This window comes from Platichthys flesus, chromosome 3 (genome assembly GCF_949316205.1).
Source record: "Platichthys flesus chromosome 3, fPlaFle2.1, whole genome shotgun sequence".
NCBI classification, from domain to species: Eukaryota; Metazoa; Chordata; class Actinopteri; order Pleuronectiformes; family Pleuronectidae; genus Platichthys; species Platichthys flesus.
This window is the reverse complement of record NC_084947.1, coordinates 1,547,031-1,691,209: the sequence shown is the minus strand read 5'-3', so window position 1 is coordinate 1,691,209 and position 144,179 is coordinate 1,547,031. Positions and strand designations below refer to the sequence as shown.

The window sequence follows — 144,179 nt, the reverse complement described above, 5'->3', positions numbered from 1 at the left end:
ACACAGACCTGAAGTCCTCATGTGGGACCAAGCAAGAAAAAGACATGTAGAGCAAAAACACTGAGAGAGAAAGAAAGAAGGTTCATGTCAAAGTTAAAGAGAAATAAAAGCCGTCAGTTAAAGTGTTTATTCAAGAGACGTCTTCAGTCTGGACACATTTGTATTTGGGTTATGCTGAAATGTGTAAGTTGAAATATGAGATTGTGTTGAGCACTAAGGGACGAGGTAGCGTTTGGTCTATGAAGTGTATCATGGGTCAGTTTCAAGTTCGAGACCATGGTTTGGAAACGTAGTCTTAAAGTTTGAGTTTTAAACGTGTTATGAGGATTATTTTTGTTATTTGGGATTATAGTGTTACAGTGGTGACCGTTCCCAGTTGGTGATGTGCGGTGTTAGAGTTGTGTTGTGTGTTTCACGTGAGGTTCTGGTTGTTTGCTGCAGGACGAGCTGACTTTGTGTTTTTTATTTGGAGGTGTGATTGTTGTGAAAACACTGTTATCCTCCTGAGCTGCTTGAGCCAGGACGACGGACTGTATCAACCTGCATGACACATTTATCACCCCCCCCCCCACCACCCCGCCTCTGCTGGGTCACTGACGACTCTGTAAACACAGCTACTGACAGAGGCTCATTAGAACATCATAGACAAAGACAAATACACACATATCACAGGATCTGACACTAGAGCCCACAGAGCGGCTGCTTCTTATTTATGAGACTACATTTTAAAAATACTGCGTTTAAACACAATCTGTTGTGTTGTAATCTGCAATCTGTGTCCTTCTAATCAGTTTTTAATTGAATTAAGGGTGAAATTAAAACGATATTAAAAAGACAATTTAACTAAATGACAATATACACGTATACATTTTTGACTCTAAGGTTAAAACAACTAATAAAGAAATGTATTTGACCACAATGGACTTCAGGGAACAATGATTTGACTTTCCCTGCTTTGTTTTATAGGTAAAGAAAATCCCTGTCGGGGAGATTGATATAGAGAAAACTTTCTGTGATGCAATAATACAACATTTTATAACGTGACACACACAAAACAGAAGCAATTTAATAAAGTCATTTCCAGATAAGACAAAAGAACATGAATTAAATCCGTCAGTAGAGTCGTTCTCCTCAAGATGGAGGATAAGAACCTTCACAGATGACATCTCAGATTAGAGTTTCTCACAATACACACACTTGTTGTTTTTAACTGCAATAAAGACCATTCACCATTTTTATAAAATACAATATTATACAATAGACCTTATTAATCCCAAAGGAAATTCAAGTGCCATCTTGTTCCATCATTACATGACCAGTGAAAACTCAAAACCATCCCCAGCACCGTCCTCTGTGTGTCTCTGGAGAAGAGACAAAGAGACGATTGATTCTGCTGCTGTCAGTTCAACTGTGAAACTGAACTGTTCATAGATAACTAGATCACTGCTGTGAAGAGCTCTACGCAAGTTAACACAAGTTAACACAAGTTAAGAAAAGTTAACACAAGTTAAGAAAAGTTAAGTTTAACCTTCATTGATCCTCCTTATAAATAACTTAACAATCTACACATCAATGTAGATTGTTGTGTATCTACATTGATGTAGATACACAACAATCTAGCAGAAAAGACACAGGCAGAAAAGTGCCTGTGTCTCCACCCAACATTTTGTCATTGCAAGGGTATGAAATTGAACTTGTGAACTGTTACAAGTATCTCGGCATTTTAATTGATGATCGACTTTCTTTTAAACCACATGTAGAAAATCTGGTAAAAATATTAAGAGTGAAACTGGGATTCTTCTTCCGTCACAAATCTTGTTTTTCTTTTTTTTACCAGAAAAAAGTTGATTGCTACCACTTTCCTCCCTGTACTTGATTACAGTGATCTCTTATATATGAATGCCCCAGCAAACTGTCTGCGTTCTCTAGACACTGTATATCATGGTGCCTTAAGGTTTGTCACTGGTTGTAAAGCCCTCACTCACCGCTGCATCTTATATGCTCGAGTTGAGTGGCCATCTCTGGCAGCACGCCGCCTTATACATTGGCATATTTTTATTTATAAAGCTATCTTGGGTCTGCTCCCCCACTACTTATGTAAGTACATCTTTAAATCCCAGAGCAATTACTGCTTACGTTCAAATGAGCTTTATTTATTAATTATGCCCAAAGTACACACTGAATTTGGTAAGCACTGTTTTAAGTTCGCTGCACCTGCTGCTTGGAATGTACTGCAAAAAACCCTAAAGTTAAAGGAGCTCATAAACCTTGACACTTTGAAGACTCGTGTGAGAGAAATTGGAGCGGCTTCATACCACACTTGTTCTTGTTTTGGTGGGAATCCGGAGCTTTAGTCCTGTTGCCTTATCTTAAGGGAACAGGGAACTTATCTTGTTTGATCTGTGTTATGTGATTTGTGTGTGTCTTGTGACTGTTTGACATTTTGTATGCTGCTGTCTTGGCCAGGCTTCCCTTGCAAAAGAGGTCATTGTATCTCAACGGGACCGACCTGGTTAAATAAAGGCAAATAAAATAAATAAATAAAAAAAATGCAATGAGAACATCCAGTTTTAAAAACATGAATAAAGATACTACATACCATACAAGTACAAATAATAATTATGTTTATATATTCAACTCTGTTTTTAAAACGTGCAATGAAACATATAGGTTGTGTAGTTGTGCAATTGTCGAGTTGTTGTCTGTATGAAATGTGCAGCAGACAACAAAATCTAAAAACAGCTGTTAACATATACAAATTATTTATTAAGATGGGGATTCGATATTCAGGAGAAGTAATCACACTACTCTTCGTCGTTACTAGCTGAACCCCCCCCCCCCCCCCGTCCCTTCCCTCCTCCTCCTCCCCACCGGGTAACTGCTCGCTGTCCTATTGGTGGGTGAGTGTTGAGCTGCAGCCAATCAGAGAAGAGAGCTCAGACTGCAGCGGTTCATAGAAGCGAGGTGAAGAAGGAGAGAAGTTCAGAGAGAGAGAGACGCAGAGAGAGAGTGAGTGAGAGTGAGAAAGAGAGAGAAAGAGAGAGGGGCTCAATTAACTGCTTCAATTAACCAGCCTGGACCCACAGTGTGTGTCTCTGTGTGTGTCTGTGTGTGTGTCCGTCTGCACATTGTTCAACAACCCTGGACCAGATCCGTGATCAGCCTCTGGAGGTAAACACAACTTTCTGTTTCCTTTATTCCACAGATCAGAGAACACAAAGTTAGACACTTCTAAAACTTCTTAAACTTCTAAACTTCTAAAACTTCTAAAACTTCTAAACTTCTAAAACTTCTAAAACTTCTAAAACTTCGAAACTCTGCGTGAAGTTACCACTTTAATTAAATGTGCACGATCGCATGAGTTGTGACAGACACATTATTGGACTGGAGCATTTTTCTATCATGACCTATTTTATATTTATTTCTAGTTCAGCCACTTTCAGAAGTTATAAATCTTTAACTCTATTTTTTACTCTGCACTTTAAACACGTTTTGCACATTAATATAATTTATGCTCAATAAGACTCTTTGCTTCTTGGAATGTTTTGATTTTGTGCAAGAAAATGTAAATGAATCTGCAGGAGCAAAAAAATGAATTGAACTTTTAGTTTGGTTTCTTGGAGTTAATTGGAAAACTTACTTTAATAATAATTTATAAGTGTTTATTCTTATTTGATCCATGTGGAATAATCAACAAGCAGGAAGATGCTGTTAATTATCTTCACTGTCATGTTTCAAGATTCAAAGATCGTTGTTAATAGGATAATAATAAGCTTCTATCTCAGCAATTATGAGAAATAATAGAAAAATAGTTGAAGCAAATATATAGAAGATAGAAAAACAGTTTTTACAAATGTCTTTTAGTTTCAATCCTTGAAGCTGGATTGTGTTAGTTTGGAGACTAACACAATCCATTATTATAAGTTTATTAAAAGTTTGAGATAACTTTATCTTGAGTTTAATAGAAGTGTATAAGTTGATCAGAAGTTTGGCTGGTTTATAAGTATATAATAAGTTTATAATAAGTTTATTCAAAGTGAATCATGAGCGTGTCAGATTCCAGCAGCAGACTCTAACTCCAGTTTGTCTCCAGACTGGATCCCGGAGCTCGGACCGGCCGCAGGACTCGGGCAGACATGTCGGACAGCACCGGGTGCGAGTTTGAGATCGACGTGGAGAGTCTGGAGACGGAGAGCGACGACCCGGCGGACTCCTACAGCCCCGGACCCGGTCCCAGTCCCGGACCCGGACCCTGCCCCGGCGCCTCGGAGGACGACGCGGACGAAGTGAAGAGCGACGACAAGCCGGGTCCCGTTGGCCCGGGCCCGGGGGAGCAGAGGAAGCTGAGCCGGACCCCGAAGTGCGCCCGCTGCCGGAACCACGGGGTGGTGTCCTGCCTCAAGGGCCACAAGCGCTTCTGCCGCTGGAGAGACTGTCAGTGCGCCAACTGTCTGCTGGTGGTGGAGCGGCAGCGCGTCATGGCGGCGCAGGTGGCGCTCCGCAGGCAGCAGGCCACCGAGGTAAAACTCACTCTGTATACAAATACTGTGTTTAAATAATACTCTTCATGGTATAATACACATCATGTTATAATTCACATAATGTTATTAAACACTCATCTCATAATATATATAATGTGTGTTTTATATAATACTCTATATCTTATAAAACTCTTCATGTACACTTAATGTGTACTTAAAAATATATAATGTGTGTTATAATATACACAATGTGTATTATAAGACTGAAGAGATGTACAGCTAAAATATGTGAAATATAGAAAAATATCAAACAAACAAAAACAACGATGAGATACAATTTAAAACAACAACATTATATATAAAATGACTAAAGGAATATGAGACATTTATAAAACCAACAAATAAGGCAACATTAAGATTATATTAAATTAAATTAAAACTGAGAAGTCGTTTGTGCAGCTTGAATATTATGAACATTTAAATTAAACGACAGCTCGTGAAGTGATTCAGCTTCTTTTATTCATTTTATTTAAAAACAATTCAAAGAAACGTAACTTTATCAAATAGAATAAAATTCTAATTTCATTCAAATCAAACCAGTACAGAGGACGTGGCTCCTTGTGAAGTGTGAGGCTGAGTGTGATTTGTGAAAATGTACAAAACTAAATTTAATTGATTTAAAGTATTACGTGTTCTTCAGAAGCCGGACTTCTCTTCTCATAAGTTCTATTAATCAGTTCTTTCTTGTGTCCAGTTGCTTTATTTAAAACATAAAGTAAATTCCGATGTTAAACTCATCTTTCATTGCATCGTCTGCATCATAGATTACAAGCTGTGTTTGTGTGTTGTTGGCTCAAAGTGTCACACTCTCTCTCCAGTGTGTGTCTGTAGCTGTGTAAATATCTCCATCCATGTTCCACTCGTCTGTAACTTCACTGCAGCTTCGCCTGCACGATGTCAAATCTCACACGTAGAATAATCTGCTCTGTCATATGAGCAGAGATATGAATTCTGCAGATTAACAGTGAGACAGGCTGAAGGATTCTAATGATCAGAGTGAAACCTGTGAGACGATCTGTCACTTTGAGCCACAACCAGAGAAAATACTGATTTGTTTTTCTACCAAACTTCAGCTTCCACAATTCAATTTACCTTTGGTCAGATTGAGTTTAAGGTTCATTAAAAGTTTGTTTATTTTGCTGAACGCTCAGTAATCATTCATCAGTGTATTTATAAAAAATCAATAAAAATGCTAAATAAAAATATAAATACAAATTTAAGTTCTGAACCCTGTCTCTCTCCCCTCACCTCACATAAAAAGATAAAAGTCTTTAATCATAAACAACAAATGAAATGTTTTTTTATTGTAAAAGGTATTTTAAAGACAGTGCATCTGGAAGTTTGTCTGTTGTGTGTCTGTTGTGTCAGTGTGATTTAATTTACACCTTTTATTACAACCTATTGTTTTGTTCTAATTGTGTAACTGCTGATTTTCATGGTCATTTCCATTATTTTCCAGACATTTTATTGTGAAAAACCTGATATTATTTTAATCACTTATTTGATTTTCTTCTCAGGATAAGAAAGGCATCTCTGGGAAACACCTTCCAGCCGAGAGGAGGTCGATCTACCAGCGGCACATCCGACCGTCCACCATGCTCGCCAAGAGCATCCTGGAAGGTAACAGCCAATCAGACGAAGAGACACTCGTCTTATCTCCGTCCTCTTCTGCGTCTCTCGGTTCTGTCTCCGTCTCGGTTTAACTCCGTCTAACTCTGTCCCTCTTTCCTCTCCCGCCTTGTGTCGGGTTTCTTTTCTCCCTCTGACAGCGATCAGCACTTTCTAACAGACTTGTTCCACTTTGTGTCTCTGCTGCACGTTTTGATCTGTTCACGTTTCTGCTTGACTCCACCTCTGATGTGAACCGTGCAGTAACCGTGGAGTCTTGTGACCACAGGGTATCGTCCGGTGCAGACGGATCCGTTCCTGGCGGCCAACGCGTCTCTGCCCCCCCCGCTGAGCGACCGCATGAGGAAGAGGAGGGCCTTCGCCGACAAGGAGCTGGAGACCATCATGCTGGAGCGGGAGTACAAAGAGCGAGAGCTGATGGAGACCAGCCAGGCGGCCTCGCTCATCTTCCCCAACAGCATGGTCCACCACGCCGCCGAGTACAACTCCTACAAGACGGCCTACTCGCCGGCCGCTCAGGTGGAGCCGCAGCCCAAAGAGCTGTGCAGCTTCATGGGGCCCAACTGCCTGGACCTGTCCATGCAGTACCCCGGGGGCCCGGCCAACGTGGAGCTCATCTCCTCCAACGTCAGCGTGGCCACCACCTACCGCCACTACCCGCTGCAGCCGTCCCGAGGCAGCTTCATGATGTGGCCCCGCAGTGCGTCCAACCTGGGGGACGCCCTGCTCTACCAGCAGTGTCTCTTCAACGCCACGGCGGTGCAGAACATGAAGCCGGGCGCCGTGTGGGAGCCCAAGGCCATGGCGGCTGAGAGCCAGCTGCCCGAGCAGGAAGCCGCGGCCGCTTTCGCCGCCAAACTGGAAGGATCCCGAGCGGCGGCGCTGCAGGACTCGTCCAATCCCCCGCAGCCGGATCCCAAAGCCCCCGGCGTGGCCCACAGGGGGCAGAGGGAGTGCTCGGCCTTCGCCCCCCCTAAGAGGGGCTTTGGACAATCCTTCCCCAACAACTCGCACCCCCAAAACCCCCAGAACTCCATGCACGCCTTGAACAAGCTGAGCAAGGACAGTGCTAAGCTGTCCATGAAACTCAACTCCTTCCACTCCCTCATCCAGCACTCGCTGAATGAGAAAGGCGGTGGTGGAGGAGGAGGAGGAGGTGGAGGAGGAGGTGGAGGCGTGGGGCCGGAGCTCAGGCCTCCGTACTGCAAAGAGCTCTTAGAGGAGGCCGCCCGCAAGTTCAGGGAGGGATCGGCCAAGGACGCTCAGGCTGTTAAGATCACAGACCGCTACGCCAAAGACTTTCTGTCCAAGCCTGTGGGAACCAAGATGGCGTCCGGCGAGTCGCTGTCCTTCTCGGTGGAAGCCATCCTGAAACGACCCACACCCGCCATGAGCCGAGCGTTCCACTGACTCCACGCCGGTGTCTCGTCTTGCACTAGAACCAGCAGGTTCCTCTCAGACCAGAGACCTGCAGACACTGCGTCAGGAAACACACGAGCTGGAGATATTTATGTACAGTATATTATATTTTACGTGTGCATGTTTAATAACTTTATTGTGTAGAGTATTTAAACATTATACCGATGTTTTCCTCATGTTAATAAACTTTATAAGACCCAACGCTTTCCATAAAAAGTCTTGTATTTCATTTTCAGGTTTAACTGGCAGCAGCTTTGTGTTTGGGTCAGAAGTGAGTCGGATACAAACTCTCAAACAGTTTCCTTATTTACAACTTTTAAAGTTTGACGTATTTAAAAAAATAATTTAAGTTACTTTTGAATGTTGTAGCCCTCTTATAGAAGAATTAGTGATATACCTTTAATTTAATTATTTTTGAAGTTTGATTAATCTTGTGCATGGTAAAATAAACGTATTAAAAGTGCTAGTTATCATTTGCGTTATAACTGACAACAGCAAATACACAACTTGTGCACAAGAGTCTCAAATCGTGCTCTATTAAACAGAACAACTCAAATATCTGTTCTTTGCTTAAAGTTGACGTCAAAACTCATTTTAAATCTAAATTATTTCATGTTAATTTGAGACTCAGCTTATTATTAACAAAAAATTACAGTGAAAGTTTTCTTCACCGTTTTTATGATATAACACAAAATTTAAATCACACAAACAAAACACATGAACCGAGTGTGAACGTGAACCAGCAGCGTTTTACAAGGTTTGAAACACGAGACCGACACATTAATCTGTGATCATCTCTCTCCACTCGTTCCTTCAGACGCACATCTGTGTGTGTGTGTGTGTGTGTGTGTGTGTGTGTGTACTCGCTGAAAGACATGCTCCAAACACGGGTTTCACATGAGCTGCAGAACACTGATCCGTGGAGTAATGAGCAGCACTCCGGGTGAAAGGAAAGTCACAGATCTGTTGTTGTCGTCTCGTGGACGTGAACCTGTCTCCTTCTGCTTCTGAGGGACACGTCCCGTGAAGCCCGAGGACGTGAGGCCGTCTCCATGAGTCCTGAGATGATGACATGTTGAGTCACCACAGAGCGAGGACTTCACTTCAGGAGTGTGTGGACGTGGCTTACTATCTGTGTGAGGACCAGACACACATTATGGCTCTGAGGGTTTTCTCATCTCAACTTTTTCTATTTCTGTTTAATGTGAAATATTCGGTCGGTAAATAAAATGAACTTGAGATATGAACTGGAGACACAGAGAAAGAGGAAGACGTGTGTGTGAGGTCACAGGATTCAGGCCAAACATTAAAGTGGCTGAACATTTAAATCCAGAAGTTTCCAGGCTGAATTCTGTGGTGGAATAAATATAAAAACACGTGGATATCGTGAAGAGAGGCAGCTGTAGGAGTCCTGAGTTTGAACGTAACTCCGTGTAGACATCATATCTTTATGATGGAAACATTAGAAACTATGACACAGTGTTCAATTAGATGAATTTTAATCATAATAAATGTCGGACACACGTCCATATGTTAGTTTTGGCAAATTTCCCCTCAGACGTGAACATTTATTGCCCAAAGTATCAAATCCTGAGCACAATGAAGACATTGTTTTGTCTATGACTTAACAATGTTTGTGTGTCTCTTTGTGTGGGATAATGTGTGTGTGTGTGTGTGTGCTCTAGCAGCAGTTGGCTGCTGAGCAGAAGGTGACAGTGTTTGTCTGCACTAACTGCCACTGATAAGTATCTGCTGAAATCCTGACAGTCTCATGTGTGAGATTTAACATGTCAGCAGAGCGACACACACACACACACCCACACACACACACAAACAGTAACACGCGTACACATACACACACCTTTTATCAACACTATTAGTTCTCACAGTAGCATTTTGTTTGGGGTCCACAGGTGTCGTTTGACATTTGGAGACTTTGAGTGACTTTCCTTCATGCTGCGATGATCGGAAAAAAGCAACACACACACACGCACACACACACACAAACATACGTACGCACACACACACACCCACACATACGTACGCACACACACACACCCACACACTCGGCCTGGGAATTTGTCTTTCAGCAGCTCTGGTTTCAAGACAACACAACAGAGGTCACTCACAGTTTGTCATGTGCTGATGTCAAAAGTCATTTTAGTAACACTTATAAGTTTATTCAACAATTCATAAACCATCACATTCTATTGTTTTTACATTTTTTATCACATTTACAACAAATTAAAGTTTCACAGCGTCGTTGTCGTCCGTGCACAGAAGAGGAAGGTTCACTTTCACGTCTTCTTCTGGACACGATGCAGTTTGAAGATTCACACGCGTCCGATTTGAGATTCAAATCAATAGTTTTAAATAAGTATTGAAATGAAATCAAGCCTGTAGGATCAGACCCCCCCCCCCCACACACACACACACCTGCTGTGATACAACAGCTCCATTCTTCTCCTGCCCATATCACATTTAGCTGCCCTGCCAGTGACTGTGCTCGGTTTATTGCTTTATCACTGCTTGAGTCATCTCCACACGCACACACACACACACACACACACACACAGACACACACCCTCCTCCAGGTGTTGGACCAAGCCATCCATCCCCCTGTTGCCGTTGTCACGCCACCGACTCTGATACGCTACAATCCTCTGCACATTAAGAATCCATAAAGCGCCACAAACCCCCGACCGCCTCGTTCACAGGAGGGAAACAACACGCCGGCTTATTTTGACTCAAGGAATAAATGGCACATGTTGTATTTTGCATTGACGAGCAGCGGGCGTGAAGGGCCGGGTGGGGGGGTGTGTGTGTGGGGGGGGGGGGGTTGCTCTGTGTTCACTCTCACCCGACTTGTTTCTGTCTCTACCAGCAGCAGCACTGGTCGGTCGGTGGCTGCATTCCTTCCCAGCACCTTGTAATCCAGTAAGAAATGTGTTGCAGTGCAGCTTTGTGACAAGGTGCTCCCACTTAATTACCATGTAGACTGGGCTGACAGGCCCGGGGCCGATGGGGGCCGATGGGGGCCGATGGGGGCCGATGGGGGCTGAATGGGGCCGATGGGCTGGTGGTTGGTGGCTGAAGGAGTCTGGGAACATCCTGAAAACACACACACACTGACACACACTGACACACATTCACACACATTTAGATGTTAAACTCCCAGTGACCCACGTGTTTCTATGAGAACATATTGAAAGTTGACAGTTTGCCTATAAAACGTTTTGTAAGTTGGAAACTGACGGCAACACTTTCAAAGGCCGCCTCATGCAAATGAAGACAATTGATGTAAATTTGCATGAATGTCTCGACAACTGGTTCCCACATTTTTTTTTTGCAGGCTTAAAAAAATGTGGGATCAGGAAAACTGTTTTTTTTTTTGTTTTTTTTGCACCGAGCAGAGGTCTGAATCTTTTCCTGAAAGTTTTCCAGAGGGTTTGAACATGAGAAGTGTTTGAGTCGGTCCCCTGGTAAACGTCTGAGTGAAGCCATGTGAGAGAGGAACACGTGTGAAGGATCCAGAGCGAGCGAGCGAGCTCAAACCTGGACAGACCAGGAGGTTCCAGAGCTTTCAGTGATGAGTGTGGATGAGCTGTGAAGAAAACACTGATCTTCCCACAGCAGAACTTTAGTGTCATAAGTTATTTTTTGTATTTATGTTCAAAAACCTTTACTGGTGAGGGACTCGTGTTGGGAGACGAATGGTCCTCCAGCTCTTATTTCCTTGAAAGCCTGATGATAAATACCCTGTGAAATATATATAAATATAATATATAGGATCAGCTGGTTTCTTCCCAGGCTCAGACCAAATAAACCAGTACACATCAAAAGGAACCAACACTGAGAGTTCACCTCCACCAAGGCCCAATAATTCCTTTAAATTCAAAGATATCATTCTCATGAATTTGTCAAACATTCCCTGGATCTGCACCTTTTGTCCGAATCCGTCCCAAATTATAATGTTTCATTACTTTTCCGATAATTTGAATCTCTATCGATTAGAATCCAGCGTTTTTGTCACTGCTCCTCCGACCTGCTGTGTTTACACATTGGCTCGGCACAGTCTGTCCATTGTGCTGCATTGTTCAGTTGCCTCCTGAGGGTTGAGAACAAACATGTGTGTGACACCTGCTGCTCCTGTTTGTGTTGTTTCAGTCGCCTGCAGCTCGGGTGAGGGAACACTGGAGCTTCTTCTGTGACACAAACTGACGCCTGGAGCATTGAGCACCAGTGAAGCTTCTCCACTGGGATCTGACACCAGACAAAGAGATCTGTTTCATTTCTTCCAGTTTCTTTAGAGACAAATCGTTCTGACGTCCGTTTGCAAATTGCAGCTGCTTTGAGCATTCGTCCCCCCGGAGACATTTTGCAACATTCACGAGAGGATGAAGCACAAAGTCAAATTCAGCCACTTCCAGATCAGACGATGGAGACATTTGCAAGTTAATGCAAATAGTTGTAAATCCTTGAGCAGCCGGAGTTTGAAGACGTGAACCTTCAGAGAAACACAAAGTGACCATCGACCATCGTTGGTGTTTCTAATCCGATCTTTAAATCTGATAACTCACACAATTACTCTCTCATTAGCTTTTCACTCCCTTGAGATCATCTGTATTTCAACACCTCTGAACGAAGACGCTCTCATGTGGTCACTCTGTCGTCTTCTCCACCTGCTCAGCTGCTGCCGGGGATTTGCCAGTCTAAACATTCATGTAAATGCTATGGAAAAACTCTTTGTGTTGCATTGTCACCCAAAGAAGACGCCGCTCTGCAGAGGGCTGTCACTCCGGCTGCACACAGATGTTGTTTCTGTCCGGGGTTGTTGACTCTGCCCCCCCCCTCCCCCCTCACGTCCTCACGGCGTGGACGGGCCGTGAGGACGAGCTGCGGCCGCGGCGGCGTGGACTCGGGGGCGTGGCCTCGGAGGCGTGCAGGGGTCAGTGCAGGTGGAGCAGCTGTAACTCTGCTAACACACCTGGCTCACGCTAACCACAGCAAACAGCACCATTACCAAGGTTTACACTTAAAAGCTCTGATTTGCATATAGGCCTATATGAGTTTATTCAAATGTGCTGATGTACGGCCCCCCCCCCACCTCCCCACCTCCCCCTCCCCCTTTGGTTGAGGTCGAGCTCCAGAGACACTTCTCCTGAATATGGTCATTAATATTAAGTGAGTTTTTATTGTTGTCATTTTAAATTATTAAGAAAAGTTGTGTGTGAGTGTTGTGTGCTGTTGGGACCCAGTGACCCTGGGACCCAGTGACACTGGGACCCAGGGACACTGGGAATCCTCCGAGCTCTGCTTCCTGTGCAGAGATTCCATCAGCTCTGTGTCCAGCACCTTGAGCACAGACACGGCTCATCCTGCGGCAGCTGTCTTCCACTCGGAAAGATGGATTTAATAGTCTGTCCTCAGACCAGCAGTCGAAGCCCAGACTGGGACTTCCTGTGTCTGCGTGGGCGGAGCGGGACACTTTCACTGGTCCATCCAAGTCGACTCATCTGGAGCAGCTGATTGTGTGTGAGCTGATATTAACACTGCAGCTCTCTTTTAATGTTTTTTAAAACCCAAAATAACAACACAAACAACAGAGACACAAACACGAGCATCAGAATGTAGGTTTGAATCCTCAAAGACGACTGCAGCTCCTCTCAGCTTCTTCTGGGTCTTGCTCCTCCAGGTTTTAACTTGATAAATATCACGGGGGAAAAGGAGGAAGTCCGGTAAAGACGTGTATTACAGGACGAAGAAGGAGGTCAAGGTGGACGATGGAGACAAAACACTCTCAGCCTTATCCCTGGGTTTCATGTTGCTACCATGATGTCAAAGGTCAGGTACACCTGCACATCCAGGCGTCCAGTTGTTCGCTGGATGCTTCGTGCACTCGTGAAGTCATTCTGACCCAGATCCAGGTCACACACAGTCTCAGCTGTCAATCACAACGTCTCATCTAATAACAAATTAAAAGCAAACTTAGCAGAAAAATGAAAAGTTAGTGGTTCCTATCAATGTGAGAGGAACCACTGGGAACCTGCTGAGCCTGCAGAAGTGGCAGGGCGAGGCTTTGACCTTGGAGTTGCTCTTTCAGGACCGGCTGCTGCCACTGTGACACTTTGTCCCTGTTGAGTCAACACGGCCGCTGCTATTCTCCCTGTTGTCACATCAACACATTTTGTTTCCTCGACAATACACTGTGAAGAAACTGGTTTCCATTTCTTATCTGTGGGAAGAGGCTGTTGACGCTGCCTCTCGTGGGGATGCTGGAATCCTCTCCCCTAATTGGTCCATTCGTCTCTCTTTCTGTTGAGCTGTGGCTTTATCTGACACCTGAATAAGAAATAAGAATATGCTTACACCCAAAACTTTCTACCAACACCAGCACAGAGATAAGGACGTTGTTTCTTCTCATGATCTGTATCTCGCACATAAACATGAACCTTGTGGGTATGAAACTGTTGTAAAGGTCATAAATAATCTGTATTGACACAGGAGTGGGTGTGGCCTCGTGGCCTCAGGCTGCTATGAATTAAGGCCCAGGTTCTGTCATGTCACCTGTTAACTAATATTAAATATTCTTGTGCCGAATATTAAAATACAGAACTAGAATTACAGCTTTGTGATGGTGTGTCTTCACCAACCAGTGGAATTTGCATACATATATTTCCCAGTCTCTTCAGAGGTCACGGTTACTGGAAGATATTCAGTTGATCTTTGAGTCCAATTGAAATCTGGTCAAAATTTGAAGGAATTCTATAAAGACAATTTAAAGAACCCAGATTCTGATGAGTTCATCTTTGGGTCCAAGTGAACGTTTGTACCAAATGTGTTAAATCTGTTCTTGAGATTTTGTGTTCACGAGGCAAACTGTGTCTTTGGTGAAGTCACAACGACCTTGACTTTTGACTTTGACCTAAAGTAACTTTTTAAACATATGTAAAACATTTCCCTCCAGGCGTTGTTGACATATCGTGTTCACAGGAGCGCATACAACCAGAAAACGTCATCTTTGGCCACTGGCTGTTGCCGGGGGGGGGGGGGGGGCATAAGAACTTCCTCTTTTGCCGCAAACTTCAAACTGTTGAAACGTGTTTTACACAACGAGAAACAACAGGAGAATGAGATGTCCTCCAGCCGCGGAGCAGACATCCTGGATGATTACTCCAAACTTTACATTTGCAGTTCTTGTCCTCAAGTTTGTCCCAGAAGGAGAAACAAAGCAAAGTCTGACTCAAGGTTTAAAAAGTGAAATCCGAAGCCTGCGGATGAAAAATAAAACGTTTGACTCCAGCTTTACATTTTTACAGGACTCTCTTTTTTTTTTCCCCAGTGAGCGAGCTACATGAAAGTGTTTTATGGAACCTGCGAGACTCGGGGGGGTAAGAACACTGAAGTCAGAGCTGAGACACTGGACTCATCCTATACATCACCTGAAAGTCAATCTGAGGGGACGACAGCCCAGCGGCCTTTGAACGCAGCCGTCACACAGCTCTCCTTCTGTTTCAGGGGGGGGGGGGGGGGTACACTGTCCAATACAAATCACACATGTCACATATGTGGGTCCAGGTAAGTTCTTACTGTACATGAGGAGGAGAGAGAAACCTTCTGAGTGGGTTGATGTGTCGTTCATAATCTGGGGAATCGTCTTTGACTTCTTTACTCAGAGAAAAGTTCACAAACATCATCAGGACCATTAGTGGACGATTCATAGAAGAGACATGAATGTTTATTTCAGCCTGGTCCACATGTTTTTTCACCTTTTGTTCCGCCTCCTCCATGTTAGTGAATTGGACGTGGATGAAGCAAAAAAGCCAGATCACATGTCAGATACACCGAAGATGGTTTCTGTTATTTAAAGTCGTTCTCATCACTCGTTCAAGTTTTGATGTTTCTGATGGATTTGGTTTTAATTGGTCAATTTATGTAAAAAGAGGCTTCAAGAGACGTCATGATTGACAGCTGACACTGACTCACGATTGGTTAGACTTGACGCCGTGGCTCCACCCCCCTGCTCGCCGCAAACGTGTTTATTTACATTCTGTGGTCGGGAGCTTTTAAACATGTGAGTAGCATTTTAACATTAATTTATAATCTTCCCGAACTCATTAACTTATTTATATTCTTTCCTTTTGCGGAGACATAAATGTAGTAAAGTTAAATATTTATCTCAAAGTAGAGCAAATACTCAAATAAAGAACAAGCAGCAGTGGATCTTAAATATCTAACTTCATATTCTGATGATAAATCACACAAAACAGCTGATAAAGAAAAGTGCTCTTGATTTCCACAGACGCACCATCTCACCACGGTGCCGAATATTAACACTGAAACAGGATCTTCAGTTTCCTGTCCGGCTCGACAGGCCGGTTTGAAGTGGAGTCAAACTGCAGAACTCGTTACTACGAGTCACTGAGCCTTGAAATCATCTCACCTGCAGGAACAGAGAGGTTGTGACAACTTCATCCTGGATCCTAGTGAACGAGAAGCTCTTTAGCTCTCGAGTCCAAACGAGAGAAGAACGAGGAGAAAGACTCTCAAGCTTTGTTTCCCCAAAGTACGGTTGAACAGGAACTGTGGTGAAGGTGAACAGCGTGTTGATGTGCGCTCGCTATAAACTGCTCCACCTGTAGGGAATCTATCACGCGGCTCCTTGGAGGGCGGCAGGAGGTCTTTCCACATGTGCTGCTCAGCTGCTCGGCTTCTGGAGCCCGACCGAACCTGCACACGTTACAACTCTGGAAGAAGAGATTTACGCCCCGGCTCTGACAGCACGGGGAAAAAAAAACCCCACACGCCAGCCAAGCCACATTTCCCAGCGGGTGATTATCGCTGGGATCCAGGGGAATGTATTACACTCGGTGATGTAACAGAATATATCTGTGATACTAATGACTCTTGTGGTTTGCATGTGGAACAACTTCCCAAAGTCCTAAACTTCTCGCTGAGCGTCCTCCTGGAACCCGGCTCTGCTCTGCTGGTCCTCCGTCACGACTGATGTGTGAATGTGTAAAGAACCGAGGAACCAACCCAGGCAGGGAAAACATCCACTTCCTCTGGGCCTGAGAGCGACGTGTCGACAGTTCGAGTCCCCCCCCCCCCCCGTTCGTCCTCATGCTGTGCTCAGAAGTGTGATTTGAGTTTCCAGGTGACCGTGTGTTGATTTGCTCAATAACTCATCGTCACGTAGATTGATTCAGAAAAGTGTTTGAGCCGAAACTTCACTTCTGCTGCTGAGGAAAAGTTCAGTTCAGAGTTGGACCTGAGAGTCGGGCTCCGTTCACACCTGCTGTTAAAACACACTTTGTGTTTCTTGTGATCGGATCTCATTTCCTCTCGATATGCAAATACACATGAATGTCATTTCAGATATTATTTTAGTCCATTGACGATACAGATGTGTTGATAGTGTGTTTGTGTGGGAGAGTTATCAAAGAGGATTTGACTGATTTGAAAACAGTGGCACACTCTGTGTTGATGTTGTGTTGTTGGCCAGGTCGCACACTTTTAATTATGTCTCACAGTCTCACTACAAAAAGGCCATTAGAGACTTTTTTCTGAACCCACCAAGAACTTAGGGTACATTTCATAAACAGATGAATAAAACCTTTGTATTTTAGAAATTAACACCAGAAACACTAACATCTGACTTGATTTGCAGCTTGAGATTTAATCAACATTTCAACAGGTTTGTTTTTAATAATGAGGGTGGACAGGGAGGGACAGAGACGACTTCCTGTCTGTGGGTAATTACACATCCAAGCAGAAGATACTAACTAGTGGAGTTCCCCAAGGATCCATCCTGGGGCCTCTTCATGTTCCCTCTGGCTCAGATAATTAAAATCAACAAAATAACATCACAGTTATGCAGATGACACAAGATCATATATCCAAACCTCCAGGGAACTAGAATCTCATACAAACTCTGAATAAGTGCGTTGAACGAATCAGGAACTGGATCTGAATTTACACTGGTGATAAAAAAGATAAAACTGAAGTCATTGTTTTTGGAGACAAAGAAGAAAAACTCAGCGCTGAGATCTGATAAGTTAAAAACCACGAACAGAGCCAGAGACTCAGACGTTAACTTTAACTGCCGCTTTACCACAATGACAAAGTCGGCTGTCCGAGTCCAAACTAAACATAAAGAAGCAGTGTTCGCTTTTTATTTTCCAAATATGGAACCGACTCCCGGAGAACGTGAGGTCTGCTGGAACTTCCTGTTTCCTGTAAGACAAAGATAAACTCTTTCCTGTTTGTCACATGTTTATATTAAATCAAATATTTAACAATTTCTCACACTAGTTTTTGTATTGTTTGTTTCTTCTACAATTTGTCACGATGCCTTTAAATCTAAAAAACTTTGAAATCAACTTTTCAAACAACTATCTGAATACGTCAGCATCAGAATTATGATGATGAAACATTTCGATGCAGAAGTTTAAAATCAAACATTTCTTTGACTCATGTTTTCAGCACAGGCTTATTTTTTATCTTCGTCCATCTGCACCTGTCGTGTTTATTTAATACTCTCCCTGTTTCCAAAGTTACATGAGACTGGAAATGTTTCACATGATTTTGGCCTCGTGGCTCGACAGGAGCAGTTTTAGTGTTTGAGAGGCTGAGCTCTGATTTCTCCTCGAGAAGCTCGTCACCTTCTTGCGGCTGGAGCTCAGGTGAGTCCCGCCTCCGCTGCTCAGCCTCAACAGCTGCAGGCTTCATACACGATGTGAAACAGAAAATGATCTGATCCCAAACCTCCACCGGAGAAATCCCCATCAGTGCACTAAAGACGAGGTGGACCCATGAAGATTTATCAGGATTAGCAATGAGCTGTGATGGTATTAATGTGGTTCTACAGTAGCTCATGTTGTACAGCACCGCTGGGTTTAAACCGTTTGAAAAAGTCCTAGAACTTAATCTTAATATTTATTTTCACTTTGTCCTGGATGAATTTCTGCAGATCGGAGCAACATCTGGGGGTCGGGGGGGCTGAGACATCTGGGAACACATGCACCAGTTTGAAACAATTGTCTCCTCAGATTTATTCCCAGTTGTGCAGTCGCTTTATTTGATTAATTAATGCAATGAAAACACACATTTCTTATTCTCCTGCAACAACCGACTCCAGGAGGTTGTGTTTTCTCCTCGGTCAGCAGGATACTGTAAAAACTACAGAGCAGAGTTCTATGATGTGAGAACCGGACAAGAAGAGAAATTAATTTAAGCAGCGGATTCAGGTATAGAGAAGGGTGTTCTATCCTCTGTGCATTTGTGTGTTTGTTGATATATATGTGTGTGTGTTTGTTTGTGAGCAGGTGGAATGATGTGGACCCAGAACCGGAGGCGGACCCAGGAATTTCCCACGGGATTAATAAAGTATCCATCTATCTATCTAATTTTATTTAAATTGTAGCTTGGAGCAGGAATTTCCTTCAGAATAAATAAAGTCGATTTTCATTTTTTTTTCTGTATTCTTTATACTTCTCCTACACTCAGTTTCACCCTGAAGTCCAAACCTAACATAATATCTGGGTATCGAAGTCATAACCTGCTATAAAGCACCAAACGTGACAATAAGGAACCCCTCAGAGGACTGGGAGGCACCTGAGCTGTGTGTCGGCCTGATTGATGAGAAACCCAGACACCAGTGTTTTACTGGGAGCTGCTCCTCTCTTCTCTCACTGGAAAGAATCCCTCACACCCATGAAACACAGGTTGGGAACAGGAAGGGGCTGGAGGGGCGATAGCATGACACGTGTAAGCAGATCTCGCTGCATTTGAAGTTTTAAAAGCTTCTGCCTGAAAGATTTAGTATTAAGAGGGGGAGCTGCGCATGACACCCTTGCTGGACCTCTTATAAATTGGAATCAATTTTTCAAAGGGAATCATAAAAAGGCTCCTTCCCGTGCTGATGGCTCCGTTTAAAGTGGATCAGTCCACGTTGCCTCACCGCGACCGCTGGGGATCCGCCGCCAGCCTCAGCCTCTGGGACAGAGGTTCTTTAACGGCCCAATTTGAGACGTTTTTACATTACATCAGCACACGCTGTGGTATTGTTTGGAAAAAAAGGCAAAGAATAATACTGGGCCGGGGAGAACGACAAAGCCAGTCACTTCCTACAGATCGACTCGGCTGATGAGAAAAGCAAAGCGTGTGTAACGGCTTGGACGACTCCTAAAAGAGTCCATGTGTTTGAAGAGGTCCTGGTCCCGTCACGCTTCACTTGCAGAGCTTGTAACTGAAAGAGTGGGTGGGGGGGGGGCTCTCCTGAGGTATCGCTGACGCAAGTGGACGGAGGCTCCTGTTCGCTCTTCATCCCGGTCATCATCGCTTTCATCCACATCCACAGAGCTCAGCCAATAAGGACGCAGAAACGTTTCTCGCTTCGGTTTCTTGATTCTCTTTTCCTTGTTGACAAAATGTCACCGGCTGCGTAACGACGTCTCCGATGAGATGAGATGAGGAAGAAGAAGGTTTTGAGATGAGAAGAAGGTTTTGAGATGAGAAGAAGGTTTTGAGATGAGAAGAATGTTTTGAGATGAGAAGAAGGTTTTGAGATGAGAAGTTTCCTGAGATCAGACGACAGCAGAATGTTCCACACGTGTTTGTGTCCGTCTCAAAAACTGTAAATTGTTTTAGAGATAAACACAGAAAACACAATTTCAGATTTACAGTTTTAGATGAAAGTTGCAGAAACATAAGAAAAACGTTATACACCATGAAGCCAGATTCTCTTGATCGCCCCCTGGTGGCCGGCTGCAGTATAGACCACAAACCCCAACACACTTTAAAAGTTCTCAAAGATGGTTTCTGTCATTTCAGGTCGTTGTTACCACACTGAAGTTTGTTCAAGTGTTTCTGAACAGTTTGGTTTTGTTATTTGATGACGTCAGAACAGGTTTAAACGTCTTGATTGACAGCTGAGACTGACGAGCAGGTGTATGAGTGGGATCTCTTTAGTAACCCCCCGATCACTGCAGCACCGACTCGTCTCTAAATGACTTCATCAGTGCTAATTGGTTTCATCCGTTTCTGGGAGATTTAGGTACAATTGGAGGAATTCTTTATTTACAGTTATTCTTCAGCACCATCCTACAGAATGACGTCATTAGGTCAAGTTGTTAAAGTAACATCTCAATCACAAACTTAGGAAAAGAGAGTTTCCTCCCTGTGCTGCGCCTCCTTCCCTTGTCCCCTCGTTCCCTCGCTCCCTCACTCCTTCGTTCCCTCGCTCCCACTGTGATGTTCCAGTTAAATGAGGCAGACGATGAGCTTCACCTCCTGTAAAGTGCGTTAAGCCTGAAACATGCTTCTGCGACTGCGTCTGCGTCTTTTCACGCCGCTGTGGCGCAAGACTCGTTTTCATTCATGCTTCCCCAACCGTTGCGCGTCTTACAAAGCAATTCCGCGCCAGAACACTAGGCGGAGTAATGCTTTTTGTCGAGACGACCTTAGAGACGCCTTCTTTCTTCTTCGTCGATTGTTTATTTACATAGCCACTGCGGCTCCTCGTAGCCTTTTTCTGGCGGACAAATCCGCCAGTCAGTGAGAGGTTATACAAGTGATCATACTGTCGGATATCTTCTAACAAGTGCTCTTCTATTTGGTCCATATTCGTTCTTCTAAATCTTCCGTGATTTCTGCCGGTATTATGGGGCATGAAACCGGAAATGCAGCTCCAGAAGGGATGTAGAGCAGACCAATCACAGCCTTGCGGGCTGAGTGAGCTTGCGGAGCTTTGCCGTAAATTTTAGAGAAGGGGGTCGACACCCGTCAGCACGTAAGGAGGGATACATAAGCACTTAAGGGACCCGGAAGGGCTCTTGCGCTTACGGGCCCGTGAAAACGCAGAAGCATGTTTCAGGCTTTAGTGCGATGACTTGATAGAGCGGCGGCCGGGTGGTCTCTGGAGGGCCGGGCCCTTGTAAAGACGAGGACCTCCCCATCTGCACGCTGCCCTCTCCGGGTCTGGAGGGGCCCCCGGCTCCTTCAGCCTGATGACCCACACATCTGGAGCCGTGACTCTCAAAACTCATTTCTGTTAAACATTTACTCGGAGGAGAGTGAATACTCCCTTTTTACAGCTTCGCCCCGTCTCACATGTCCTCATTCTGTAGCTCTGTCATTAGGTCTGAGAGGTTTGAGAGTTTGAGGAGGTTGTGTTCTCACCCTGTCCCTCTGTTTGATTGAAGGATGTGATCCATGGGTCAGGGAAGGATATGACATGTCTGGGTGGATCAGGACGTGGATCCAGGATTTAGTTTTTCACTTTCTTGATAGTTTTCCAACATTTCCAGGGTTTTCCCAGTGACTCATTTGTGGATGTTGCTGGAGAAACAGGTTCCTTTAGAAAAATGATTCATGAGTGTGTGTAGTTTGGTGCAGTTGTTGAGAACCTGTTCAATCTTATTGTGGATTCATTAAAGATCAACCAAATATCGAATCTGTCCAAACCAGCAGGTTTCTTCACATGCATACACACACACACACACACACACACACACACACACACACACACACACACACACACACACACACACACACACACACACACACATACTTGACCAATAATAACTGATGATAACCAGGCCTCCAGTCTCTTCCTCCTCTCTCTCTCTCTCTCTCTCTCTCTCTCTCTCTCTCTCTCTCTCTCTCTCTCCTGCTCATCCATCACTCTTATTATTTAATTCCACCTCTCATCATCTCTCTCTATGTTCCTCATCCCTCAATCATTCTCTTTTTTGTCTCTATGATCCATGTGTCTTCATTCTGTTGCTCAGACTTCACCTGTGTTATGAGAGGTTCACCCTCTGAGTGTATGTGTGTGTGTGTGTGTGTGTGTGTGTCTCTTCGGGGGGAGGGGGGGGGGGACGTGCTCCTCTCTCTCTCTCTCTCTCTCTCTCTCTTGGTCAGTAACCCTCCTGCTGATCTGTTTCTCCGCAGCCTCCCTCAAGCTGCGACACCACGAGCTGCTGAGTAAACACCGCGGACCAGACTCATGCACCCCCCCCCCCCCCCCCCACAAATCACTGCAGAGAGCCGGAGCTGCAGTTTCCTCTGAGGAGGTGAACAAGGTTACAACAACAACATGTTGACACGCAGCAGAGTGAACATTTCCTTACAGCTGCAGGAGGAGTGCACCAGATGTTTGGGTTCATACCAGTGACTGGACGACGCTGACTGAGGCCTGAACATCCAGGACACTGGTTCTACCTGATGGTGACATCCAGGTCCCAGTAACACAGGCACCTGACCAATCAGGAGTCAGGCTCAGCTGTCAATCATGCAACAGTTGAACAAACATCGGTGTGATCGGCCGTACAGAGTTTTTATTTAAGTTTGGTCCCTGTCCCATCTGCTAACATGGAGGAGGCAGGGTTCATGACCTGTACTGCAGCCTGACACCAGGGGGCGATCCAGAGGACTGGATGGGTTTATCTTGGGTTTCCCCCCTGTTTTGCTCTAGCTTGAGTTTGAAGTAACTGTGTTGATACTGGTCGGCGTTGGTTTAGCTCATTTGCTGATGAGGGTGGTTATTTAAAGACAGAGGTTGATGCTCGGTCAGATGTTTGTTCTACATGAGAATCATCATCATCGGATCTTTTCCAGCAAAGAGTCGTGAAAGTCAAATGTTTCGTGGCTTTTCTCTTTTATAGATTCACGACATCTGCTGAACGTGTTGGAGCTTTTTATGTTCTGATGTTTTTAGCTCCGATAAATCGAGCAGCCCTGGATTCACTGACCTCAGAAGCAATAAAGACTTTATTTTAGTTTATTTAAAACCTTTTTTAAAGATAAAATATAAGTTTCTAGTTTTTTTCCATCTGGAGAAGGAAGAATGATCATCTTGTCTTATCCCATTTCTACACTGAATCATCACATAACTGCAAATACCCTGCTGCTTTGACTCCGCCCACCTGTGCTTCATGTAAGGTCACCGTGACCTTCACCTTTTGACCTTTAACCACCAAATTCTATTCAGTTCATCTGAAGATCCAAGTGAATGTTTGAGCCAAATCATAAAGCATTTCTTTAAGTTCATGAAGTAGCTCTCACAGTGACCTTTGACCTTTGCTTCTCGGCCCAAAAGCTATATTTTTAGTATTTAGTATTTTTAGTATTTAACCAGGATCATTCATTGTTTTGTCAGTTATTTAGTTTTTAATTCCACCAGATCCACGAGCTTCACGTGACTTTAAAAATAGATAATTAGTTGTTTCTGATATTCAACATCATATATGATCATCGCGGTGGTTTTGTATGCGAGAGCAGAATAAAAGCTGAAAAACCACCGTTAGAATAATAAGAAATAAAACTAGGATTGTTAAAACAATCTTCATGAGCCGTCTCGAGAGCGACAGTGAAAACTTTCCAGACGTGAGCAAACAAGATACATTTCCATTTGACATGTGTCCCCCCCCCCCAGCCTTGCATAAAACGAAGGTGTAAGTCAATGTGCATGACCTTGCGTAAACACTCGTCATAAAAGTTAACGCAGAGGATTTGAGGAGCTCCAGCTCCTTGATGTGGGCTCCGCTGATGACCTGCCCAGATCTGCTCCTTTTGGCAGAGGCCAGCTGCTCCTGTGGCTCCTTCTTCAAATCATCGGCCCCGGCCGGGATGACGCAGCCGTTTCCGTGCGAGCAGGTTACAATAGGAGCAGGAATGCCTGCGAAGCCGTAAAGAGCAGAGCGGGATCTGGAATCTAGATCGGAGCGTATAAAGCAGCACATGAATCTCTGCTGGAGGTTTTCCTCTTCTCTTTACCCGACGACCTCTGCATCTGTCCGACTCCATGTTTAGCAAACGGCCTCGACCCCTCGGCCCCTTTACTGGCTGCTCGGGTCAATGAGGGGAAACATCAGAGCACTTCGATCTAAATACAAATATTAAAATGTATAAATACTGTAAGTCGGAGTCAAAGATAGAAAATTCAGCCAAAGTAGAATTATGAATTGATCAAAATGTGGTTGACACTTAGTTTGACTAGCAGAGTATAATAAGCTGTAGAGTCAAAAAGGGATTTTTGATTTCAATTACAATTATGGTTTAATTACAATTATGGTTTATGAAGAAATGAATGGAGATTCATCAAGGTGTAATTTGCATGTGAACCTAAAGTGGCCCTTGTGGTAGATACTTGACTTTGTTACTCTGGCTCACTTCTGTTCAGATCTGGATCCAAACTGTTTCTCTATTTGGGACTTTGTCTCCTAATGAGCACGATGGCAGCGTTGATGTCCAGGATGTTTATTTATTTTGTATTTCTGGATAAAAGGAAGAGGAGACTTGTCGTCCATCTTTATTTAAAGTTTGTGTTTTTATAATGTGTATTTTCAGATTTGAGCATTGAAGAATCTGAGTGGATGATTTGAAGAAATCTGGAGAAAAAATTGACAAAATAAAACCTGAACTGTGTTGGAATAACTGGTCTATTCCCAAATTGACCTGACTAAAACACAATAAAACAAACAGAAGAAACAGGTTTGACTCTTTTAAACACATCATCCCTTTTTGCTATTTTCTTCCTCAACAGACAAACGACTGGAGAATTAACTGTTTTCAAAAAAGGTTCTAAATTTAAATATGAATCCTGTTGAAGACATTATGAAAGGAGCCAAAAATGGACCCTGGTTTTTAAAAGAGGGCCAAGAAAGTTGGGAACCACATGATTAATCTTTAATAATACATTGTATTTTATTAGCGTATATATATATATATATATATATATATATATACCTTTGTATATATATATATATATATATATATATATATGTACAGCTATATATAACATACATTGAGGTAAATGATTTCCATGTGAAATGTCCAGGAGTATAAAAACACGAACCATACTCTCAGTACTCGATTCAGAGTACTGGTTTCCACTCCACCACTGCTCAGGGGTGTTGGGGTTTGAAATCTATAAAGGATGTGAGGTGATGTGATCTACTGAACTAATCTTGTTCTCGGATACACAAGCCCTGAAGCTCAGGATAAATCAGAGGAGCCTCTCTCTCTCTCTCTCTCTCTCCAGCCTCTCTCTTTGCTCCAGGATCACACATGTGCTCAGTATATCACGCAGACTGTATCACCTTCTCCCTTTGTTTATCACCTCTTTGGATAAGCATGTGGAATCCCCATCTCATCCCCTGGTCTCCAAACCCCTCTGCCTTTTACAAGCCACCGGTTACTGGGCCTAATGATTTGCAGCAGCAGAGCTGGTAGCGCACATGATATCTTGAATGTAACAATCAAAGAGGCATGCAAGATTTCGGTATTTCCGCTGGCTTGCAGATGTGCAGTGGCCTCCAGCTGCAGAGCGAGAGAGAGAGAGAGAGAGAGAGAGAGAGAGAGAGGAACACTTCAAACAAGTGGACATCTTACAGCCATGTGTCGTGATCACAGATAAACACATTGAGAGTTTCTCCTCACCAGCTGCTCTGGGACAACGGGACCCGACTTGCTCAGCATCTCACAGCACAGACCGTTAGCATGCAGCTGCCGAGAACCCAGACCCGTGGTGGAGACCAAAAACGGAGCTAAAACAGGCTGAAAGCTGAACGATAACTTTGCTCTGAAACTGCTTCGATGGGAGATTTGTCCCATTAACTTTAAAAATAAATGTTGCGTTAGCGAATGGCCCCCGAGTGGCCGTAAAAAAACATGTGATTTACCGTGTCTGACATCTAACGAACACAAACCTCCGTGTTCCAGAGTAAATCCTGTAACGTTCAGTTCCTTTCTGCTTCTTTTACATGTTGCTGCTGCCAACTGTGGATCAGTGGAGTAGCATGAAATATAGGAAGAGGAATGTGTATCGTGTTGCTCGGGTCCAAGGACAAACAAACCATACAAACCGTATCCCACAATGCAACAGGCAACTCCACAGGGAACCTTCAAGACAATGGAAATCAGTCAAATCATAAAAACGAAACATAAAACGGTTCAATTCGTTTTTCCTCGTCCTTGGAAACAGTAGTTTGATCCAAAAGTGTTTCCTCAAAGCTTATCGGCTTCTTCTGGAGCTTTGAGCTGAAGCTCCTCCTCAGGGCACTTCCCTCCGCCGTCAGGGAAATACCCCAAATATGAAATAAAGTTTTTTTTTCAGTAATCTTGTATTAGAGCCACTAATTGTCCCTTAAAATGATTTATTCAAATCCCCAAAGGGCCACTGAAGCTTACGTGAATTTATCTGTAAATGCTTTTAAAAGCTGCCAGTTATCGATGCGTTCAGGAGCGAGCGGCCCCGGGGCCGTTAGCGTGCTCAGGCCCGCGGCTCACTCCAATGCAACATGTGTCTTTAATATAAAACATACTGTTCTTATCCTCCATTTTGATTTCTTTCATATGGTTCTGATTCAAGGCCGAGGAGTGAAGAGTGAAGGTTTTCATCATTTTCTTTAAGCGAAACTGAAGCGTTAAATCCATCTTGAGCTTAATCTTACACTCGGACCCTACATGTGTTTGATGAATTCTGACTCTAAAGAATTACTCTGAATGTGCATTAAACGGAGCCGCCGGACATTTTCTCTCCCTCTGGAAATGGAAAATATTTTGTGGTGATTTCACAGCGAGCATAAAAATTTCATACGTTAAATCCATCATAGAATTTTTCATATTTTTTTGTCCCCTCCCATCAAATAAACAGTTTCTTTGCTGACAGACGTCAGGTTGTTGTACTTCAGGGACTGAACCGGTTTAAAGACCCCGCCCCAACTCCTGCCTCCAACAGGAAGTACAGAGAATAAGAGAATAAGACCAGATGCTTCAATGATGATGAAGACGAAGATGATGATGAAGACCATGTTGACATCTTTTAAAAATAGACGTTATATTAAATAAAAACGTTTTGTATTTTAAGTTGAGGACATTTGTCTTTCTTCTGTGTCTTTAGCTGATTTAATCTTGTTTTATTGCAATTTAATTAAGTATTTTCATAAATTAACTGCAGATTGTTTTATTTATTCGTTAAAAGCATTGTCATAAAATTGAATGATAATTTTCATCATTGATTCATCTGGAGATTAATTAAAATAAACGTTTATTATATCATCAATTAAAATATGTTACGTTCACAACGAAACATAGGAGATTTAAACAAATAATTCCTGAATAAAGATTTAAACTTTTACCATTTTATCTGATCAAAATCAATCTAATTAAAACAGATAGGAGCCCAAACAACCACAAAGTAGAAGCTCCAGGTTGTAAAGTTGAATAAAGCAGGACGACGTCTGACTTTCCAGATCAGAGATGGCAGAGGAGGTTCTCTCAGCTCGGCCGAGCAGCAGATCAAAGATGTGAAATCTGCTGAAGACTCATCGTCCTGCTCCGTAAATCACGAGGCTCGAAGGAGCTGGAGCCTGGAGCTCGCTGAGGAGGCTCGGCCCGACCCGGTGCCAGCCCTGACAGATAAATATGCTTTGTGCTTCCAACAACTCTTCTACATAAAGAGATCTCTCACTGCTCCATGAATCTCCACAGCTGCAAGTCCCCGTCGGGGGGGTGGGGGGGGGGGGGGGACTCTGCTTCTCTGCTGCGTCACTGAAATCTGAGATAAAGTGTTACAGCTCATCGAATGAAGCTCTAATGAGCAACTGGCTAATGACAGGGAGGCTTCAGAAACCACCTTCAATCAGATCTGACTGAGTGGATGAAGACGTATGGGGACTCTGAAGCTTTGAAGCTTTGAAGCTTTGAATCTTTTTGGCCCCTTGAATCAAAACATCTCAGCTGCATGCGTCTCAGTTTGTAGATTTATTTGTGCAGCATCTTTTCATGCAAGTGCAAATTGAACCAGAGATTATAAATGATAGTAAGGAGTTTAAAACACAACATATTTCCGCTTCATTTGTGGTCAACAGGAGGAAGAAGAGTTCAGTTTCAGGAGGCAGGAAGCAAACAGTAACTTTTAGTGTTTGTAATTAAATGAACGACTTCATGTTATGGTGAATAAATCAAACGGCCCTTTTGAAGCATCGTAGGATTTTCAATACTTAAACAACTTTGAGTCCTAATTGTAATTTCACTGTGTTTTAGTTCAGGTTGATGTTAGTCACTCATGAAATAACTAAAAACCAACATGTGTATATTGGCCCACGTGGGATTCGCTTGGACAGAATGAAGATACAGATTTCAATGAGGCCAAAGAAAAACCCTCTCTGAATCTGTAATGATGAAATTACACTTTTACAGTTTAGTATTGAACTGGAGCAGGAAACCATTTAGTTTGATCCGATCGTTTGAGTCCGAACTGAGAACAGGAGCAACTGTGAGATAACGTCACCGCAGGAGGTGAAGAGCGACTCAAAGGAGAAACAGAGGAGGTCACGCACCAACACCGACGGCCAATAGGAGCAGGATACACATTTTAATTTTAATACTTCACACGCAAATACTTCAGTTCTCTCCCAGCGGCTCGTGTTACTCAGCGCTCACACGACTGAAGCCGAGCGCCTCTCATGTGTCTGACCCGGCGGACCTTCTCCAGTGCGAGTCCAGCTTCTCTTTCGGTTGACTGGCGGCGAGGGAAGCTCAGCTGTGATTGGTTCATGCCTCGGCGTATTGCTCCCAGGGGGAAGCTTTATTGGTATGAAGCGATCTGGAGGATTCTTCTCGCGGGACTAGAGCCAGTGGGCTGATTGTTTAGGAGCCAACATCCTGGTGTTTGGGGGGGGGGCGGTGCACGCCATCCAGCCGGAGCAGCAGCAGCAGCAGCAGCGGTGAGGGCCTGTGGGGACTTTCCATGAATCTGGTTCCTTTCAGACCTGTTTCCACGAGACAAGTATTTCATGTCACAGTGGAAAAGTTGACAAAGTTGTGTTGGTATATCAAACAGCTTGTGTCACATTAGATGAGGCCGCTGCACCGGGCGTGTTGCTGGATGCACCGGAGCCGGCTGCTCGGCCCGGAGGTTTATTTACAAAGCACCTTTACCTGCGGGATGGGGGGGGGGGGGCTTTTCAAAACACCTGAGTCACTTTTTCCTTTAACTAGTTTTAAAAGTTAAACTAATAAAACACATTAAATTAAAGATGTAGAAAGTTTAACACTTGTTCACACACGCGACCGATCATGAGTCCGTCTCTTCTGTCAATCATGATGTTTCACTTCATTTCTATAGCATCACATGACCAATCAAAACCAGACTCACTGTATTTGAACATCAGTCGAATGAGAACACGCTAAAATGACATAAACCATCTTTGTAGAATTTATTTGATGTGCATTTGGAGCTTTTTTAGTTTGGTGCATGTCCCATCCACTGACATGGAGGTGGTCTATGTCCATGTTCATGTTTGTGAACTTGTCTCAATCTTCTGGGCGTCCAACTCTTTATTGGTCAGTAAAGTTCTGCTCAGTCCAGAAAACAACTTTATTATTCTGAGCTTCTCCACAGAGTTTACACCCAGAACGAATCAGAGGAGGCCGGAGAGCAGCTAGAGAGGAAGAGATGAAGAGAGGAAGAGAGGAGGAGAGAGGAGAGAGGAGAGAGGAAGAGAGGAGGAGTGAGGAGAGAGGAGAGAGGATGAGAGGAAGAGAGGAGAGAGGAGAGAGGAGAGAGGAGAGAGGAGAGAGGAAGAGAGGAGAGAGGAAGAGAGGAAGAGAGGAAGAGAGAGGAGAGAGGAGAGAGGAGGAGAGAAAGAGAGGAGAGAGGAAAAGAGGAAGAGAGGAAGAGAGGAGGAGTGAGGAGAGAGGAGAGAGGATGAGAGGAAGAGAGGAAGAGAGGAGAGAGGAGAGAGGAGAGAGGAGAGAGGAAGAGAGGAGAGAGGAAGAGAGGAAGAGAGGAAGAGAGGAGAGAGGAGGAGTGAGGAGAGAGGAGAGAGGATGAGAGGAAGAGAGGAGAGAGGAGAGAGGAGAGAGGAGAGAGGAGAGAGGAGGAGTGAGGAGAGAGGAGAGAGGATGAGAGGAGAGAGGAGAGAGGAGAGAGGAGAGAGGAAGAGAGGAGAGAGGAAGACGAGCGCTCTGTGAACTCTATATACATCCATTGAACTTGAACACACCAGTGTGACAATAAATTACTTAAATGATAGAAACCATCTTTAGGGAAAATGTTTTTAACGTCTGTTTTGACTTTTTCACTTTGCTCCATGTCCCATACACTAACATGGAGGAGCTCGGCTCTGTGACCTATTTTGCAGTCATCCAGCAGGGGGGCGATCAAGATGATGTGGCTTCAGTTTGGGGATCATCTTGTCCGTCCATCTTTATATACATTCTATGAATTCATTTCTCAAAAGCTTCAGTAATTTCCTGAGACTGGAGCTATAGTTAGTATCAAAATCCACATCATTACACTTCATATATAATATATATATGTCATATATATTATTATTACATATTATTGGATTTTCATGGTAATGAAGTCCCATTGAGGCTCAGTGAGTTTCTATCAGCTTGAAGATAACTCTGCTCTTCAGCTCCTGGAGCCACAGTCACAGGAAGTCTCTGCTCAGGAACCCTGAAAGAAGCTGTGACCCGGAGCTTCAGTCCAGAGGAGCTGCTCTGTGGGTTCAGAGCTTCGGTCCAGAGGAGCTGCTGCTCTGTGGGTTCAGAGCTTCAGTCCAGAGGAGCTGATGCTCTTTGGGTTCAGAGCTTCGGTCCAGAGGAGCTGCTGCTCTGTGGGTTCAGAGCTTCGGTCCAGAGGAGCTGCTGCTCTGTGAGTTCAGAGCTTCATTCCAGAGGAGCTGCTGCTCTGTGGGTTCAGAGCTTCATTCCAGAGGAGCTGCTGCTCTTTGGGTTCAGAGCTTCGGTCCAGAGGAGCTGCTGCTCTGTGGGTTCAGAGCTTCGGTCCAGAGGAGCTGCTGCTCTGTGGGTTCAGAGCTTCATTCCAGAGGAGCTGCTGCTCTGTGGGTTCAGAGCTTCATTCCAGAGGAACTGCTGCTCTGTGGGTTCAGAGCTTCATTCCGGAGGAGCCGCTGCTCTGTGGGTTCAGAGCTTCGGTCCAGAGGAGCCGCTGCTCTGTGGGTTCAGAGCTTCGGTCCAGAGGAGCTGCTGCTCTGTGGGTTCAGAGCTTCATTCCAGAGGAGCTGCTGCTCTGTGAGTTCAGAGCTTCAGTCCAGAGGAGCTGATGCTCTTTGGGTTCAGAGCTTCGGTCCAGAGGAGCTGCTGCTCTGTGAGTTGAGAGCTTCATTCCAGAGGAACTGCTGCTCTGTGGGTTCAGAGCTTCATTCCAGAGGAGCTGCTGCTCTTTGGGTTCAGAGCTTCGGTCCAGAGGAGCTGCTGCTCTGTGGGTTCAGAGCTTCGGTCCAGAGGAGCTGCTGCTCTGTGGGTTCAGAGCTTCATTCCAGAGGAGCTGCTGCTCTGTGGGTTCAGAGCTTCATTCCAGAGGAACTGCTGCTCTGTGGGTTCAGAGCTTCATTCCAGAGGAGCCGCTGCTCTGTGGGTTCAGAGCTTCGGTCCAGAGGAGCCGCTGCTCTGTGGGTTCAGAGCTTCGGTCCAGAGGAGCCGCTGCTCTGTGGGTTCAGAGCTTCATTCCAGAGGAGCCGCTGCTCTGTGGGTTCAGAGCTTCATTCCAGAGGAGCTGCTGCTCTGTGGGTTCAGAGCTTCATTCCAGAGGAGCTGCTGCTCTGTGGGTTGGAATCAAACCTGATTCAGATCCAAACTTCACTAAGTAGCTGCAGTGAATGATCGAATACTTCAACACATGCTGGAGTCGTTCCTGTTGACTCGCTCTGCGTCTGAGCCGAATCAAAGAGATGCTGACAGTCCTCATATAACTTAATCCTGAGCGGGGGGGGGGGGGGGGGGGGGGGGGCAGCTCTGAGGTTCCAGAGGCGGCTCAGCAGAGACGAGTGACCCAACCTGGTCCAGTGTAACTGAGAAGGCCATGTCTGGTAACCCCAGGTGCAACAGAGGCGTTAAATGATGTGAGGAAATGAGCAGTAACTGTGGAGTGTGTGTGTGTGGAGTGTGTGTGTGGAGTGTGTGTGTTTGTTACTCTCTCAGAAGCCGTGTCAGGGTCGATAAGTGACCCGACGACGACCAGCTGGAAGCACAGAGCAGGTTGGATTCTGAGGGGGGGGGGGGGGGGGGGCAGCAGGTGAAAGATTCAACCTGCAAACCAGCAGCTTCATCTCAGCTTCATCTCAGACCTTCTGCTGCTGAAGGTCATCATATGAACGGCTTTGAAAAGGAAACATTTTCAAATTTAAAAGGCTCAATTAGTCATTTTTTGAACAGTGTAAATTAATTGAGATATATTACAGTATAATTAGTTTTATTTTGACACCATCCTGTCTTTTAAATCATGTTGTGTTTGTTTCTTTAATCGTCTTCACTTCCAGATAAACAATCCAAGACCAGATTTCTGGATTTAGTTTTATCTCTGAAAGGGGAAAACCTTTCTTCAAGTGGGAGCATCATGAAACGTAGTGTGTGAGCAGAGGAGAAAAGGGATCAGGCTTCAGGAAAAGGAAACTTGTTGCTGATCTGGCGTCAGCTGACACATCGGAACACGCTGACACTGTTGTTTCACTTGAGCCTTGATCTCATGAAACAGATTGAATCATTGTTGGAAACGTTCCTGTTGAGTCTCTGTGTTTTCACATGGTTTTCCCAGGAGGAGGAGGAGGAGGAGGAGGAGGAGGAGGAGGAGGAGGAGGAGGAGGAGGAGGAGGAGCTGAGAGTTAATGGAGCTGTTAAAACTGAAACAAGTGAACTGGATCTCTGGGTTAAAAAACAGTTTCTCTGTCTGAACGAGCACCAACAGGATCCTCTCGGCTCGGTGTGAAGTCACCGGACTTTGATCGGCTGAAGAAGAACAACTCACCTCCTCAACTTGTCTAGAACTGGAAACAGGAGCTGGATGGTGATGGAGTCGACCAGCTCCACCTGCAGAGACTCATTCATCCACCTGCGGATCAACAGTGAGGTGGAAGTGTGACCCTCACATCACTGACATGCTCCTGTGTGACCTCTGTTAACAGCTCCACCTCCTCCGTGGTCCAAGAGAAGAAATTGTCATATCAACGGAAAGGAACGTTATCACTAAAACAAAATACACACAACAGTCAGAGAAACAGTCGCACTTCTGAGTCGTAACTTGAGACGACACTTTATCCACTTCACAGAGAGGGAGTGAGGACATTTCCCATCAGGCCCTGGCACACGAGTCCTCACGTCGTGGTTTCTCTCTCTTGCTCTTTGTGTTTGAGTTCAGTTCTCACACCCCTGAGCTCACACAGCGAATGTGCTGAGTCATGATTTCAGAGACGGAGGCGGAGGTTCCACTTTGATCTCTGGATCGAGTCTAAAGATGACATGGTGAAAAGCTCCGGCTCTCTCTCATCAGACGCAGATCTACAACATGACGGGATGAGGAATCAGAACACGACACAGAATTTCTGCACAAATACATTATTACACTTTTTACGAGCCAATAGCTTTTCACGACTTCCATAGCAGCAGATTAAATCAATATGAGCGTTGACGTCATTCTGCAGAAACCAGAACCGAGAACTGGCAAAAAGTTTTAACGTTTGTAATAAAACATGAGATTAGCACCGATTTTTACATCCAAAGAATCCACTGAGGTTTTATTATAGGAAGGTGGAGTCTTGATCTTGAGAGGGAACGATCAGATTAATACGACTCACAAAGAGTTGTGTTTTACTTCCTTGTGTTACCAACACACCACTGACGGTAAACACACTGGGATGGTGGAACGTGGATCATGAAGCTGGATCCTCATCGTTAATCGTTAATGTGAAAGAATCGTTAAAGTAAAGACTTCACACTTTGTCCTGAATGATGATTATTTTAAAAATTGGCACCAAAACTGCTTGAAAATGAATTAAAAAAGACGCAAACTGTGAATTATCATGTAAATTACTTTTTACAAATCCTCATTCAGAACCTGAAATGTCTTGATTCATTTTCTTCAGTTTGATCTAAAATATGAGAAAATTCAATCTGCAGAAGAAAAACTTAAATATTCATATTCTCACTATTATTGTTACTGCATTTGAGATTTAATGTCAAATAAAGTCCAACAAAAAGAAGAAGAAGAAGAAAGTTTCTGGAACTGTCTCCCTGTGACCACTGGAAGAACTTTAGTTCAAGTTTCTGGGCCTGAACACGAGAAGAGAAACACAACCACCTGCTCAAGTGGACACAATCCAGAGAACAACAACATCCACACACTGTTGCATCATGTGTGACTGACAGGCGACCTCTGAGCAATGAGCTGTGAGACAAAGTCAAAATGTCAATGATGTGTGTGCAAAGTCAAGTGTGATGACATCTCCACACGAGTGAACCTTTTGTGAGTCGCACACACGAGAGAGAGAAAGTGAACACAAGCTCTGCAGATGGAAGAAGAACCACAGGAAGCAATTAAGGAGCAGGAGGAGGAGCAGGAGGAGGTCTGCTGAACAGATAGAGCTGCTTCTTCCCCCAGCCCGCCCCCCCCAGCTCCCCCCCGCCCCCCCCAGCTCCACCCAGTAAACTCTATTTGCTTTCACAGCTTCTCCGCTCGGCCCGGAGAGGTCAACAACCACGCAGCACCTGTCTCAGTGCACGCTAATTACAACAAGGTCTGCTCCTTTGTGTTCAACGCAACAGCGACACAATCATTTGACCCACTGCACTGACTTGTCCTGCACACACACACACACACACACACACACACACACACACACACACACACACACACAGGGCCTGTCTGCTTCCCTGCAGTATTTATGGTGGGATGAGGTTTGTGGACACGTGGGAACCCGACACCACATTTACTGCCAATCTCTGTGGAATGATGAAGTGGCCCATTTGGCTCCGACACACTCTGTTGTTCAGGGGCGGCTTTGTTCTGTCGGGGGTGCAGATCCATCATGAGCCGCGGCCAGCGGGACGTCCTGAGCTCCGTCTCACAGAGGACGCTGTGGACCGGGGGGGGGGGGGACCACCTGTAATCAGCCGTGAATAACTCTTCATTTATACTTTATGAATTATCAAATCTTTTTTCTGAAATTAAATTTTCTAGGTTATTTGACTTTATCGACTCCAACTAACTTTGTTTCAGTCTGACAGCGATGGTGCGTGATATGCATATTTTACATTTCAGGAAAAATTATATTAGACTGATGAAAACAATCAAATAGTCATTAAACGTGTTTAGTTGTATTAAAATATACTTTATGTTTATTGTTAATGTTTTATAAAATGACATCAAAGTCACAGTAATTCAGCTGTTGGTGGTTTTGTACATTTCCAATAGTTATTTAATCATTTATAAGAATTATTCTGCAGATCCATCAACTGCAGCAGGGCGTCAATTATATTCATGTGTTAGGATGACTGTTAATTATCCATAAATAATATTATTTAAATTTCATATATTTATAGGAGACTTTAAAGTTTAATTTCTGTTTGATCAGGACTAATATGTTAGTGTTTAAATTTGTTGTTAATGTGGGTTTGAATTTAGGATTTTTAAATAAGGATTTAAGAAAAATAAATCTCTAAATGTGTATGTTATTTGTTTCCATGATATTCAGTGGGCACAGTATATATTAATTATACCACATATTTAATTTATCACAAAATGAATCTCTCCTCATATTGCATCAATGATTTGAACCATTAAATGAAACAATAAATAGTTAAGCTGATTCAAAACATTATTACATAATTAATAACTTTAATGTGAATAGTCTCTGGAAATAAAATAAAATATCCTTCTATGATTCTGTTTGAAATCAAATGGAACAAGTTGTTTTATGTTTACAGTTTATTTACCTCAGCAGTTCACAGTCACATTACAGCTGTGACATCATGTTCAGTCTTAATTTCCACCTCAGCTACACAGCGTGCGTTTACATGGACATTTATTTGCTTTTCTATATTTTTTGAAGTGTGTTATATGTCAGCGGGTAAATCTGAGCTCAGAGAAAAACTGTAAAACTTCTCTTATCCAGCATCTGGGATTCTCCTCTGACACAGAGACCTTTCCACCTGCTCCCGGAGTTATGATCTGTGTTTCACTTTGAGTTTTCCTTCATGTGAAACAGAGCGAGACATTTGAGGGAAAATTATTGTCATGATTCAAAAAATATTTTTTTTGGTACATGCTTATTTCAGCTGGAAACTGGAAATAAATAAAAAAGATGATTGGCCTCAAAAAAATACTTCTGAGATGAGACGACAAAACTGTGATAAAAATGTGTTTGTGTTTGTTGTTGTTTATGTTTCAGCACTGACGACAAGAAATCGAAAACTCTAATATATAGTCCAGTACAATAACTAAATGTAACTAACACTTTAATCCAAACAACAATTTTGTGCAAACATCTCATAATTTTTAGAGTAAGAATCTGAACACTATAAACCTTTTGTGAATTTCCTGATAACTTAAGCTCTGTTGTGTTGATTGGCAGTCGGTTCTGCAGGTGTACCTAATAAAGTGGCCACTGCCAGTGATGCATTGTGTTCTTTTGGAGACGTGTCGGCCGCTGCACTGAGAACAAACGTCTTCACTCTTCTTCTTCCTCTTCTTCTCTTCTTCTTCTTCTTCTTCTTCTTCTTCTTCTTCTTCTTCTTCTTCTTCTTCTTCTTCTTGTTCTTGTTGTTGTTCTTGTTCTTCTTCCTCTTCTTCTTCTTTTCTTCTTCTTCTTCTTCTTCTTCTTCTTCTTCTTCTTCTTCTTCTTCTTCTTCTTCTTCTTCTTCTTAGCAGCGATGACGTCTAAATCAATTGAACCTGGCGCCTGCGTTGGTTCCAGCTCCCGCCTGCTCCTGGTTTTACTGGGAGACACATTTGGGCTCTGGTCGTCCCTGCAGCGCGGCAACAATCTGCACCAAATGTTTCACATTATCCGGTGTGAAAACCCTCCTCTTCCTCAGATTCCTTTTTACAAGTCCCTGCTCCAGTGGAAACTTGATATTTCATATTTCATTCTGGTTTGTAGATGTCATTGCAAGTGGACGCCGGTTCACATGCCACCGCCCCCCCGCTCCCTTTGATCAGCCTGACCACGACTAATTGTGGACGGAGAACAAATGAAAGAAATATCGTGAGATTTCATGGGAATTGCCGTCGATGGCCCGAGCGGCCCGGTGCTGCTATCAGCCGTTAAACTACAAAATGAATTATCCTGTTTCCCTGAAGATACGGATTTGAAAACCGTCTGCGTTGGAGACTGGTCTGCGGCTGCGTGTGGAAGTGTTAGTGGCTCCGAGGAGATCTGGGATTTCAAGTGTTCATTGTCACACGTCGTCACAGTGAAGCCACATAAACATGGAAACATAACATTTACCTCCTTTAGAAAAACAGTTCCTCCCTCGGCCGACGTGACCTCTTTCATTTGTCCTCCTTGACTCGGTAATAAATTGCATCTCGAAATCTAACACCGCGACCACGAAATCCCCAGATGTACTTAGAGGCCGCTCACAACCGAGAGCGGAATCATTCTGGCAAACAGAGTTCATTCCACGGGCCGACTATCAAGGGAGAGATGTTAAAAGAGAGAGAGAGGGAAGAAATTTAAAGCGGCGTAAATGTTCCGAATGTTTAAGAGTAGCCGGGGGGGGGGGTCCCGAGGGGCTCGTTCTCTCCCGCTCTTTGTTCCTCGTACAGGATGTAACTTTGCAAGCTGGTTTTCATTCGATCCCGAGCGTCGGCAGAACCAACAGCCCCCCCCCCCCCTCTCCACCGAGCGGCCCTCGGCTCGGAGATTTGCATGAAACAAAAATGTGTCTGTCTTCTTTTTGTGTGTTTTTTTTTTTCCCAACACAACCCAGTTTCCACTTCCAGCATGTCAGAGGGGTGGAGGTATGTGGACGTCCGAGTGGCTCGCTGACCTGCCGGCGTTTGTAGAATGGGCGGCTGATTTTCCGGTGAGGAGGGTTAGGGTTAGCCACGGTCCCAGCAGCAGGTGACTGGAATGAGGTCATGATGTGGTCATGGGAGGGGGGGGGGGGCAGCAACCAGTGTGTGTGTGTGTGTGTGTGTGAAACCCCTGAACAACTGCTGTGAAGGAGGTTAAACACATCAGAGGCTGAACCACCTCCCCCCCCCCTCCCTCTCTGGGCTCAAGGTGTCGTTTCACACCGCGGATCCCCTCGGCCGTGGAATCCTCCGAGTGACAGCCCTGGATTGATTTGCTTCTCCATGAAAGAGATGGACCGCTCCTCCTACGAGCCCCAGGAGATCACAGGGCCGAGGAGCGTGGAGGGGAACCCGGAACCACCTGTGTTGCATTGGAACCACTTCATCTTGTCTCCTGACTAAACGGGTGTTTGCAGAGCGCCCTGTGACATCTCGGCCTCACACAAGGAGTCTCTGATTCAAAGCCTTCATGATAACCTTAATGATGCACATTTTAAAATCTGGATTAGAAGACAGGGTAGAACCTGGTTTGTGTTTCTGTGACGTCGAGGAGTTGAGGTTTGAACTGTGAAATGATTGAGGCCAAAGTTTGAATCCTTATTTTATCAGATTAAATCTTTAAATCTGGATTAGTTGACGAGTTTATTCCAGTTGTTCTCAGTGAAGTGTGTTTGTCAAATGTCCCTGAAAATAAAACCATGATTCCAGTCTGGAGCGTTTCCCACTCTATACTGGTTTGTTGTTTAAAGGAACCAAATATACTGGGTTCACTTCTTTTAACTCTTTAATTTCAAAGGGGAAAAACATTGATAATCCAACTCGTTAAATTACATTTTCTGCAGGAATTCATTGTTTTTAAAATACTTAAAATCATAATTGATTTATTCTTTCTTCCCAGCTGCCTGGCTGTCTCTCCCTTGTTTCCCATCTTCTCTGTACTTCCTGCCAGTGGGAACCAGTAAGTGTTTTATTAGTGCATCACTCATGCAGTGGTTTCCCCCTGTGATCGCTGCCGTGTTATAAAGTGTCGCCTACTCAGCGTTTCTCAACCATCTCCTCACGTCCCTCCACCCAGTGACTCAATCTGCTGCCGTGTCAGTGATCACTTCTCCGCCTCATCATCCGTCTCGTGTCAGTTGTTCAGTGTTTTTTCATTGGCTGCCCGGAGCTTCACACTGTACGACTCGCCTCCAGGCAGCTCGGCGTGTTGTGGCACGTTCTCCTGCAGGACATTGTCTTCGGTGAGATATCGACTTTCACTCTGTTCCATCACGTTCTCTCTGCCGTGAACCGACGGGCGACAAACACACGTGACTCTCCTGAACTACCTGTGTGAGAACCCCCCCCAGGGAGAACCGCCTGGGGGGGTTCGAACCATAATGAGGCTTTAAAACGTTGTGATCACTGAGAAGCTTCGGATCCGTGTGAATCCTCCGTGGATTCAGAACGCAGCTGATATCTGATATGATTCATTGAGCGCGTTGAGGAAGATGAGCGAGTGTGAAATGTCCTCCGCTCGGCGTTCTCCAACCGTCACATCCCACAAGATGAATGAGCTTGATGAGTTCTTCGGTTTCCATCTCGGCCTCTTTGCATTTGGCCTTCACGCTTTCTTTCTTTCTCTCTTTCTTTCTCTCTTTCTTTCTCAGTCATGAGAAATGCTGCCATCAAAGAATGACTGTGTTAGGATATCATGAGCCGGGGGGGGGGGGGGCAGCAGAGAAAGAAAACATTGGTGATGGATCATAAATTACAGTTTTTATGGAACGATGCGATTTGCTGTGGGTGTCAGGACGGATCGGGGGCCGAGCGGAGCCAGGAGGTTGGGCTCTCGGCTGTTTGAGTCCAGATGATGATATAAGTGAGAAGACGGTCAGGGCCTGAAACAATTAGCCTCCGAGGACCGATCGGCCCGAGTCCTGCCAGAGTTCTGCAGAAACGAGAAACTCAGATGTTCTCTCAGACTCAACGTCAAAGAAGATTGACTCATTTGTGGATTTGGTTCAAACGTGTGTGTGTGTGTGTGTGTGTGTGTGTGTGTGTGTGTTTGTGTGTGTGTGTATCTGTCTGGGAAGAGCTCGGACTCTATAAAAGAAATCCCTCCAGTCTCCTCGGGATCTGATCGTATGAACCAGGAAACCAGTGACTCACTGCAGCTCTCAGAAGTTCAAATGAGTCGAACGTAAAACCAGTGAACGAGTCTCGTGATTGAATTATTCAATATTTAAAATTACAAATGAAAACTGCATTAAAGCTTTTAAAAAGTTTGCTTCTATCAAAGTGTGCTGTTATTTTTTTATTCCATTGAAATCAAATTTTAAATAAATGAAGCACATTTCATATTTAAATGCTCTTCTGAATACAAATTATTTTGCTCCACACAAAAATATAAAATATTTGTTTCTTAAATTCAATTTCAACAATTGTGGACATTATTTGACGAGTTCAGTTGAGTTGGAGTTTTTTCTTCTTCATGAAGTTTCCTCCACAGTTTGACCTTCTCCCTCTGACAGGGGCAGAGGCCTCGAGGCTCCGTGACCTTCACACGACCCTGTGAACAACTCTTGATGTAAGAGGAATCTAATATGTTTAATAAAAGTTTATTTCTCAACTCCTGGGCACTTGTAAATACGGCAGATGTATTTCCTGGGAGAAATAAGCAGCCGGAGCCAACTCCTCTCTTTGGAAACATCCATCTGGCCGACGGCGCCGTGCACTCTCCTGCCAGCACATTTTTGTGTTGTGATGTTTTGATACACTGAAGAAAAATTGTGTCAAAACATTTGGACATTTGATTTATTCAAATCCAGGATCAATCTGTACTTTGAAATCCATGTACATTCACTATTCACCTCTTGCTGTGATTTAATTGTTTCTGTAATTAACAGGTGAACAATCTGTGTCTAACCCGTCGAATTCTAACACAATATAAATTTGAGCAGTTGTGTAATTTCCAGGTAATTTGTGTCCACATGAAATAATGTTTTTCAGATTTTGTCTGACAGGGGGGGGTTGTGGTGTCGCGTCCCCTTGAAGTGAAGAACACAACATCAGAAGCTTCGAGGAGTCTCGGCAAGTGCAGCCGCCGCATACCACACTTTAACAAGTATCTCACCACACTCACACTGTAACCAAGTCAAACCATCTGGAGGAGGAGGAGGAGGAGGAGGAAGAGGAGGAGGAGGAGGAGGAGGAGGAGGCGTGGCCCAGTAGAGGTGTCCCATCTCGGGATCGAGCCATAAGTCATTTTGAAATACCTCCGCCAACAACAACATGTGGACACTTACCGAGCTGAAGGTGGAAAACAAAAACCAGACAGGCAGCAAACACAGATAACAGCTTTTATCTTTATTGGGATAACTGGAAACAGAAACTGGAAACAGGAGCCGCCTCCGGGTGAATCCTCTTATTAAGATGTTTAAATCTAAAGCTTCAAAACGTGGTTCTAAAGAATAATTAAATGTGGATCTAGCATCGCAGCCAACAACAGATAAGAAACAGTTTTAATATGAGAAGATGCATCGAACAATAAAAATATCTGTCAATAAATATTTGTTGTTTCTACTCTAAATTAATCCTTTTTTTATTCATTAAGACGCTTCATAGAATTACTCTTAAAATTAAGTTAAATTCAGGTAAAAACTTGACAAGAATAATTCAAATTTTGAAAGAAGAAATTACACATTTTTTCTTGTGCAAATAAAGACACACACACACACACACACATTAACACTCTTTTTAAACTATGTTGGTTAATTAAAACTTTGCAATCACCTATTTGTCATTATTAGATTTGGGTTTTACTGCCTAATTTTATTCATGATATTTATTTATTGATATCATTTTGCATTGTACTCGTTTTAAAGGAAAATGAACTTAAGACTAAAAGGTGTGAAACAGATTTTAAATGAAAATGTGCAACAACCTGTTAAAGAACATTTGATTTTAAACAGATAAATATGTAAACACGAGTCTGATCAGGGACATTATGGGATGTGAAGTTTCTGGTGCTGCTCATGAAGATAAAGAATCTCTCCTCAGCTCCAGGGAAAAGCATCAGGCAGTAATAAATGTCCGGGCTCTCAAACGGGCCGAACATTCCTCCGACAGAGACACGCAGAGCGTTCGGGTTCGATACCCAGCGTGAGCACATCGTCCTCTGCCACCTGGATCCGTCCGGGGCTCTATTCTGTTTTATTTAATGTGGGAAATTTCAGGCTAATTCAGTTTGGAATGTGAGATGTGTTCTCAAGATGATGCACCTGATACTAAAAAGCACTTCACAAGAGTCCGGTACGAGATGGATCGCTCCCGGGGGGGGGCTCACTCCTCTTTCCACTCCACAAGCTACATCCCTTCTCCACCTCCTCCTCCTCCTCCTCCTTCTTCTCGCCTGCTGGTGTGCACTTGTCAGCCCCCCCATCACGTCATTTAGATTTCAGAGATACTTCTGGTAACAGGAGAATCTCACATCATCTGCAAACACGCACAGGCTGCAAAGTGGGCAGCCCGCACTGCACATGAAACCCGTTAGAGAACAGCTCTGTCTGCTTCTGGAGCGTGAAGCTGATGGTGTGGGACGTCTGCGCTCAGTGGGGGGGCGGAGGACACGGCCGGGTCTGGCAGCTACTTCAGAGACGATGGGACACCTCGGGGATCAGCCCGATTAGAGGCTGCGTGCCCGTGTCCAGCTTCAGGACGCTTTATCACTGGAACACAACCTTTTTGTTGGACAGCAGGGTGAGGCAGGTGTGTGTATGTGACCCCCCCCCCCCCCCTTCATCATCAGGTCATGAAACCCAATGAGGCCCTGGGATCGGACACACACACACACACACACACACACAGACGTGGAACCACTTCATTCAGGCGTCGTTCAGCTCGACCTCTTCATGCCCAGGAACCAGAACCGAGCTCAGGTCACACCAGCAGGTTCCTAATGGGACGTCCTGGCTCAATCTACTGGTTTATCAGAGGGAATAAGTGGGAGGCCAGTCAGAGCCATTGTTATATATATTCTTCTCATAATCACAGGTTATAGTGACGTTGTCTGGAAGAAGCATTAAAAGATATAATGGCTTGAAAAGAATGTGAATAAAGACATTTTTTGAATGTCCTCATCAAGATGTGAACCATAAATACTTCTGAGGTGATAAATGAAGCAGGCCTCAAATCAAGAGGTAATAAAACCTTGATTTAATGAATTCCATGTTGTTTGTCCTGTTTGAAAATCACTCGAGGTCATTTTCTTATTTAACTCCAACCTGACATGTGATGTGAATGTTTCTGAAAATCAAAGGTTTGTCTTATAATAATTTCAGCAGCAATATTTGTCTTAACTTTGACTGTAACTGCTCGAGTACTAACGTTAATATATTGCTAAAGTTTGTATGGTCACATTCTAGAGAGTTTTTCACACGTTATCTACATGTGTAGCGTTAGCATGCTAATGTAAACCTACACTGTAGCGTGTTAGCTTGGCTCTGAAGGCCCAGCTGAGGGCAGAGGTGAATTCAGTCGTTAGCTTTCGGAGCGGCTCTGACATCTTGGCGCGGTGGTCCAGTGGAGAGTTTGACCTGTGAGACAAAAGACAGGGACTCAAACCTATCCACACTAAACTTCATAACAACCTATTCCACTGTGGTCAGGACGGTTTGTGTCACTCACAAATCACGACATCATCAACTGTATCGTGAATTCAACTTTCTGTTGGGCTTTCAGAATGTAGTGTACAACCACCGGCCACCTAGAGGGCAACTGGTGCATGGCGCTTGCTTCATGTGTTTTATTAATTTGTACTTGTGGTTTCTATTAACTACTTTTGAGTTATGATTCTTTCAGAAGAGGGAAATAAAAACATGGATGTAACTGACTGCAGTTCAGAGTCGAGTCCACCTCGTCCTGTTGCAGAGAAAGTAAACAGTGGAGAGGCCCTGCAGCCATGTTGGAAGTGTCCCTTTGTTTGACCTCTGCCCTCTGTCACTTATCCCTTTAATGACCTGCAACAACACACACTCACAGACACACACACACTCACACACACACACTCACAGTACACGTCTGTGCTTGTCGTCAGTGGATCGGACAGAGAAAGAACAATCGAGTCTTTCTCCAAAAAGAAAAACAGAAACAGTTTGTCTCACTACGTCAGTTTCACTTTCACCTCCTTCACTCGTCCTGAGGTGATAAACAAAGAGCGAGTGAACACCTGAGAGCTGCTCCCTGCCTCCGGGTGGGTGGGCGGGGGGGGGGGGGGGGGGGGGGGGGAGCACACACATGGCAGAGGAGAGTGAAACAGACCGAACGCATCAATAAAGTGCGACGTCTTTCACATGTAGAAATACCAAACTATCAGTCACACAGCAGGGGGGGGGGGGCGGGGGGGCCAAGTGCACGGACGCTTCTCTTTCTCACACCCTCTGGAACACGTGTGTTCACAATGTGTGTTCACAGTGTGTGTTCACAGTGTGTGTTCACAATGTGCGCCACCTTTCTCTCAGTGATTGGAAGTTGTGTTTGTGCAGATCATTAAATCACATTTAACCATTTAATAAACTCCGGCTTCTTTTCTCCCTCGAAAAAACTTGGTTCTGTTCTTTAGTTGTAAAGAAAATTAAAACCTGTGGTTCGGTGAAGTGACTCCTAAAACCACTGTTTGATAAAAGTTATGTGTTTAATTTAATGTAAAATAATTTATTTCACACTTTTATTTATTTACACATTCATGTACTGACATATATTATCTTGTATTATATAGTATTATGTGTCTTTATTATATTGGGTTTATTGTTATTGTTGTTATTTTATGAATGCATAATCCTTTAATTTTGATTATTCTTGTAGCTCTTGTTATGTTGTCTGATATAATCTTTATAATTTATCATTCTACATGAGGATAATAAATATAATTAAATAAATACAACCAATGACATGAAAGATTTCATTTCTTCTTGTGGAGCCAAGAGATGCGCAGATCTTTTCACCTTCTAATTATAATTATTATGAATAATTATTATTCATTAAAGCTGAACATTTGAACTTTATTATACAGATCACAAACGATTAAATTGATCCAAACGTAGTTTAAGCTTTTGGATACACAGACAATAATTATACAAGGATGCATTCATTGTTTTTTGGTCTTTAGATATTAAATATAGAATTTACATGATGTTTAACGAGTTTTGAGTTTAATTTGTTATATTTTCATTTGAACTCTCCGTGTTGAACCTTTTGTTTCTACTGGAATAGTTGGAGGATGACATCTTTAGTTTTGGTTTCAGGTGTTATTGTAAAGTTGCATCAACAGATAATCTTCTTCTTCTCCGTGAACCTTCTGAACCAACTGGAGGAGTCAGGACTGAAGTTACTGTCCCCCCCCCCCTGCGGGCATGCAGGTGTTTAGATCACATATGATGAACGATCATCACAAACCACCACCGAGGCAGATATGAGTGAGGTGACGAGAAGAATGGTCGACTGTGGCCGAGCTGAGTCCAAACACCGGGCTGTGATGGAGGAGATAGAAGGACCTGAAGCTTTCTCTCACACGCTCACGTGAGTAGAACCGTGTTCACGTCTTGATGGACGACAGCGATCTTTATCTGACGTGCAAACTATCCAAATGCTGTTATCCCCTCAATTTGAGCATGAACGATAAACTGGCTCGTTGATTTGCAGATGGGAACCCCCCCCCCCCCCGTGGTCGGGGTCTTCACTTTGATCAGGACCCCGGTGAGGTGGCTCCCGGAGGCTCAGATGTGCTGCACCGACACCTGCGTCCATGTTGTTTGGCCCACGCTCCACCGGCTGTGAATCAACACTGGTGCTGAGAAACCGCCGGGCTCTGCCTCCGGGAGAAGAACCAACAAACCTGTGGGAAGAGAGAGAGAGAGAGAGAGAGAGGCCAGGGTGAGTCTCTGGATGTGAAGCAGCTCCAGCTCCTGTGTGAGACAATAAACACCGGCTGATAGATTCCTCCACCGGGTCCCAACCGTCACCTCAGGAAACTGAATTCAAGAACCTTTGATTTGGTTCAGCTCCAAAGATCTACGAATTATTCTCTGAGAAAATGGTAGAATGTGAAAAACCAGATCCAGACCAACATGTAACAGGTTGTTTGTGGAAGTTTCATGAGAATACACTTCAGCTTTTATTGTGTTAACCAACAAACCAATTAACCAACCAACAAATGAATGATGAGAGGACACAACACAACTTCCTTTGTGGAGGTAAATATTAAACTGAGAGAGTTTCCCTCTCGTCATGATTTCACAAATCACCGGAGCAGGGACAGTTTTATTTTGGAATCCGGTATATGAATGCTGCCAATGTTTTGTCGATAAAACGTTCTTTGAGAAACATTAATTCAACGTATGATTTGATTTTTTACTTCCATGTCCCATCTGCTAACACGGAGGAGGCAAGGCGTATGGCCCCTGCTGCAGCCAGCCACCAGGGGGCGATCCAGGTGATCTGGCTTCACTTTGGGCCAGCTTTCTCCTGGATGGCTCCCGTCTGGAGAATTAGCGCCACCACCTGTTTACACTGATGAACTGAATGATTAGTTTTAAGACTCAAACCTCATGTGAGATGGAAGCAGGCGATAAACAATCTGCAGGATCCAGAACGTGGATGAGGAGTTTGAAACTGTGAATGAAAGCGAGTGGAGCAGGAGGAAGCTGGAAGCGTCCGAGAGGAACTGGTCCTGAGAGCGCTGCAGCTGCTGGAGCACTTCAATACCCGGGGGGGGGGGGGGGGGGGGGGGGGGTTATGATCTCCCCCATTCACCAAAGTGCTTCTCTCCCCAGGGGGTCATTACCGGGCTCCTGACTTCATATTGGTACTTAACATCACCAATAAAGGGGGGATCCAGTGTCATGACACAGCACTGCCCGGCCCTAACTGCCCCTGAGCACGAGGAGCTGCTGAGGGACGCCCGGTCCAGGAGGAGCAACACAAACTGTGGCAGGAACACAAACTGTGGCAGGAACACAAACTGTGGCAGCAACACAAACTGTGGCAGGAACACAAACTGTGGCAGGAACACAAACTGTGGCAGGATCACAAACTGTCGCAGGAACACAAACTGTGGCAGGAACACAAACTGTTGCAGCAACACAAACTGTGGCAGGAACACAAACTGTGGCAGCAACACAAACTGTGGCAGGAACACAAACTGTTGCAGCAACACAAACTGTGGCAGGAACACAAACTGTGGCAGCAACACAAACTGTGGCAGGAACACAACCCTCACGTGTAGACACCACTGGTTTGAAGGGACCGGCGATGTGCAGAGGAGGATGCTGGGTACTTCCCGATCCCGACCCTCGTCCCTCCTGCTGCCCTGACTGGTGACCGCTGCAGGGAAACCTCTCCTCGCCTCCTCGCCTCCTCGGCTCCTTGGCTCCTCTGCTCCTCGGCTCCTCGGCTCCTCGCCTCCTCGGCTCCTTGGCCCGTTGTCTCCTCGGCTCCTCATCTCCTCGGCTCCTCGTCTCCTCGCCTCCTTATCTTCACGTCTCCTCGGCTCCTCAGCTCCTCGTCTCCTCAGCTCCTCGGCTCCTCGTCTCCTCGTCTCCTCGTCTCCTCGCCTCCTCGGCTCCTCGCCTCCTCGTCTCCTTGGCTCCTCGGCTCCTCGCCTCCTCGCCTCCTCGCCTCCTCGGCTCCTCGTCTCCTCGCCTCCTCGGCTCCTCGTCTCCTCTTCTCCTTGGCTCCTCGGCTCCTCGTCTCCTCGCCTCCTCGGCTCCTCGGCTCCTCGCCTCCTCGCCTCCTCGGCTCCTTGGCTCCTCTGCTCCTCGGCTCCTCGTCTCCTCGCCTCCTCAGCTCCTCGTCTCCTTGGCTCCTCGTCTCCTCGTCTCCTTGGCTCCTCGGCTCCTCGTCTCCTCGCCTCCTCATCTACACGTCTCCTCGGCTCCTCGGCTCCTCGGCTCCTCTGCTCCTCGACTCCTCGGCTCCTCGTCTCCTTGGCTCCTCAGCTCCTCGGCTCCTCGGCTCCTCTGCTCCTCGACTCCTCGGCTCCTCGTCTCCTTGGCTCCTCATCTACTCGGCTCCTCGGCTCCTTGGCTCCTCGGCTCCTCGGCTCCTCGTCTCCTCGTCTCCTCAGCTCCTCGGCTCCTTGGCTCCTCGTCTCCTCGTCTCCTCGTCTCCTCGTCTCCTCGTCTCCTCGTCTCCTCGGCTCCTCGTCTCCTCGTCTCCTCGGCTCCTCGGCTCCTCGGCTCCTCGGCTCCTCGGCTCCTCGGCTCCTCGGCTCCTCGTCTCCTCGCCTCCTCGGCTCCTCGTCTCCTTGGCTCCTCGGCTCCTCGGCCTCTCAACATGTTTCACTTTGGCTTGATTTGCATCGGTCTGAAATAACACCTGATCACATTTGCCTCCCGGGTTCACGAGCGTGACTTATTGCTGATGTCTCTGGCTGTTGCTCTAAGTCACGTCAGAGAGTCAGTTTGGCTTTTTGCAACTGCCAAGATGTAATCCCCCCCCCCCCCCCCCCCCGTGTCCTCTGGGTGAAGGACGTCTGCTGGACAGGTCTTCAGGAGGAGAGAGGATTGTGCTTGGCAGGTTTGAATAAACTCTGCGTTGTTTTATTGACGTCTTTCTGGTGTGAAGTCGTAATCTTTACTGTGCTCTGCTCCGGCATCAAACCCCCGACACACAATAATAAATATTGAATACAATCTGCAGACGACTGTTTCACATTGTTGGCAGGTTCGCTGTTGCCTCAATATCTCCCTGCACTTTCTATTCTTGCTCTTTTGTGGAAAGGATATATATACATGTGTTTATTCATACAATAAAATCCCCAAAATGCAGGTTTCACTTTATTTATACGACAGCTTTTCATAAAGGGTAGCGTTCCTTTCATCAGAGAGTTCTATTTGACGTCAAACAAGCGGCGGCCGCAGCTGTTGTGATGAAACGCTGCTCGTGTATTATGTAAATATGTATTCGTGCTTTTCAGGAATATGTGATGATGATGATTCTGCAGCGGCTGAGTCACGGGATCAGTGATCAGCAGGGAAACATGTGGAAGTCACAACAAGTGGAAAACACAAGAACACGGGAGCAAGTGGCTGCTGCTGCATGAAGTAATAACAAAGAGAAGGATTATTTAAAATATTAATAATACAGAGTGTATAGAAATAACAAATATCTATATTTCAGGAGCTTAAACCAGACAAATGATGAGTACTATTCTATGCTTCATATTAATCTCCCTGTTACTCTTGTAGTGATAAGAGTTTAATAATTAACATCTACACTCTCATATCTGTCATTTATTGTAAATAATATTTAATATTTCATCATTATCTTTGAGTCTACCTCAGCTTTTGTGAAACCAAACTGCAAGAAATCATCTTAATCCAGTGACTAGAATTAAGTCTTTTAAATGAAGGAATGGGATTTAATGGTATATTTATATAATATTTATATTATCTCAGTTTGAATTGTGGGAAATAACTGATTTATTTGAATCAAAAGTAGAAATAACAATTTGGGACATATGGACTTCATTGCCTGAAAATGTGGAAATGCAAAGTTAAACATAAAATATCTGGAATTGAAGTCAAAGCCTTATCGTTGACTTTAAAATATCAAAATGTTTGATTCACTGGTCTAATTTTCAAAATAATAAGTACAGCTACTGTTAGATTAATATAAAATTACAGTTTAAAGATAAATAAAGCACCATTTATTATTTCCCACATCACCATATATTTAGAATGTGATTCTACTTGCAAATTCTGAATCACAAATATTTCATATAGCTGCACAATCCCCCTGAGCTGAAAACTCTTTCAACGAGCGCTTTGAAATGATTTTGTATCTTTATATTGTTTGTTTTGCTTCCATGGCTCAGTGACATTTGATAAAATCTCTCCACATCTGCAGTCAGAAGGAATTTAATGACATTTCCGTCCAGGAATTACAAACCTAACTCCACAGCTTGTGTTACATGACACTGTGATTATCCTCGTCTTTCAAATATTGACACGCTGCCTCCGAAAGCACCTGAAGTTTCCATGAGAGTGGAAACTGTGAGGCGGCTCTATCGCCTAATCTGCATCAATTCATCTGCACGATATATCTGTCAAGTGTCAAATAGAAGCTTAATCCATTATATTGCTGATTCCTCGAGGATTCACGCTCGGAGTTTGAAGGACGTCTTGTTTGTGCAGCGCAGCTCTAAACCTCGCTCGCCCCATGAAACAACAAGGGACACGTCCAACATCATTGTGCACGTGACAGCTTGTTTAGTTGGCGAGGCTGTTACATGCCTCTCTGACACGTTTCATTATCACCTGCACAAAGGCAGGAGTGAGAGACGAGGGGGGGGGGGGGGGGGGGGGGCTGACAGCATCCCCACGCTCATTCATCACCGGCCCAGGGATCTGCGTCGGGCATTAGAGTCAATAAAACTCTGCTGAAACTGGAGCTGATTTCTTGCTAAATTCCGCCATTAGTCACAGGCCCATATTTCAGGATTAGCCAGAGCTACAGGGTAATTGTTGCCCCGAGCGGGGGGGGGGGGGGGGACTCCGTCTGAGTCTCTGTGCACTTAACTTTGAACACTGTTTGGTTTAATGATCTTTCCTCTGTTGGTCGGTCGGGGGGTTTGTCTCTTTGTGGGATCGAGGCCCCGTGAGCTTTGTTCTCGCTCCCGAGCAGAGACGAGGGACATCAGGGAATCGTGCACGTGTGGAAATGAGACGCCATGTTTTAAAAAGTCTAATGGTTACCTCCTGGAAAGTCTGTCACATGCTCGCTTGTGCTTTCCCTCCTCCTCCCGGCAGCGCTGAGCAGCGATCACGTTTCTCCACCGAGGTGAAGCCGGCAGAAGACACGGTGACGCCGCGGAGCCACTTAAGATCCCGCCTGACATCCGATAGAAGCCTTAATCGTTATTTGGGGGCAAAGTGGGACAATGGCGCCTGCGCTGGACCGGGGATCGAGATCCTTTTCCCCCTTTTCTCTCTCGTCGCAATTAAAAGTCAAATATGTGTCACGGATGTTAGAGGCCGATTTTCAGCACTGGGCTTTACCCGCAGGGGGAGGTGCTGAGAAACGAGCTCTTATTTGCAACTCTATCCTGTTTGATTTCTCTGGGCAGTGAGAGGGAGTCGCTCCCATTGAGCTCTGTGAAACAAGGAAACCATAACATCGACCAGTCCAACCCAGAGATCCCATCGGGAGCAGGCCTCCACAGGCCCGGGCTGGACGCTGAACTCCTGCTGAACCGCTTGTTAATGATTATAACCCTGATATATGCGGGTGTATATGGTAAATGAGGGCACACTTAGGAAACCACAGGGGCCTTGTTATGCTTTTGCTTTTCTCTTGCAGCTTAAGGAGGTCCACCTGTTCCCCGTTAAGTCGCAGCGTGTTACTGTGAACTTGGAATATTTAAAAAGTAACACGGAGAAACGTTATTAAAGGTTGGGTTCCTGGATCCAGACGGAGGAGAAGCTGAGTTTTGTTACCAGGTCACCTCAGTGGTTGTGTGTGCGTGTGAAGATGTGATGAGAAGAGGCAGCAGCTCCACACAGAGTCAACTCAGAGGCTGAGCGTGAACACATCCCCTCTGCCTCTGTGAAAGGATTCAGAGGAAACCTTTCAACGCGGCTCAAAGGAGGAAATATGAAAACTAAAACACTGGATTCACGCTCACTTGGAGATGTATTGAGCATCTGCTCGCCCCCCCCCCCCCCCCGCCCTGCACAATCACGTGAAGCGGTTTCAATCTGTAAAGAGACATTTTCAGATCTGTGCCCGGCAGCACATTTCACTGTCCCAGTCTCACGACCTGAAGAAAGAGCAGCTGAGGAGAAAGCAACAGTTTGAGGTGGACAAGTCAGAACCAGCAGGTCTCACGTTACGCTCATGTTCACATGTTTCTTTCTGGTTGTACCTGGTGTCAACACAACACAAGGTCAAAAGGTCAAGGTGCAGGGAGGACTCTGATGAACGTCAGGTGTGAGACGGGTTGTGAGAGTTTAAATCTGAGTGAGAAATAAACGTGTTTGTCCTCAAAGTGCAAACGAACGGGACATCTGGACACGAAAAGACAAAAACTAATATTCATATTATAATGTCAGAGTTTCCTCAAAGCTGTTTTGAGATTGTATGTGAATGTTTAAAAGCTGCTGCCGCCTCTGACTCATTCTATCAGTTCATCTGTCTGTCAGCTGCAGAGGACGGAGACCGAGGTTCAAGTTTTACGATGCAGATCGTTCAGGTTTGTTATGACTTCAAAATAAATCTAATATCTTCACCTGCTCTCCTCCTCAGAATCCTGGAGTCTATTTTCAAAATGCATCTATTCTGAACTGTAGAGCTGCCTTGAAAAAATGGAAAGCAATATCAGGGAACTTAGTTTGTCCATTATTTAGAATCACTCCACTTTAACCCGTCTATTCAACTGAGAGTCAGTGAATTACATCATTCTGTCTCATTGTTGCAGCTGGTAATAATAATATTAAAAACACAAAGTCCTTCACTTCACTAATAATACAAAAAAGAAGACATTTTGGTTTTATACTGTTTGCAGCTAATTGTGGTTCCAACTCCAGGAAACAGACTTTGTTACTTCAGACAAGGAAGTTGTGTGTTTTTTTCATGTCTTTTTGTGTGTCAGCAGGATGATGCCAAAGAACACAGAATGTTTTTTCTATGAAACTTGATGGATGGGACACGGGCCAGGAAATAAAACCGTTCAGATTTGGCACCGATCAGAACAAACGATGCATTCAGGGACCGTTTAGCCTTTCACATTATGAGACAGGAAGTTCCACTGAGTGACACAGACACACAGAAGCAGTACATCAGTGCAAGAAGGACAGAGTACAGATGATCCATGAAGGGGTCGGATACCGAGGCAGAACATCTCTGGCTCTGAGGCCGGAGCGTGAAGCCGGTGACGTCTGGGAGATTTGCCCGTTTGGTTCCTGACGTGTGAGGGGAAGCAGAGAGAAGCCGTTCAGCTGGCACCGCTCTGACATTCATGACTCCAGTGAAGCTCCGCTGTGTGGACGTGGCATCAGGCCACCGGGTTCTACTGACAGTGTTCACACCTTCTGTCATCAGCAGGTTTCTACTGGTCACTGATCACGTTCCCCTCCATGGAGAAGTGGATCCTCCACTCGGCGCCCGGCCAGGTCCTGTCTTCATTTCACTGATGGACTCACGCAGCAATTTGCCCCAACAAACGTATCCCAGCTGTTTTCATCCAAACCTCTGGAAAAGCCATCACGGGGACAGTTCCAGGCATGTTGGGCTTCTCAGAGATCCTCCTTCCTGTTGCTCTTGTTATTTGAGTCTGAGTTGTTTTTATAAAAAAGAAAGCGAGAGAGAATCACACAGATCCTCTCAGACGCTGGTTTTCTGTTTCAGACGAGCAGCAGTGAGTTCAGCGGAAACATGTCGGGAGATGAAGAGCAGCGTAATACAGGCTTTGAATGTATTACAAATGACACCATCATAAATAACTTCTCCATAAGATGAAACAGACGCTGGTGCTTTTGAAGGTTGGAGCCGAGTTGGACGTCCTCTGGTTAGATAGTTAGACGGACGCTATCAAACCTTCTGGCACTGCAGGATGTGACGGGGGAAAGATCAGGAGCAAATACAACATGAAGACTTCACCGTACATTTGTGTTCATTTAATTCTTATTCTGTGAGCAAGTGGGCGTGGGGATGAAGCTTCTAGTGGACGGCCTCGTCCTCGTCCTCGTCCACAGGAGGACCATGAAGTCAAAAGTCTCAGGATGAAAAGAACGATGCCGACAAAGACGTGAACTTAGAAAGACGAAGATGTTCGAGAGCTTCTGGTGAAACTATGTATAATAATAATAATAATAATAATGAATTGTTTTAATGAGGCACTTTTGAAAACACATTATTCTGATTATAAGTTTCCAGGTTACAGAGAAGACGTCCTGTTTGGATTGGACCCTGAACCTCCGTGAAGGAGCTCCGAGGATCCTGTGGATGTTCTCACACCGAAACTAAACCCCCGCCTGACAAATGTGACAGATCCAGAGTGGGAGAGCAAGTCGTCACAGGATTCCTGTGCAGGGTGAAGAAGTTACACACACACACATGTGCTGCAGCAGCGAGTGAAGGTCGAGGGCCTTTGAATTGTGCGCTGGAGGCCTGGTGCTGCAGCCGGGTGAATGGCGAGGGGCTTTGCGTGGTGAAAGGCCTGAGAGCAGCGAGGTGGGGCTCTGACAGCCTCTTTGTGAGACTCGCAGGGCGGCTGCCGGCGCTGTCACTGGGCTTTGGATCCGCGCTGCCAGGTGAAATACCACAGGCTTGAACTCAACAAATACTTATCTGCTGCTTTGTGCGGTGCAAGTGAGCGCTGAGTCCCGGCTGAGCAGATGAAGGCTGAAGAGCCTGAGAGCGCCGCCTGAGCCCGTGAGTCAGAAACACGTCTGTCGTTACCTCGCTAATGGGTTGATCCTCCAAACCCGGTCGAACGGCACAGGGCTGACAAAACACACATCATCATCGTGGACTTACACACTGCTACCTCTGCTGGCGGCGTGTGATGACCTGCGTAGACACACAATGCCAACGCAAGTGTGTTCACTTTGTGTTCCACAGTTTGAACAGGAAACACAAGGAAACACGTGGAAATAGAAAGAGGGGGACGAGTTTGGAAATAGAGAAGAACCCGACACATCAATCACAAAGAGTGAAGAATCTAAAATGAGCTTTTTGAATTATTTTAAAAGACACAAGATGGACGACACCACGGCTCGCGAAAGTGAAGCCAAAGCGTCTTGACGGGTTATTAACCCCTTCTCCTCCATGTTGGTTGATGGGACATGGACCAAACTGAAATAACTGTTTCTCAAATATGTTATTTGTTAATTTAGGAAGTTCTCAGCATCTAGGTGCAACTAGACTGTCAAATGTTAAAGGCTCCTTCAAATGCATTCTACAAATACGTTCCTTTCATCCCTGAAGACTCCAACAGGTGGTCTCCTCCCTGCCGAACGTATCCCAGGATGCATTGCACTTGACTTATCCTCCGTAGACCTGATCCTGATCCTCTCGTTCCGGTTCGGCCTTCGTGTTCTACCCAGCCCGGGACTTCTTTGAATATGTGGAATGAACTGAGGATATATAGAGAAAACTAAAAACATACCTCTTCCGACTTTACCTTGAATGAAAAAAAAAAAAAAAAAAAAAAAAAAACACACTAACAACTTTTTGAAACTAACACTTTACTAGCACTTAAATGGCACTCACTTATAGCACTTTGTAGTTTTGCTTTATTTGAAGAAATTGTATTTTCTTGATTCTTGTCGTCCTTGGTATGTACCCTCGGGTTTGAATGCACTTATTGTAAGTCACTTTGGATAAAAGCGTCAGCTAAATGAAATGTAATGTAATGTAATGTAATGTAATGAGATACTTGAAGAAATAATATACAGTAAACCAGTGACAGCCTCTAATGATTGTATGTTTAAAAGACTGTGGAGAAAAGTTGTGGGAGGCAGAAGAACTAATAACAGAGAGCCATGATACTGACGATCTTTTAACTCACGGGTCAAAGGTCAGGAAAAACAGTTTGACCTCACAAATAGATCAATGATTTCATGACACGAACACAACTGCACATTTAAACTGTGACGTTTCCACCTGAGTGATCCCAGTTTAATCTGGAGATTCCTGCCGCTCCGGCACTTTGGGTGATTTAGTGACAGAAGAGGATCGTCCCACACACTTAACCTGTCCATCGCTGAGGCTCCGCGCTTTACGAGTGGAAACCAGTGATCAGTCGCAGCGTGCCACACATACCAGTCTGCAGCAGCTCCCAGTGCTCGTCTCTCTGCAGCGATTCAAACAGGAAACTCAGAAACTGAACTGGTTTTCACGTTTTCCTCCTGGAGCAGACACTCTCTCTCTTTTCCACCTTAACACCAGTAACCTCTCTGCTCTGGATGTGGTGGAGATGAAGTGGTCTTAACAGCTCACAGATGCTCTCCAGGCGCTGATGGTGGGCAGGTATTCAGGGCCCCCCCCCATCGTGAGCTGCAGCGATCCACTGTGACAAGCTGGAAACACATGCTGCCCTTCACACTTCCAGCTTCGCGCCTGCTACAAGTTGAAAGAGCTGGAAACACATTTGGGTGAAAGGAGCCAAACGAACCTGTTTCATCTGATTCCAGCGTCGGGGGGGAAGAGCACACGGCTCAATTACAGGTGTCATTAGCACACGTGCACCAGAAGCAGTTTCTCTTTTTGTAGTCGCAGTAAAATGTGAAATGTTTCGTATTCGGCTGCTGACACTCATCTTCCTTTTCAAAGGTCTGGCAGGAACCGCCTGTCAATCAAAACCTCCCCGGAGAGGATTGCAGTGGGGGTTTGGTTCCTTGTGTGACGGAGTTTGAAGTGATGGAGACGACAGATCGGTTTCTCCTCTCAACAATAAAATCAAATACATAAAATAAAGACATGAGCGGCTTTCAGACACGAGACGCTCTGGATTGTGTGAACGCAAATGTCCGAGCGAGAGCCTCCAGAGTTTCTGTGAACTGTTTCTATTCCAATGTGAGAACACAGCAGACGAAGATGACAAGAGAATAAGAGCTGGTATCGATGTCCTGTAAACAAAGACACATGATCTCCACAGCAGAATGAATATGTCACTTCCTGCCTCCACCGGATGCTCCGCCCTCATCTGACTCCTTGGATTATTATTTGTCGTTGAAGCGTCTGAGCAGAAAACCTCTCGCTTATTGTTCTTGTGTGAAACACACACTGCAGAGAAAGTTCAGACACAATTCTGTCTGAAACTGGCAACACAACATTTCAGGAACAACACAAGTTTCAACATAACCTCTTGAATAATAGAAACTAATATTTAAACAGATTAAAAAGTGGAAGATTCCTCTGAGTCTAACATCGAACACAAATAAAAAGTGGAAGATTGAGCCAACAACCACTCAGGGTTTCATTTATGGATCTTGATGAAGAAACCAGGTATATTTAAGTGACTGATGGTTATACATGATAATGACAGAGTGCTGGTTGATTGAGTGTCAGTGACGGTTGGGCCTTCGCTCTTCTGAATGCAGAGAGGCCTGGTTGAGAAGCTGCAGAGTCTCCGTCAGACGCCGGCCCGGGTTGTGTTCGATGCTAACACCTCATCCGCTGACAACAACAACATCTGTGCACATGTGTAACGTGTCAGAGGAGATCAGCGGGCGGGGTTATCACCGACCGGCCTGCTGCTGCTGTGGCCTCCAGATGTCGGGCAGCTTGTGATATTAAGCAGCGTGCTTTAACAGTGAATGGCAGAACACCTGCAGCACAGGCGACTACAAAGAGGCTTCCTCTGACAGCGTTTCCTCTCCTCTCGGCCTCCTGCGTGACCCCGGCACCATCTTGGAAAAAGATCTCAGCAGCGTTCTGCTCGGGACCAGACGCCGGTCCCCTGAGAGCGCTCAAACCCAGCACGCTCACAACCAGCACCGGCAGCCGGGGGGCGGAGGCTGGAGTAATGGAGGAGGGCACCGTGCACCTGCCCGTAAATCTCGCCAAAGGTTTCCTTTCATGGGAAGTGCTTGAAGAGAGAAATAACAAACACTGGTCAGAGGGCCGGAGGAGAGAGAGTGAGGGGGTGGGGGTGGGGGGGGGGGGGGTGATGTTCATTTACTGAGATGACACAACAGCTGGAGTGAAGCCGAACACCTCAGAGATCCAAGAGTTGGTCTTCTCCAGCGGTTTGTGTGAATGAGCTCTGATCTGGTAACGTTACACCCAATAACCTCTGTGGGCGAGCAACAGATACACTTCAAACACTGATGAAGATGATGTCATGAAGAGAGAGAGAGAGAGACGCACGTATTATCACTATAACGCTGTAAAACATAATACAGCAGCAACAAATATTTATACTATAATGAAAAAATATATGATAACTGAGAAATAAGCTGAAAAGGGGGAAATAGAAAATAATTTCACTTCAGCAGCGTTGAACATTTTTCCCATGTCAATTTGTTGTGCTATTTTCCTCTTTTAAGTTTATCTCCTCAATTTTGAATATTGACCACTACATTTTGTATTGAGGACATTTACTGATGTAAATAATAATAATAATAACACATTTATATAGAGGTTCTGTATATTTGAGATATTTAAACCTCTTCTCAAGTTCTGATGTCTGCAGTTATTTTTAATTACAAGGGATGAATAAAACAAAATATAGATAAATGAATAAATAAGGAAAAGGAAGTCTAAAAATTACTTCAGTATAAGTGTAATATAACAAAGTACATTTACCTAGTTACTGCATTCAGGTACATTTTTCATGTATCTGTACTTTACTTGAGTAGATTTATTTTCAGGTACTATTACTCCTCTGAATACCAGAGAGTATCTCTACTTTCTGCTCCACTAGATGTTCATAAAGTTTTTATGTTTTAAAGTAATTATTAAGAAGAGAATCATTGGTCATCTTATCCAATCAGAGCGAGCAGGTAACATGAGACTCCGCCTCCTCCCCTTACATGGATTCTGAAGAGGATTCTGCCATAAGGGATTAAAATACACAAATACTTTCACTTTTAATACTTTACTAAATGTAAAAGCAAGTACCTACTTATTTTCATTAATGTTGAACAATTAATGTGGTACTTTTACTTCAACTTGAGTCTATTTATTACTTTTAATTATAGTGAAATGTTTCCTCCACCATTAAAAACACAGGAAAAGCTTTTTAAAAAAGGGGTGAGGAGGAAAGTGAAGGAAGAAGAGGAGGTTCTTCCAGCCACTGAAGTCAGTACATACATCACATATGTGTTGTTTAAACTGTGTGATACTTTGAATGTGAAATCCTACAGACACAACCGTAACACAACAAACAAACTCGATGATTTGTCGTCACTGTTCAAACAGACGCTCCATCATCTCACTGGGAAATAAAGTGAGTCCACCACAACGTAGCCTGAGCTCTGGTTATTCAAATGAGACGCTGGGACAAAGCAAACAGCTCGAGGACTAATGTGGCTCATGTAAAACTAATTATAACTCACATTGTGTTTGCTCACACCTGTGCAAGAAAACACTGCGTGAGTTTATCTGTATCTACACTGTGTGATCATGTAAAAGCATTACAACATATAATACACAAAGATTAATAATACACAGCTTTATTCAATGTGTGCTTGACAATGTCTTAAATGTAAGTTTGTTCTGTCGATTGTGCCAGAAATATTAATATTTCACAGATATAAATGAGACCTTTTGTATGTCATCAATGGTTTTGCCATCAATTTTTTTTAATATGATATATGTTCAAAAGATTTAAATGTGTTTTAGATTTTTTATTTTGTTCATCCACTTGTTCTTCTTTCGGCTGAGACACCAACTCTGACTCATTTCATGTTTTTAAGCACTGTTACCATCAAACATATATTTAAAAATATTGAACATATAATAAAATACAAGGCAGATTATTTGAACTGTACAGAAATGCATCATTAAATAAACTTGAAATCATCATAACAACAATTTGATAAATTGTCATCATTAGCAACACAAGTGTATGATGAAGTGGTGTATGTGTTTTATAATAATTTGAAATATAAAAAAATCAACTTAATCATGTCAGAAGCAAATTTATGACAGCAAGTAAAGTAAACAGTAAATTCAAATTGATTGAACCCTATGAACATAAGTTATTTAAGTAGCAATTATGGATCAAAACCGCATTTAAATAAGTAATTCTTACTTGGATCAAGGTATCTTTTGCAGTATATTATCCAGTATTATCATCAATAATACAGTATTTGCATGTGTAACGTCTCTCTGAGGAATTTGTACAGTACATGAACAGTATATGAACAACTTTAAAGCCAATTAATCACTTTTTATGCTAAATTGCTAATTAGAATAAGGGTTTTCAAAGTAAAAGAACAAACGTGAAGGGCATTTCCTTCAGTGTGGCCTCAGTGCACATTGTTCTTATGATTAGATTTTCATGGCACCTCTTTACAGATTCTTTTTAATAATGTCATTCTGGCTCAACAGAGCAAATAAAGGAAAGAATGGGTTCTTCAGAGAACAGGAGAAAAGGGGAATCAACTCAAGGGCTCATCTTTGCATCTGTGAGGGAACGTTCCATTGTTCAGGCCGACTCTGCACCAACCTGCAGACTTCTGACGAAATGTCACGCCTGTGCTCCACCTGAGGCTCTTTACTGAGGGCTTCGAGGTGAATGGAAGCCACAACCACTAGTCCTTTCACTGCCAAATGACTGCGGCCGAGCCCTTTCCTGGATCGGTGAATCTGAAGGGGCCGGCGGTTTACACCACAAGGTCAATCAGCTTCGCTTTTTGGCAGAAATTTACATCCAGGAACCCTGAGCACATCCTCTATGGAGCCGTGTGAGAAAGGGCCGGTCTGTTGAGGAGGGGAAGTCAAGATCAACATTTAAATGTGCGGCTTTGTTAATTGATCTGTGAGGTATTCAAATGATGGAGGACTTTGAATGTCTTACAAGGTCATGGAAGTGTCATCGGCCACAGATGGACTGATAGTAGGTACCGAGGGAGATAAAGAGCTTTAAAACACTATCTGATAAGAACTTGATTATAGTAATACTTCATATTTGTTGCTTTATGAAATCCAGTGAGATACATCTGAACATAGCCTCATATTTATTGTAAGTTTTGTCTTAAAATAACTATTAACATTGTGCACACCTCATTTTCCCCACAAATTGTTCAGGATTATTGCACAAATGTTATTTTCTACAGCTTATGCATATTTCTTGTCTTTCTGTACAAGACTAAGATGGAAAAGTTGACAAAATGTTAATTTCCTTCTTTAATTTTGTAAAATCATGAATCTAAGAAGGATCTTAACTGCATTTCGTTGTATAAGTACTTGTACTGTGCAATGACAATAAAGTTGAATCTAATCTAATCTAATCTAATCTAATTGCACATTATAAAAATAATAATTCCTCGATATATTTCTATTGTTTCGTTTATTTTTCAAACAAACAACTTGATGCAAATGCAGCTGAACTGAGCTGAAGATGAACAGAAAGCTCATCATCTGAGTTTGAACAATCAAATGTGCAGTGAAAACAGCTTTATCTTTTCATACTGAAAACAAAACAAAGCCTCTGATATCAGAACGATGCAAATGGAGCTTGACTGAACCTGTGTGTGATTTGCATGAGCGCCCTCTGAAAGTGCACAACGCTGTGATCAGACTCACTTAGTTAGTGTATGTAAATGTGAGCTGCTCCTCAATCACTGTGGAGCTGACATGTTGCTTCAGAGCTTCAAAGCTGCTGCAGGGGCCAGTTCACAGGGGCCACCGCTGGTCACTGCTGCCATCCGGTGTCCACTCTGCAGACTGCACGGACCAACACACACACATACACCCACACGTAGACACACAAACACACACACACACACACACACACACACACACACACACACACACACACACACACACACACACACACACACACACACACAAACACACACACACCACATTCTGGTTTGTTGAAGTCGCTCCTCGTGCAGGTTTAAGAAAAACCGTCTCCACAGATCCCACATCTATTCAGAATGAATCTGTTTCAACACTCACATATGATGATGACACATGGTGACATCACTGTTTATCCCATTACCCAGAAATGCACAGACAGTATCTGTAAAATTCATATTTAATATGACCATTTGATTTAGTACATTAGATCAGTGTTAATGTTCTTGTATTCTGAATTAATAATTGAGCATATATATTGCATAAATTGCAAGTTAAAGTCCAGCATATATAATACAACAAGTATTTAATACATCAAAGGAAAAAGCTCATTGTGCTGCAGGAGCCATAACATTATTTTCTTTTCATCTGTATATCTCTATGTATATATAAAGCTTAGCACCTAGACAGACTTTTAATAATTCTGCAACGTTTCAATCTACCTTTATTTGTGTTTCAGGAAATGTGGAGATGTCATTCCTCTAAAGAGCTTAACGTCCTCCAATGATATCTGGTAACTTTAGTGGTAACACATTTGGTAGTATTTGGGTAATCTTGTCTAAAAACCAAACAAAGCATCTAACAGAGAATGATGTTAAGCTATAACATATTAATTAAGTGATGGATCATTTCCCAATCAGACAAGAAATGGTTCTTCAACAGGAAATGTAGATATTGCAAAATGTGATTCTGCTCCCTCTGTATCCAACTCTCTGCTGCATTTACCTCAAACTCTTAAACACCCTCCAGCAACTGTCTCTTAGGTTTGAAGAGCCCCTGAAGTAAAACACCATCAGATATTCCACTGACGTCTGAAAACAAAGAGAAGTCAACAGGGTGTGAAAGTCATGAACTGATTTGTCTGATGAAAGGTTCAGATCCTCATCAGCCTCTCAGTGAAATTACCTGGAGGACAGTTTCATCTTGTCCTGTGTCATTCAGAGCTGTTGTTGAAGATGAAAATAATAGTGGTTATGGTTCTGTCACCGCGCTGATGCAGCTGACAACCTGATGAGGGGGAAGAATCCCTTATCTTAAAAACACAGACATCCAGCGCAGGTGAAGGAGAAGACCTTAGACCTTCAAGACCATTATTTGATATATTATATACAAACTAAGTTGAAAGTAACCTTCATTCTCTTTGAGACGGGTCACCTCCAGATAATCACAGGTGAGGATGTTGACAGAAGGTTTCATGTCCAGTGAGAAGAACAAATAGATATTAATAAATGAGGGAAGATTCTAACAAACATGAAAAGTGAAGATTGGAGATGCAGATGTTCCTGGATGAATAATGCTGCTTTTTAACTTTTCATTGTCGACCATTTAAATGTGATCAATTTATAATCTCATGTGTTATTTGTTAAGTTTGGAATGATTTTTACTCATGGGTTTACACCAGGATCCTTTCCCTGCATATATAGGACAGTGCAACAAAAACACAACAACTAACAGGAAAACACAGCAACAAATAAGAATACACAACTCATTTGTTGTTGTGTTTTCTTATTTGCTGCTGCAAACAAAGTAATTCTTATTAAAACAGCAGTAGAGGATTTAACTCTTATGCTCTTTGACTTTTTGCTATTATTTATATTTGATATTAAACACAGATAATCACAACAATCTGATGAATGAACTTTTAAAAATGTTTTTATTTGCATCTTCTGCTCAAGACAGAAGGTAAAACGACGGGGGCGTGATCCAGCCAATCGCCGCGGAGGTGGGCGGGACTTCCTGCGCCGTTGACCAATCAGCGATGGCGACAGAGTGAAAGTTGAAGGTGTCAGCAGAACAACATGGAGGCGGAGTGAAGCTGAACAAACACTCAAACACTTCAACCCGAGCAGGAGCGGTTCGGCCCCGAAGGTAAAAACAACCGGACCGCGATCCCACACCAGTCCCGGTGACTGTCAAGCGTCCCGCCCGGGCCCAGGCTCCGGGAGCCGCGGGGTCTGCGCGTGGAGCTAGCTGGGGCCAGATGCTAAGCTAGCGTTAGCCTTAGCTAGCTGTTAGCCAGGTTGTGCGACGCTCGAGCGAAACACGCCCGTTTAAAACTGTCCCCGGTGGGTTTGTCTTCACGGAGCTCGAGTCCCCCAGTTGGACATTTACGTGTGTCTGCGTCTGTGGACATGTCACCGGGCTCAGCGGCTTCACTTCCGGGCTGAAGTTGGATGTTCGTGCACATCTGTGACGGCCGCCAGGTTCTTCTTCGGGGGGAGAAGAAGCCACGATCCAGTCCGAGTTGTGCAGTGACAGTCCGGCAGTGACAGCGATGCTACTTCATGTATCTGCTAAACTCCAGTTATACATTATTCATAACGCGTGGAGCTGGCTCTTTAAAGCTCTTAGTTCTTAACGTGACGACGTTACCCCCCCCCCCCCCACCCCGCCCCCCCGCTGCCGAACGTTTGACAGTCCGACTCCAACATCATCACATTGTGTTAAATATATTGATAATAACCTTATTATAACTGTAACATCCGGTGGGACGAGCAGCTGATGTTTGCATCTGGACACCAGTCCTGTGCAGGTCTGACAACACACAGTAGAATACTCGCAGTTGACTGATGATACTGGTGAATGGAAAGAAGATTTGTTTCCAGTCCAGTTTTGATAATAACAATAATAATAATACTAATATTCTTTATTCATACAGCACCATTCAAAATACACTTACACGCTGTATTACAATTACAACATGAAGGGTTGAGCTTTGGGCCCTGAAATTAAAGTATGGATGCTTCCACAGTTATTTTTATTTAGCAGGAAACTTCATGCAAAGTGCAATATTTAGATAATAAACTTTAATCTAATAAATATATGGTGTCTTTAAACAGCAGCTGTTCATCTGAGTGTTTCCAAGAACTTGTAATTATGTTTTTTGTTCCAAGCATCTTTACAAAATTCAAGATTAAATTCAACTGTAATAACACTGAAGAGGAATGCAGTAGGCTTTAGTGTCCCAGTGTCAGTAATAATAAGAATTCGGTTAATGAAGGAAATGTTAAAATCCCATTATGATGTTGATAAATGTTATTGTGGTATTGGACTTGTCTTGTTTGCGTGGTATTAAAATCATGTTGTTCATTTGTATCCACTGTAGCTGTCTGGTGTCCTTCCAGCAGTTCATTAGATGTCCACCCCCTCAGACACACCAGGTGGTATGTCCCATCCTGGCCCTTCTCCGGGTCCCGGCCTCTCCCCAGGGCCCATCTTGGGCCCCAGCCCTGGTCCGGACCCTTCCCCAGGCTCTGTTCACAGTATGATGGGACCCAGTCCTGGACCTGGAACCCCCAATGCACCCCATGGCATGCAGGGCCAGGGCGAGTACTCTCAGGACAGCATGTATCCTATGCACAAGGTACAGTGCCTGTTGCTATATGTTGCATGATGAGGAACATAAATCTGGATTATAGAAATACCTGAATATATTTCAAGTCAAGGCCAAATCGTCTTTTCTTTTTCTAATTTATTTTCAAAATCTATCTTGTATTTCTAATGTTTTTATGTTGGGTTTTTATGACAAAATGATGATAACATTACATATATTAGTCTTTTGTTGACATCACAGATCACAAAGATAAACACAAATATATATTCATATTTAGTATACATATCTAATCGTACACATTGTCTTTCCATGTTCAGCCCATGGACGGGATGAATGAGAAGTCGATGCCAGACGCGATGCACTTTGGTCACATGAAAGGTGTGGGGATGAGATCTCTGCATAGTGGGATGGGGCCTCCACAGAGTCCCATGGACCAGCACAGCCAAGGTCTCATATTGATTTGGTTTTATTGAAATTAAAAGTTGTCGGTTTTCTAAACAGGCTGGTGATAATGAAGAAGAACTCCTCAGTGGGGACTGAAATGTAATTAGTTCTTTAACGCCATGAATCCCAACCTTTGAGGGTTGTGACTCATTTAAGAAATACTTCTTCAAATGTTGCTTATGTCCTCAAAATATAACCATACTTGCAAAATGTTCATTATTAATTCTCACGATCTTATTAGTTGTTAACAATAAAATAATTAATCAGTATAATAACATTTTTAAACAAACAGTCAGAAAAATATCTTCTGCTTTTCTAAAAACGTCTTTCTTTCTGCTGTAGGATACATGTCTCCCCATCCATCCCCCATGGGTGTCCATGAGCATTCTTCTAGCCCCATGTCGGGAGGTGGAGGAAGTGGCGGTCCCACACCGCCCCATATCCCGCCCTCACAGTCAGGCCCCATGATGCCCATGGATCACCAGGGAGGCATGCCCAGTATGTCCAGCATGGGCCAGCAGGCGCGAGGACCTTCTGCTTTCAACCCGGTCCAGCTGCAGCAGCTCAGAGCTCAGATCCTGGCCTACAAGATCCTGGGCCGCGGGCAACCCCTGCCTGAAAACCTCCAGCTGGCTGTTCAGGGCAAGAGGAGCCTACCCATAATGCCGCAGCAGCAGCAGCAGCAGCAGCAGCAGCAACCGCCACCAAGTGCGAGTCCCTACAACAGGCCTCAAGGTATGAACATACAGTTTAACTGATTTTCTTAATTATGAGCAATACAATCATATTGTATGAACAGATCTGAACACATTTAACTCATTCCTATACATTTCTGTTTGTGATGCTAATATTAAGAGATATATATATATATATATATATACATCAAGATATCTGCCCATTAGTGTTGATATTATGGAGATAATGTAGTTTGTATGTTTTAATATTTGTTATAATGAAGGTGACAAGTATCTAAGTAGTTTCCTGTTTCATATGAAAACCAGAGATGAATTTATTCTCAAAGAAAATAATAAGATCACTTTATCTTGTTGAAAGGAATGGCAATGGCCCCTTTGGGTGGACCCCAGTTGAGTCCCTGTCCGACCCCGACCATGCAAGGACACAATCAGAGCTTAGGACCCAAGCCTTGGTCTGATGGTAAGATCTGAGTTCATTTTAAAACAAGCAAATGTCCACACAAGCATTTTAACTCTATCAGAAATAATCTCTGTCCTGAACTCATAGATAGGACGACAGGAAGTTCGTATGTCTGACAACATTCTTTAGTGCTCTCCCTGAATGACAGCGTGAAACCAAAACTTACCAAATCAAATGGAAACAATGGAACAAACACACAAAGTACGATTGAAACTTTCTATGAGAAAACGCCCTCAGAGAAGTCGTGGTTAGATGAAGATCGTGACTTTGTAGTGTCAGGAAACCAGAGGAGCAGTTCTGGATCAGGCTTGTGAGGAGAAAGTCCAGTAATGTGCCGGCCTCATGTGAAGCTCGATGAAAACTAGTCTTAAATAAAAGTGCTGGTATGTGTTTAATGTTACAGATAAAACCCTGGTTGCTATTCAGTGTTTGTCTTGTCAACCTGCCCCAGTAAGAGTTGACCCAGTATCCGACGCTGTCTCTGGTCTCCAGGTCCCGGTGGTGATAATCAAGCCAATGCTCAGAAGCACCTAACCCCATTTTCCAGTGGACGCCCGTCCCCGGCACCAGCTCAGGCTGTTGCTGTGCCGACTGGGCCCATGCCAGGCGGGCCAGTGGCCCCTCAGCCTCCCGGGCAGCAGGCGTCCCCCATGGTCCAGATGCAGCAGAAGCAGAACCGGATCACGCCGATCCAGAAGCCCCACGGTTTGGACCCAGTGGGAATCCTTCAGGAGAGGGAGTACAGGTATTCATCAGCCCCTCCCTGCACATATAACTCATAAACAATTCATGAAAACTATCTCCATGTTGAGGTGTAATCATAACGTCATGGAACGACATTTAAACATTTGAGATCCATGTTTCAATTTCATTATCCTGTTCAAATATTCAGCAGTAATGTCGAAGAAAAGACATTAATCGCCGACATATCTCCAGATTTTTTAAATTACAACAACAGATGATAATTTAAATTCAACCAAACATTTTTGGATCCTAATTGTGTTTCTCTATCCAATCTTTTCTGCATAGCTTATTCTTAAATATAAACAAGTTTCATTTCATAGCATAACGGCAAACACGTGCAGATACCGTTAAGTCTGACAGAGGCTCATGTGGGATGATTTTATGGACCAACCGATAAATAGACTGAAATGTACTTTACATTCCTCAGATCTGTGCTAAATAAAGAGATGTGCACTTATAGAAAAGCGCATATTTCACAGTTCAAAAGTCGTTATGTGAGTGAAGATCGTAGCTGGAGATATCACACATACACACACACACACACACACACACACACATGCTGGAGGCGGAGAGAGAGAGAGAGCTGGGTGTTAAACCTCTTTGGTGCAGAAGCTTGAGCTTAACTTTGAGGTTTTTACAGAAAATCGACTCAGGGTCCTGACATTAAAGATTTCCTGCAGGATTTGAAAAGGGCTCAACTTCCTCGTCCTACCTGTGTACTTTCCAGCGTGAAGAGCATTTTGTCTGACGTACATTCACTTTCCCAGCTCACTGGGAGATTACTCACTTTGTTTTTCTTCAGGAAACTTCAAGGCTCTTGTTGTGATAGAATCTTCCTCGTGGTTTCAGATCTGCCCTGACAGACAGAGGAGGTGAAGAAGAAGAAGAGCTGACTTCTCTTCACCTTGTCTGTCTAGTTATAGCGACTCAGCAAACACTATCTCATTGATCTGTCGGAAAAAAACTGAACCTATGGGTAGTGCTCATACATACTTAATAATTTATTGATAAACAACCGAGACACCGAAGAAGTTGTAGCTCAAACCAATAATATCCGAGTTTATACGTCTTTCTGGATGGATCCTTTGGGTTTATATAAAAGAGTTTCTCTGGACAGACTTTGTGTTTCCTCAGTGAAACTTTAAAAAGCTCATCAGGTACCTCAGGTACTTATATCACATTATTTAAAATGTCTGTTAAGACCATAAACTAGTTCTAAAAAATAACTTTGAGCTTGAGGAAAATGTCAATTTTATTGACTAAGCATCAAGCAACGATTAACTTATAATCATGAATTGAAAGTTTATTATCTCCAGTGAAAGTGACTCCATGTCGTCCTGATGTTTTTCAGATTACAGGCCCGGATTGCTCATCGGATCCAGGAGCTGGAGAGTCTGCCGGGCTCGCTGCCTCCGGACCTGAGGAATAAAGCCACAGTGGAGCTCAAAGCTCTGCGCCTGCTCAACTTTCAGCGACAGGTACACGACCTCCTTCAACACTCTGAGTGCAGCACTGGCACTGTGGACTCTTCCTCATTTAAGGAAATATGGTCACAGACTTCCTTCACAAAGTTCAAACTTCGTTGGGCCGTGTGTCTCTTAATAAGTGTCCAAGAAACATGAAATATTCTGTGCTCTGAGATTCTTAAGTTACCAAATCTGTGACAGTGCTGCCGCTCAAAACTGTGATAATCTGACGAGAATGATCCTTTTTTTATTATTAATAAACCACATTTCACACATCCACATTCCCTAACTGTCGAAGATAAGGAAACACATGAGTTGTGGCAGTTGTCTTGTTATATTAATTGGGGATTGAAAATGTTACAAAATAGAATAATGCAGATAAAATAAATGAGTCATTTAATTTCCGTTACATCTGGATCATCCTTTTTCTCCTGAAATCCTTGTCAATGACACACTACAAAGGTTTGAAAGAAAATAGTTTCATGTCATGAGGAAAGTTAACTTTACATTCTTAAGTTTCAACACTGTGAGTAAACATAGAAATAACTTCTGTGACGTGTGAACCTTTTTTTATCTCCAGCTGAGGCAGGATGTGGTGGCGTGCATGAGGCGAGACACAACCCTGGAGACCGCCCTCAACTCGAAGGCGTACAGACGCAGCAAGCGGCAGACGCTGAGGGAGGCCCGCATGACCGAGAAGCTGGAGAAGCAGCAGAAGCTCGAGCAGGAGAAGAAGCGCAGGCAGAAGCATCAGGTGACCAGCACAAGGGCGTCTGTCCTGAAAGCCAGGACGGAGCAGGGACAGGGCCGGTTTCAGGGTTTAGAATCAAAGTGGTCCAGTGTGGTTGTATGATTGAACCGCGTCAGCAGCAGCACTGTTTCCTCAACACGCCACATTGCACACATTTGAAAATGAATCCCCTTTAAAAACAAGTGCTTTCAAAACAAATTAGATTCTGACACAAAATACAGATGTCATCACTTAAAGACAACTTTGAAACAGAACATTTCTTGTCAAGGGCGTCCATACCTTCATCAATCCATCCAAGAAGGCATCAATCAGTGCCTGTATACTGACGTGTCACATCTAAAGTGGAAGACAAAGTGAAGTCTGCTAATACAGCACATAACTGTATTTGATAATGATTTTATGGATTATTTGTGGACATTTCTATGCTTTTCTATGATATCTCCAGTGAAGGATGGATAGGGAAAGAGGTGGAAAGTTGCAGAATGATGAACTTCACCAGCTGCTTATGTTAAAGATGTTTTTAATCCTTTAACAACTGCTACGTCTTGTCTTCTCAGGAATATCTCAACAGTATTCTTCAGCATGCCAAGGACTTCAAGGAGTACCACCGCTCTGTGACCGCTAAAGTCCAGAAAGCCACCAGAGCCGTCATGAACTGGCACACCAACACCGAGCGGGAGCAGAAGAAGGAGACTGAGAGAATCGAGAAGGAGAGGATGAGGAGGCTCATGGTGAGAACCGGAAAACAAATATCACAAATATCATCAGCACTGCTTGACACTTCTTCATGGCCGTCGCTCCCTGATATTAACGATTTCCCCTGTCACCGTCTCCCTCTCAGGCAGAAGATGAGGAAGGCTACAGAAAACTCATCGACCAGAAGAAAGACAAGCGTCTGGCGTACCTGCTGCAGCAGACAGATGAATACGTGGCTAACCTCACCACGCTGGTGTATGAACACAAAGCTGCCCAGGCCGCCAAGGACAAGAAGAAGAAGAAGAAGCCGAAGAAGAAGGTAGGAAGGGAAATGTCCAAGTGGAGGTTTTGTGATGAGCAAACTTCACATTTTCTCACCATGTCTCTCAGTACTCTGTGGCTGCTTGACTCTAACTCATCCCTAAACCCATTCTCTCCCACAGAAGATATAAAAAGACCACAAATATACCTAGATTCAGTCGATCCGTGACCTGTTTCACTCGTCTTTCTCATCTCACGGTTCATTATTGTGTTCACTTCAAGCGTCTTCCACGGTAACATTGAGGTGATTGCCAAAGGTCTCACGCTCAAAGTGACATTAGCTCAGAATTCACGGCACCTCACACAATTTCAAACGCACACTTCAGTGAGAGACGCAGAACAAATCAACAAAGTCCTCTGGTGTCGTCACAGAGCAACACCTGCTGGCGTTAGCCAATCAGAAACCCACGTGCTCTGCTCTCTCACTTCACTGTGTAATGATGAATCTGGGAATAGCATCTAAGAAAGTCTCAACACTGAAGGTAAACACAGAGTAATTTAGATAATGAGTTAATAGTCCTGTTGGAGAGCTTTTCCTCTCTGACCAACGGAGAAATGGATCCAAAATTGTGCCATTAAAAGCAGCAGCCCCATCACAGAGCCGCTATTACTGAGATACCTGAGTGATCTTTACTTTGAAAATTCCATGTTGGGCTGTGATCACAGCACTCAGAGTGTGGCGGCTGAATGGGTCTATGTGTTTGATGTGTAGAAGGTGGATGGAGATGGTGAAGGCACCAGCGCCATTGGACCTGATGGAGAGGTAAGCTGCTGCAGAGGTGAACTGTGTTGTTGTGTTTTCTGGTTGTTTAATATCATTTAGTATCTGGTATCGAGGTTACACTCTGTGCTTTCTGGAACATTGGTTTGTGGCTTCAAACAGGGAAGTTCTGTTTTCACCTCGGCCCATTTGTTTGCTGGTTTGTTTGTCAGTAGGCAAGGTTACACTCAAACTACTACAATAATAGTAGTTTTACTGTTGATGCAGTACATTTCATATATCCATAACTTATAACGTTACATCTGAAGTATGCCCTCTGCTGAGAGACGCTCTCTGTGGTTTTGAGATGTAGAAACATTGTGAAGAAAACTTGCTCCATATAAAGATGTAACAGGCTCCATCAAAATAAAGAAAACTCAATCAGAATCAGAAGGTTGTTTACACCTACCTGGATTTTGCTCTGGATAAGGTGCATACAATGAACATAGAAACATAAAAACACAATAAAAACAACCCACGTAAAAAACATAAAAATATATAAAAGCTTTCATAGTTTCACGTGATCCTATTCAAATTAAAATATACCTATCTACATTACATTCAACTTCAGCTGATAGATTTCTCTATTTCCTACTCACTGGTTCTTTAAGGCAGCTTTACCCGACAGTCCTATAATACCAGTGTATAAAAACAGTGAAAAGGTATTTTTCTGCAGCTTCCCTTCGGCTTCACTGAGCTTTACTACTAGTTTCAGCTCATTGGTTGACAGTCCAGTCCACGACCTACTGCTTCAGCTGTTGAGCTCAGAGAAAGTTCTGATAAGCTTCTGTCCACGACCTGCTCAGCATCAAGAAGCTGAGCCGAGCTTGGAGTTGTTCGTGTGCATCAGAGAACATCCTGCTCGTCTAAGTTATACATTTAATAATAATGGTGGTTGTATTTAATCAAAGAACAACATTTTAGTTTACAACACATTGAAGTGTGAAGTTTCACTTTAAGGGTTTTCCCCAAGTTTCACATTCAAATGTAGAATTACTATAATTTATTACCTTTTCCTCTGAGGATGTTCAACTTCATGTCACATCTTGTTCCAGTGATATTTATTCCTTCACTCAAACACCCAACTCTGCCCTGCGTCTCATTATGTGCTCAGACACTTCAGATTGGACAAACATGAATTATTCTTTCAGAGACATAACAGGACTCTGGGTGATTCTACATCTTGTAAATAATGTTACAAACAGAAATCCACAGTGTTTCTCGTTTTTCAAAGCTTTTAATTGCGCTTGCCGCCTCCTTTTCCTGTCAGAAGGAGATTTGCTTTCAAGGCCAATTTGGTTAGAGAGAAAAATCTGTGCTTGTTAAAGTTTAAAAGGCTCCAGACGTCCCAAATGGTGGAATGTGCTGAAGAGGGAGATGATTGGTTCCAAACTGGGATTTGTCATCCTTCCTTTTTGTTCCCTGTACATATTAAGTAGATGAATCAGTGAAGCAAATACAAAACTCAAATTAATGTCTGTAATTATCAACACAGTTTATTTTCTTTCTTCATTAGACGTGTCTGAATTTAAGGATACGCACACTTACAGACATCCTCATCTAGAGAAGCAGGGTTATGCAACTAATTGATTTGCTGTCATAATGATGGGGGAAATCCTTAATTTGTTTATGTCAATTTGCAATAATATTAAGTGCAGCCATGATAATCTGTATTTACTGTTGAACTGACGCTGTTGAGGTTCAGTTTGATCACTGTGCTCTTTGCTCTGCAGCCCATGGACGAGAGCAGCCAGATGAGTGAGCTGCCCGTCAAGGTGATCCAGACGGAGACGGGGAAAGTCCTGCAGGGAACCGACGCTCCCAAATCCAGCCAGCTGGAGGCCTGGCTCGAGATGAACCCTGGGTGAGGAGGCTCTCAGCTCCGCAGTCTGCTCTTGATGTTATTGTTTGTCTTTTTCTGCCGGAGACGCTTTTAGTCCCTTCCTTTGTTCCCGAAACACTTCGTGAAGGTACCTGGGGAAATTAAATTAAACTGTCTATTAAGAAGGATGACCCTGTCGTGTAAACAAACACCTTGCAGCGTTGGAACTGTTGCAAACCACCTACTGCCTTCGTTCCCACAAGAATTACGGGGAACTCGGATTCAGAATCGACTCCTGAGCCCTGACAAAGTTGTGGTTCAGTCATTTGCCCCCACAAGCTGAACCTTTGACAGCTGCTACACTTTCAGTTATTACTGCTTTATGCTTTTAAATGATGACGCATCTGTTAAGGTCGAGTGAGGATTCACTCCTGCAAATGTTATCAAATCCCTCACCTTAATTTGGTTGGGGACCACGGCTGGATACGTTCTACTGAAGATGAACCAGAACAGGATTTAATTAGCCCATTATAATGTCTTGGTACTTTCCTTATTTCTCTCTCCTGAACACCAGGTATGAAGTCGCCCCGCGGTCAGACAGCGAGGAGAGCGAGTCTGAGTTCGAGGAGGAGGTCAGTGACTTTCTCAATAATGAACTCCAACAGGGGAGGATATGAGATCATGCCCCCTCGCCAACAACTCTTCAAATCATTCAAATGTGATCAAATGTTATTCAGAGTCAGATTAACTGTTCATGTACACATCACAGTCCACCAGGGGGCTGTAGCTGTACACCTCAGTGATGCTGCTTCTGATGATTTAGTTCTATCCCCAGCGGATCTTCTTCTGAGACCTCTCTGTTGTGATTATATTGAGTATCCACTCATGTTCTATCAACTTGTTCTTCATAAGGAGGAGGAGGGGGGGGCCAAGGCAGAACCAGAGGAGCAGAAGATAATCGATCCCCATGGAAATCTAGTGACTGTGAAAGTGGCCAAGCACATCATTGAGTAAGAAATTCATTTCTCCTTTATGATTTTACCTCGATGGAAGTTAAGGGAATAAGAGAACGAATATATCATCCAACTCTTGGAGTATTTGAAGATTTGTGCATTCTGATGTATTATGAGGTATTTTTACCTCCTACGTTTTTTGTCTGTTTAGAATTTAATCTTAGATACACACACCTGCAAAGTTTCCTGAATGTGTCTTTTATTGTTGTGATGCTATCATGTCTACACAATCTTACAGACTGATATAACCCTGCCAAACAATCAATCAATCAATCAATCAATCAATCAATCAATCAATCAATCAGACTTCGAAGCACAACAATAAAAACACTGTCCCTCTGCCAGACCTGATATAACTTGAAATGATAATAAATATTTTCTCATAATTCTTATATATTTAATGAGGAAACACCAAAGGAAGTTACACAAAGAAAGATAAAGATAAAAAACAAGGAAACAAGATAAAATCATAAAATGCTAGAAAAGTGGATTTGGTGAAACCAGAGGTAAAAAGTAGTGTCTGTTAATCAGGTTATTCAAACTTAGTTAAAACTGCCTCTGTGGAAGTTCAGCTGCAGGACGTGTCTCCATGAACACATTTGACATTAAACACACACACACACACACACACACACACACACATCGGTAAAACGTCTCTAGTGATGCTCTTTGTTATAAAACAATATTGAAGTTAATATTTAACATGTAATTATCATTGATCCAGTCCTACATTTATACTTATCCAACTGTGAAAACACACATACACATAATTAAAATCTGCATCACATCGCTCATCCAGCCAACCAGTGAGGTTAAGGTTCTTCAGGTTCTTCTGGTTCTTCAGGTTCTTTTGGTTCTCTCCCATTTGTGCAGCTTTACCAGAATATGTATTCCTCTGTGAGAAATTAGCCAACAACAATAGATGTAATGAAGAAGGACAGTTGCAGAAGAGCTGGGTTTATTGAAGCATGAAAGAACGACAGTGTTTTGAAAACTGCCAAGGAGAGCAGTGGAGAGACAATTTGGTTTATCGAATGTTTTCTTTATTGCAGTCCCTCTATTAATTTGTTATTGCACCAAAACTTGAAATTATGCTAAATGAGAATAAATAACCTCCTACCGGCTCATTTACGTTAAAATGTTTTTGCAGCTCCAGACAGATTCTTTCTCCTCACTAGTTTGATGAAAAGCAAGCTCTTTAGATGTTAGTGAGGCGACCCCTGGTCCCAACCTCACATTTACTCTCCCCCCCCCCCCAACCAACAATGGTTCAGGTCTGCCAAGCAGGATGTGGATGATGAGTACAGTGTTCCTACTGGACAAACCAGCACCCAGTCCTACTACGGTGTGGCCCACGCTGTCATCGAGAGGGTGGAGAAGCAGTCGTCGCTGCTGATCAACGGGTTGCTCAAGCACTACCAGGTGAACACACACACACACACACACACACACACACACACACACACACAGCATAGATTGTGTATAAAGATGGAAAACCCGTCTCCAGGAATCAAGACAAAGTACCCTGCAGAGGAAGTTTCACCCCATTTTCATATCTTATGATACTAATAAAGACCAAACCCTTGACCCTGACCCGTCTGTTAACATGGATGAGGCGGGGGTCATGACCTTCACAGCAAGCAGCCAACAGGGGGCAATAAGAGGCTGTGGCTTCATGTCGTCCATCTTTATATACAGTTTATGAAATGCCACACATGCACACACACACACACACACCTGCGGTTGCTCTTATTTTGTATACCTTTGCCGGAGATCTGTGTTTGTTGTTAGTTTAGATTTTTTATTTTTCATCCACTATCTTTTAAATTAGTTTCCAATTGACTGTTTATTACCAATTCACCGGAAAGCCTGTTTACTACCAGAAGCAACCACATTCTCATTTTTTACTTTTTATTTGTTATTGTGTTTTTCTTTTTTGTGCTGAGATGTTTCCAAGCGCACAACTCATGAATAGAAAAAGAAAATTGGGTTCCTTTATCAAAACGGGGATGAGGATTTCTGTAAAATGGCAGCTGCATTTTGACGCATGACAGTGAATTAGACGGAACAGAGGTGACTGTGATGGAAAACCTGAAATGAATTTAAATCAGTCTAGTTTCCATTCATGAGAGAAAACACACAGAACATTGGTTCTGTTCTCCGGTGTCTCGGCAGCTATCAAACTGTGCTCAAGGGTTTTGGAAGTGTTTCTTTCACCGGCTGGGTTTTTCATTTCATCATTCATGTTGTTGTAATTTGGTTTGACATCAGAGTCCAGCCTGAATTTTGGCTGGAGACAGAAAAGCTTTCTACCTGTTTGACACCATGATGCACGGAGGTTGTGACCAAACACATCTGCTGCCATGAGACTAAACACTCAGTCATCTCACTGGAGAGGCGGTGGTCTAGTGGCAGAAACTTGGACTATGGGCAGAAAAGGTCTCTGGTTCGACTCCACAGAGAAACAACAAAAAGACGAACCTTGATTGATCTGTCCAAAAATCCAAGAGGATTCTCCCTACCCTGTCTAGTGCCCCTGAGCAAGGCACCTTACTCCCCCAACATCTGCTCCCGGGCGCCGTACATGGTCGCTCACTGCTCTGTGTGTCCTGCACCAGATGGGTCAAAAGCAGAGGTTAAATTTCCCTACCTGCATGAGTGTGCCTGTGTTTGGGACTAATAAATGAATCTTAATCTTAATCTTAATCTTAATCTTAAAGAGCGTCTTTAAGTCGTCTCATAACAACACAAGGACATTGGTTTTCAGCACGACATTATAAAGTCTTCTCTGCTGTAGCAGTGAAAGATGGATTACCAGAGATAGTGAACCGGCACTCGGCTGCTGCTGCTGCTCGTGCTTTCTTTCGTCCAATCAGGGTTCGGCCCCAGTTCGTCTCTGATTCCCTGGGTGCCGGTCTCTAAAGGAGATATTGTGGAAGCTCCTGGGGGATAATTGGACATATTTCAGCCTTAACATAATTGGATCAAGTGTCTGCAGCAATGACAGAAATCTGTGAGAATTTGAACTCTTGGTTTTGTTAACTATGCAGTTAATTAATTGGCCGTATCGCCTTTTCTGTCCCGTTTCCCTGTTCTGTCTTCTGTGGAGTGTTTGTGCCACAGGCGAGTTGTGCAGTTGGTCTCACAGTTGATATTTTTCCACCATGCATGAATCAGCTGGGATAAGAGAGGCCACAGTGGCTGTACGATTAAAGTGCATTTACAAAACTCACTATGAAAAGCATTAAATTGACTCTTTCCAGATGCGTTTCCCAGTTTGTACTTAAACATGCAGATTAAACACACTTAACACATTCACTTATCCTCCAGCAACTATTTTCCTTTACTTTAACAGGACAGAAAGCAATGACATGTACCATGATATGTTTAATCATTTACAGTATTATTTATTCCAGCTGAGTAATGAGGGAAGCTGCATGGTGTAAATGATGGTCTTTTGTAAATTGAAAAGCTTTGACAACATGAAAGTGTTGGAGGTAAATAGAGGAAAGACCTTGTGTCTGCAGGCTTTATTTTCAGCTGTGTGTCTGTGTGTCTTCTAGGTCCAGGGACTGGAGTGGATGGTGTCCCTATACAACAACAATCTGAACGGCATCCTGGCTGATGAGATGGGCCTCGGCAAAACCATCCAGACCATCGCCCTCATCACGTACCTGATGGAGAACAAGAGGATCAACGGCCCCTTCCTCATCATCGTTCCTCTCTCGTCAGTTCTCCTCCGCACGCACCCATCATGGCTTTTATCATTAGGTTTCATGACACGTTAAAATGCTGTGGAACAGATGTGCAGAGCAATCAAAACAACTTCAGTTATTAATTTTAGATGGAAACAAACCAACCTGATCAGCCTAAATCACGTGATAGAGGACAGGGGTTTTAATATCCAGTTGGTATAAAGTCATTCACTGCCTCAGTAGACATGAGTGTTCTGTGTGCTCAGGTTTAAATGTCTGCAGTATTGGTCGGAATACAAGAATCAGGATTTTGTAAGATTTTCAAGATTGAATCCTCACTCGACCTTTGCAGGTCAGACACATCAGGGACCAGTAACAGCACCCACAGGGATTCTTCCTCTGCTGACACAGGCTCTCAGCAGCAGCACCTGTGAAAGCTAGACTTACTCTTGTTCCTGTTGTTAAACCAACGCTCTCTCCTCTCAAACTACTACGATATTGTGAGGATGTTCTCCTCGAGTAAGAGACGTGAATTTTCTCGATCTTCTGATGTAAATATTGGAACCTCTTAGTATAAATGTGATTTCCCTCGCTGCTTCCCCAACATAGATCCTTTGAATTTCTACAAAACGCATTCAAGTGCAAACTAGTCCAACTCCTAACTCCCAACGAAGTGGGTTAATGCTCCTGGGTTCTTTTCAGCTTCTACAAACACTCCAGCACCTTTAGTACTCACACATTTCCCTTTTGTGGATATAAGGTGGAGAGAAGAGTGTTGTTATTCCCAGTTTCACCTAATTAGCTTTTCTTTTTACCTATAATTTAGAGCTGTGGGTCTTAAAGGATCAGAGGGAAAGATGGGTTTGTTTTCTGAAACATCCATTGTTCTTTTTGCAGTCAATCAACCCAGCAGAGGCTCATACTTTACTTCACTGCCACTGTTTTAAATGTGTTTTCTTTAATGTGCAGCAAAGCCTCATATTCTCCTCCTTAATAGCTGTGATGTGTTAGAAAAATGTGTTAATGGGAGGAGAGATTGATCTGCCTGGCGGGGAAAGTTTTGAACAAAGCCATAAAGAAGGTCTCTGGTTGTGAGCTGCGGGTTTTAAGAGTCGGGAAAGCTATTAAAAAATGTTTTTCCTTTTGATGTTTATCCAGCAAATGATGTCTGAACATTGATGATAGACGTGTGAATTAGTGCTCGGCCTTTTAATGGAAGATTCTTCGAGTTGCTCCTCACGTCTTTGCAAAACTCATTAAACCTTTAATAGCTCTAAATTCAAACCACGTTCTCAAATGTGACATTTGTTTGATGATCGACGTTTTCCTTTTTTTTCCAGGACTTTGTCCAATTGGATCTATGAACTTGACAAGTGGTCACCGTCTGTTGTGAAAATTGCTTACAAGGTAAGAAAGAGAAGTCACTTGTCTCTTTCGTTTGAAGTCGGAGATGTGATTCCCTTTGACTGACTTGTGACTTGTTCTCTTTCCTTTGTGTGTCTCCACCTGACAGGGGACCCCCGGCCTGCGGCGTGGACTCGTACCTCAGCTCCGCAGCGGGAAGTTCAACGTCCTGTTGACAACCTATGAGTACATCATTAAGGACAAGCAAATACTGGCCAAGGTGAAAGAGATGAGCTGTGTCCCCTCTGTGGAATACACCCCCCCCCCCCCGCGCCTGCACTCTTCAGTGTCTAATACTTTTAAACATAAATTTTCCATAAGACTTTGCTGGCACTCACTGGAGCTTATTCCTCTGCGAAGCCCAAACAACCCTGAACACGAGTGTCTGGTTCTCATCGTAGAAATATAAAGCTAAAGAGGTTTTCATAACTGTAATTATTTATTTTGTCATTAAACATAGTTTTGAATAACAGAATAAATTGGTCTTAATCTAATGGAAGATTTATATAAGTCACTGATATTCCTGCTTATGTCTTGTTCTTGACATAGATCTTAAATGTCTTACTTCACGGTTTTAGAACATATGAGAGTTAACATGTTGAGACTTGAATCCCTGAATGAGTCTCGCTCCACATACAGATTCGTTGGAAGTACATGATCGTGGACGAGGGTCACCGCATGAAGAACCACCACTGCAAGCTGACCCAGGTTCTGAACACCCACTATGTGGCCCCCCGACGTCTCCTCCTCACCGGGACGCCGCTGCAGAACAAGCTCCCCGAGCTGTGGGCATTACTCAACTTCCTGCTGCCCACCATCTTCAAGAGCTGCAGCACCTTCGAGCAGTGGTTCAACGCCCCGTTCGCCATGACAGGGGAGAGGGTGAGAGCGAGCGGAGGTGGACATTAATGTTCATCTGATAGATTATACAAATGCTATTACTTTATCCTCAGTATCAGAATCACAGAATCCAAGGCCAGAGGTGAATGGTCTGCCAAAGATTCAACTGATTATTTTATTACCGACAGTTAGTAGATTTCAGATGAGACAAACTGTATTTAATGTTTTAAATCACTTTCCATCACCATGACTTGCAGTTTTTACAATTCATGATACAGGGACCCATCTTTAGCTAAACGTGGAGATAATGTGCATCTTCTGAAAGCTGATAAAAGGTTTCCTAAGTGGATCTCTCTACAACTCTGAGAGCCCCGAGGGCTTTTCTCCCTTCACAGTGATTACAGCTGTCATTCCCACTGAAGTAAAGTAAAAGGGAAGTTATTAAAGTCGAGTAGAGTGTGAAGTTTTGTACGCCAGTAAAATGTTTTGAGCTTTTTTACGAAGCTTATTCAAAGTAAGAGTAAAGTTTTAACAGAAAATGAACAGTCAGGAGGTGAAGGATGAGGCTGAATGTTGTTTGACCATATTTTCCAAAGGGAATGTTTTCTCCCCTCAGGGAAGTTTGAACCCAACTCAGTCACAAACTAGCATCCTTATTACTGATTCAGGATCCAACAACAAACCTTTCTCCTAATGATTCACCACGAGTCCTGGTAGCATTCTCCACTTCCCTCCCTCAAGGTCCCTGCAGGTTTCACATGTAGCCCGAGGCTGAGGGAGCCTGTAAACCCAATTAGCAAGCGAAATGCTTATGTTTTCAAAACCACAGGTCAAAGAAATACACAAGAGGCCAAAATATGGCTGCTTCAGCCGATGCGTCTTTTTGAATGTCTTTTCTAACATTCAACCCGCTGGTTCGAAAGAGGCCACAGGTTTATTTCAGGTTGAGCCCTGACAGCGAGGAATAAAAAAACAAAACCTTTATACTTCCACCTAATCAAGTTTCTAAATAAAAGAATGAAAACAGCGTTATAACAATAATCAGGAGAATCTGATGCCGTTGAATCTGTTCTTAAAATTCCTCCCGGCAGCTCAAGCAGTTGTTTTCTGTGTTGATGTATTCAGGATCTTTGCAGGCTTCTCTTTCCCTGTTGCCACCACCAACTGTTGATCAGTGGAACAGTGTGAAAACAACAGCAGGATTCAGCCAAACATACAAAATACAGGAACCCACTCAGATAAACATTGCTGCACGTTGCTACCAGTGCTCCGAGGCTCTGCAGGGTATTAGTTCTCACCCCCGGCCGAATCACCACAACCAGTGCTCAGAAACATCTCTATTATTCAAGATGTAGCCTCACTCAAGGAGGCAGGTTTGGTTGCAGCTGCACAACTTGTTGATGAATTCTTTGCTTGTCACGATCGTGTCACTGCGGCGGATCTGAAGAACACACAGTCGGCCGCCTGCCACTAATCTTCAACACGTTCTGCTTCGCTCAGGTCGACCTCAACGAGGAGGAGACCATCCTGATCATCCGCCGCTTGCACAAGGTGCTCCGCCCCTTCCTGCTGCGCCGACTGAAGAAGGAGGTGGAGTCGCAGCTGCCAGAGAAGGTGAAATGGAAACTAAGCTTTGTGTATTTCGATTTGTAATGCATAAAACGTGTTCTGCTCTTTGATTCAATTAGAACAGAGCAGCTATAAAACAGTTTTCACTTCTCATAAGATCATTTATTTCCCAGGAAAGGGGTTAGGGTAGAAATGCCTTGTAATTACCTAGCTGCTTCTGACTATGAAACCTATGTGGAGAGGATACACTGCAATTCATCCAATCAGGGCTGTAGCTGACAATCACTTTCATTATTGATTGTTGTTTCAATTTATGAACTAAATGCGTCCTCTATTAAAATGGAGAGAATATTGAGCAACGTCAATCCTTTTTTCCCAGAGACCTGATGAGGTCATCAAATGTAATGTGGTGGGAAAAAAACTAAATAACCAATTCAAACTGATTTTTTTTAATAAGTCAAACATTCAAAAAGTATTTTCTAATTGATTAATTGACAAATCATTGCAGCTCTTCTCATAACCAATTGGAAATTGATAAATTGTTAATTTACATCCTGTAGTTCTTCAGATACTTTCTTTAAATAGGTTTTATACATATGTTACAAATGCAAACACATTTCTTTCACCTTATTGTTGTTATCAAGAATATGACTGAGACCTGAAATGTCTCAGGTTAAAAGACATGTCTCATCAAAGCTCTGTCCTCTTTGTCCCCGCAGGTGGAGTACGTCATCAAATGTGACATGTCGGCCATCCAGAAGGTTCTGTACCGCCACATGCAGAAAGGCATCCTCCTCACAGACGGCTCAGAGAAAGACAAGAAGGTAAATGTGCTGAAGCTCCGGTGTCTCTACTGAATGTGACCGCTTTGATTCACCGGTGTCTCACGCTGAGACGCGAGGCTGGGCGCTCAGTGATATTTACAACACAAGGTTCCCAGATTGTGTAACTGAAGTCAACGTTTACCGGTGCTTTTAGAAGAAAGTTCTGTGGCATGAACAAGACGCGTATTGGTTCATTTTATCTAACTGCTGAAGATGCGTCTCAGCTTTCAGCCTCAGGTGCAGAAGAGTGTCTCTTAGAAAAGCAGAAGACTTTGCAAAGGTTTTGAGAAGTTTCTGAATCAGTCATTATTTCGATCTGGAATGAAAATGTCTTTCAACTGTGAAATAACGTTCTCCAGGGTAAAGGTGGAGCGAAGACCCTGATGAACACCATCATGCAGCTGAAGAAGATCTGCAATCATCCGTACATGTTCCAGCACATTGAGGTGAGAGCTGTTTGACCTGCAGCGATGGCAGTGGCTGTCATGAACACGTCTTAACTATAACTAGTTTAGATGTATTAGCTTTACTAACGATGACCTAATCGTTAAAGTTTTATATTCTCCAAAAAAATTCTTCTTGTGTGAAATTAGAAGACTCATTTCCAGACAATCATTTTTTCTGTATTGTCTTTGTTCATTTTAGGTTTTTGTTCATCCTGTTCTTAGATTTGACTGAAGTTATGAAACAACTATGTATTTTATAAAGTTTAGAGTCTTGACGTCAGCCGTTCCCTGGGAACAGACGTCTGTGTCTGCAGGTTCAGACCTTCAAAACAAAACCTGATTGTGAAAATGTCTAGAAAGCAAAACTTCAAATTCCTCTTTTGTAACTGTTAACAAAGGTCAGAGCTCGGTCTCCAGTAAAACTCATTCAAATGCAGGACTCAGTTTGCTACTTGCTCGTTATTTAAACCAGTAAATGTTCTCGGTTACAGGAATCTTTTGCAGAGCACTTGGGTTATCCAAACGGAATAATCAGCGGGTAAGTCTAACAGTGTGTTTATATCACACAGTGCTAAACACACACACACACACACACAAACACAAACAAACACACACATGAATATTTTCATTCTTTATCTGTTTGAACACCACCATGTTTACATACTTTTATGAATTATTAATAGGGGGATTTAAGGCTTAGCAGCTTATTTATGTAAAAACCTTTTTCATCCCGTATCCGTTTATTTGACTTTCTTTTCTGAGCAAATCACACGTGTTCAGAAACGACTGCATTGACACCAGGAGGTTGTTTGTTCAACCCTGAGCTGAGTCGTTCTGAGGTTTGTTCCTCAGAACGATTTGTACAAGTTCATGTTTTAAACAGCTGCTGTGTCACAAAAGTGAATATGTGACACAAATAAATTATTCATTGCAGCAGTGAAAATAAATTATATGTGTTTTATTATATCTGAGGCAGCGGACGTTTAGCTCTCTGGTTTCTCAACCACGGGCAGATCTCAAACAGACACTTTAAGTTCTGCAGCAAGTTTGCTTTATTCATTTGGACACAATTCTAAAACTATAGAAGATCCATATAAAATGTAAATTCTCCTAAAACCACATTGTCTCAGCTACACACTGGTGATAGTTGATGGTTTGAAGCTTAAATCCCGCCCCTTATAGACAGAGAGTGAACAGAAACTGAACGGGGTGATTCTGAGGTCTGTTTGTTGTCACATTAACTACGGACAAAATTAAACTTGAAGTTTTTCTTTAAATCAAAAGTTTTTATTGAAGTTGATTTGTCACATATGTGTGTAGGACCGTTCCTCTCTGTTTGTAACACACAGCTTCAATCATGTGCTTTTGGTGTTGACCCCATTTTTCCAGGAGGTTGAAAACAGGATTTTATAGACATGTGTTTAAGAGTCGGTTTCCATCCTTACACATCATCATGACTTTTGAAAAATCAAAAGAATCATAAAAAGTTCAAGGCTTCATGATCATCCCTCTCACTGACAGTGACCCCTGTGTGTTTTCCCCGTCTCCTCTCAGGCCTGATCTGTACAGAGCGTCAGGGAAGTTCGAGCTCCTGGATCGCATCCTGCCGAAGCTTCACGCCACCAACCATCGCGTCCTGCTCTTCTGCCAGATGACCACCCTCATGACCATCATGGAGGACTACCTCAGCTACCGCAACTTCCAGTATTTACGTCTTGATGGTAACATCCCCACTAGAGCAATGTTTCAAGATTCAGATCAAAGGAGGATTTCCACTTAATTAAAAATATAATATATAATAAATAATTATATAGTGAGCAAAAGGTCCAAGCAGCTCCTTCACACTTAGGCCCACACTGTCTGTCACTTTCCACACTGTCTGTCACTTTCCACACTGTCTGTCACTTTCCACACTGTCTGTCACTTTCCACATTGTCTGTCACTTTCCACACTGTCTGTCACTTTCCACAGTTAATAAGGCAAAGTCGGCCACTGCAGAACAGACCTGCTGTTAACAACTCACATTTGTTCTGTGACACATTTATATTTGGTTTGCTCGTCATAAGCTTGGGAGGGAAGGTCGCTGGGTTTCTGCTCCCACCCTCCTCATTAAATCATACCAATTAAAATATATGAATATCATATAGAATGTGATATGAGTAGGTAAAATACAGTCCAGGCCACATTCAAACATTCCTCACATACCATTCACACACACTCTAACCAAAGGATAAGTGCAGATGAATTCGAACCACCGATCTTTTGGTTAGTGGACGACCCGCTCCATGTCCTGAGCCACAGCCGCCCACAGCTGGATTTACATTCATTCCGTCCACACTTCACTTTTATAAGTACATCAAATGAAGACGTGTCTCTGAAATGACGCTGTGGTCTGTGGCCCTCATTAGTTGTCATGTTTTAATCAGACACACAAGCTGGGACGTAAATGGTTTCATCATCGTGAACCCAGCTTCACTAGATCCACCACGTGTCCTCAGAGACATCGGAAACTGTTTAATTTGTCAGAGACGCGGCGAGTGCACATGTGACATTCTAACTTTCCCTCAAATAAGACGCTTTTTTACCTGAATAACAAGAAGCAGTAAGAGCGGCCTTTTCTAAGTTGCCTCAACAAAGTTACCTCAACAAACTCCACAGTTGAAAAGTCATGACGTTTGATGTTTCAGGAGCCACCAAGGCCGATGACCGAGCTTTGCTGCTGAAGAAATTTAACGAGGAAGGATCCCAGTACTTCATCTTCCTGCTCAGCACCAGAGCCGGCGGCCTGGGCCTCAACCTGCAGGCGGCCGACACGGTCATCATCTTCGACAGCGACTGGAATCCCCACCAGGTCGGTCCTCCAGCTCTCTGTGTCATCCTGCCCTGAACCCCCCCACCTGCTCACAGCCTGAATGCATGAATCCAGAAGATGATTGGAAGTTTGTATTAGTCCGACACCAGGGAAGCTAACAAAATACTAAATTGAGATGAGCTGATTTAAAGGGGTATTTACTCAGGATGCTGCCACTCAAACCACAGTGAGCGAGTTCCATACGATGTTTATTTCATGACATGTTTGTTCACAGATGCAAATTTAGTGAAGAGGGAATGTAAACTGATGTTTGCTGCACGTTATTCATGACCTCAGGCTGATCCCTGCAGCACATTGTGCAAACTCAGGCAAAGTTTGTGGACTGGTTGCTGTGGACACGAGTCGAAACAGAAGGAGGACGTGACCACTCCTGGTGGCTGGCTGCTTTAATTGTGATGGTTTTAAAATGGAGTGAGAGATGATTGACACCTGAGACTGACTGGCGATTGTTTGAGCATGTGTTGACTTTGATATCCCGACTTATGCAAAGATGCATCATGTTACCACAACACAAGACAAGCAGCAACACACCTGTTTATTTATTCTTACCCCAAAACTTTTTCAGATTATCACCTTTTTCCCAACTTCAGCAGTTGTGTGTCCTTCAGCTTCAAGGACGTTCACACTCTGGTGTGAGCGTCCTTGAAGCTCCGGGAGCGAGCTGCTCTGTTTGATCAGTTTTGCAGAAATAATCCAGTCACAGTTTTCTTTTTGTCCCCCACCTCAGTGATCGTTCTGTCGAGCTGACAACATCAAGCTATTTATAATATCTGTCTCTGGCGAGTTGAATTTACATTTGCATTTCCAGAAATATCTTCTCTGCCACTGATCCTCTGAGATCAGAACACTTTTGTTTTGTGCTCCTTTGCTTTCCAGATATCCAAGATGCAAATCAGATAAACTGTGGCTGGGGCTCGTCTCAGTAAATACGCTGCTAGACTGAGAAACTGCACTGATGCAAAACTTTGACAGGCTTATTGAAATCTGCCTCAGACTCTGAGGATATATCATCGCCTCATTATTACAATAAATGCAGGTTGCAGTAAAGTCATTAAGACACTGGAATGGTAAAGAAAATTATATTATGAACCAGATTCCTCAACCAATCAGGTGTCTTCACTGCTACAAGTCCCGCCTCAAAGGATCCGGTACTTTCCTCACGTTGAACCTCTTAACCTCTGTGTTGTCTTCTGGGGATCAGGAAGTAATTAGTTGTGTTCAGACTTCTCACATTCAAGAGAAACTCAGGAGTTGTGGTGGAATCGTACAATTGATCCTCTTTATTGTGGTTTGGTGAGTCAGAGCTCAAAAAGGCAAAGTTGATAGAAGATCTGTTTCAACAGCAAAAAATATATATTATCGTGAATCCAGAATCCATCATTTAGATCAATCAACCGGTGTTAAGTTTGGACCTTGACTGGGTTTCTGAACTTATCAGAAACCGTCTCACATTTCTGTCTCCTCTGCGACACCCAGGACCTCCAGGCTCAGGACCGGGCTCACCGCATCGGCCAGCAGAACGAGGTGCGCGTGCTCCGCCTCTGCACCGTCAACAGCGTGGAGGAGCAGATCCTGGCAGCGGCCAAGTACAAGCTGAACGTGGATCAGAAGGTGATCCAGGCCGGCATGTTTGACCAGAAGTCCTCGAGCCACGAGCGCCGCGTCTTCCTCCAGGCCATCCTGGAGCACGAGGAGCAGAACGAGGTAAAACCCCCGAGTCTGTAGCTTCATGACTTTTGGATGTTTTATTCTCAGTGTGAGCATCTCAGGGCCGAGAGGAGTTAATGTGTTTGAGCAGCCAGGATTATATAATGAACACAAGAGATGTTTCCCCATCTTGTTAAATTAAGCGTGCTGGTTGTGATTGAATCACCTCCGGCCCAGAGACGGCTCTGTGGATTTGATCAGCGAGCAAACCGCCCGTCGTTCACAATATTAAATGGGGTTGAAATGCACATTCAGTGGTTTACATTGGGAACGATCACACATGTGATTGGAACTGAGCAGGAGAACCAGTTCTTATCCTGTTATTGACGTGTTCTCCTGTTTGTCTGCCTCTGTACCTGCAGGAGGAAGACGAGGTGCCTGATGACGAGACCCTGAACCAGATGATCGCCCGCCTGGAGGATGAGTTCGAGCTCTTTATGGTAAAAACAACAAATGGTTACAGCTGCTTCTCCTCTATATTTAGCCCCAAATTAATTTCTGTTGTCAGTCATAAAGGAGATCATTAAACATTATTATTTGTTGAGGCTCTTTCAGACTTGGCAACAACTGTCCAATTACTTAGTGAATCACCATGGACACATGACTCACAGTCAACTTGTTATCTGCAGAACACACTTGACAGCTTATGTATATTAAAAAACAAACGTTTGTTGTCTGTATTTATTAACTTGGCATCACACAGCCTGAAAATACACTGCTTCCTCCATGAGTATTTATAACAACCTGAATTTAACTGATCCCACGTCAGTGATTGTGCTTCAATTATCAAGACGGTGCTTTCTCAACGAGCTTTAAGTGTAAATTCATTTATTGTTGAGTTTATTTTTAAGTATTAAGATGCTTCATGAACACCCTGTACCTGGAGCTATGGTAAATGGGATTTGCCAAATCCCAGTTGACGATGGACTTTATCCAATGGGGTTCCTTGAGACATTTTTAGAGAACTTTTCTTTCCAGCGCCCGAGTATAAATATTGTCAAAATGTGAGAACAGAGGGAAGATTCCCTGTGAGTGAGCGAGTGGGTTGATGATGTTTCTAACCGGTGACGGACATGAAAGGGGAAGAACGCAAATATCTCAGCAGCACTTAAACGTTAAGAGTCAGAACCCTCTTGCTGTGAGGCGACGGTGCTAACCACTTAACCACCGTGCCGCCCGTGACAACGTGTTCTCCATTCCGAACGCCACGCTCACCACTTCCCACTTCCCATGAGGGCAGTGAGTGCACCACAGTGGTAATCTGCTCAGTTATAAAACAAGGTGACACTGTGTAATGGCTTGTAACGTAGGGATGTTAGTACCTGTCACTTTATATTACAAGTTAATGAGAGAAAGTCACAAAGTGACTGGGGAATGTAATCATAGCACAACATGGCCTCGTTGCTTATTATTCATCCATCTATTGGTGCAGTGGTGACATGTGATGCTGCGTTTCCATAATCTCTCCATTCAAGTACAGCTTCAGTTACATTTGTGTGATATAAATTAGGGCTGAACGATTTGAGAAAATAATCTTATTACGATTTCTTCCTCAAATATTGCGATTGAGATTTAATATGAAATTTTTTTATTTTATCCCCTTTTTTTCCCCCAACAAAACGTAATGAATGATTTAAATATGACCCAACACAATATTAGATACATTTAGTGTAAAATATTCTTTCCCACATTTTACAATTTTATTTAACTGCTCATTACAAAAACAAGAACAATATGCATTTAAGTAATTTAAACAAAGTCATTGCAAGTATAAACGCAAGGCATGCACTTTTTTAACACTGTGTGCAAAATTTACCATTTTAAGAGAAAAAAAAAATTGAATCGCTGGCTTGTGAACGAGCCGTGGGCTCAGATCCACTGTGTGAACTGGGCAGAAGCAACAAGGAGCTGGATGGTATGTTTTCCTTCACACGTTGTAATCGCGCTCGTTGCCGTTAGAAAATCGTGTTTTATTATATCGCGATTTAATTGCAAATGCAATTAATCGTTCAGCCCTAATATAAATAAAAACAAACCAACCAGATTCATCTGCTGCTTGACTCCATGTGATTTTCCTGCTTTTCTCCTCCAGCGCTTTGACATGGACCGACGCCGGGAGGAAGCCCGCAACCCGAACCGTAAGCCCCGTCTGATGGAGGAGGACGAGCTGCCGTCCTGGATCATCAAGGACGACGCGGAGGTGGAGCGGCTCACGTACAACGACGATGACGACCGGCCGTTCGGCCGAGGGTCACGCGGCCGTCGAGATGTGGACTACAGTGACGCGCTGACCGAAAAGCAGTGGCTACGGGTAAAGTCCGAACAGATGTAGATCTCAAAAATAGAATTATAACTGCTTTCCAACAAGGAAAAAAGTCACTAAACTATACTTGAATCATTCAGCTGCAGTCCGACGTCTTTGTGTTCCACACCTGTTGGAAGCTCTGTGGCTCCTAGTGTGCTCTCTGTGTAATGTAATGTAGTGTGCTCTCTGTGTAATGTAATGTAGTGTGATCTCTGTGTAATGTAATGTAGTGTGCTCTCTGTGTAATGTAATGTAGTGTGATCTCTGTTGTCTCGCCATCAAATCCAAAACAGATCCATCCCTCAGTGCTTCTTCGCTTCCCGGCCTCGTTCCAAAGTTTCTTTAATGCTTTACTTTTTACCAAATGTCACAGAGACCGGAGGAAACAGGAGATGTGTTGTTGTTTCTTTTCTCCGGGGGAATAAATCACATCTGTTGCATTAATTGAGCTTTGACAGCGGCAGCTCTGTGTGGGTGACATTGATTCAAAGCAAACAAATACTTTGATAATGAAGGAAAATGTCACAGCGCCACAGTGAGTCTCCCCGATTTGATGAAAGTGGAGTTCTGAGGCAGCGAGGAACAAAACGTGTCAAAACCAACAATGTGCTATTGGCATCATATTTTCGGGGGGGGGGGGGTTCTAATTGGATTCAGGGACAATAACAATATGTAATTTTTATGATCATATAGTGAGGTTGATAATTAGAGTATGATGGAACTTAGGGATTAAGAAGTCTCACATACCAATACCCACAATTCTATATCAAAACAAAGGCAGTTATTCCTTCGCTGTCATTTTCAAATCACCAATCGATGAGGTTCTAGTCATAATGGTTTTAAATCAACACAACTTTTGTCTCTCATTAGATGGAAAAAGTTTATATAGTGAAATTAGAGGCCGCGGAGTTTTAATTAAACTTATTTCTAAACGTCTGGGAGATGAGATTCTGCTCCTGCACGAGGACCAAGTTGTCGATTTCTTTTAAACTTGTAGAACATGAATGTTTTTGAACAATGAGACTTTTTAAGATGTAAAACAACCTCCTCCGTTTCATGCACCGAGCAAATTATGATTCGTTGGTGGCAAAACACGTCCCAACCGTAATTGGACGCCGGTGTTTTTCTTTCTTTCTGTTTCCTTGTGTGATGCTAATGGCGCCCATTCACCCACACTGCTCACATACAGTGAGTCATTCCCCTCGGAGAGTCGGGTCGGGCTGCCAGATCCATTTAATGACTGTGGCTCAGGTGTATCTGGAATAAACCAGAAAAGGAACAAAGAAACTTTGAGCCGAAGGTGACAGAATGTTGGAAGCTGTGGTTCCAAGAGGCTCTGATTAAAAGCAAGCAATTTAGAGGCCGTCCATTTCTAAAGGGAGGAACAAAACCATTTTAAAGCGCTCTATCTCTGTGTGACACGATCCGGTTTTTCAATTTGTCCGTTCCAGAAATTATCAAAACAGCTTGAAGTGGCTCAGTTTGCAGACGTTTTTTAAAACAGTGCAATCGTACTTCATGTCATCATCAGGCTGTTTGGTGTGACAGAGCGATTATAGAGCTCTGCTAAATAGAGAAAAGCCCAGAAAAGGAATCTGTCACTTCTGATTCTAATCTAGTCAGGGGGGGGGAATCGGCGAGGCTTAAAAAACTCAGATAAAGAAAATCAGAAACTATAAGAGTATTTGGAGAGGAGCTATAGGATTTTGCAAAGTCCCATAAAGGTAATTAAATCTGTTTATATATTTGTTACATAAATGTCCTGCATTGTAGTAAACTGATTCAGGGTCAGCGGCATCATGAAGTGTTTATGGGTTGACAGCTGAAATAAAAAATACCTTAACCGATGAAAATACTAGAAAAGTGTGACAATCGATGGATCAATTTCAAATCACATGTAAACATTTAACCACGCCTCCTGTCGGCTCCTTTCGAACCCCAGGCCGTGGAGGACGGGAACCTGGAGGAGATGGAGGAGGAGATCCGGCTGAAGAAGCGCAAACGTAAGAGGCGTCCGGAGAAGGAGTCGTCGAGCAGAGACGAGGGAAGCAGCAAGGCCAAGAAGAAGCGTGGACGTCCCCCGGCGGAGGAAGCTGTCCTCCAACCCCCCAAGCTCACCAAGCAGATGAACACCATCATCGATACGGTCATCAACTACAGAGACGGGTGAGGACTTTGACTTTCAGGACTCAAACGTGTGTGAACTGAGTTTTTCCTTTTGCCTTTGACAATCAAGAGCAAACAGTGTGTGTGTGTCCTTCCAGCAGAACTTTGATCACACACACACACAGGGAGAGGTTTCTCACAGCAGCTGATTTGGGTCACTGGAAAAATGCAGATTTAAGAAGTGTGTGTTTGGCTGTGATGGAGGTCAAAGTGTTTCTCTCCCCCCCCCCCCCCCCCCCCCCCATGCACACTCTCCTTAAAGGGAAGGATAAGACAGAGTCTGGTTTGTTGACCCCAGTGCATCTCGGTCTGTCCCTGTTTCCAGATGCTCCAGACGCATCCTGTCACCGAAATACCAAACACGCTCGGTCACGTCCCCGAAAATGGGTCCATGTGTTGTTGTTGACTGGTAATTGTGAAGCTTTCCACCGCGGTGTGTGTCCCAGCTGAAGCCCAGAGAGGCCACTTCATGTGATTCAGTGAGAAGTTTCCTCTCTCATCCGAGAGGCTTCTTCACTCCAGCTCCACACGTCCTGTTAGTGAAGAACTGATTCATGTCTTGTGGCCCTGAGTTGTTTATCTCGTTCCCCGAGTTATTATTTCGTGGCCGCTCAATATTTTCCTGCCCAAATGGCGCCAGAGGGTTTCAATTTCAACGTTTTAAATACCTGTGGATATAATTAAAAGCAGACTTCTTAAGTGAAGTTTGTTGTTATCACCAGTAGAGCTGGAGTGGAATGGTCAATGCAATGCAAGGCTCTGAATTGGAGAAAATAATGCCTGGGGGGGGGGGGGGGGGGGGGGGGGGGGGGGTGAGGCAAGGAGACGTGCGGATTCCAGCTGATCCAAACATCTCCAGTAGGAACTTCCTCTCCTTCCTTCCTTCCTTCCTTCCATCATTCCATCCATCCTTCCTTCCTTCCTTCCTTCCTTCCCTCCCTCCTTCCTTCCTTTCCTCTTTCCCTCATACACAGGAAAACAAATAGGATACAAGTGATAAGACATATCAGAATCAGAAATATTGAAACAAGCATAAAAAGGAGCAAGGATACAAAAAAGAAAATATATAACAATTAAGTATACACATTCAAATATATATAAGCATAAAACAGGTGAGCGTTCAGTCACTGTCACCGTCCAATGTCCTGTGGACAGACACTTCCTCAGTCCGTCAGTGCAGCAGGACGGAGACATCAGGCCTCTGCCTGGTGCCGTGACCCCTGTGTGTTGGTGTCCAACACTCTGCACGTAGACCAGTTCAGCCTCTTATCGCTTTCGCCAAGAGACTAATTGTGTTTTGAAAATGTAGCAGACAAACTTTTAAAACTAAAAACAGATTTATTCTCAAGTCCCGTGTTGACAGAGAGACGTCTTCTCTTCACCGTCGGTAATCAACAGCGTGACACAAGTCACTGCTCCATGAAATGAATTTTACTTTCTCAGATAAATCTTCACAGTTTGATGATCACGAGCCAGAGAGTGGACGGAGGAGGTGCATTAACTTTGTTTTTCTCAAAGTGTCACAGCCGACGAGAGATCTGAATTTTGACTCTCGACGTTGATTAATGAGCTGTCACCTCTGCTGCGGTGGCAGAACCGAGCTGAACACATCAACTCCGACAGAGACAGCAGTCGCCTCCTTTTACAGGTGAAGCTAGTTCATGAGTGTGTGAATGGAGCCGAGCAGAGACTTCTGGCTTTCTGGTGTGTGTCTGTGTGCGTGCTTAGAGTTCCTCTGTGTGTCAGTCTGCAGCTACCAGCCCTGCCATGACCATCCAATGGAAAGTACAGACTTCTCCCCGGTCAGCAGAATAAGAAAACAGACATGAAGTCATGTCTTAGTACAGTGAGATAAACATCCTCATACTCTCTCAGTCCAAAAAGCTAGATGTGTGTATGAGAGTGTGTGATTTCTTCCTTGTGAGTGCGTCTGTCTCCCGTGCACGGACCATCATGTGCATTTGTGTTCCCATTACTCAAGTATGCATTGGCTGAGGACTCCGCCGAAGCGTTTTCCAGGAAACCGCTACCTGCTATTCCAGAAGTCAAATTCTTTCCTCTCCCAGTTGATGGTTTGCTCTTCCCAGAGCATCTCAATCACCGCTCTGTCTCTCCTCCCACTTCACCAGCGAGAGGAGGATTCCTGGACTCTGGATTCCTGAGCTTTCAAATCTGTTTCCTCATAAAACAAACAAACATCTCTTTGGTTTAATTTGGAACTTCCTGGAGCTTTACTATCTCTGATTTCTTTAATGGAGCCACGCAACCGTTGAGGGTTCATGTCCTGACCCAGAATAACAGTTTATAAACAGGACAGCTGAGTTCGCTGTGATTTCCAGCTCAGCATGCCACACACACACACACACACACACACACACACACTCACACACACTCATGCATGCACACACATATACAGTTAAATGTCAACCCATCGGAAAACAAACCCTGTAAATTCTGGCTCACATTTTCCCATAATCCCAGTGTCTTTCACAGAAGTCAGCGGTGGGGTCTGTTCCCAGGGGTCCCCCCCCCCCTTGCATCACGATTTACACATCAAAGTATAAAGCTCCATTTTGAACAGACCATCCAGCTCCTTTGTTGCTTCTGCCCAGTTTACACAGTGGATCTGAGCCCACGGCATGTTCACAAGTCAGCGGCACGGCAGTGGCAGATTGAACGACAACCAGGGGGTCTGAGATCCACAGCCTTGAAATCAGTGTCTACACACGGCTTATTTTAAACTCTGGGAAATTATTATTTTACCTAAGCAGGAGCTGGTGAGATCTCAGGATTTTAAAGGGTATTTCCAGTGTGAACACAAAAACGTTTTTTATTTAATAGTACCATCTGCTGTACTTTTGGCTTTTCCCCTGTTTTTCTCTTCATATCACTGAAAGGATTTGTCTTTGCTCTTCCCCTGTAAACATTGTGATCAGTGATAATCAGCACAACCTCAGTTGAGGGTTTTAAATTAAATGTGTTCAGAATTTTTATTAGAAAATATTTAGATCTGTATAGAAACATTTAAGGACCAATCGACTGAACATCTGCTAGTTAGTTGTATGAATTTAGCTTTTTAGTGACACTTGTATATTACAACTCGCTCTTTGAGAAGGCTGGTGCGGTTCTGTGTGGATGCTGTCGTGCACTGATCTGGTTCAATGATGATTAATGGTTAACAGCAATATCCAAGGTTTGATTGGCAGCTGGCGAACCTGTGTGTCATGTCACAGCCTTCTCTCTTCTCCTTGTCTCTCGGTCTCCAGACTGTCAACTCCTAAATAGTTAAACTCCGGAATAAACACTGATGTCTCAAAAGTATATATATATATGATTTGAAAAGCACTTTTGTTTTTAAGCTGAATACTTCAAAGGGGCACTTTCAAAGGACTTTACATAATCTGTTTAAAATGTTAAAAAGAAAATAACACTTTGGTAAAAACAGCTATGGCGTTAAAACAATAAAATGCAAAAAGGAATAGAAACCTTTTAATGAAACGGAAACCTAAACAGGTAGAGGAAATGGGGGCGAGGTGGTTCATAGAGTATTTAATATTCAGGCAAAGTGCAGCAGATAAATGTTCTGGGTTAAACGTGGCCAGTAGATAAGTGCAGCTTCTCCGTGTTCAGCTAGTCCTCTGGGAACTGGAGCTGCTCTTGCCCCTGATAACCTGAGAGCTTCATTAGTCGGAGGTGTATTTGGGCCCAGAGCCATCGAGAGATTCACCGACAAGCAGCGCAACCGAAACTCTCTGATCCCCGGGGCTTGACCTCGATCGGTCATAAATAAATCACCGCAGATTTAAAGTCACACTTGCACAAATTGCTGGGTGTGAAGTAAACTTCTCATAAAAGGTTATTGCGTAGCTTTTCCGAGCTCAGTCCCCGGCCTGGGTGTTGTTCTGCTCGCAGCTGCTTTCACACACGAATCTGGAAATTGTCTGGATTCAGTTTTCCAGACATTTTTTCCGAGAGTTTTCCTTTTCGCATATGAAGAACGCAGCAGGAGATAGTGTGAGTCACATGTGATTCACAACAACAGGATCGAATCGGAAGCATCCAGGCGTTAGGGGGGGTCTGGGTAGAGCAGCAGGAGGCAGAACATGACATATTCATTCAGCTGCTGTCTGTGTTGACAGCATTGTGACACCGGACTCAGCCCTTATTGTCGTCTACGTGTGCTGCTCTTTGTTTTCATCCTGAGATATTAGTATTCATGTCCATCGCATGTTAGAGACGCCGTCAACACGCCCACTCACTCCAGAGGAATCCTCTGGATGTTGTCTTGCTCTGTTCTCACATGGACGTACACAACAGACTCACACAGGTGGAGAGGTCTGAGGAGCTTCAGTGGGAGAGCCGCTCGTTTGGCCTCGAGGTCGATGATTAATTGGCGGGTGAACTTTTTAACTGTCAGTCGAAGAGAAGCAGCAAGTGATCCTTCATTTATCTTCGCCTGGCCTGACAGCGGTTAAACAAAAATACTCCAACAACACAAGAGGACGCGTCAATAAACCAGCGAGAAGTCTTAAACTCAGTCACTGCTGATTTACAGCTGAGGGATCTGTCTTCCACACGTCTCAGAAGAACCTTGAGTACTGTCACGTCCCTGTACGGAGGGCGAGGGGTGAAATTATCTCTGCTCCTTTGATTTGAGGAACTTTACTTCAATAGTCAAAGTATAAACACTTTATCAGTGTATGTGTTTTCTGAAAAATGAAAAGATAGAGCCACAACAACTCATACATGTTGTATAGCAGCAGCCTGACCTGGTGTTGTGTATTCAACCTCCCACTCGCTTGACCTTAGTTCTTTCTGATTCTCGTTCTAGCTGCCAGGTCTCGCCTGGTCTCTCCCTTGGACTCAGTAGCTTCTTGTTTACCACAGTAACTTTGAACCAGCTGACCTGGCCTGCAGCATCACAGCATGTTGTTGATCGCTCCTCGTAGCTGCAGTGTAGTTGTGTAGTTCCTGGAAGTGATCAGTGTGAGTCAGTGGAGCTGTATCCAGATACAGTACAGTGGTTGTAACTAGGACTATGTCGTCCAGTGTCTCATGGATGTGGTCTTTGTATTTATTGGACAACAGAGCTCCGTGGGACATATTAATAAACTGAACCAGGCTCTGGACTCCCACAATGCATCAGCTGGAGACATCCACTGTTTGTTTTGGTCTTTTCATGGGATTTAATGAAAATCTCCAGCCTTATTCTCAAGGATGAACCTTCCACAAGGATCCGTGAATCCTCGTTGATAAAAGACTCTGAACACATCCGGTGCCTCTCAGTCGTCCAATCACAAAGGAGCTCAGGCAGAATGTATGCAGCTAGAACATTTTCTCTTGATTGCTTGTTTTTTTTTTACTTCAACAAGACATAGAATTCCAGTTGCTCCCACTGGTTTACCTTGAAAAGACAATGTCCTATTCATTAGGGGACCTTCATTGAGAGCAGCCATTCATTGGGACAATGCCTTGGCCAAGCTATTCAGTGGGACCTTTCACTGTATGCAACCATTCCTGGACCTCACTGTTAAATGCACAGAAAAATTTGCAGTAAAAAAAAAAAATACCCCTGTAAAAAAACACAATTCCTACACAAACAAAATTGGAGATTGCCTTTAGCTTCTGTCTGAACTGGAAAATCGGTTCTTGTTCAAACTGGTCACGACAAAACACTTCTGCCAGTTGACAGGTTAGAGGATGAATCTACTTAATAATCTAATCTAAGTAATATGGTAATTTGTTGTTGTTGTGTTCAGCGACACAAGGCATCTGTTGCACGTAGTAGTTTTACTCTGGTTGAGTTAAGAACAGAGGATGTCACACATCGTTAAGTTCCATGACACAAACTGTGACTTGTGATTATGACCTATACAAATGTAACGTGATTGATTGATTGATTGATTGATTGATTGATTGGTGATTCATGTTGAATTCCTTTGTGTTTTATTTGCAGGGCAGGACGACAACTGAGCGAGGTCTTTGTCCAGCTGCCGTCCAGGAAGGAGCTGCCAGAATATTACGAGCTGATCAGAAAACCTGTGGACTTCAAAAAGATCAAGGTATGATGGTTATGATCCGTAGAATTAATGAACAGGAGCTAAAATATAATTCTGACCGTCCAGTGGTTGCCTTAAATGAGCCTTGCAGAGCCTGATGGGGGCGCTGTTGTTGTTCTTGTCTCTCTGTTGACAGGAACGTGTGAGGAGTCACAAATACAGAGTCATCGGAGACCTGGAGAAGGACGTGATGCTGCTCTGTCACAACGCACAGACCTTCAACCTGGAGGGGTCACAGGTCAGAGATCAGCTGCAGAACTTCCTCTCATTGACTTTACCTGATGAATCTGTCTTCGTCTAATGTGCTGTTCAAGCTACGACTGATTGGTCACAGAGAAGTTCAGGTTACTCTACGTGTAACCCTGGTTCTCTGAGTAGCATGATGTTGATGTTCCCCCGGGAACGACCTTGAGGCCTGATGCTGCTGGGTTATTTTATTATAGCTCACTGCATCGTCACCTCCACTGTTCAGTTATGTGGAGCAGCAGCATATGTCGTGGCCCGGTTAGTCAGACAGGGATTACGTGAAGAGGCAGGACTCTGATCCATAGAAGAACCTTCAAATCACCTACCTGAAGAACCTTGAACAACTAGAAGTTTACTGGAGAGAATTTTAAATCTGGTTTCTCCTGCACTTTGTATAAAGTTAACTCATGAATGTTAGAGAACGAGCGATTTATTGGTTTAAGTCAATATCTGAGTTTTTTGCAGATACAAAAACTTTCATTTTACAGAATATGCAATTAAGAGAAAATTGGCAATCATATGTTTGGGGTTTATGTATAGATTACATTTCTATTTATTCGGTTGTTTTTGTTTTCTTTTTATTTAGTTGTTTACAATAAATTTGGAACTCGAAAATATTCAACCTCGATTATATTTCTTTGTCATTATGGGTTTTATGACTTCCTCTTTCTACTGGTTTTACACAAAACCATTATGGGATATATGTCGAGCAGTTGATTTGTTTGAGTCCTGCTCAACTTCACATGCTGGAAACTCAGAAGCTCTCTCACGTTGCTGTTTTGTTCCTGTTGCTGCTGCAGGACATGAAGAAAACAACAATATCTCAGAATCATAATAATATGACTCACTTCCACCTCAGTCGGGCTCTTATGTAAATGAAGGAGTCGTGAAAACCTCCCACTTAACGTTAAGAGACGGAAACATCTCCACGGCCTGTGAAGCGCAGTCAGTTCTGTTTATCCTGGACGAAGCCACTCAGGGAAGTTCTCTACCAAACACAGACTCCCTCACTAGACGCTGGACTCATTGACCTAATTTACTGCTGAGGATTCTGGGTTATTAAGAAACGTCCCTGCCCGTGAGCCTGACTCGTGCTGTCACGAGCGTGGGCGCCTTGTCGGACCTGCGTCATCCACATGCTCGTGTGTACGTGGCCTGCTCGTCTGGTAATGTTCACGTGTCTCTTATCGTTTGGTTTATTTACATGACCTTGGTTTTGTGGGTGGCGTGAACGAGATGCGTCAGTCGTGTGCGGCCGAGGCTCCGGATGCAGATGTCACGACTTTCAGACTCTCAGAGCTTGACTGATGAAGAAGGTCCAAACTTTTGAGAAGAGGTTAAAACAAGAGGTTGCTTCAGTTGAACTCTTCTTCCATCTGCCGTCCGTCCTCCTCCGTCCCACTCTTCAGATTCACATTCACTCCTCTGCTGTGACCTTTGACCTCATCTCTCCCTCCTCTGCTCCCCGTGTTCCCAGTGTAACTCTGGTTGTTTGAGGAAATGTTAACATCACCAAGTCTCTCTTCTCCTCTCGCCTGCAGATATACGAAGACTCCATCGTCCTTCAGTCTGTTTTCAAGAGCGCGAAGCAGAAGATCGCCAAGGACGAGGAGAGCGAGGACGACAGCGAAGAGGACGAGGAGGACGAGGATGATTCCGAGGCCGAGGGTAGGATGCACTGTTTCATGTAAACGCATGTAAAAAACACACATACACACACACACACACACACACAAACATGTGATCTCATTTATATTCTACACTGCAAACCCTGTGAATGCAAGAAGTACAAAGTGTTGCTTTCAAACTGCTCAGAGGGAAAGTTTAAATACAATAATATGATTTTTAAAATGCAGTTTGTAGCTTTAATGGTCAAATACTCAAACATAAACACAAGTGATAACAGATTAAACTAAAACAAGATCAGAACCTTTAATATCAGACCCCGAAATGTGTTTTTTCATCACGATCCATAAGTTATTCCTTGATAAACTCACGGTGTTAAAGAAAGACAGAGGCTCATGAACAAGTTCTTCATGAATCTTCCTCTGAAGTGAATCCTGCTGACAGACACGAGCACCGTCTCCTTCTCGCCGGAGGCAGTCCACGTGTCCTCTGAGCTCAGACGTGGGAGGAAACTCAAATGAGTGTGACTTGTGTTTTTGTGACACATAAAGTTGTGATGCAAGACCTTGTTTGTTTCGAACCTTGTGCTTCCTTCAGCCAAGTCGGTGCGGGTGAAGATCAAGCTGAGCAAGGAGGGGCGGAGCTACGACAAAGGCAAGAAGAGGCCGAGCAGAGGGAAGGCCAAGCCGGTGGTCAGCGACGACGACAGCGACGACGACCAGGACGAGAACGTAGGTCATTCCCCTCCACAGCCTTCTGCCCGTTAGCATCTTCAGCTCAAACAGAACCTGGTCTTCACTCAGAGAGAAACCACTGCAGAGGGTGACCTCATCTGGAGGTGACACTAGTATCAAGTCCTTTTATTATCATCAGTAGCCAGCAGAGAGTGAGGAGCAGCCGGCTGGAGGCTGGTCTCCACTCAGCCGTTCCCTGCCAGCTCTCTAATCCTCTGCTTCACACCTCGGGTGTCAGGAGCTGCCGTGTAATCTGCTGTTAAATTGTTTCTCAGAAGAAAGAAAGCTGCAGCGGATCAGGCCATCAGAACACTTAGTGTGATGCACAGAGTCTGGATTCAGGAGGAGGAGACGAGCAGGTCTGAACCAGAGGAAACATCTGATTCAGACAGATCACTATCAGCTACTTGTTCTTTAGTCTCAACAGCACATCTCACTAAACAGATAATTGTTATTACTAGTTCAAGACATGTATTACGTTTACTTTATGATGAAGCAGTGAATGTTTGTCCTCTTTGAGTAACTTTCTTCTTTTCTTATGAATTATTCATAAGAATGTGGGCTCTAACCTGACCTTCGGTATTTCTGAGCAAAGTGGTGCTTGTCTTTTTCTTTATGGTGAACTGAAGTCTGAACATTCATCTCAGTCACAAGTTCCTTTTACTTCCTACTCGGAAATCATTATTTTATAATATCTTGACTTAATGTTGCAGTTATATATTACATTACATTACATTACATGTCATTTTGTCCAAAGCGACTTACAATTAGTACACTCAACATTCATGAGGGGCCATTTTAGGGGTTCAGTGTCTTGCCAAGGACACTTCGGCATGCAGATGGGAGAGAGTGGGGTTTGAACCGGCAACCTTCTTGTCGGAGAACCACCACTCTAACCACTAGGCCACACCGCCCCCTAAATATATCTAAAAGGATCATTATTTATAATAGGAACCGTTACACAAGCATTGAAACTTCTGAGCCTTCAATTATGCTGCTGCTGCTTTAATGTCTCCGTGCAGAGAGCGGCATTATGGGTAATTGTAGCTTACATGACTCCTTTGTAGCTTCGATTTTAATTTACCTTTCTGATTTCACCACTTCAACACAAACCGGTTTGTCACACATGTTTCATTTAGACCATGTTTCACTCTGTCTCTCTCGCTGATTCCAGCAGCAGTGGGAAGGTTCACCTTGTTGTTGTTGTTGTTGTTAACATGAGACCATCCTCGTTGTGTATTTACCTCGTGTCCGTCCTCGTTGTGAGTGAAGAAGTTGACATCGGGGATGAGCTCCTGAAAAAAAAATCAGATTTCATGTTTTATTAAGAAATCACCAGCGTCTGACGGCAGCAGAAACTTCCAGAGGGAAATCAGGAGCACCTCAAACCGAGCAGCAGAGCTCTGGAAGCTCTGGACCTCCACCGACGTTGATCCAGTGTTTTCCAATTACACGTTTGAGAGCAGCAGCAGGATCAGCTCAGGCAGGACGGGTTCCTCCAGGTGCTGCAGCCTCACGTTAATAAGCTCTGCGCTCTGAAGTGTGGAGGAGTGAACTCTGTGTCTGAATAAAGCTGCTGTGAGACCAGAGAGCGAGTGGACGTGAGGACGAGGTTTCTAACACGTGACACAGGTTAGAAACTGGACCAACACAAACATCTCAGGATGAAGACGAGGAGCCGGACACCTAGAGGACCAGCTCTGGTGATGAGGGCCGACGGCCGGAGGAGCTGTTAACAACAACACTGATCTGTCCACAGCAGAGTTTATACGGCATGTCCCGCCTCCTGCCGCTCTACAGGCCCCGCCTCCTGCCGCTCTACAGGCCCCGCCTCCTGCCGCTCTACAGGCCCCGCCTCCTGCCGCTCTACAGGCCCCGCCTCCTGCTGCTCTACAGGCCCCGCCTCCTGCCGCTCTACAGGCCCCGTCTCCTGCCGCTCTACAGGCCCCGCCTCCTGCCGCTCTACAGGCTCCTGCTCATGTTCCTGTTGTTAGAGTTATTCCAACCTGCATAAAACCCAGATAATATCAGTCTCGTTAACCTGGACCTAAACAGTTGGTCTTCGTGGACATGCTGCAGTTCACAGGAGGTCGTGTCCAGACTCTGGACGGTTTATTCTGACTCGTTGTTGATCTGGATTTGATGAGGAACACGAGAGGAACACACTGAGAACTGAGTCTGGATTTGAGTTTGTGTGACAGATGTGATCTCTGGCTGTGAGATGTGTGTTTGGATCAGACTTTAGATTCCCTCTGTCTTCAGGTCTCAGCCGGACGTGTTGTCCACTCAGAGCAGATGAATCAGTTTCTCCAGGTGATCGTTGAACTGGAGGTCCGAAGCTTCTGCTGCTGACGGGCCACACGGCGCTGGGAGGGAAAGTGGTTTCTCTTTAAAACGCTTGTAATGATGAGTCAGAGAAACGTTGTTGAAACACGACGACAGATGAAACTGTTGCTGAACTTTCAGCGACTGAGAGACGAGTGTCCTCTGCCTCGCTCGCTGACGTCCCTCGTCTCTGAAGACAGGAGGACACAGGCAGGTCAGGACGTGAGGAGGATTCTAACAAATCAGATCAAGTGTTTCAGGAGCAAGTCACCAGCCTGACCTTTAATACAGGTTTGTTTTTAACGTGTTCGCTTGATTCTCCCATTAGAATCAACTGGTCTCTGGTCTCCACTGGGAATCCAGACTGTGATGTAATCAACCTTCTGGAAATGTTTTTCAGTTTTCAATCGATTTAAACAGGATCATGATCTAATTCCTCCTGCAGCCGGGAACAGGATGTGAGATTCTTCTCCTCTTCTCTTCGTCTCTTTGTCTCTTTTTCTATTCTTCTGTTCTTCTGTTCTCCTCTTCTCCTCTATGTCTCTTCATCTATTTTTCTCTGGGTCTCTTCTTCTTTTCTTCTCTTCTCCTCTTTGTCTCTTCTTCTCTTCTCCTCTTTGTCTCTTCGTCTCTTCTCCTCTTCTTCTCTATGTGTCTTCTTCTCTTTTTCTCTTCGTCTCTTCTCCTCTTCGTCTCTTCTTCTCTTCTCCTCTATGTCTCTTCATCTATTTTTCTCTTGGTCTCTTCTTCTTTTCTTCTCTTCTCCTCTTTGTCTCTTCGTCTCTTCTCCTCTTCTTCTCTATGTGTCTTCTTCTCTTTTTCTCTTCGTCTCTTCTCCTCTTCGTCTCTTCTTCTCTTCTCCTCTATGTCTCTTCATCTATTTTTCTCTTGGTCTCTTCTTCTTTTCTTCTCTTCTCCTCTTTGTCTCTTCGTCTCTTCTCTTCTTCTCTATGTGTCTTCTTCTCTTTTTCTCTTTTTCTCTTCGTCTCTTCTCCTCTTTGTCTCTTTTTCTTTCAAACTAATGCCTCTGGATGTTTTATTTTGAAAGGTCTTCATCTTTCCTCTGCTCTCTCCCCCCCATTGTTAAAAGAGTCTGAATGGAAGAGAGGGTTTGAGGAAAGGTCAGCGCGGCTTCACCTTCAAACCCTCGTCCCTCCTGAGATCCTTCTCCTTCGACCTGCGTGACCTATTGTCGATGTGCTGAGCTGACCTTCATCATGCTGCTGCACCTCCTCCTCCTCCTCCTCCTCCTCCTCCTCACCCTCTGTTTCTCCTCTGTCCACAGGATCAGTCAGACAAGAGTAAGAGCGATGACGAGTGAGACGAGGACCTGAGGATGTTGTTTGAAGCACTTAGAAAAAACAAAAGAACAATATCTTCCATCGCTGTCCCTCTCGTGCAACTTCTCTTTTTTTATTTGACTCCATTTGTCTCTTTGTATTTTGTGTCTCTGTCCCTTGTCCCACCAGCTTGGAAATGTATTACTATCAATAAGCTAAAGCAATACCGCTTATATTCCTGTTTTTAAGACAGTTTTTTAGTATATTTTTTAACTCGGCGCTTTGAATAAGATTTCAATTCTGTACTGAAAAAAAGAAAAGTTGATATATGTATGCTTCACGCGCTTTGTGCTTTATTTGTACTCGCTTGCTTTGCACTTTTAGAAGATTCAATCTTAAAATCCAAGTTTAAAAAAAACGTGTAATAAAAAGATAAAGCTGTTTGTGACTCTGCTGATCGAGTCACAATCAAGTTTTTATCTGCTTCTGTTTTCACCTTGTGCCAAATTTAGAAACGTAGAGAAAAACGATAATCAGACGGAAGATTGTTTGATCGACGCTGGAACTCAGAAACCAGTTACTGAGCCGGAGAAACCAGTTCAGCTTCAGACTGTAAAGATCAGTCATGTTTTCAGCTGCACTAGAAACTGAAGCTGTCAATCAACACAGAAATAATCAGACTCAAAGATTCCAGCTTCTCACGTTAGAAGACGTCCTGTTTGTCTTTCTCATCAAACTTTATTTAAAATCGTCATTAAAGACAAAGTTAATCATATGATAAGTAGTTAGAAGATTTATGTTTCATAAGCTCAGCTCACGACTGTACAGCTTAACGATAAAGTTTTAAAAATCGTAGCTTTTCAACATCGTGTTTGAAAAACCAAAACAGAAAACCTGTGATTTTTATTTTGAATCGTTCCTTCATTCCAAGAGAAAGGAGCTCAACACGAGAATAAGACTCGGATCAAATCCAGACTTTTTACATGAGATGTGTGATTTTAACTTCAAGTGAACATTTAAGACTCTTTTTAAAACGACAGCGAGTCCTTCATGGAGTTCACGTTAGTTGCTGGTGACTGTTTATCTTAAATGAAATGGTTTTAATCTGCTGAAATTTAACAGCAAGAGTTCCCAGTTAATCTGCAGATTCTTTCCTGGATTAATTCAGTTTATCGTTGGTGAATCCAATGTAATGAAATTCTGAATGAAAAGTGTGAGAAACAAAAACCTGGAGACGTTCACTTGGTCCTGAAGAGCGATCGAGAGGAGATCTTCTAACATCTGAAGCTGGAACCTGAGAAACGACGGGAATATTTCTCTATTTTTGCTTAAACAAGAAAACACAATAAACTCTCCATCAACTATCAGATTAAAGTTGTGGATGATTCTCAGATCAATCGAGGCCATAAACGCCAAAATGCTTATTACCATGTCTCATTAGGAACCTGTGACCTCACGTGACAGATCCTCGTCAGACCAGTCCTCACATTTCACTGGTTTCTCCTCCGATGTTTTCAAGCTGTTGTGAATCGGAGCAGAAGTTCTGAGCTTTGTCGATTTAACAGAAAAGTGTGTTTGTGTATTTTTGTTTTTATTATTGAGAATCTGGCCACAGAGCGACGTCTGATCATCAGATTCACAGTTTCCTGTAAGAGATTAAAACCCTGGTTACATCACTTCCTGTTACATCACTTCCTGTTGGCAGCAGCAGGTTGTAAACTGTCCGGCTGCTGCAGATGATTTAAAAACAAAAGAAAAACAGTGTTAGAGTATAAACAAGATCTGATTTGAGTGACTTTGTTTTTCCTGGTGTATTTCACAGTGTTTTGATTTCTACCTTTGAGTTGACGTGCTTGTGTTTTCTCGGTTGTAGCATGATCTGCTTCTCGCCTGTACATGCAGATACTCTCACTTTGTTCCGTGTGCTCGCCGACTCTCCGTCGTGGGACTTGATCTTTGCTTTCTTTGCACAGTGTCTTTGTGGTTGTATATCGAAGCCCGGGGCAAATAAAATCTCAACGATTTTCAGCACAAGAACAAAACACTCGTCTGTTCATTTATTGCTAGGAACCATTTTTTCGAGCTGTCGGAGTTTGTGCACGTGCGACAGGTTTCAGGATAAAAGCTTTTATCAAGTTTAATCATCTGATCCTTTTTTTTTAAGTTGTTCCTAAACTACACACATTATGTTTATGACATTATTCTTAAGTGTATTATACAGATGAACAATTAGAATTTTAACTGTTAATTAGAGATAATTATATTTACACTGAGACATTAGTGCTTTTACTAATTATTATAATTACGGGAAACATTTTTATCAACATTTCTGTTTTATGATGTTTTTTATAAATCCAACAATCAGTTAATTCATTAAAAAATAGTTTTTCCCATCAAGTGCATTAATAAAATACTGCTCACAGATTAAAATGTATGATCCAAAAATAATAATCATCGGGTCCATTTCTCTAAAGAATTAAAACCTTAATGCAGAACAGGAGGATTATTTTTACACTGAGGCTTTGGCACTTTGTACTTATGTAAAAGATAATGAAGTTTTATTTATACATATATAACAGTAATGTTATATATAGCTGAAATGAAACCTCACAGGTTCGTACATGAGAAGAAAAACACTTTGTCCACAGCTGCAGAACCGTTCAGACACAGGAAGTCGGCTCTGAAAAGTCCTGATGATGTAACGAGTTCATAAAGTTCATTAATCATCTTTATATAAAAAGAGATGACGAGCGACACGTCAGGTTCTCGGTGTTTCCAGAGATGCTGTTTGTGTTGTTGTTCCTCATAAACACTGCATTCTTTAAATGTCTGTTAGAAATATTTTTTTTTCTTTCGAATCAAACATTAACTGAACTTAACAAGAATATTATCCTGAGACTTTATAAAACTTTTTAACCTTCACCGCTCCTCATTTCTAAAAAATGTAATTTAAATTCAATTTGATTTGTATTCTGCTAAATCACAGGAACCTTTTAACATTATAGAGAAACACAAAGAGAGAGAGAGATGTGAAATCCACATCGTACAAAGTGTCCTCGACTAAATAATGTCCTTCATCACAAATCTAAACACAACGTAACCTGTTTGTTGTGGAGCAGAGGACAGATTCTGTCTCTCATCATGGACGCACCTGTCTCAACCTGCTGCCCTGAGGGGATCCTACTGTATTCAGTGAGTCACGGTGGTATTGTTCCAGTTCAGACACAGGAGGGCAGAAGACGGGCCGTCCCACCGTACAGCTGGCCGGGCTCGAACACACGGCAGCACATCAAAACAGCTCCCTTTGTGTCTCCTGTCATTCTGCACTAAGCCGATTCCCGGCCCCGTTTCATCTGGCCTTTGAAGAGCCGGGCTGTTGGGACAGACCTGAGCCCAGGAGGGTCAAACCAAGTGGGCGTTAATCCCGGGCCGGAGTGCCAGACATGTCAGCTGGAAGAAGTCAGGTGCCGGTGCGATTCCCTGAACCCCAAACGGATTCAGGGAATGTCCCCTCCTCAGGACGTGAAAGGACCAGGTGCTGTCCATTGTGAACGAGCCGCGGCGTTTGTCTGGTGTCGGGAATCGAACGCTTTCAAGGCCGCGCACCGGCCCGGTCGGGGCTAACGCGTGCACAACTTAAAAGGAAGAGCGGGAAAAGGCTTTGTCTCGGGTCGGATTCCCGGGTTCACTTTCAGTTTAACGCATGATCGAGGAAAAGGCGGATTCTCCTCTGGGGCCAGAAGCTCCGGGTCCGGGTCCACTGGACAGACACATCACACGAGGACCAGGGACACTGTCCTCCTTGAATCGTCAGTGAAACGACTGGAAGGCTGCACGTCTGTAGTTTATCTGAGGACCTACAAGAAGACATGTCCACCTCGGTCCTCAGACTGAAGACTCACCTGGAACTCTTCTTAATATTCAAGATATCTGCCAAGTGTGTGTTCAACAGACAGACAGAGACACAGTCTTTCTTCAACTTAGGGTTCAGTATCTTGCCCAAGAGCACTTCGGCATGAGGAGCCAAGGAGGCGCATGGGATTGAACCCGACTTCTCCTTGGTGGACAAGCCTCTTGACCACCGGAGCCACCTGAGTTTCCATATCACAGGATACAGATTTCATTTTCATTTCTGAGTGAAGGAAAGTGTCTGTTCATCAGGAGACAAATAAATAAAGTTTGTTGTTGTTTACTTCAGTTTACTAACCCTCAGTCCAGTCGTCCCAGCTGATGAATAAACAGATATCTGTGTGTGTGTGTGTGTGTGTGTGTGTTTCACCTGAAGCGTCTCACACACTCATAGTGTCCGAACACATTCTCCTCATCACTGATTGTTGCTGATGAATCGTTTCTGTGTGATTCACTCATTAAATCACGTTTATCTTTATTCAACATTTAAGTGAGGCTGAAGGATGAAGGGGGACGTCTCACTCACACACAAACACACACTCAGACTCACAAACACACACTCAGACACACAAACCTTCTGGTCATCAAACTTTTGGGGTTTCAGAGTAAAAACTGGTGAATTTAGCAGTTTTCAAAGATCATGCAGCTCAACGATAGAGAGCATGTGGATAGAGACAGATCCTCCTGTCTGCCCTCTAGTGGACGTATCGCTTAACATACATGCTAATGTAACGCATGGAAGAACGTTTTTATTTTAGAACATAGAACAAGATGGTGAACCTCCCTTGTACGTTCAAAGGTCTTCTGCACCTCAGTTGTCATCACGTGTTTTGACCTCGTGATCTACGATACACAACGAGTTTCACGGTGAATCTGGCTCCTGGCCCTCGTACGGCAGCTCGTCGGTTCGAGCCCTACGTTGGTCGTTGGACCTTCAAAGCTCCTGTGAAGAAACGTCTTCTTGGATCATCTCTTTGATCTCAGTGGGAGAAGCTTCGTCTGTGAAGTGTCACAAAGTCGACGTCAGCAAACACCAAGAGGTCGGGGATGAAGGAGCTGGTCACAGGAGGTTTTCCCTCCCAGGAGGTCGTGGATGAAGGAGCTGGTCACAGGAGGTTCTCCCTCTCAGGAGGTCGGAGCTGAAGGAGCTGGTCACAGGAGGTTCTCCCTCCCAGGAGGTCGGAGCTGAAGGAGCTGGTCACAGGAGGTTCTCCCTCCCAGGAGTTCGGAGCTGAAGGAGCTGGTCACAGGAGGTTCTCCCTCCCAGGAGGTCGGAGCTGAAGGAGCTGGTCACAGGAGGTTCTCCCTCCCAGGAGGTTGGAGCTGAAGGAGCTGGTCACAGGAGGTTCTCCCTCACAGGAGGTCGGGGGTTTGAAGGAGCTGGTCACAAGAGGTTCTCCCTCCCAGCAGGTCGGGGCTGAAGGAGCTGGTCACAGGAGGTTCTCTGTCCCAGGAGGTCGGGGATGAAGGAGCTGGTCACAGGAGGTTCTCCCTCCCAGGAGGTCGGGGATGAAGGAGCTGGTCACGGGAGGTTCTCCCTCCCAGGAGGTCAGAGCTGAAGGAGCTGGTCTCAGGAGGTTCTCCCTCCCAGGAGATCGGGGATGAAGAAGCTGGTCACGGGAGGTTCTCCCTCCCAGGAGGTCGGAGCTGAAGGAGCTGGTCACAGGAGGTTCTCCCTCCCAGGAGGTCAGGGCTGAAGGAGCTGGTCACGGGGGGTTCTCCCTCCCAGGAGGTCAGGGCTGAAGAAGCTGGTCACAGGAGGTTCTCCCTCCCAGGAGGTCGGAGCTGAAGGAGCTGGTCACGGGAGGTTCTCCCTCCCAGGAGGTCGGAGCTCAAGGAGCTGGTCACATGAGGTTCTCCCTCCCAGGAGGTCAGGGCTGAAGGAGCTGGTCACGGGAGGTTCTCTGTCCCAGGAGGTCAGGGCTGAAGGAGCTGGTCACAGGAGGTTCTCCCTCCCAGGAGGTCAGGGCTGAAGGAGCTGGTCACAGGAGGTTCTCCCTCCCAGGAGGTCAGGGCTGAAGGAGCTGGTCACGGGAGGTTCTCGTCCCAGGAGGTCGGAGCTGAAGGAGCTGGTCACAGGAGGTTCTCTGTCCCAGGAGGTCGGAGCTGAAGGAGCTGGTCACAGGAGGTTCTCCCTCCCAGGAGGTCGGAGGAGATCACGTTTCTCTTTCTCTTGCACCAGATACTTGAGACTCAGTCGTTTTCCCAGTTGTTGCAGATGAGTTTTCACGTGTTTTTCTAATCCTCCAAACTGTGGATCAACTGAAGCTCAGCTCATTGGAGCCAAGGAGGAGTGTGAGGAGGTGAGTGATGAGGCCTGTGAGGAGTTCAGTGTGCAGGTGTGTGAGGAGGTGAGTGAGGAGGTGAGTGAGGAGTTGAGTGAGGAGGTGAGTGAGGAGGCCTGTGAGAAGGAGTGTGAGGAGTTGTTTGAGGAGGTGAGTGAGGAGGCTCCTGCTCCCTGAACAAAGCCTCAGTCCACAGGAGAGGAGCAGGTGGAGGTCACCACGGGGTCACGTGGGACAGACAGAAGAACCAACGAGCTTCTCGTCCACTTCACCTTCAATCAAATGTTCTGACACCAGAGAGAGAGCAACCATCAGTGAGAGCAGTGAAGGTCAGTGGAGTCTGCTGACCTCTCTGACCCCTCTGACCTCTCTGACCCCTCTGAAACTATGAAGTCTGATTCTGCGTGGACGGTGCAGGTCACAGTCTTGCTGCATCGTTCCTATAGAAATATGAATTATTGCCTCTTCAAGGTTTTTATCGACCACAACGGAGCTTCAACATCCTCCTCCTCTTCCTCCTCCTCCTCGTGATGAAGAGTGAACAGTTTGAGTGGACTCCATGTTTTCGGATGTCCTCGCCCTGTGTGTGTGCCAGTGTCACTCAGGTCTCACCTTACTGGGAGCACTGGGTTCAGAGCCAGGGGAGATAAGAAGGAGTGGCGTGTGGCCAGCGTTCGATTCATCTCTTAATTCCAGCGTTTGACTGTGATGTGCTCCGGAGGAATTCCCCGTGTGGGCGAGCAGCGGGATTAGAACCGGTGGGCGCAGCAGGTGGTGGTCGGTCAACAGAGGCCGGGGGGGGGGGTGTTGGCTCAGTTCTGATAACACTGAGTCCTCCTCTGCAGCTGCAGCATCTGGGCTTTGATCTCACGGAGCTGCTGCTTCTTTCTCCTTTCATTTCACTTTCACAGAGCGGCCACAGAGGAGGAGGAGTTCAAACACATTTCAGACAAGGAGGTGAAAGGAGTTCTGAGTGATGCTTGACCTCCTGTCACCGAGCTGAGTGATTCATGGCTTTTATCATAATATCTTCTTATTACCCTGCGCCTGTAGTTTCATTATAGTGTGTGTTCACCATTAAACTTCAATCTGAGGATAATGAGCCCGAGTGCAGGTTCGATTCCCGCTGAGTCGGTGACGCACGGCGCTGATGGAGGAGACGTGTGTGGCAGGGTTAGTTTGAAATGAGTCATCAGCTGTCGTGAGGATTTCATGGTCCATGTGATGAGTCATCAGCTGATCTAGATTTTTTTCTATAGAGCTGTGATCTTTGTGTAGAACTGTATCACTCAGATCGACCCGTTGGAACCGAACCATCTCAATTTCATTTGAGGAATGTTTCTCCCACATCGACTTGAAATTATAGGATTTTACTTGTTAACTAAGAATTAAAATGTATCTTTTACACCTCAAATATTTAGATGTACAGTTTTTTTTTATCTTAATCTTATAGTTAAGGCATAAAAACTGACCTCAGGACTGTGAGGGACTTCACCTCTGATGATGCAACTCGATCACATCCACAGTTCTGATTAACACTATTAGATTATACTTTACATTTTATTAAACATAGAATATATTGTACTGTAAAGTACCTTTGAACGCTCAGAGGATCAAACGCTCAGTGAACGTTCTGTTCTGTTCGGCTACTTTGAATTTCAGAAGTTGAACAAGGTGAATTTAATACATTTCAATATGGAACATTATGCAGAACCGGTCAGAACTGATCACAGAATCCAAACGTCTTCTCAGATTCATCATCACGACAAACAGCACAACATGGATTCTTCTCTATACTAGTTCCTCATGCAGATTCCTCTCTGAAGAAGCAACGAGGCAATCACCTGTTAGCTTGTGAATTTCATATCCGGACGGATTGTTATCAATAAAACAATTTCACACATTTTACATCACAGCAGTTTTTCCCCACATTACTTCCCTCCACTTTGTTTCCCTGTGTCAGTTTCATTTGTTCTGCCGTCAATTCATAATAAATCTTCTTCTTCTTCTCAAAATAACACAACAGATCTGTAACTAGGGGTTTTCTCTGTTGCTGCATTGTAGAGCTGTGAGCATCTCTCTAACACACACACACAGACACACACACACACACACACACACACTCATCTGTCATAGATTGGAGATAACTCGGTGTTGCCAATTGTGGGCTGTCATAACATTCATAAAGATGTTATAGTCCTCTGTAGGCAACGTGACATCTGCATAGCACCGGCCCCATCTGTGTACTTGTCATTTGGCTTTCACACACACTTGTCTACCACAAACACACACACACAGACACACACACCGATGGAATCTGATTCTGAGGTAAACAAGCCATTTGTCAGCTCCTGGGCTTGAAGATTCATTGTTGACCAAATAATTTCAAATTAAAATTGTGACGGAACACATTTCCAATATCGAGAGAACAAACGATTGAACTCAAGCAGAATAAAGACCAGTTGTTGGACGTGATCGATCAAAGTAACACAACAGCAGTGTAACACAACACGTTACTGTGGCTCCTCTGCAGAGTCATCACACACTGAGCTGCTGGTTCCATCTTATCTGCTTCACACAGCTTCACATGATTCTATTCTGATGATGCAAAATGTTCTGATGTCTGGAAATTGACTTGTCCTTAGTGGGTTTGATCCCTGAGTCCAGCCACTGCTGAGTCCCCCCCCCCCCCCCCCCCCCCCCCAACCCGTCTTCCTCAATACGTTTCCTTGTTGTGTCAGCGAGCATCACTTCCAGAGGAAACAGCCTCGGACGTGTCACTCACTCTCTTTAATAACAAACTCCACAGTTCTGAGTATCATCTTCTCCATGGTGAGTTATTTCATCCCCCCCCCGTCTCAGAACTCCTCTTCATCGCTGCATCCAGATCAGCTGCTGCTCTTCATCACCAGCGTGTGATGGACAACTGTGCACCAGGGGGGGGGGGGGGGGGGGGGGGTCAAAGTTCGAATCCAATCTCAGCAGCCGGTTTGAAAAAGCTGCAATGTGGAAAATCATTTCTCTTTTTACACTTCAGGCCTCGTACGACATCATGTCACATCGATTCTGAACAAACTGAAATAAAAAACCCCCAAAAAAACACACAATCCAGGTTTTGTGTTTTCTTTCAAGGCAAAAAGTTGAAGTTTGTCACAATTCAACTGAAAACTCACGGAGCGAATGGAAAAAGCTATTTTGTCGACTTGATGGATTTCAAAAGAGTTTTTTGCTGCAGCTCTTAAAAACATCTTTTTTTTGAAAGACAGAAAAGTTTGAAGCTGTATTTTGTGATTTGTGGCACCGAGAGAGCAGAAAAGTTTCCAAAGCTAAATAACACGTTTCAGATTTTTCTAAAAAATGCCTCTATAGAGCTGCATAATGAAAGAATCCTGGTGAACCCTGACCTGTGATTGGTCGAGCGTGTGTCTCCGCAGGACGTCGCTGCTGCAGCTCTGTCATCAGTTGATTGTTACCGCCTGAACATAATGACATGTCTAGGGCAGGCTTTTTGTTGTGAGGGGTATTTGTAATATATTACTTTATTCCTCCAGCTCCTGTCTGAATCCTCTGGAGAAGAGAATCAGCCAAATACTTGAGAGATGAATGCAAAGAGAAGCCGTCTGTGACACTTACATTATGAATATCACTTATTTTATATCTGAGTGTCTCTATATAAACAACGTAGGTAGAATATATTGTGAGTCTCTTGTTCCCTTCAGGATCAGAGACACTGTATATCTATGTTAATGTTATTCAGCTGCAGAAACAAAAGGATTTGAAGTCACACTCTTCTCACAGTGAAGTGTTGGTTCCATCCTGTCGGCCATTTCAATTAGATCCAAAGCAGTGACTTGTTTTAATGAGACAAACTGATCTGAATTATGACATCTCACCTCCTCTCATCTCATCTCACAGCATGTGACAGAGAGCAGAACAATATCAGACCAATGGTAAGACCTGTTATTCACAAGTCCCACATCTGAAAGGAAGGGACGTCGTTTGCATAATTGACACTGAGCTTTAGTTAAATTGTAAAACCAGAAATAAGGTTTTTGATGATTAGAACGATAACTGTCACTGCTTTTGTCATATATATCATTTTGTCCCCTGCTAAATATGGTAAGTCAAATTCTGATAGTTGTGATACAAAAGGTTAATGCAGTCAGAATGTAATTCTAAATGTTCTTTCTCATAAATTTTGAGTTTGAAATTGCTGTAAATAATAAAACATTGTATTTGCAGTTGTTGATCGGAGCAGGAGAACATGAGGAGAGATCCTTATTGTGTCTCCAGGACGGATTCAGTGAGGAGCAGCTTCAGGATCAGTTTGACGTCCAGAAGAGGAGCCGCTGTGCAGCAGGTCCCTCAAGAGAAACGCTCCTGATCCTGAAGGAAATAAACGACGTGAAGCCGGGATCCTCCGGGTCGGCTCACAGATGCAGAACCAGTACCCCCAGTCAGCGCTCTAATTATCACGGTGGTGAGAGGATGTTGTTTGGCATCATGTGTGCAAATAAGAGACGGATCGGTTTCCTCGTCTTCTTCCTGACAACATAAACATCTCCCTCCTTGAAAACCCCTGAAGAACCTGAGAGGCTGGAGAGACCCCCCCCCCCCCCCCCGAGACCTGCTGAAGCAGTGATCCTCTGTTTTTACATGTTTACACAGAATTGTTGGGAGCAGCTAACGACTTAATTAGCAGTTGTTGTTCCCAGCAGATGGTTTCTGAACTGAAGTGTGTTTATTGTGTTGACCTGGTGCTCCTGAAATGTGAGGGGCTTGTGTGTTGTGGAGAGAATTCACTTGCTCCTCTTCTCAATTTGGGGGATTTTGATTTCTGGATGTGACGTTAGATCACCCTCGAGTGAGATCATGTGTTGCTCTCTTCTGCATGACTCACATTCAGGGTGAAGGAAGCACAGCTGGCTATTCCTGTCATTATTATAAAACTGTCACTGCAGGCGTCACTGCACGGCTCAAGAAGAGAAATAAAGAAACATGCAGAATTCAAAAGAAATGGACGAATTATATGTTTCTCTATTGAAGTGAGAGACGTGCGGACAGCTTGTGGACGTGGACGCTGTCGTGAAGAAGGTCAAACTCCAGCTTCATTAGAGGCAGAAGGACGCTCGACTGGAGGACGGCTCTGCTCAGACTGAGTTCCCACAGAGACACTGGTCCAGGTGCAGGTTCTGGAGCCTCAGAGGTCGACTGGTGATCCGTGCCCTGCTGTTGTTCTGCTAGCAGCAGATAAAGTACAAAATCAAATTCACAGAACATTGAGCATTTTTCTACAAACACAATTTGCATTTTTCCTGCTTTGCGTGAACAGAACACTGCTGTGCAATGTGAATGTGAATGTGTGTGAACGTGGAAGACGCCTGCAGGCATCTGATGGTTCATGAGAATGTGGTAAAAAGAAACTGAAGGTTTTTGTGTTTTTATTAATTTAAAAAACACAATCTTTGGGCTTTGGCTGAGAACAGGGACGGGATTAGTTTTTATACAGTTATGATTCATTTACATGTTAAACTGACCTGTTGTCCACATGTTTCAATTGAGAATCAGAAAGTATTTATTACCAAACAGGTTGACACCTACAAGGAATTTGCTCTGGTTATTGGTGCATACAATGAACATAGAATCATAAAAACACAATAAATACAACACACATAAGAAAAGCAATACAAAGAAACAATATATATTTACTCACTATTTACTTCTTATTTACTCACTTTTTCTAATATTTATACAAAGTAACATTTATTTAGACATAAACATATCTAAATAAAAATATATAAAAGATAAAAGATATAAAAAGTGAAGTAAAAAGTGAAATGCAAGATGCAAGAAGGCTTGACAGGCTGTCTCCCCCTCAGTTATATGTATCAACCGTTCTATAAAGCACAAATTATACCATTTAATTGTTGCACCCGTGGAGCTGCTTGTGTATTTACTGCAGAGATGATGAAATGACCTACAGATAGAAAATGCTTTATTGTCAAGGCAGAAGTTTGTCTTGTTTACCTGTGAAATAAGTGATAGAAAAGATTAAGAACACAGCATGTCACGTCCTAACAGACGTATTTATTAGAAATGTTTCAACATAAGACACAACCGAATAGAACAGATTGATAAGAAGGAGCGACTCTATTAAACCCATTAAGAAGTTTTTCTTTGTTTGTTTTTGACACTTTGGAATTCAAACCAGGACACTATGTTAAATGTGAGTAAACAATCAATATGAATGTTTGCTTTACTGAATTTAAAAAGCTTTGTCATGACCTCGAAACTCGTGAATTTACAAGTCAGACACTTGAAAGGAAGAAACGATTGAACAGTCACGAACCAGTTGAAGCTGCTCTAAATCCCTGCGGTGCTTTTCATAAGAGAAACAGAAGCTCAATACGTTTAGGAAATAGTTCTACAGCGAATTCAGAAAGTATGAAGTTCTTTTCACTATGGTGCAGCATTATATTATATTACATTTCTATCATTTAAATACCCACTACCCGATATGAACCAGGACATCTGCTTGGTCCCTTTGATCTGTACCGCAGCCAGCCACCAGGAGGCGATCCAGATGCTTTCAGGATGGAGTCTAAACCAGCTCAGACATGTTAGTGGCTGCAGCAGTTCCTGAAGAGCTGTGAACAGAACCAGCTGGAGATGGACGGGTCTCGGTGGGAGAGGTGACCCCGAGCCTGAAGGTCACTGAGCTCCACAGATCCCGTGATAGAAGGAGGAACCTCCAGAAGAACATCTGGTTCTAGAACCTTCACGTCTGGTTTCATCCACACGTGAAGATTTCTCTGTTCATCAGATGAGAGACACTTGCTTCTCACTGTCTCAGCGTCCTTCAGGTGACATGTCCAAACAGAGACACTCAGGGGCGGACTGGGGGAAAAAAGTGGCCCGGGAGTTTCTGTCAGACCGGCCCACTCAATACACGGCGGTGCGCATGCGTATAACTGGGTGCCGCGTTGCGTGTATGTATGCAAATCCAAATTCTCTACACTTCGGCTGTGTAAGAACCAATTTAGAGGTGTTTATTAATAAGGTGGAGATCTTTTCTTACTTTGGACTTCCGAAGTCTGTAAAACACATATTAAAAGACACTTAAAAAAAAATCGAAAAATAGTCACCATGAGTGTGAAGACCGATTGCGAGTAGCAGTATAAAAGCAGTCAGTGCGACTAGATAGGTATAGCTCTTGGAGAAAATTACGCTTGTGCCGCTGTTTCAACCATTGTAGGGCTGATGCGGTGATGGGCGTGGGCCGGTACATCATAGTGATGGGCCGTTGGATTTATATTTTCGGCCATCGGCCCACCGGGGATGTCCCCGGTATTCCCGATGGCCAGTCCGCCCCTGGAGACACTGAGGGAATGCATGGGAATCCTCACATTTTAAAAGACTGTGAATATTCCATCCAGTTGACTGTGTGTCTGCACAGCTGGTCCACCTCCTGGTGTCCTGGTCTCCACTGGTCTCTACAGTTATTGAGCTCGAAGCGTTTCTCTTGCTGTTCAGTTCCTGTTGGAAGGTTCACTGGGAGGATTTGCTTTCCAGTCAGGGTTCACTGATGGTGTTAGTTTGTTTGAGCCTCTTAAACCAATCACAGTCCTCTCTGGTGAGAGTAAGCTGCGAGATGGCGTTCGAGGGGGGGTAACTTGTTTTGGTGGAACATGAGCACACGGGGAGGAGATCCCTGTCGTCAGAAGGATTAATTCCCCACGAAGATTAAACCACGAGCAGAAGATGTGTGTCGAGTGAGGGTTGTCGGTCTGCAGCTCGCAGGTTGTTGTCGTTGTTGTCGTGTCCCGTAGCAAAAGGGATTTAGTAAATGGGAACCTGCTGGAAGCAGAAGGGGAGGAGAAAGCCACCACAGACACGTGGCCCGGGCCCAGAACCACAGACACACTGCCAGTCACAGTCACTGTGGCGTGTAGGCTGCTCTGGAGTCAGTTTGATAAGATTTAGAAATACTAAACTAATGTGATGATGAGGGAAAGTCACCTGATCCTCACACGTTTATTCTCGTATATTTTTTCACCAGTATTCTAGTAAAATACTCGTTTTTTATTATCCAGTTCTTGTAGTTATTTATCTGTTTGTTTGCTTGTTTACCTGCCGGGTTAACTTTCACTGATCTGATCTGATTGTGAATTAAAAATCAAATCTTAAACCTCTATAGCCGCATGCTGCTTTGAGAGTCTCCTGCCCGTTCTGCATCACAGCTCGTCTCCAGAACTGTGTTTGCATTTCAACTTCTAGTTAAAGAATGAATAATGTTCTCCGACAATATAACATGAAATGTATTCATGAGCAGATACATACACTGCTCTGGGTGTATGTTTAAAATATGCATTGTTATTGATAAATATGCAGTCGTGGGGAAACCCTGGGTCGACTGCTCTAGGTGGGTTTTTTTTCTTAATGGTGAACAGTGTGGGTGGGGGGGGGGTTTAATGCACAGGGAGAAATAATGAGGCCAGCTCATACAATGTACTGGTTCCCATTCTTCCATATAGTCCCTGATAAGGAATCACACTGGTTCCCCAGTACCAATGTACTGGGGAACCAGTACATTGTATGAGCTGGCCACAGCTCTATAGAGGCATATGGAGTCATTATAGATATTGAGCAGCTGCTAAATGGACCTGGTGCTCGGACTCTTTCTCTCTAGCCTGCAGATCCTTGTGTTTAATAAAAAGTTGGTTTCATATTGAGGGTCAGGATAACACTGTCCCTGTCTGCAGTTATGATTTATTATATTTTGTGAACTTAGAGTTTATTGGGTGCTGCAAAACAGTTTATTTTGACTCAGCAACGTTGATATAAAGTTTTTCTATGTAAGCTTTTATAGTTGACAACCACATTATCCCCATAAATACACAAACACAAGGTCTCTCGGGGGGTTGTGATGTTGGCACCGTCCACGTGTGCAACAGGAGCAGCTTGAAATTATGCTTACTCAACTACACACACAAACACACACTCACACACACAAAGCCTTACAAAGACTTTCTGATGAAAGCGAATCCCAGTTTAATTGCCTTGTTCACATAATTTGTGGACGTGTTGTACAGCAGCAGAGGAACTGGGCCACGCAGCAGCTTGAGGAGGAGACTCACGCCCGGGTGGGAGTTCTGTTTCATCTCGTGTTTACAAGGTGATCCACCTCCTGCACAACCTGGACACGGTTCAGGTCTCGTTTCTGCTGAAGTGAGACTCGGAGGAGACGGGGGGGCGAGGGTGAGCAGCTCCACTCATTATTCTCCATTGTTTCAGCAGGTTGTGTGACACAGACAGCGGGGGGGTGTTGGGGGGGGGTCTATGATGTTGAGCTAGAAACTACAACAAAAATTCAAACGCTAATGAATTATTGAATAGATTTTCGTTTCCACTCAAAAACCCAAATAGTTGACAGAATAACATTCTGAGGTAAGTTTTATTTTCCAGAACTGTTTATTTTCATAGGTCAAAGGGCATGCAACCTATCGTGATCGCCCTCTAGTGGATCAGGAGACTTCAGAGGGCCTGATGCACTTGTAGCCTGTGTATTTTAAATTCAAATAACTGGTTACCATCATAATACGAACTTGTCCCCCACGTTCCAATGAATGTTTTGGTTTTGAATTCCACCAGGGGGCAGGAGTTTATAGAAACGAATTATTACAATATTCAGTTCACTTTTGGTTCTTTAGCTTTAAAAAACAACCCAGTCCCCTGCAAAGTGGGTTTACACATCACACACAATTAGGTCTGATGGCAAAACCCAATCACCTGATCGTTCAGAGTGAGTAACTTCATTAATGAGGTGGATTGGAATCAGTGGGAGCTCCTCCTGGTGGCGGGTGGTCGTACAAACAGCTCCTGGACTTCAGTCTGTCGTGAAGAGCAGGAAGCAGAAGTCGCGTTGTGGAGTCAAAGTGAATTTAATAATCTCCTCCTGTGGGTTTGTGTGTTTATCACGTTCACAGAACCCAGTCAAAAAGGAAGCAGACGTAAAATCCTCCTTCACGAAAAGCTCATTTAATTTACTAATGCTTATCATCAGCTCCATCTTCCTTCTGTTCTCCGGCTTCAGCCAATGAGCTGGTGATGAGGGCGGGGCTTGGTTCAATTAGCCGCGTGGCCTCAGGGAGTTAATTGCTCTGACTCTGTGTTATAGATCCACTCTCTTTGCCTGTGTGGTGCTCCACTTGGGCCTTTTGACATCACGGAGATATTTATCCAAAGTGACAACTACACAAAAACATTTAAACTAGTCCGTCAACTTCTTAAAGGTCCAGTGTGTAAGAGTCAGGTGAACTGGATCAACTGGCAGAAATGGAATATAAAATAATCCTTGTGATGTTTTCACTTGTTTAATCTAAATTGTACAAAATGCTGTTTCCTTTAACCTGGAATGGACCTTGATATTTAAATCCTTAATATTTACATACTTCATATTTTAATTTACATGTATTGTTTTATCTCTTAGGAGTTTAATTAGCTGTTAAATGTTTGTGGACCCTAAAGGAAGTGATGCAGCTCACACATGGGGACACTGCTCTTCTCCCATTGGCTCACCGACCTGGGGCCCCTCTATGTGAGCTCCAGTCTGTCTCGGCTGGCCCCTCTGGCCCCGCTGGCCCCTCTGGCCCCTCTGGCCCCCCCACCACCAGGTCCTGAAGTCTGTGTTCTGAGGCACTTTGACGTCACTCTTCCATTTGATGAACACTTCCTCCAGGGAAACACCTCTCACCCAGTTTACCGCCTCACGAGCCTCACTGGAACCAGTAAGGCTTCTCTCATGTTGTACAGACGTGGAGACCAGTTAAACTTTCTAAACCAGTGTTTCCCTGCTGGTTGAGTCTCTGTGGAGCTGCTGCTGAGACTCGTTGAAATTCACAGACTGTCAGTGGCGCTGCTGGTTCCATTTCCTTGGTAACAGCAGAGAGATGGATGGGACTCCACTGGTTGGACGCCCCGTGTCCCGAGAAACCAGTCCGTCATTAAGATGGGGAGAAAAAACCTGGCAACATAAAAGTCGTAAAACATCTTCTGCTGGGAGTCGGACTCGTTGGAACTTTGTAATTGGAGCAAAAGAAACTAAAGATGTTTTATTTCAAAAGGAACCAGTAAAAGAAAGTGGAGTCGTTAAACAGGCCGTGTTGGGTCATGATGGGAATTAATGGATCAAGTTAGTTTTGCCTTCACAGGTAACGAGGCAGATTATAAATGAGGAGGAACATTATCTTTTACTCGTGAAAACTTCAGATCAACAAAGAGACGACATGAATTCTGTGAAAGTGGTTCAATCATCACGCTTCATAATCACTATCAAGCAGCGGGGGGGTTGTTAATTATACACTCTGAATCATGAAGCTGAATGTTCCTTCATATCAGTCGCTTTTCAGTTTACATATATTATTTTGTCAGTTTTAGTTTGTTTGCACATTATTAGTTTTTATTCTTTCTATTATGTTTCCACAGAGTTTCCTTTCTCTGCTTTGTCAACTCAAATATCCATCCACCCACTTCTCCTTATCTGAAGTCAGGTTGGGGGGGGGGGGGGGCTGCTCAGAACGCCCCTGTCCTTTGCGAAGCTGTCCTCCTGAGTCGATCCCAGGTCAGTCTGGATAATAATCCCATTTCTGAGTCCACCTCGGGGTAGATGAGTCCCTCAGAGGAAGGAGCCCAGGAGGAATCCTAATCAGAAGAACCAAACCTCCTCGACTCCCAGCCTCCTCCTGACGTCCGCCCTCTTCACCCCGTCCCTGAGGCCGAGTCCTGGACCCTGGACTCAGGACGGGGGCTGAGGGACGGACAGGTGCTCACCTCGGCTCCGTGTCGTCACAACGAGCTGATCTGAGTTCCTCACACGTCTGTGATCTCCTGCTCCGCTCTCCAGTTCCTCTGAAACAACTCCCCACCACTCTTACACTCCTTTTAGAACTTCTAGAGACAGTAAAGTTAAAGTTGAACTATAGACGTATTACTATGGGTTCCACTTTGTCCATTCAGCTTTGTTCCTGAGCCGTCTATCATATCACATGACCTCGATACAAACATGATTCAAAAAGGTCTTTTAAGGTTTCTCCCATTTTGACTTAAAACTGTTCTTTCTTGACCTTTTGACCTGCACCACTTCACTAGTGTCATTACAAGGTCAATTCAGAGGTTTTCTGAAGCTTCTTGCTTTGAACATCAGGAATAAGACCAAAGTTAAATGTTGGAAAGTTATCAACACAGGGAACAAATCCATTAGTGACCTGTAAAACTCAAAATATGAAAGAAATTAAAAAAAATTGGGCTGAACCTACAATTTTCTTTTCTTAAATGGATATTTTTCTAATCAAACTCACGGACACATTCTGACGATCTCTGTGAAGTGTGTGTTGTGTTGCTGTCTTTCCTTTTGTATCAGGCGTCCACTGGAGGACAGACGGTAAACACACAATTCAGGCAGATTAATGACGGCTTCACAATTAAACTGGCAATTAAACACTTAAACTGTGTAACACATCTACACAGTCTGAGGATAACAAGAACTCCAGTAAATTCAAGTTAATAAGAAAACATAAACTCTTTTATGAATAACTATAGATTAAGAAAAAGACAAATACAACCAGGTACAGAAATATAAAACTAGGATTTGGAAAATAACCCCTTTTTTTCATGTAAACATAATTTGTTATTATAAATTCACATCTTTTCTTTAATTTCTATCCAGTAAATGACAGTGTCTCATATGAGCGGATCACTAGATGTATTGATTTGTCGTGACTGGTTGTGACAGTATATAACTGGAGCTCACATCTCAAACTTGTCACTCTGGAATAGATGAGCGTATTTAATCTGTTTACACTTTGTATCACTTCATTCATATGCATATGGAAACCCATCAGTGTCACCTCTCTGCCCTCGGTCCAATTGTGTATCTCCCGTTTCCTAAAAAAAAACCTGTGTATCCGCGGCCGCGCTGACGTCAGAACAGCCGAAGACACAACAGCAAATAAATGGTTTCCACTTAGGAGGGGGGGGGGGGGGGGGCTCCCATTCACAATCTGACAACCACGTTTTAAATTATGTCGAATCCCAGCACTGCCCTCCCTCTGCTGGAATGTCTCCTTTAGCACAGAGGAATTTTATTGCCCTACCTTCCCTCTGCTGGGGGACAAAACCCAGCGCTGACCCCGGGGGGGGCATCTGCTGCGCCCACCACCGAGATGCACATTGTGTCTCTGGAATAACTCCGCTGTCAGACGTCACGAGTCATTGTCTCGGGCCTTTTTGTGTCTCGGGGACAAAGCGTGAGAGAGAGAAAAGAAAACAATCCAGATGCCTCCTCTGAAATGCCTCGGCTTGCCCCCTTTTATAAGGCAAGTGGGGGGGGCTTTGTTCCGGTGCGCTGACAGTTGTCCTTTTAGAGAAACCAACTCTGAGAGCACATACCTATGTCTTGTAATTGGGTTAGCCTGATGTCCCCCTCGGCCTGGACCCATGACGGCTCTGTCCCCATCGCAGGAGCCAAGTGTTCATCTTCTCTCACTGGGCACCAGTCGCCTCAGCTCCAGGCAGCGCAGGCTGTAATTAAGGGATTTCTAAACAATGGGCTTTCACCACAAATATCAGTTTAGTTTTCTCTCGTCTGCTTTTTGTAAATATCATTTGCTCGTGCGACAGAAAAAAAACCTGCAAAGACAAGAGCTCATTGTCTTTCCCTCGGCCCTGCGTGGCCTCATTTGAAACATTACTGTAATCAGGGACGGAAGATGTTTTTAAACCGTTGAAGAAAACAAACCGAAAGAATACAAGTTAAATGTATTCTACATTCAATATTACACGTTAGAAAAGTAATATCAGTAAACTGTTGTCAAATATTACATATAAGAGTTGGTGTTCCACAGAAAATGTGTAAATATATGACTTGTTAATATATTCTTGACTGTTAATTTGGTAATGACCACATTGCAGTTGGGAGCCAGCACTTTAAACAGTTTGGTTCTCCACTGATGTCCAATAGAGGGGTCGGGTCCTCCAGAGGGTAATTAGCTCCAATGTGCCATTTCATTATTCTACAAGTTCTTCTAATGTCTTTTTATATAAAATATGGATCTGAGTATAAATATCTTCCTACCTACAGCTGACAGGAAAAAAAAACACATTTGAATGCTTTGTAAAAAGTGCATTAAAGTTATACTTATGTGCAGCACATGTGTAAAGTTACATTTCACCACTGCATGTTCACTAATGAATTTCAGCAGAGTAGGGGGGATGGGGGGGGGGGGGGTGTTTCATGAGAACAGCAGACCTAGGGGGCGACCTGCAGTTTGTGTTCAGCGATCCCGTGTCACTGTTTTGTAAACATTTTAAGAATACACGTGATTTTGTTGGTTCCAGTCTCAGATGTTGTTTCTCCTGAGTGACAGACGATGGGTGAGAAGACGTTGTTTCCACACCTGGAAGCAGAACAACATCTGTTCCCTCCATCCATGTCCTCAAAACACTTCTTCCCGAAGACCTACATGAAGGAGAAACTATAAAACCCTTCCCTGTAACCACTCGAGGGAAATGTTTTATCACTCTATCTGCATAAAAAATCCCATTTTGGGCTCTCATGCCTGTTTTTAATTTCCTGCATGTGACCCACGGCTGATTGTAACAGGATCTTATTTGGATCTGTGGCTGCGAGGGCGAGCAGATGTTGGAGGGTCTGTTCTCCTCCAGCTGCTCTCATGTTCTCATTATCACTCAAAACGATCTCCATCATCCAAAGGAGCGTTTTTAGAATCAGTAGTTATCTGCATCACGTCCACTGGTCCTGAGCCAGTGAGCAGAACTTCCAGATAGATTCCCAGTTAGTGAAGATATCCACAGGTGAGACGAGGGAAGAGTTTCTTCTCGATCTGCTCGAGGCAGCGTTTCCAAACTTGACCTCCAGGGTCTTGTTGACAGGAGTAAACGCTCCCTTGCTGGAGTGGTGTTGTGGATGCAGCTCATTGAGGAGGCTGTGTGCACATGAAAAGAGAGAGACAGTAATTGTCCCTGCCCACGTATTCCCTGGCGTCTTCCACGCCGGCATGAGGGTGTTGTGAAGCTGCACCTCTGAAGAAGAGGCGGCAGCGTTGTAATCAGCGAAGCTCCAACTTCCCAACTTGCAAAGTTTCTTTTGAAAAGTTTTGCCAATGTGGGTTCATTCTTCCTCTTCCATGTCCCTGGAGAAGAAGACGAGCACTCATGCATTAGGAATGAACAGATGAGTTTGGACAGAAGGATCCTTCTGTCTGACGTGGATCCTGAGACCTCGGTCTGTCCCCTCAGGACTCTCCGTCCCCTCGTCCTGCCTTGTTATTCTCACCTGTCTGCATCGGCCTGTCTCTTCCTCTCCCCCGGCGGTGAAGCCATCGGGCGGTCACATGTTCCAACGATCCGGGGGGGGGGGGGGGGGGGAACAGAATGTCTGGAAACAGACCTGTAACGACCCTTTCCTTGTGCCCACTAAAAGCTGTGATATATGATCATGTGTCCTCCATGTGTGATTCCAACTCTCATCACTATCTATCTATCTATCTATCTATCTATCTATCTATCTATCTATCTATCTATCTATCTATCTACCTATCTATCTATCTATCTATCTATCTATCTATCTATCTATCTATCTATCTATCTATCTATCTATCTATCTATCTATCTACCTATCTATCTATCTATCTATCTATCTATCTATCTATCTATCTATCTATCTATCTATCTCTCTATCTATCTATCTATCCAGATATGGTTTATTGGAGCCGATCACTAGCGTGACAAGGAAATATAATTGAGGCTTGATATAATCTTTTTCATGAATAACTTTTATAAAAGGAAGCACAAATGTTATTAATATTTAGAGCTTGGAAGTGAACACTGATCCCAACATGTCGACCAGTCCCTGGTAAATATTCTCTTTTGATAAAGCGTGGCAGCTTGTATCTATATTGATGAGCCTTGTTTGTTAATCATTATTTTTTAATGTGAACCTTGTCTGAATTACACATGAATATTTAAATTGAGATGATATCAGAGCTGATTTTAATTAACAGAATCAAAAACCCGCCCTGGAGTCCTGTCGGGCAGACGCCGTCTTTCTGATCACGGTTAAAATAAAACAGCGTTTGTAACATTTCCCTTTTAAAGCCTCGTTAATGACGTGTTCCACTTCATAATCCAAACGTTTCAAACTTTGTGAAAGTATCTGTGGGATTTAACAAGGTCAAACTTTATAATTGAAGGGTTTTTGCTTTCAAGTGTCGAGTTAAGTCAAATCTTCCAGGAGTCAAATCTAAATGACGGAGGCAGCAGTGAGCCGGCAGCTCGTCCGTCTCCTGAGAGACAAGCTGCCCGACGGACCAATCACAGCTGCTATGCTCTTGGTTTAGTAACATGTCTATGAGGACGCCTGTCAGAGACGGAACCATGGAACACGGCAGAGACGACTCAGGGCAGAAGCATTAATTCATCACTGCACAGTTTGACATGTGTCAAAATCAACACAGTCAAACAGAATCCATTCAAAAACAAAGTCTAAGGTCGAGATCTAGAACCATTTGGCCCAATATACGATTTTTAGCCCGATTTTCCTCTAGAAGCCTAGTCGGCGTTCGATAGGCGGTAACCAATCAACAACACGTGACCTCCTCTGACTGGATAAGTATCTAGAAGAAGGTGTGGCAGCCAATCAGAGCGCAGGATGCAAGAGACCAGACAAACCAGTAGATGGTTTCTCCTGGTGCAGAAGGTGGAGAGTGTGGCCTCTTGTCGTGTTGTAAGAACTAATAAAGACTTCAAGACTCTTGATCACAGGACTGCAAGTCGTGTGGTGTGTGTACTGCATCACAATCCAGTGACTTTAAAAGTTTATATATATATATTTGTCTTGATGTTTAAAGCGTGTGATCTGTATTCTTCAGTACCCATGTGCGTGCCTGTCTTAGCGCTTTAATTTACTTCAAAATATAGAATGAAGACTGTGAATCAAAAGGTGCTCTAATCATCATCTAAATATTCTGTCTTCAGAACTGATGTGAGACCAGTTTGATCCCTTTTATGTTCTCAACGTATGCCTGTGCCTCTGAGCAAGGCCTCTAAGCTCTGCACCAAGACACTGCTCTGTTGAAAAACACCAAAGTCAGAGAAGTACAACTCAATCTGTCTCCCAGTGTAGAGGAATCAAAGAGACCGCTGCAGGGAGGAAACAAAAACAAGCTCTGGGCTCAGAGGCTCTGGTTTGCTCAAGGTAAAGTAAAAACAAGTCAAACTCGCTAAGTAAGAAAAACGTTTCTCTAAACCTTTTATAGTATGTAGGTTGGTAAATCTGTGTTTTGAAACAGTCGCAGACGCTAGCTAACATGACTAGCCTCATAGCCCGGCTGTTATTGGTCCAACAGCTCGATGGTGAGCAGGTGACAGGTGTTTGTTCTTAGAGACGTCGAATAGGATCGAGTGTTAGCGTGTAACATGTTGGGATGACTGATGATCAGAGCTGGAGGCTCTGCAAGTGTCTGGAGGACGAGGGACTAACATGAGGGAACATGAAGGAACATGAGGGAACATGAGGGTACATGAAGGAACATGAGGGAACATGAGGGTACATGAAGGGACATGAAGGAACATGAGGGAACATGAAGGAACATGAGGGAAATGAGGGAACATGAAGGAACATGAGAGAACATGAGGGAACATGAAGGATCATGAGGGGACATGTGGGAACATGAGGGAACATGAAGGATCATGAGGGAACATGAGGGAACATGAGGGAACATGAGGGATCATGAGGAAACATGAAGGAACATGAGGGAACATGAAGGAACATGAGGGAACATGAGGGATCATGAGGAAACATGAAGGAACATGAGGGAACATGAGGGAACATGAGGGAACATGAAGGAACATGATGGAGAAACAGGTCCGTGTGTCATAAAGAAGTGAAACTTCATTTTCTGTTGTGGACGACGTCTCTAAGTTTTCAGAAAAAGTTTCTAGAGGCATCTATATAAGTGTTTAAAGTTGTGCGTGTCGGTGTGTGTCTGTGTGTGTGTGTGTGTGTGTGTGTGTGTGTGTGTCAGCCCTTTCAGTTAAGGAAGTGACTCCTTCCCCTGTAGAAGCTGAAGTCAAACCCGATCTCTCTCCTCCTCTGAATTACAGTTCACCTGCTGGAGGTGTTTAATGTCTGCTTCATGTGATGACATCAATATTTATGAACTCATTGTTATTCACAAAGTGAATTCTACGTCGACCTTCGATGGAGACGTTCATCATGCAGTCCTCCAGGCCTTCACAGCTCTGTCTGCCTGCTCTCACTCCTCTGTGTTATCACCTCCTCCGGTGTTCACCTCTTAAATCTGGAGTCATGGCTTCTCTTCCTCTGAGAGCAGCCTGACATGGAGGAACAGAGAGAGAGAGAGAGAGAGAGAGAGAGAGAGAGAGAGAGAGAGAGAGAGAGATGAGCTCTCGGTAATGAGGTGAGAGATCAGGAGAGAGCAGTTCACATTTTTGCAAATGACAAGGACGCCCCCTAACCTGATGTTACAGCAGCTCTCGCCCTCTGGAGAGTTTCACTCGACTCGGCTCCGCTCACTTTTTGGGAATAAATACATTTTAAACCGATCTTCTCTTTTGCACATGTTTTAGAAATGTGAGAGAATAACACGGGAGAATGGATTTTATTTGGTATTAATTGTCATTATGCTAATGAGGGTTATAGTGCACATTGAACATGATCCACATCTGGAACACTTTCCCTCAGCTGATCATCATCATAATACTAAATACACATTTTAAATGTTTTTTAGTGAATCACAACCATGGTTATGATTTATAGACACATTACAGTGTTATGAGGGTTTGTTTGGGTTTAATCTAATATTGTTGCATATGAAAGAAAATGAAGCATTTATCAAATAAATGATGGTTGTAAGTGTAAGTGTCAGCTGACATGGATTGTGGTTTGTTATAAATGTGTGGTAGTTACTGGTTGTGATGTAGAGCAGCCTGTTCAGAGACATCGGATTATTGTGTTACTGTGATGCTGAATTATTAAAATTACGATTCATGTTGAGCAGCCTTACTCATCATGTCCTGGGATGAGGGTATGATCCTCCTCCTCCTCTTCCTCCTCCTCCTCCACCTCCTCCTCCACCTCCTCCTCCTCCTCCTCCTCCTCCTCCTCCTCCTCCTGCTCCTCCTCGTCAATCGTCCCTTCATGTGTTTGGGTAAAGAATAGAATTATTGATGATATCAATTAGGTATTTTATATAATAAAGTGTGGATATGTATATATTGAGCTGCCTGTCTTTGATCCTCCTCTTCCTCCTCCTCTCTCCTCATCCTCTTCCGCCTCTTCCTCTTCCTCTTACTCCTCCTCCTCCTCCTCCTCCTCCTCCTCCTCCTCATCCTCCTCCAAGTTAAGTACACAGGGTTATTGATGTAACTATTATGTATAAACTGAGCAGACCATCTTATCCTGAGGGGATGAAGTTTGGGGTTTAGGACCCTCCTCCTCTTTCTCCTCCTCCTCCTCCTCTTCCTCCTCCTCCTCCTCCTCCTCCTCCTCCTCCTCCTCTATGTTTCCTCCGGTAAGTGTTATAGCTGTTACTACATAACTTTATGTGGTCATGTATAAACGGAGCAGACCATCTCATCCTGAGGGGATGAAGTTAGGGATTTGGGACCCTCCTCCTCCTCCTCCTCCTCCTCCTCCTCCTCGGTCCCACCATGTGTCCAGGCAGGAGGAAGGAGAGGGCAGGCTGACGTCACACAGGGTTGGCCTTGTCGTGTATTAGACAGAGGAGTCAAAGTGCCAGAGCTTCACACTGTAGCTCTGTCCAGAGGCAGAGGGGATGTCCTACAGCCCCGCAGCAGAAACCTTCTGACCCAACCAGACAAACCACTGAGTGACACCAGTGCGCTTCACTTCACCTCCAACCAAACTACGACTTGGTTTTTTAACTTTTTCTAACTTACACCAGACGCGCCGCCTTCTCATCCGTGCGAGGTTTTGAATGAGCCGGGGAACGCGCGCGCCTCCTCTGTCCTCTGTCCTCTGACCTGTGACGCCGGGACAAAGTTCGTCTGTCCCGTTAGGACTCGTGATGGCTGCGCTGTCACTCGCGATGCTGCTGCTCGCGGGACTCTCGTGGACTTCAGCTGACAAGGTGAGTGGCACGTCGCGTGCGCGTCTCTCTCTCTCTGTGCGCGATCGGAGCGAAACTTTGTTCACGTTGGTTCCGAAGCGCGCACAGTGCGTTCCTCTGTGAGGCGCGTGAGCTCAGCTCGTTACGTAACACGTGTGGACCAGAGGCATTTTGTTAAAGTTGTAAAGTGAGAGCTGCTGTTGCGCACCTCAGCCTCCCACTGTGATTCCTGCTGTTCCAGCTAACGGGCTCTTTCTCTCTCCCCCCCCCCACAGGCTGGTGAAGCTGACCGACAGGGTGAGTTGATCATTCTCCTCTGGGGCTTTACCATCACATCCCAAGATGTGAGAAAAACGTTGCTCCTGGAAAGTCAGGAGGACACTGACATCAAAGTGGGAGGGGAGAGTGTGAGAGGAGCCCACCACTCCCCCTGCACGCACACACACAGACACACACAGGCACCCACACACACACACAAATATTACATGAGCAAACTGCTTCAAGGGCTTTGTTATACAGGAAAGAAAATTCCACCTCTAAATCCTGCACATCTGTTCTCCATTGAGCGTCTCAGAAGTAAGTGAGCTGCTAGTGTCCACGTAGGATCCTTTTACATCCGCCGTTATCTGCAGCACCTCGGGGCCTTCACGCAGGAGGGTGACACTGGGCTGTGGAGCACCCTTCAGTCTCCTGTAGCCGGCCTCCTGCAGCCAGTAGCCGGTGTCCTGCAGCCTGTAGCCGGCCTCCTGCAGCCGGTAGCCGGTCTCTTGCAGCCTGTAGCCAATCTCCTGCAGCCTGTAGCCGGCCTCCTGCAGCCTGTAGCCAGTCTCCTGCAGCCTGTAGCCGGCCTCCTGCAGCCGGTAGCCGGTCTCTTGCAGCCTGTAGCCAGTCTCCTGCAGCCTGTAGCCAGTCTCCTGCAGCCGGTAGCCGGTCTCTTGCAGCCTGTAGCCAGTCTCCTGCAGCCTGTAGCCGGTCTCCTGCAGCCGGTAGCCGGTCTCTTGCAGTGTGTAGCCGGTCTCCTGCAGCCTGTAGCCGGTCTCCTGCAGCCGGTATAGCCGGTCTCCTGCAGCCTGTAGCCGGTCTCCTGCAGCCGGTAGCCGGTCTCCTGCAGCCGGTAGCCAGTCTCCTGCAGCCTGTAGCCGGCCTCCTGCAGCCGGTAGCCAGTCTCCTGCAGCCTGTAGCCGGTCTCCTGCAGCCGGTAGCCGGTCTCCTGCAGCCGGTAGCCAGTCTCCTGCAGCCGGTATAGCCGGTCTCCTGCAGCCGGTAGCCGGTCTCCTGCAGCCGGTAGCCAGTCTCCTGCAGCCGGTAGCCGGTCTCTTGCAGTGTGTAGCCGTTCTCCTGCAGCCGGTAGCCGGTCTCCTGCAGCCGGTAGCCAGTCTCCTGCAGCCTTTAGCCGGTCTCCTGCAGCCGGTATAGCCGGTCTCTTGCAGCCTGTAGCCGGCCGGTATTGGCTTCCATCAGCCATGGAGAGCAGCCACTTCCACCAGTCAGGGTGGTTTTCTGTTATTCTGCAACTCAAAGTCAGTGTTTCTGATGTGAGAACAGTCAGAAGAACAGATTTCTGTGATTTTAGGATGAGGTTGGTAGTTTCCTCTGGTTTGTCTCGGTGGACAAATTGCCAAACTTGAGCTAATTCCCCCAAAAATCAGGCAGAAGCGTCCTGAGGAATCTCGTACTGACCAGTTTCTAAGCTCCAGAGGCCACAGTGAACTGGGATCCCGTTCTCACCACTAACACACCTCTCCAGAATTGATTCATGCTTCTACTGGGACCACCCCCTCCGCTCAGGGGTCTGTGCCGGTGTTAGGTTTGTTCTCCACGAGTGATTTGCACAAAGGGAGAAAATGAATCAGAGTCTGAATTTGACTAAACTGTTTGAAAACCCCACAAGAGAATTTGTGTCTTTCACATATTTTCTCCTGCTTGTGTTAAAGTTTCCTTTGGGTACAAAATAAATCAAACAGGTCTTAAAGCTGTTGTTTAACACCTTGGATTCCCTGTTGACGTCTGTCCCCGCACAGCGCTCTGTCCTCTGGAGACACTCTCATGTCCCCGAGACAACAACTGACGCTGCCACGTTTGTTATGATGAAGTCTGCGGCTCGACTGCAGCGCCGCTCTGAGATCTGAAGCTCTGAAGCTCTTTATTTACTCTCTGAGATCATTCTGTCCTCAGATCATCAAGTTTAATGTTTCTTGTTTTCGAAACCACGTTTCACTCAGTGGAATAATTCAGACAATCGACCAATCAAGGCCCTTTGATCGGCCAGATGTGCAGAGGTGTGAAAGTGGACTAGGATGCAAACAGGAAGAGGTCAGAGTCAGTCTTAGCTAAACACACCTTCATCCCTGGAGGTCAGGTGACGTCTGGGTGAAGTCTTTGTGGTTCCCAGCACGTTGAGGTGATGCAGCACTGACTCATAGTGTCTGAGGACAGTCGTGTGTGTCACAGCTGTGTCGATTTGTGCTTCAGCCGAAGTGGTGGTTGGGTTTTTCGATTAAGATCTGAAAACAGAGAGCTGGTGTTTTGCACTGATGCTCGACAGTCCTCTGCAGATGGAGAAATGCTTCACGTCGGAGGCTGAGAGACGGTTTCTCCTCCAAACTCTGAAATGAAAGCAACAGACGACAGGTTCTGATTGGTTGTTTGCTTTTGAAGTGGCTCTGCTAACTCTGTGTGGTCACTATACAATATGACAGAGAAACAACAAGAGCCAGAGGATAGGGAAGAATAATCCAGATAAATAAATACAATTTTTGGAGCTCAACATTCCAACAAATTTGGCAGAATTCTCATTCAGCAACAAACAAATAAACGTTTCTAACTGTAGTCGCTGCTTCACAGCTGGAGGGTTATTTACTAAAGCTGCAACAAAGTGTGTGGCTCACAAGCATCTTAGACACAATTTACACTTATATACTTTTATATCAGCTTCAAAATGAACAGTTCCTTTCATTGCATCTGCATTTACCCTTTAATTGAGGTCAAAGTTCTGCTAACTCCTGCTAAGTGTTAAAAAGTGGTGAAGACACTTGTTTCAATTAGTCACTGGAGACATTTCTTTAATTGTCCAGCCAGCGAGCGAAGTCTGTGTCATGTGATGTCCTGTCCGTGGCGTCTGTAACCATGGCCCCAGAGACAGAGAGGAACCACAGTCTGTGGCCTCGTCTTTTCTCCGGGGACAAAAGACGTCCCGTTGAAAAGACTGAGGAGAAGACAGGCACAGTAAAGTCTCCTCTGGAGTAACAGCAACAGTTGCTTTCCTTCTTTTTCTCTGTGACAATGAAGACTTGCCCCTGGGCCTCGGAGTTAATAACTTTTTAGAATAATTTGAAGGTTGGACTAGAAAGTGCTTTGTGGACTCTCTGTGTCTGTGCTTCAGTGTGTCTGTGCTTCAGGCACAGACACAGAGAGAAGTCGCTGTTATTCTCTGGTTCTTATTTGACCAAGATAAATGGATTTCAGTCCCAGGTTGCAAGACAATAACAGAGGTCTTTTATTTTGCCTGTGGAATGCTTTTAATGTGAAGGAAGTTTCCTTAGCATTAACTTAAAACTCTCATGAAGCCGTGTAAAGAGTTTAACAACTAAACTGTTGAGATGTATTTAATGAGATAAACTAAATCTGAAATCTGAATAAAAGCACGGGATAGAGATTATTACTGTATTTAAATTCATTCAAGAGCAGTTTCCTCTTTTATATTCCGTTAAATAAGAATTTAAATAAAAGTAGAGGGATGTTTTTCCAAAGACAAACTTTGGTTCTTGCTTATTTTGTAATAAAATGCAGATAGAAGTTTGCGAAGTTTCTGAAATCCCTGATCTCATATTCCCATATTCTCTGTGCTTTTTGAGAGAGGTGGTTAAAGAGGTTTGTGGTGTTTACTTTCTCATGGTTTTAGACCAGTGTGCCATGTAGACAGTCAATAACAAGAGTTTGAGCATAATATGATCTTAGAAAACCCTTTTTTAACCATCAAACAATGTATATCAACGTGTTGTTGTGCCCTTAATGTGGAGACATAACTTTTTGTGTTTGAGTTTTCAGGACATTGTAGGAGTGAATGTACAGAAATGATATTTTATTAGCCCTGGTACTCCTGAGGGTTGAACCTCACTAATGAATTCAGCTGATTCTCGGCTCGATATATATTTTTCATCCCTTATAAATCTATTCAACCAACTTTCCCACAGAAAGCACAGTGTTGCATCACATGTTGCACAAGCTTCTTCAGGTGACGATATCAGACAGCTGAGTGTGTGTCTGTCCCGTGTGCAGAGGGAGTTGAGTTCACGTGATGTCACTCAGGTATTCACTCTGTAGAAGCCGGTGTTGAGTGATTGTGTGTTTTCAGACACGTGCTGCAGGCGTGAAGACAGATGAGCTCCGATCTGCTGCAGTCAGTGAGATCCAGCCGCTGCCATCACTCTAAAAACTCTATCATTCTTTTAATATTGTCACTGAATCGTCTGTCACATGTTCACATTACTCCTCACATACCTGTCAAATCCATGTTTTTCCTTACACCACATGTCTGGAGCATGTGCTCTATGATATGTCAAGCATGTCATTTTTCCTGAGACGTGTAATTTGAGTTTCAGCTTTGACACATGCTCGAACATCTTCTAGTCAAAACCTACAAGATAATTACACGGCTCTGATGTTCACGCTGCATTACCCCCCCCCCCCCCCCCCGACCCAATGAGCCGCAGCTCAGAAAGCAAACACGGCTCGGCTGGAAACTCCCTTAAAACTGAGCCCAACACATTTTTATTTTCCTCGTCCAATAGTTGACCTCGAATGTGCCAGAAGGCCGGCGAGAGTTAATAAAGATTAATTTCCAGAATACCGAGCAAAGTGTTTACCTCTGGAACGCTGGTGTTTCTTCTCCTGGCTCTGGAACCGCACTGATTGATGACGGTAACACCAGTGATCAGGAGAAGAGGCCGGAGGAGAGATGTGGTGAAGCAGCTTCTCATGAATAATTCAGACGATGGGAAATCAATCAATATCTGAAGCGTTCTGTTGGTGATGCTGTGATTCTGAGTGGGAGACAACAAGCTATTTAACTAATGGCTCACGTGCAGCCCTGCAGGAGTCCACTACAGATATTAACCACACATCTCATTTTCTTAACATCACTTGTACACTTCTACTAAACAACAACTTGTGCAGTTGTGCAGTTGTGTGGTGGGGTGGGGGGGTGATGTTTGTGTTTGCTGCGGCGGTGACAGTGTCCTCGTTGTGTTTCCACAGACCAGTTGAGGAGCCGCCTGAAGGAGTACGGCCTGGTCACTCCCTTCAGCACCGACTCCCACGGACACTTCCTGTCCCACCTGCTGTCCGCCTCTCACAAGCAGCGGGTCAAGAGGGACGCCGGGCCCCCCCCCCCCCGCCGAGCCCGAGCAGAAACTCTTCTTCAACATCACCGCCTTCGGGAAGGAGTTCCACCTGCGCCTGCGCCCCAACAGCCGGCTGGTGGCCCCCGGCGCCATGGTGGAGTGGCACGACACCGCTCCGGCAGCCGGGAACATCAGCGGCAACGGCAGCGAGCCCGGCGGCGCCACGGAGAGGATTCTGAGACGAGAGCTGCTGAAGACGGACTGCACCTTCACCGGAGACATCTCAGACGTCCCCGGAGCCTCGGTTGCCATCAACAACTGCGACGGCCTGGTAAGTCCTCCTCAGCCATAAAGGCCCCCCCCCCCCAGTCCAACCCTGTCTTTTCATTGCAATGGTGCCATGACCTTATCAAGTGACACTCAGGAATTTGAGATGTCTGTAACTCCTAAGTTAAGCATGTCTTTACGTCAGCACTTTGTTCTTGGACATATTCTTCCGACGAGCACACGGAATAGGTTTTTGTACTGGGGTTTGTCACGGGTGAGTGGCCAGCCATTGCTCCCACTAACGGTTCCCCCCCCCTCCCCAACCTCTTCCCAACATAAAACACGAGTCTCCCTTTGTGCTCCACAACAGTCTGAAGTCCTATCCTCCCCATCACCCCCTCGTAAAACACTTGCACGGCCATTGGGAAGTGACCGGGGCCAACATCTCTTAGATCAGAAACCTCGCTGCACTCAAGCAGAATCTGCGTCGGCCGAAAAGCGAAGCTCTTCAAACAAACTGTTCTTCTGCAGAAGTTTGAAAAGCAAAACACAGGATTTACTGTAACTCCCGATTCCCTGATAGGAACACGCTGAGCAGCCCACGCTGCTGTGGTTCTATCTTCTCATTCTGAGGAAACCATCCTGTTAACAGGTCCAGTCTGTGGAGCAGTGGTGTGCTTTACTCCTTAAGAGGAGCCAGGTGTGGTCGGCCGGCTGAGAGGATGTGTTGAGCTGCAGTCTTCGTTTCCCCCCCGAAGGACGAGAGCTGCTAACGATCGAGGGAAACACTCAATTAACCGATCACACGGTTTGATCTGTGCTTCAGGGGAAAGTCCTCGTCAGATCTTTGACCAGAACCGTTGTGTCCTCTGATCTTCTCAAACTCAGTGTGACGTCTGCAGTCAGAAACACAGCCTCTCAGTTGTTTCTGATTAAACTACACTTACCAATGATCAAATAATGCTGGTAAATGGTTTTACTCCAGCGTGCATGTTCCCAGTACATGAATGGTTTCTGATACTCGTCTGAACAGAGATGGTTTTAGTTTCCAAATATATCAACAAATATAAACGAGCATCCATGTGACCCACAGCCTCACAGCTGTTAACATGGCTGCCAACTCTTTAACAGTGCAGGTGTGTGGGTGACATCAGGCAGCACCTGGTCAGAGTAACACACGTTTCCTGTTTCCTGTTTCCTCAGGGCAAAGACAGTGATTCAAAACAGAAAGTGACTTTGTATTGATTCGTCTTCAGGTCTGAATTTACTGAGTGTCAGATCGTACTGGTGCTGGTTGTGTGTGTATGTGAACCAGTCGGGCTCCTGCACCAGTAGCCTGCTGGGCCCCTCAGGGTCTCTGACAGATCGACCCGTGGTTAAGATGACAGTGAATGAAAGGGCCTCACAGAACACCGAGTTTAAATCCCTGTGAAACACGACTGCAGAGCCGAGCTGTCTTCATTCTCCTGGCCGTGTGTGTCTGTGTGTGTCTGTCTGTGTGTGTGTGTGTGTGTGAGTGTGTGAGTGTGTGAGTGTGGGTACTCAGCCCTTGGATCTCGGTGCAGGGCTGAAAGGTGCTCTGCAGGGGTTCACTTTATTCTCTCCACATTAAAACTGGAGGCAGCACATGTCGGGGGCGACTCCCACCGGCGGTGACACAGTCTGAGGCTTTCACCGATTCGCTGCTCAGCCCAAACTGGAAGTGACTGGTTCTGACCCGTGATTGTACTGGTTGAGATGGAGAAGGAAGCCGACAGGTGTTGGGGGGGGGGGTTTAGCTTGAAGGTTCAAGGATCAAGTGACGTCGGTAAAACAACATGGAGCTTTTATTTGTAGAGGAAGAGTAATATTAAGGCAAAAGGAGAAAAGCAAGAACTTTTCTGCAGCTACTCGGCCTCCTGCTAATGCACACTACCATATTAATTATGATAATTTATACAGTTAGACATGAAAAGTCAAAGAATCACTAAGTGACAAACGTCAAAATGCACCTGAACATCATATATATGTGTTTTTAAACTTCATCTCTATTTTGAGCTCTTCAGGAAGAACGATTCTAAAAGTAGAATTCATGTTAATCTAAGTATAAACTAGATATTAAGTCATAAACAAATTTTAACCCCACATTAACTATATGAGAAACGGTTTGCGTGGTTGAAGGAATCGGGCAGAAACAAACTCCAAAGATATTCACTTACTAAATCATTTGTTTCTTTTATTTAGTAAATGAATTGAAAGTTTGATCCACCACTTAAAAAGTAGTTTATTAATGTCTGTTGACAGTTTGAGTTCTACAAGCAGCAGAGTGTGACCAGTCAATGTGACATTGTATTCCAATTTATTTATTTGAATTAATTAAATTAAATAAAGAAAGAAATAAAACACCCAAATTCTTGGCAGAACATCCCAGTGAGATTATTTTAAATCAGGTTCCAAAATATTTCTGGCTCGTCTGAAGTGAGTTTTGTCAGTTTGTCAGTTCGGACAGTTAAAGGATTCTGATATTCAGATATAAAGTTTAAAGCTGCTCTCAGACCTGCACTGAACCCTGGAGAAAATATTCATCAGAGAGGCTGTATATCAATCAATACATCAAATTATATCTGTGTCGCTAAATACACAAATCAGTTTGTCTCATAGGGCTGAACAAGGGTCCTCAGGAAAATCCACCAAAAGTCCTTTTAACAGAGGAAAGATCTTCTCCCAGTACGGACAGAGGTGCAGGAGAGGCCTCGAGTAGCAGAGCACATCAGTAAAATAACTACATCTGCAACATTAATGAGAAAACAGGGTCTTACATAAATGAAGAGAGAGAGCTGTATTCATATTTTAAGTATTTGTTCCAAAGAGATTGTGGAGTGGAGCCTCCAGGCCTCTGCAGAGCACAGCAGGAGATTCCTCCACAGGATTCAGTGGAGCGGGGGGGGGGGGGGGGGGGGGGTAGGGCTCACGATGTTTCCATCACGTGTCTGAAGCCAAAAGGAGAAAATATCTCAGGATTCGATGCCACACACGAGGAAGACAGCGATGAAGAAGAGAGCTCCTGGTGATAAGAGCTGATCCCAGTGCTGCTGTTCTGTGGAGCTTCTTCTCCTGAGGCAGGGTTCACGTGGGAGACAGAAGAACCAAATTCTGATTCATGTTAAAATGCAGAATATGTAGATTTGAATTGTTGTGGCCTCGGAGTCCTCGACCCTGGGATAGTGAATTCATTCAATAACTCATTTAATGAGTGAGACAATCAACCAGCATGGAAACCTGAAGCCATTTATACTCTCTTTGTATCAGCGGGGACACTTCATGTCCTTCACAGGCTTCAGTTCACAGACATCAATTGTCCACAGTCCAAGCTGACATGATCTATTTCTTGTTTCCCTGCAAATATCCAGTATAACACTTGCTTTAATAGTGAATCTCCCATTTTCTGAGATTTTTCAACAGTGCAGGAACAAGCTGCAAAAATCTGGATCCTAAATATAATCTGTAATCTAGAAATACCCCAATGTCCGTGAAGCACACAAACAAAGATGGTGCCGCTGCTCGGAGCTCCTCAGTTTGTCCCTTTCCTTCGACTGCAGCCGGCGGGAAGCCGTTTGTCACTCGGACAGATTCCGTCTTTCTTCTCTGGGACGTTTATAGTTGAAGCTCACAGGAGAGTCAGGCCTGGGGGGGGGGGGGGGGGGGCACACAGGATGTGAGAGTTTTGCTTTGTAAATACTATTATGGCAGGATGTCACTTTGAAGATGCCAGGAGCGTCACTGGTCACTCGCTTCTCCCAGTGGACGGATAATTTGAGCCGGCTGCTCGGCTCGGCGTCAGTCTGTGCTCTGCTATCAGGGGCTAGCCTCTCTGTTCAGAAGAGATTCAGTTTGAAGGTTTTTAATTTAAAACACTTCTCACTGGAGTTCAGCAAGTAGCCAGGATCTAAGTCATCATTCTCTCACCAAGTTTCCTCTTCACTGTCGTTCAGGAATGATGCATATTTTGGATGAAATGAGACAAAGTTGAAGAACTGCAATTTCATTTTCAGTGTCGACTGTAGCTTCACTTGCCTTTTATTAAAATAAAACCATTATTTTGAAATGAATCTCCTTGATTCTCTGATAAACACTGACACAGAGATAATTTCTTTTACTTCAAAACAACCAAATGACTGAAAACCAGAGAGTAATGATCCTGCACTGAGCTACAGAAGTAAACTTTGCTAATTGCACTTTACTCTGAAACCCCACAGTTTGGGCCTGTGCAGGACGTTGTCCTCTGTTGTGTTGTTGGCAGCCTAAATGTGGAGCGTGCACATCAAACACTCAGCAGAGCAGCAGTGGCGGCTGATGGAACAGCCTGTCGTGGAGGGCCAGAGGTCTTTGATCTGCAGTGCTCGCCCTCGCCCTCACTAGGTGTGGGTTTTACTGTTTCTTAATTATAGGCAGGCTGCTGTCTGGAAGTCTTTACAGCAGCCGGCAGGCGAGCAGGCAGCGTTCAGCCTGCAGCCGCCTGCCGAACGCTGCCGAGGAAGAGGAAGGATCTGCCTCAGCAGCAGCAGCGGGGGGGTGAAGCCCGGCCCAGTGGCCTGTGTGGGGGTGAAGCCCGGCCCAGTGGCCTGTGAGGGGGTGAAGCCCGGCCCAGTGGCCTGTGTGGGGGTGAAGCCCGGCCCAGTGGCCTGTGTGGGGGTGAAGCCCGGCCCAGTGGCCTGTGTGGGAGACGGCCTTCATGTTGAATGAATGTCAGAGGGACGGCCACTGGGAGGGATGTCTTGATAAGCTCTTGTGATATAAACCAGTGCTGAGCTCTGGTTTCTGTCTGTTTAGTGCGTGGACCAGAAATGAATCTGTCAGGGTCAGAGCAGACGCCACAGACAAATATGCTGCGAAGACGAAGAGGAGAAGAGGAAGAGAAGAAGAAGAAGAGGAGGAGGAGGAGAGGAGGAGGAGATGCAGCCGTCTACTTTGGGAAATGATGACGGACATTTCTCATTTAATTTCTGGCCTTTCACGGACAAAGCAATCAACGGATGAGCAGATAACAGAGTGATTGATCTGGAATAAGTTATAAACAGACTTTTATTAAATATTCATATTCATGTCATGGACTGTGGATGAACCTCCTCACTGCCTGTGGACACACGGGCTCCACGAAGGCATCTGCTTCAGTCCACAGGATATAATGACAGTGTTGGATTCTTCAAACACACCTGGTCTGCACGGAGGTTTTAATAAAGGGACGGCGTCCTCAAAGGGACAGAGCGTGTGTCCTGAGCAGGAGGGACGTGCAGGCTGGACTGAGGACAGCTCGTCCTCCTCTGTTCGTTCACCTGGGTGAAGCAAACGGGAACACGACTGTTTAAGAGACAGGATTAGAGGAAAGAAGTGTTTGTGTGTGTGTGTGTGTGTTTGTGTGTGTGTGTGTGTGTTTGTGTGTGTGTGTGTGTGTGTGTGTGTGTGTGTGTGCTTCAGTCGATCGCCTGAAAGACGAAGAGGAGAAACTTCTCGTGTCTGACGAGCTGCAGTTTTAACTCTGGGTCTGGTTTGTGTCCAGACAGAGAAGATGTTTGAGGACATTAGTGGAGGAACTCCCTCCTGCTGCTGTAAACATCGGCTGTAGATAAAGATGGAGGATGTGTCTCCTCTTCCTCCTCTTCCTCCTCTTCCTCCCTCTATCCTACCTTCCAAAATACCCAAGATATGAAGCTGCCATCTTGCACATCTGGAGCCAGAGATGTCAGTTGTGACATTTCACTTCTATAGCGTCAAATAATTAATTAAAACATAAATGATCAGAAACATGAACAGCCTTAAATGACTTTAAGAACATTTTATCAGATGTGTTCTTTGACTTTGAAGTTCGGCCGATCAGGTGACACAGAGGAGACAGTGTTTGGGAGCTGTATTGCAGACAGCCACCAGGGGGCGATGGAGACGTCCATGTTTATTTAGGTTCTGGTTAAAGTGGAGTTTGATCTTTGTGAAATGACACCAGATGATATGTACTACACATTCAGCAGGACGGAGCCAAAAGAGAAAACAAGTTAATATAAATACACGTCCATCGATCTGCTCAGTTTGGAGTTTTATCCCTTGTCTCGTTAGTGTCCCCGCCTCCCAGGGACGACTCAAAGGTTAGCTCCGCCCCCTGGGCCGTGGAGCATCCATCCTTCTCCTCACTGCTCCTCCGGGTGGAGACACCAGGGAGCCGCTGCAGCTTCTCAGCCGTGACAGATCACTTCATGCCGGAGACGACAGCCAATTCCCGACTCCATTTCCTCCTCCAGAATGTGTGGGTGCTGGCATCGCACAGCCTCCGCCCACACTCTGATTGTGTATCTGGGTAAAATGATGACGTGGACCATCAGTCAAGCTCTGTGATGGTTTTAAACTCACAGATGAGACAAAGCTCTGCCGGAGCTGTGAGATATTAAATCTCCTCCACAGCGTTGATTGGTGGTTACATGACTCCAGATCAGAATGTGGTTGTGTTGGTTCCTTTGACTCATCACAACACGAGTGATCTCTACAAGCGTGATATTCATCGTCTCAGCACTGAGGGAATTAGAATCCTGGCCTCTTGCTCTCTTGCTATTTAGTCGATGTTGATGTTTCTTCAGAAAATGACACTGGACTCAATTATAATGATGAGGAAGCAACACAACTGCAACAACTGCTGCTTCTTCACATTACAGAAACAGACTCCATCCTGCTGCCCGTCACCTTGTGCCTCTTCTATCTGACACTCCAGGTCTTGATCTGTTACCTTCTGATGCAGCAGGGCAGTGAACTGTCTGAAGCTTCCTGTTTGGAACGGGCTGGTTGCTGCTTTCTGTCTGAATCTGTGAAGGTGACCTTAGTTGAGAAGAAGAACTCGTCTGGACCCTGGAGCAGCGTCACTGCTGCAGCACAAAGAGCATCCAGAGTTTATCCAGAGTTTATTCAGAGGTTATTCAGAGTTTATTCAGAGTTTATTCAGAGTTTATCCAGAGTTTATTCAGAGTTTATTCAGAGTTTATTCCGAGCTCAGTGAAGCTCGTGTCAGGAGCCGGAGCCCGAACGGGACCATCAGCTGTCGGTGCTGTCAGTTCTGCTCTGGAAGGATCATCTGTCCTCGTCGCTGCTGTAACAGAGCTCTTTGTTTTATTAATATTCACGTGTGCATATTACACCCCGATGGAAGATTGATGTGCAGCTCACTCATGCCTGGAAGGTCGAATGGGCCAATCAGCCGGTCTGTTCCTGGTCTTCCACCGTCTCAGGATGAGTCATATGTCACAATTGTCCTGATTGAATCTGATCGGACACTTCTCCTCAATGTCAAGTTCATTTGGGAGAAGATTAACTTTTTGTTCCTCAGTAAAACCTGGCAGCTGGATATCGACCTGGAGTTGTTGATTCCTTCCTCTTGGCTTCTAACTCACTTTCCTTCTGGATAATTTGAGTCTTGAGTTCTTCTCTGAGTTGGACAAATCTTTGATTAGTGGCTTATCTTCAAGAGTCAAGATTCAAGAGTCAAGATTCAAGATTTAAGATTTTTTATTGTCAAATGCACAACAATAACATTAACATTAACATAATGCTTGAGTCTCAGGCTCTCTTCTAGCAATGCTCAAATAATTACAACCTATAAAATAAAATAAAATAAAATAGAAATAGTATAAAATAGATAATCAACATTTGAAATAGA

General features: G+C 44.3%; 3 protein-coding genes across 4 annotated transcripts in view; all 3 read left to right on the top strand.

Annotated features, from left to right (window-relative positions):
* The first annotated feature begins 2,966 nt into the window (after window positions 1-2,966).
* On the top strand, window positions 2,967-7,783 carry dmrt2a (doublesex and mab-3 related transcription factor 2a). Its single transcript, XM_062380396.1, has 4 exons — window positions 2,967-3,171; window positions 4,094-4,520; window positions 6,059-6,161; window positions 6,439-7,783. The coding sequence occupies exons 2-4, from the start codon at window positions 4,137-4,139 to the stop codon at window positions 7,578-7,580; spliced, it is 1,629 nt and encodes a 542-aa protein (XP_062236380.1). The 5' UTR covers window positions 2,967-3,171; window positions 4,094-4,136; the 3' UTR covers window positions 7,581-7,783.
* A 55,915-nt stretch (window positions 7,784-63,698) lies between these two features.
* On the top strand, window positions 63,699-106,578 carry smarca2 (SWI/SNF related, matrix associated, actin dependent regulator of chromatin, subfamily a, member 2). Of its 2 annotated transcripts, XM_062381311.1 has the most exons (34): window positions 63,699-63,801; window positions 65,039-65,296; window positions 65,584-65,713; window positions 66,053-66,445; window positions 66,764-66,865; window positions 67,358-67,610; window positions 68,961-69,087; window positions 69,656-69,829; window positions 70,384-70,557; window positions 70,668-70,841; window positions 71,556-71,606; window positions 73,337-73,467; window positions 74,000-74,057; window positions 74,338-74,435; window positions 75,713-75,860; window positions 78,002-78,165; window positions 79,474-79,540; window positions 79,647-79,757; window positions 80,177-80,419; window positions 81,878-81,991; window positions 82,666-82,770; window positions 83,130-83,216; window positions 83,708-83,754; window positions 84,771-84,937; window positions 85,904-86,067; window positions 87,565-87,792; window positions 88,158-88,235; window positions 89,888-90,106; window positions 92,043-92,266; window positions 98,223-98,328; window positions 98,462-98,563; window positions 100,113-100,239; window positions 100,795-100,928; window positions 104,542-106,578. In XM_062381311.1, exons 2-34 carry the CDS (start codon window positions 65,069-65,071, stop codon window positions 104,575-104,577), a joined length of 4,764 nt encoding a protein of 1,587 aa, XP_062237295.1. In that variant the 5' UTR covers window positions 63,699-63,801; window positions 65,039-65,068; the 3' UTR covers window positions 104,578-106,578. The 2 variants fall into 2 exon arrangements, with proteins under 2 accessions (XP_062237295.1, XP_062237296.1); XM_062381312.1 differs by lacking the exon at window positions 71,556-71,606.
* Window positions 106,579-130,596: 24,018 nt separating this feature from the next.
* adamts3 (ADAM metallopeptidase with thrombospondin type 1 motif, 3) overlaps window positions 130,597-144,179 on the top strand; it is a 98,444-nt gene continuing 84,861 nt past the window's right edge. Inside the window, 4 exon segments of the mRNA XM_062381265.1 lie at window positions 130,597-130,919; window positions 131,174-131,195; window positions 136,155-136,291; window positions 136,293-136,571. Of these exon segments, the coding sequence (XP_062237249.1) occupies window positions 130,857-130,919; window positions 131,174-131,195; window positions 136,155-136,291; window positions 136,293-136,571 (501 nt within the window). The 5' untranslated portion in view covers window positions 130,597-130,856.

Coding starts and splice junctions, on each gene's coding strand:
- dmrt2a (XM_062380396.1), top strand. CDS start 4,137: ATGTCGGACAGCACCGGGTGCGAGTTTGAGATCGACGTGGAGAGTCTG. Junction 4,521..6,058: donor GCAGGCAGCAGGCCACCGAG/GTAAAACTCACT, acceptor TTTTCTTCTCAG/GATAAGAAAGGCATCTCTGG. Junction 6,162..6,438: donor CGCCAAGAGCATCCTGGAAG/GTAACAGCCAAT, acceptor TTGTGACCACAG/GGTATCGTCCGGTGCAGACG.
- smarca2 (XM_062381311.1), top strand. CDS start 65,069: ATGTCCACCCCCTCAGACACACCAGGTGGTATGTCCCATCCTGGCCCT. Junction 66,446..66,763: donor TCCCTACAACAGGCCTCAAG/GTATGAACATAC, acceptor TCTTGTTGAAAG/GAATGGCAATGGCCCCTTTG. Junction 83,755..84,770: donor CCAAACGGAATAATCAGCGG/GTAAGTCTAACA, acceptor GTCTCCTCTCAG/GCCTGATCTGTACAGAGCGT.